Source organism: Miniopterus natalensis, chromosome 3 (assembly GCF_054644295.1).
Source record: "Miniopterus natalensis isolate mMinNat1 chromosome 3, mMinNat1.hap1, whole genome shotgun sequence".
In the NCBI taxonomy this organism is placed as follows: domain Eukaryota; kingdom Metazoa; phylum Chordata; class Mammalia; order Chiroptera; family Miniopteridae; genus Miniopterus; species Miniopterus natalensis.
In genome coordinates, this window is record NC_142083.1 from 95266195 (window position 1) to 95406551 (window position 140357).

At 47.4% G+C, this 140357-nt stretch overlaps 6 protein-coding genes and 1 pseudogene across 14 annotated transcripts in view; 3 read left to right on the top strand and 4 right to left on the bottom strand.

Moving 5' to 3' along the window:
- The first annotated feature begins 749 nt into the window (after window positions 1–749).
- Window positions 750–72126, top strand: AXIN1 (axin 1). 2 transcript variants are annotated; one of them, XM_016216220.2, is made up of 11 exons: window positions 750–833; window positions 4833–5791; window positions 48339–48479; window positions 53725–53821; window positions 57470–57607; window positions 62597–63126; window positions 63756–63926; window positions 65966–66211; window positions 68206–68313; window positions 70075–70242; window positions 71238–72126. In XM_016216220.2, exons 1-11 carry the CDS (start codon window positions 750–752, stop codon window positions 71362–71364), a joined length of 2769 nt encoding a protein of 922 aa, XP_016071706.2. In that variant the 3' UTR covers window positions 71365–72126. The 2 variants fall into 2 exon arrangements, with proteins under 2 accessions (XP_016071706.2, XP_016071707.2); XM_016216221.2 differs by lacking the exon at window positions 68206–68313 and having other exon boundaries at window positions 783–833.
- Window positions 72127–72258: 132 nt separating this feature from the next.
- On the bottom strand, window positions 72259–75791 carry PDIA2 (protein disulfide isomerase family A member 2). The gene is made up of 11 exons (XM_016216223.2): window positions 75593–75791; window positions 74753–74959; window positions 74549–74682; window positions 74331–74468; window positions 74136–74252; window positions 73917–74042; window positions 73648–73845; window positions 73435–73555; window positions 73173–73354; window positions 72791–72901; window positions 72259–72665 (listed from the first exon to the last, which is right to left on the bottom strand). The coding sequence occupies exons 1-11, from the start codon at window positions 75789–75791 to the stop codon at window positions 72621–72623; spliced, it is 1578 nt and encodes a 525-aa protein (XP_016071709.2). The 3' UTR covers window positions 72259–72620.
- Window positions 75792–76085: 294 nt separating this feature from the next.
- ARHGDIG (Rho GDP dissociation inhibitor gamma) lies at window positions 76086–79129 on the bottom strand. Its single transcript, XM_087815223.1, is given in 9 exon segments — window positions 76086–76378; window positions 76471–76534; window positions 76619–76695; window positions 76880–76963; window positions 77042–77221; window positions 78397–78740; window positions 78742–78871; window positions 78874–78914; window positions 79095–79129. Coding segments are annotated over 9 exon segments (1155 nt in total). The 3' UTR covers window positions 76086–76178.
- A 2158-nt stretch (window positions 79130–81287) lies between these two features.
- RGS11 (regulator of G protein signaling 11) lies at window positions 81288–91373 on the top strand. The gene is made up of 16 exons (XM_016216242.2): window positions 81288–81384; window positions 81457–81507; window positions 81597–81814; window positions 82571–82622; window positions 82742–82800; window positions 83033–83109; window positions 83310–83391; window positions 84839–84907; window positions 85978–86007; window positions 86088–86149; window positions 86268–86381; window positions 86481–86596; window positions 86716–86803; window positions 86884–87022; window positions 89904–89986; window positions 90072–91373. The coding sequence occupies exons 1-16, from the start codon at window positions 81288–81290 to the stop codon at window positions 90190–90192; spliced, it is 1458 nt and encodes a 485-aa protein (XP_016071728.2). The 3' UTR covers window positions 90193–91373.
- Window positions 91374–92579: 1206 nt separating this feature from the next.
- FAM234A (family with sequence similarity 234 member A) lies at window positions 92580–122864 on the bottom strand. Of its 3 annotated transcripts, none has more exons than XM_087815758.1 (14): window positions 122465–122864; window positions 102557–102645; window positions 100484–100531; window positions 99510–99805; window positions 98601–98717; window positions 98061–98252; window positions 96564–96694; window positions 96045–96186; window positions 95603–95732; window positions 95137–95277; window positions 94789–94864; window positions 94434–94571; window positions 93797–93899; window positions 92580–93707 (listed from the first exon to the last, which is right to left on the bottom strand). In XM_087815758.1, exons 4-14 carry the CDS (start codon window positions 99772–99774, stop codon window positions 93496–93498), a joined length of 1647 nt encoding a protein of 548 aa, XP_087671884.1. In that variant the 5' UTR covers window positions 99775–99805; window positions 100484–100531; window positions 102557–102645; window positions 122465–122864; the 3' UTR covers window positions 92580–93495. The 3 variants fall into 3 exon arrangements, with proteins under 3 accessions (XP_087671884.1, XP_016071726.2, XP_016071727.2); XM_016216240.2 differs by lacking the exon at window positions 122465–122864 and adding an exon at window positions 115697–116562; XM_016216241.2 differs by lacking the exon at window positions 122465–122864 and adding an exon at window positions 115697–116562 and having other exon boundaries at window positions 99510–99892.
- LOC107539668 (ADP/ATP translocase 2 pseudogene) lies at window positions 104320–106569 on the bottom strand (annotated as a pseudogene).
- A 459-nt stretch (window positions 122865–123323) lies between the features above and the next one.
- Window positions 123324–140357, top strand: part of LUC7L (LUC7 like) — a 31868-nt gene continuing 14834 nt past the window's right edge. For 2 of the 6 annotated variants that reach the window (XM_016216226.2, XM_016216227.2), the window contains exons 1-3: window positions 123340–123474; window positions 125363–125457; window positions 130154–130252. In XM_016216226.2, coding sequence (XP_016071712.1) covers window positions 123414–123474; window positions 125363–125457; window positions 130154–130252 — 255 coding nt within the window. In that variant the 5' untranslated portion in view covers window positions 123340–123413. Of the gene's footprint in view, window positions 123475–123818; window positions 124199–124311; window positions 125458–130153; window positions 130253–140357 lie in introns of those variants that run through there. The other 4 variants (XM_087815760.1, XM_087815759.1, XM_016216225.2 and 1 more) reach the window with 4 other exon arrangements.

Below are 140357 nucleotides of genomic sequence, written 5' to 3' on the forward strand. Positions count from 1 at the left end.
GCCTCAAAGCTCTGGGCTAACCCAAACGCCCAGGCCCCGCCCCCACGCCCGAGGCTCCACCTCCGTGATCTTAGCCCTTCCCGGCGCTCCGTTTCCGTCTCTCTCGGCCCCGCCCCCCCGATCTCGGCCTCAAGCGCTCGCCCCAGCCCTGCCTCCACGTTCGGAGCTCCACCCCCACATTTGAGGACCCTCCCCCACTCCCTTTGCCTTATCTGTGCTCTGGCTGGGTCTAGCGCTCTCCGCCCAGTTCTCACTCTCCGTCGTGCCGTCACGGTTTTGGCCTTGCCCCCACGTTCTCGTCCCACCCCAAGTCTCGGTCCCGCCCCACGCTCTGGTTTCCATCCTACGCTCTTGATCCCGCCCCACATTCTGGATCCCGCCCCACGCTCTCGGCCTTTCCCTCGCTTGGGGCCCCGCCCCTAGTCCTGGCCCCGCCCCGCGCCCCGGCCCCGGCCCCGCCCCCGCACTTCCGGGCGGCGCCGGCGGGGGCGCTCGGGCCTGGGCTTCGGCACTCTGGGGCTTGGGCTCCCCGCTCGGGGAAACGATCGCGGCCGCCGCCGCAGGACCGGCCAGAGTCGTGCCGGACCCGTGTTCCCGCGGAGCAAGCCGGTGAGAACGGGCGGCCGGCCTCGGCGGCGCCCCCGCGGCCTGCCTGCGCCCGCCTCCGGGCCGCCGCGCCGCCGCCGCGATGGGGGCCGCCCCGGGCCGCGCCCCCGCCCCGTCCCGCCCGCCGCGCCGCCACTGAGCGCATGGGCCGCGCCGCGCCGCGCCGCGCTGCGCCGCTCCGGGAGCCGGGCCCGGGGCCCCGCCGCCGTCGCCGCTGCCGCGCGCGGGTGAGTAGTGCGGTAGGTCGTGCATTCCTGAGGGGCGCGGGCCAGTACGGCCGCCTTTTGTAGGCCGCGTAGGCCGGCCCGGGCGCGGGACCCGGAAGAGGGGCTCGGCGAGTGCGGGCCGGGAGCGTGTGAGGGGAGGCTTTGCGGGCTCAGAGGACGCGTGAGGGGAGGCAGTGCGGGCGGGGAGTGTGTGAGGCGATGCTGTGCGGGCCGGGAGCGGGCGAAGGGAGGCTGTGCGGGTCGGAGGGCGCGTGAAGAGACACTGCGGGCCAGGAGTGTGTGAGGGGAGGTGGGCTGGAGTGCTCAGGCTGTGCGTTGAGGGTGTGCAGACTGCGGTGATGTACGAGGAAGGTGTGTGTGGCTAAGGCTGTGAGGACAGGTGTGTCAGAGAGGGGGTGCTAGCAGGGGATAGAGAAGGCAAGAGACGTTAACACTGTGGGGAAGAGTGCAGGGTTTGGTTCAGAAGGGGCGGACTCTTGCTGTAGGTGAGTGGAAGGGTGTAAGGAAGACCGAGGATTCTGAGAAAGGTTCTTTCTGGAGGAGGCTGGGGTCTGCAGCTGATGTGTTTGATTGGATGATGCTGGGTGTGTGCTGTGGTCTGTGGGCTTTGGGCATGTTTCAGGCTGCGGGTGGGGTGCAGAGTAGCTGCTGGGGCGAGGCATTGTGTGCAGGGATTCTAGAGAGAGGCTGGACAGTGGAGTGTCTCTCCTCTCCCCCAGAAAAAGGTAGGAATGAGCGAGTCTGAAAAACAAGGAGGGCACTCCCTCTGAGGCAGAGTTGCTTTAGGCTGGGTCTAGGCAGTTTGGCTTATCCAAGTGGCTATACTTTTTCAGGTTGATGCTTTGTTCCTCAAACTCTCTCTTGGGTGTGAGTCTTAGATTCTATCTCCACACCATATTTTGGAATTCATTCCTCCATGAAACCGGAACAGTAAAGCCAGGGCAGTGAAACTTAGTTGGGCACTGGACAGTGGAGAAAAATAAATCAGTTATCTTGGGATTTTTCTCAGCTCACCTCTCAGTTATAGAGTTCTTATTGTGCACCTCGGCCCTTCCTTTTTGCTTGCACTTATGTTCTCTGCTTCTTCAGGAAGAGTCTTTGGCACACTTGGACCCACAGGTCCTGTTTTAGAGAACACACACAGATTAAACCTGACCTCCCAAGATAACAGTATCAGAGGTCCAGTTTTAAGAACTTCTATTCAGGAAAAAGGATGGGAAAGCATATAAAATACAGTGTCTCTGTGTTTTTCATCAGGTGTTGGTGTTTCTAGGATTTTTTTTTAGTTTCAGCAAAGCTAAATGGACTTTTTTTTTGTTACATTGGTTAGAATTTAGGTGGTGGGGGAATGGGTTACATGTAAAACGGTAGCCCTTAATCTTTCAAGAGTTTAATTAATGGACAATGGGAAAATGTCAGTCATGCTGTGTTACTTCCACACTCCACATAAACAAGGTCAAAAATTAGATTTGTATTAAATAAATAAATATATATACATCTGTAGCATTGAGCCAGCTGCTATGGTATCCAGGGGGTATGTCTTGGCAGTGACCAAAGGAGATTTTAAAGGTGTCAGAGTTGTAGATTCTTTTTGTGGAATCCCTTTATTGATGGTTATATGCTATTGGCCAGATTCAGTGCTTGTGGGTATTTGACTGTAACCTAAATTAATATAACTGCGCTATGCGCGGTATGTATATGTGTGCACACTAAATGTTTGGTGTGCTTCTCTTTGGAAACCTGGAGGTTGTGGGAATTGGAGCACATTTCAGTAACATTAGTAATTTGGGGAGATATTCATGTGTTTCCAGAGACACCAAAGGTCTTCTGTCAGTTGACAGCCCAAAATAGATGTGAATTATAACAAATGCTTCTTTTTAGCAATAAAAGATAGTTTAAAATGATTAGGGAAACTTGTTCACATATAAATTAAAGTATCAATCTTTTAAAACAGCCCCAGTTTGGTAATAAAGGGCTAGATACTGAATTTACTTCTGTTTCTATAGCATAGTAATTCAGCATCTTTAAAGAAGTAACATTTGGCATCTGTGGCAAGTGTCATTTCCCTTTATATCAATGAATTAAATATTTATTGGTGTCTTTTGGTTGCCAGACCTTGTGCTAGGTGCGGTGAGTCCTGCAGAAAATGTTTAAATCAGGCTACTACAAATAATTTACGTAGAAGTCATAGCACCTTAAGAAAAATGACAGTGAATCATTATTGGCCTTCCATTCGAACACAGTGACTTCGTTATTTCTTAAGCCAGTGAACTACAGAGTATCTCTAAGGGTAAGCTTCAGGCCCTCTTTCCTGAGCTGGTGTCCTGGACAAGAGGACATTAGACATTCACAAGTTGGTGTGGAGCTGAGACACCAGTTACTCATTCCTGTTGATGGTGCTCAAAGAAAGCAACTTTGCAGTTGAAGTGGTCCGTGAATAGCAGGGAGCCACAGCCCACGGGCCTTGACCTTAAAACAGGCTGTTCCTGCTGAGGCTGAAATTACAGCCTACCCAGTAGTTTTCATTAAAAGTCATTAGCTGCAGAAATGTCATTTGGTGCACATAATTGTGACCTAGCCTTCATCTCTGGATGCTTTTCACTTCTAACTGTCAGCAGCTGCTGGCAGGTGAAGTGTATGCAGTGAGAGAATGCAGGTGTTAGGGGTGGATTACATGTAGGCCTGGGCCCAGAGTGTGGGATGATGGCCAGGGAGAGCTATCCTTTGTTTTGGAACCAGATTTTAGGGTTTTATTTTGCTGCTTCTGGCTTGTTCAGTGCTATAGGCATTTTGTACCTAACATGCTTCTCTCCAGCCCACTTCTAGGCAGACCATTTATGTCATGGCAGGCTGTGTTACAGCCACCCCCTTGGCCAGGGGCATAGCATGAGCTTATGGGCTCTAAGAGCTCCTGTAGGATGTGGCAGGGAAGATCGAACACCATGGCAGAGTGCTTACCCAGGACAATCTTCCCTCAAACCCAAGGCAGGCTTTTAGCAGCAGCAACAAAAAACTCCATGGTTCCCTGACCTCTAAGAGAGTGGGTGGTTTGTTTTTCAGCTTATGGAATTAAATCATGTGAGCTGTATGCTTCCTTAGCTAAAAGTTACTGGATTTTATTTTTCCCGTATGTCCTTTGTTCCTCATAGTACTCAGTTGCCATTTGCCATCAGTAGGATACTTTCCTTATAAGCAAGGTTTTAAAGGTCAAGTGCAGCTTTCTGATGGGAGCATTTTTAAGATTGTCCACATTGGTGACTTGAGAAGGCTCCTGTGTGTGTGCATGTGGGTGGTGTCCTTTGCTCACTTGAAGATGCTGAAGGTGACCCATAATTAACTGCTCTTTTAAGCATGTGTTGAGAGTTAGAGGAACAACTCATTGAGTGTTTGCACATGTTGTGAGGCATACTAAGTATAAAGTGGTGGGGTAGGCAGAATACACAGTGGCTGAGGGCCTAGAGAATGTGGGGAGCAGACACAACCGCCCACCTAATGGTGTATTATGTGCCGTCTTTTCTGTATCTCAGTCTCACAGTGACCCTGCAGGGCAGGTAGGGTGGTCATTCTTATCTCACATGTTTGGGATCAGGTTTCACCCAAGTTTATACAGCTAGGAGGACTAGAAGCACCTTTTTTCACTCCAGTCTTCCTGCCTTCCTGGAGCTTTCAGAGAAGGACTGGTCACTCAGCTCTGTAGCTGAGATGGGAGGTCCCCAGGCTGCTGGTCTCCGTGATGTTTTCACAGAATGACACTTGAGGGGTATGGTGCTCTCCATTTCTTAGCACCAGAGGCATTCCTGTAGTTGTAAAAGTTTCCAGAAATTTGTTTTAATATAGCACAAATCTTGTGATGAAAGTTTGCAAATTTAAACTGAATTTCTGGCTTTGAAATTTCAAGTGGGAGGGCATCATTGCAAGTCTTGTCTTGAGAAAACCTCTGTGGTCATGTTTCCGTGGACCCACCTTTCCTAATCCTTGTCCTCTTAATGGTTTCAACAGGACAGATTGATTCACTTTGGAGCTATAAGTACTGATGTATTAGGGTGCAGCGCTCATTATTCATTGATGCAGAGTCTCAAAATGAATATTCAAGAGCAGGGTTTCCCCTTGGACCTTGGAGCAAGTTTCACCGAAGATGCCCCCAGACCTCCAGTGCCTGGTGAGGAGGGTGAACTGGTGTCCACAGACTCCAGGCCTGTCAGCCACAGCTTCTGCTCCGGGAAAGGTGTCGGGATTAAAGGCGAAACTTCAACAGCCACTCCGAGGCGCTCAGATCTGGACCTGGGGTATGAGCCTGAGGGTAGTGCTTCACCCACCCCCCCATACTTGAAGTGGGCAGAGTCATTGCACTCCTTACTAGATGATCAAGACGGGATAAACCTGTTTAGGACTTTCCTGAAGCAGGAGGACTGTGCTGACCTGCTGGACTTCTGGTTTGCCTGCAGCGGCTTCAGGAAACTGGAGCCCTGTGACTTGAATGAGGAGAAGAGACTGAAGCTAGCCAAAGCTATTTACCGAAAGTACATCCTTGATAACAATGGCATTGTGTCCAGGCAAACCAAGCCAGCCACCAAGAGTTTTATAAAGGACTGCATTATGAAGCAGCTGATCGATCCTGCCATGTTTGACCAGGCCCAGACAGAAATCCAGTCTACCATGGAGGAGAACACCTACCCCTCTTTCCTCAAGTCCGATATTTATTTGGAATACACGAGGACAGGCTCAGAGAGCCCGAAGCTCTGTAGTGACCAGAGCTCTGGGTCAGGGACAGGGAAGGGCATACCCGGATATCTGCCCACTTTGAACGAAGATGAGGAATGGAAATGTGACCAAGATATAGATGAAGACCATGGCAGAGAGCCTGCTCCCCCTGGCAGACTGACACAGAAGCTGCTCCTGGAAACAGCTGCCCCGCGGGCCTCCTCAAGTAGACGGTACAGTGAAGGCAGAGAATTCAGGTGAGTCAGACACAAGGCATCTGTTTCTGTGCTTACTTCCGAGAGCTGGAGAACTAGCAAGGAAGGAAAGGTGTTGGTAAGGAATGGTCCTGTCTTTCAACCCTATGTGGGTATACTCCTGCTGCCATGGGTGAGTTATGGTTTTAGTTCTTATTCATGATACCTTCACATTTGTCATTAGATGTTTTTAATATTTTTATGTTGAGGATACTTTAATCAGGAACAGACTAGCCCTGGCCAGTGCTGCTCATTGGTTAGAGCGTTGGCCTGCTCATGGAAGGGTCGTGGGTTTGATTCCCGACCCCAGTCAGGGTATGTCCCGGAGGCAACCAATCAATGTGTCTCTCTCACATTGATGTTTCTCTCTCTCTCTCTCTCTCTCCCCCCCTCCCTCCCCCTCCCTCCCTCCCTTTCACTTTCTAAAAATCAATGGGAAAAATATCCTCAAGTGAGGATTAACAAGCAAAAAAAGAACAGACTGAAATATCATGGAAAAATACAATAAAATAATGAAATAAAGAAAGAAAAAGGACAGACTAAAATATATGGCTTTGTAAGTCATTAGGAACATGGAATTTTTAGAAGTCGTGACATTTACACTTTACCCATTAGCAGTAAAATTTATATTCTCTTACATAGAATGTGAATTTACCTGGTAGGTACAATCCTTCTGGCTTAATAAAGGGAGATGTGGACATTTAAATACATCAATACTTAGAGAATTCTGGGTCATTGTTTTTTATAAGCCTAAGATTCTTCCTAGAGGTGGTGAAGTGGTGGTGAAAAGGCTGCTGTGCAGCAGGTTGTCTGAGCACTTTGGGAACTTCTGTGGCTATGGTTGCATTTCCGGGATTGGACCTTTTCCCCCCTGCCAACAAAATGAGTTAGTGCTGTTGTGTAGTTAGTTCCCAGCAGCCCAGGGGCATTCTGAAGTTGTGATTTGCAGCCTTTGCATGTAGGCACATACGCAACTTTGGAGGCATGAAGTGTTGCTATCAAGTTGTTACAATTTAGGAAACCTGTTTCTTCATTGTCTTGGTAATCCCTTCTGTGGTTACTGGAGGTGTATTTGGCTGTGATTGGAGCCTATTGCTGATGTTAGCAGATGTGACCTCTGTGTAAGAGAATACAAATTTTACTGCTAAAGTATAAATGATCAAGAGTCTGAAAACATATCTCCAGATGCTGGCACTCTCCCATGGAGTTTTTTTGTTTTGTTATTTTTTTAATCCTCACCACAGTATGTTTTTTCCATTGCTTTTTCAGAGAGAGTGGAAGGGAGGGAGAGAGAAAAAAACATCGATGCAAGAGACATATCGATTAGTTGCCTCCCACACACACCCAGACTGGGGCAGGGGATTGAGCCTGCAACCGGGATATGTGCTCTTGGTCAGAATTGAACCCGAGACCCTTCAGTCCCAGCGCCAACGCTCTAACCACTAGCCAAACCTGCCAGGGCTCACATGGAGTTTTTAAAAACCCGAATCATTTATCCAAGTTTACTGTGGCAGAGAAATTGGCTACTTGCTAATAAACATAGTATCAGACATTTCTGAGGCTTAACCATCCTTCAAGCGATGTGACTCAGATATACTGATTGAAGTAATTTATATGTGCCTTTGTGCTCACTTTCTTTAGCTAAACGCTATTAATTTAGCAAGCTTGTTATTTTTATTTTGTATTTTTTATTTATTTGGAATTTTTATGAGTTTATTTGTGCCAAAACTGACAGCATATGCTGGGAGAACAAAAATCTGAAGTGCTCCCCACTTAGCAAGCTTTTTAGACCAGAGTATGTCATAAAATTATCCTGTTAAGTAAGGCTAATAACTGACAAAGTTTTTAAAACTTCACCTAAAAGTTTTCATATTTTATTAGAACAGTTTTAAGGTGGGATTAAATTTGTGGCCTAGGATTAAATTTTAGGGGGGAAAATGGAGCTCAATTCTGATTTTTAACATAAAAAATTTCTGAGGTCTTCCTCTCCTCCAACCAGCTCCAGTCTGCATACATTTAGTTTTGGGGTCTTAAACAGCCACTTTGCTTTTCCTTTGGTTCTATTTGTAATAAGTGACCCTTGCTGTCAAATTAATAGAATGTGTTGGCTTTGCCTGTATGATAGCATTCAGCTGAAAGGACTGTGGCACATTTTGGTTTTGACTTGCCTGTCCTGGAGCTGCTCTCGGCAGAGAGAGCCTAGAGTTCAAGAGTCCTCCTGTCTGTGATTGAACATTCTCCCATTCGAGGTTGCCTGTGGTAGTTTTGTGGGTGGAGAATTTCCGATGTTGGGTCATCATTCATGAGCACTGATGAGATGGAGTTCAGCACATCTTACTTGTCCTGCAGAGTGTGCAGTTAGGATGAACTGGCTTGGAAGTCACAGAAAATCCAGCCCTCCCTGTCTTACACAGTGAAGGGGTTTGGCTGACTCAGATAAATGAAAAGTCCAGAGGCAAGACCAACTTCAGATATGGTTTGATCTGGATTCTAGCCATTTTTTCTTTTTAGGACTTTATTTTTAAACTGCAGTTGTGTTTATTTATTTATTTATTTTTATTTTTTTATATCTTTATTGATTTCAGAGGAAAGGAGAGGGAGAGAGAGCTATAGAAATGCCAGTGATGAGACAGTCATTGACCGGCTGCCCCCTGCACACCCCCGACTGGGGATCGAGCCTGCAACCTGGGCATGTGCCCTGACTGGGAATCGAACCCAGATCGTCTGGATCCCAGGTTGATGCTCAACCGCTGAGCCATGGCCGGCTGGGCAGGACTTTATTTTTTTAGAGTAGTTTTAGGTTACCCACCAAATTGAGAGGAAGATACAGAGGTTTTCCACATACCCTTCGCCCCTCACACGCACAGCATCTCCCACTGTCAACATCTCCCACCAGAGCAGTACGTTTGTTGCGACTAATGTAAACCTACATCGACACATCATAATTACCCATAGTTTTCCTTAGAGTTCACTCGTGGTGGTATACAGTGTGTAGGTTTGGACAAATGTATAATGACATGTATTGACCATTATGGTATCATACAGAGTATGGGACTCCCAAACCTGAAAATCCTCTGTGCTTCACCTATTCATCTCTTCCTCCCTCCTTCCTAACCCCTGGCAACCACTGATCTTTTTTTTTTTTTAATCCTCACCTGAGGATATTTTTTTCCATTGCTTTCAGAGAGAGTGGAAGGGGGGGAGGGGGAGAGAAACATCAATTGGTTGCCTCCCCCATGCACCTCCACCCAGACCGGGGATCGAGCCTGCCCCCGAGGTATGTGCCCTTGGCCAGAATCAAACCTGGGATCCTTCAGTCTGTGGGCTGACGCTCTAACCACTGAGCCAAACTGGCCAGGGCAACCACTGATCTTTTTATTGTCTCCATAGTTTTGCCTCTTCTAGAACATTATATAGTTGGAATCATATAGTATATAGCCTTTTCAGACTGGCTGTTTTCACTTAGTAATGTGCATTTTAGTTTTCTCGATGTCTTTTCATGATTTGGTAGCTGTTTCTTTTTAGCGCTAAATAATAGTATTCCATTGTCTGGATGTACCACAGCTAATTTATCCATTCACCTACTGAAGGACATTTTGATTGCTTCCAAGTTTTGGCAATTATGAATCATGCTGCTATAAACATCCTTGTGCAGGTTTTTGCGTGGACATAAGTTTTCACCTCCTTTGGATAAATACCCAAAAGGAGCACGATTGCTGAATTGCATAGTGGAACATGTTAGTTTTATAAGAAACCGCCCCATTTCTTTCTATTTTTTAAAAATCCTCACCTGAGGCCCGGTCGGCATGGCTCAGCGGTTGAGCATCGACCTAGGATCCAGGTGATCGGGGTTTGATTCCCAGTCAGGGCACATGCCTGGGTTGCGGGCTCGATCCCCAGTAGGGGACGTGCAGGAGGCAGCCGATCAATGACTCTCTCATCATTGATGTTTCTGTCACTCTCTCTCTCCTTTCCTCTGTCTGAAATCAATAAAGATATATTAAAAAAAAAAAATTCTCACCTGAGGACATCCTTAGAGAGAGGAAGGGAGAGAGAAACACACATCAATGTGAGAGAGAAACACTGATCAGTTGCCTTCCATATGATCAAACCCAAAACCCAGGTATGTGCCCTGACCGAAATTGAACTGGTGAACATGCAGCCTTTCGGTGCACAGGACTCTGCTCAAACACCTGAGCCATTTCAGCTGGGCTCTGCCCCATTTCTTAATACTTTTTTGCCTCTGCCTTCCTGTGGCCAGCTCTGCTCTCAGGTTGACTACTTTGTGTTAGAGGTGGCTGCCCAGTGGGCTCCCTTGTTTTGTAAATAAGTGCTTCCCAACATCATTGAAGGAGGTCCTGCAGTTTGCTCTGAATGACGAGGGATGCTGTGTGCTGCCCATTGCAGTGTAATTGTGCAAGGGCCCAAGATTATGCTGCTGAGCTTACACCACACTACCAAGTAGGGCCATCCTGGAAGGTAAGTGGGGTACCCCACCCAGATAGCATTGCCTTTCCTCAGCTGGGGAGAGTGATCTTCCAAAGGAAGATTGGGTTTAATGGGAAAGGGGAAAAGGGAGTGGGTGCTGAATAGGAAATTTGTGAGGGTCCACTACAAAGAAGAGGAGGGGCATCAGCCTTGGTAGGGGGTGTATCTCCAGTAGAGGCAGATGCCTCTCTAAGTGATGATTCTGCATGGAAGAGAGTGTAGTGTCTGGAGGGCCATATCTAGGACAACTTCAAGGGACTCCCAAACCTAGAGCTTACCGTAGGACTGCTCCAATTGTGCTGGCTGGTGTTGTTCAGTCTCGCTGTACCAGATATAGGTGCTCTCTTGTCCCTGATAGGAGGCCAAGCTTGGATCCTCATTTGGCTTTACATGTGCACACATGGTTGTTTCTCATATAGCTGACTTAAGAAAGGTTAAATGAGTCTTTTACTTAAGTCTCTGTCAAAATTGAGAAAACAGCGGTGCTCTTAATTTTTTCTGCATTTGTCTTACTCATCTGGGGTCATTTGAGCTCCTGGGCCAAGGGATCACAAATTCCCTCCCTGATATCCTGTTCTCTGTGCAGAAGACTTTGCCAGTTGTTATTGCCCATTATCAGTGGAACTTTGAACATAAATTTGGTTGGTTCACACCTGCCATTTTAATTGGTGTGCATTGGCAGAGGGTCCTCTGATGATGCAGGTGTTTTGGCTAGTTATTTACTAATTACTTGGCATTAGGGCCCAGGGGATGTAAGACATTGGCTGGCAGGCTCCAGTTTTACTCCTTCTCAAAAGCATGGTTAGGCCTGCCATGTGCCTTTCAGGGCCTGCTTGTGGGAGGGCCCGTCTTGGTCAGGCTTGAAACCAGGCCACCTTCCTCAACCCTTCAACCACCCGCACTTAGTGATTGCCACTGGTTTTGATGTCTAACATCAGCAAATGCTTTCCATTTCTAATTTTTATTTATTGATTGACTTTAGGGAAAGAGAAAGAATGGGGAAAAAACATTGATTTGCTCCACTTATTTATGCATTCATTGGTTGATTCCTTTGTGTGCCCTGACAGGGATTGAACCCGCAACCCTGGCATATCAGGATAACTCTCTAACCGAGCTATCTGGCCAGGGCACTTTCCATTTCTATTTGCTGCCCTTATATTCCTCATTGGTTGAGAAGTTCCCCAAGGACAGAGTCTCAACAGATGTGTTCTTGCGTCTTCTGGTGGACCAGCCCTGTGAGGCACTCCTGATGAGGGCGGGTTAAAGAGGGTGGGTGACCAGCCCTTGTTCTCCGTCCCCTCGGAGTTTGACCTGTTTGTTGGTTTATTGACTGTATTGCTGGTAATGGCTGAAAAGGTCAAGAGAAGAAATGTAAAAAGAGGAAGCACCCAATATGTATATAGTTTCCTATGAAAGGCAGAAAAGTAAGATTGATTTGGGTTTCTGATTGGAGTTTGAGTGGAGTGGGGTAGGATTTGGGCAGTGGCTCTGCTGAAGGGTGCCTAGTTGCAAAGGGGCTCCACATCAACAGGTGGAGTGTGCATCTGCTGTGCTTGAGGTAGGTGGCCACAGGCTATGGGTGTCTCAGCACACACTTGTCTTGTTCATATTGAGCCTGTTTGATTTGCCCTCTAGCGCGTTCTCTTCACTGTCTAATTTTTAGGCCATTTGTGATGGAAGGTAGCTCATTTCAGTCTGGCTCTCCCTATAGGCCTGCCCCCTGTTTTCTACTGCTGTGTTTGTAATTACTCAAAGTGGGGGGGCACAAAACTTAGGGAGAGTGCATGGTCCTGCTGCTGTTCCCTTGTCACCTTCCAGATGTGTGACTTGTCCAACTGGATGAATTATTTTAATTGAACAGGTGATCCCAGAGTAGGTGACTGGAGACATTTTCAGACAAGGCTTAGTATACTGCTGCAGAGATCATGTCTCAGAGACAAGAGTTTAGGATTCTTCTCACCCTGTTGGCTGGATGGGGAGAACATTAAGTTTGGTGGTTTAACTTAGTGACCCCTCACTTGATGATTTTTCCAGTAGGGGCTGTCTTGTAGGGTCAGCATTCTGGTTGTATGCCTTTGGGGAAGATGCTAAACCTCTACTTACCTGTAAAGTGGAGAGGATAAAGTGAGGACCTGCCACGTGAGGTGGTTATGGAGGTGCCATGACATAACATCTGAGGGGGTGCTTAGCTCCGCTGGACCTGCGCATAGCAGATGCTCATGAAATTTGAGCTCTTGCTGTAGTTTTTTTTCTTCATCATCATCATCATCTGAATTTAGTGGTCTGTTAGATGTTGTGAAATTAACATCTAGGTTGGTTTCAAAAATAGGGTAGAGAATGACACATTCAGATTTTAATAATCATATTTCCTTAAAGTGAGACATTTATTCCCCACCCCAAACCTGTTCCTCTTGTAATCATTCTTCCCTTCGGAAGTGACACTGCCATCTAACAGGTCAACCCAAACCACCTGATTCCTGCTTTGCTGACCCCCACGTCCAGTGCAACAGCACGTCCTGGTTTCCCCTCCAATGTGTGTTGAATCCCTCTCCTTCTTACTGTGCGTTCTAGCTCCCACGATCTCCTGGATTACCATCTTTTGGCTGGGTCTCTGCCTCAGTCTCTTCTCCCCACAGCACCAAAAGGATCTTTTTTTTCTTTCTTTTTTTAAATATATTTTTATTAATTTCGGAGACAGGGAGGGAGAGGGAGAGAGAGAGATAGAAACATCAGTGATGAGAGTGTCATTGATCAGCTGCCTCCTGCATGCCTCTGACTGGGGATCAAGCCTGCAATCTGGGCATGTGCCCTGACCGAGAATCGAACCGCGATCTCCTGGATCCTAGGTCGATGCTCAGCCGCTGAGCCACACCCAGCCGGGCCAAAAGGATCTTTTCTAAATGCAAGCTTGGCCCTGGCCAGTGTGGTTCAGTTGAGCATTGTCCCATGAACTGAGAGGTCACTAGTTCATTTCCTAGTTAGAGCACATTCCTGGGTTGTGGGCTCAATTCCTAGTAGGAGGCATGCAGGGGGCAGCCAATAGATATTTCTCTCACATCAATGTTTCACCCTCCCTCTCCCTTCGTCTTTCTCTAAAAAAAAAAAAAAAATCCATAAAAACATATTTAAAAAATAAGTAAGTAAAATAAATGCAAGTCTGATCATACCATCTGATCACACCATCCCTTTGTTCAGCCCTGTTGGGACTTCCCACCCACACCTGTAGTCAACCTCAAGCTACCATGACACAAATGTATCCTCGATGGATTCTGTCACCACAGCACCAACATTCTGTGTGCGTTTTTTTTCTGTTTTTTTTTTTTCTTTCTTTTATCCTCACCCAGGGATATTTTCCCCATTGCTTTTCAGAGAGAGAGGAAGGGGGGAAGAGAGAGAGGGAAAGAAAAACATCAATGTGAGATGCACATTGATTGGTTGCCTCTTGCAAGCTCCCCAACTGGGCCTGGGGATTGAACCTACAACCGAAGTACGTGTTCTTGGCCGAAATGAACCCAGGATCCTTCAGTCCACAGGCCGATGCTCTAACCACTGAGCCAAACCAGCCAGGGCACCGTGTGCATCTTATATACCTGTCAGTGGAGTAGGACCAGCCATTATAATTTTTAAGAAGATTTTAAACTGGTTACAGGAGAGTCTAAAAATATTTTTCTTTGCTTTAGTCATATAAAACTCCATGGTCTTTGACAGGTTTCAACAAAGTCCAGGAAAGTATCTGTAATTAGCCATCAGACTGAAAAATTCTGGAATAGAAAGACCCCTTTGCCTAGGACTTTGTATCAGTGGGTTTATGAAAGGGAAATGCTTACAGAGAGCAGACAAACAAATGTTGACCGAGGCCCTTTGCGTGGACCATGCTGCCCATGTCTCTGACATGCAACAGCTATTTCAGGAGAGTGTGGGGTTGGTGTGTTTTGGCACAGTGTGTTTGGCACAGCATGCGGGCGTTCCTTGTGTGGCTCTTGGAGCTGAGCCATACCATAGGTCAGCTGCCTGGTGACCAGTCCATTGTCAGGTTTATGTATGCCAGTCAGCATCACAGAGATTTGAATTTGATTCATATGCACAGGTTCCATTAATCTTTTCTAGAATTCTGACATTATTTACACCAGTTTACCTTGCAGTTATTAGAAATGTGGGATTGGCTGAGTAGTGGTAGTTTAGTTAGGAAAGGAAGACTGTCTAATTCTTCAGTCCATGTTCAGCATGAGGCTGCATACCTTTGTGTGTAGAAGAAAGTGTTGCTTTATTTTTCCCCCTTTTCACATTTCAGTACAAATGCATGATTTTATGAGCCAGTCAGTGTCCTCTCAGAGCCCTTTAATTCCAAAAAGTGTTTGATCTGAGGAAAACCTCAGTAAATCTCTTCATTCTCTTCCTGGGACCAAGGCTGGCCCCCACACTGTTTCATCGTCTTCAAAGAGGCCACGCACAGGCCGTGTTTAAGGGCCTTCTGCGCACTGCACATGAAAGGGTTCAGCCTGTCTCCTCCTCATCCCCTCTCACAGTGGACCCCTGTTGCTGGGTGGATTACAGCCTCGGCCACCGTCCTTCTCTGAACTGTTGAAACTTCTTGTAGCAGCTAGACAGCTCTTTTGTTTAGACCAAACTCCTCCAGTTTTGATGGGCAGAGGTCAGCTGTGGCTGAGTGAGCACCTCCTTAGCCCTTCAGCAGCAGGGGCTCCTCTGCCTATTTCAGGGCCCTCTATTCACCCAGCTTTGTGCCCTTAGAGGTTTTTTAAAAAATTTATTTTTTGGTATTGCCCCTCTTGTCTTCGGTCTCTAGGGCGTCATCTTTTTTTTTTTAATCCTCACCTGAGGATATTTTTTCCCATTGCTTTTCAGAGAGAGTGGAAGGGGGAGAGAGAAACATCAATGTGAGAGAGACACATCGATTGGTTGCCTCCCCCACTCACCCCGACTAGGGCCAGGGATAGAGCCTGCAACCAAGGTATGTGCCCTTGACTGGAATTGAACCCCGGACCCTTCAGTCCTCAGGCCAACGCTCTAACCACTGAGCCAAACTGGCTAGGGCAGGCCAGTGTCTTCTTGAACAAACATTCAAAAATAATCATAAAGCCTAGCCCGGCGTGGCTCAGCGGTTGAGCATCAAGCTATGATCCAGGAGATTGAGATTCGATCCAAGGTCAGGGCACATGCCTGGGTTGCCGGCTCAATCCCCATTCCGGGGTGTGCAGGAGGCAGCCGATCAATGACTCTCTCATCATTGATGTTTTTATCTCTCTCCCTTCCTCTCTCTGAAATCAATAAAGATATATTTAAAAATAAGTAAAATAAAATAAAAATAATCATAAAGAATGTTGCTTGTGCCCTGGCCTGTGTGACTCGGTTGGGTGTCATCCTATGCATCGACAGGTTGCTGGTTCAATTCTCTGTTAGGCCACATGCCCAGGTTGTGGGCTCAAACCCTGGTATGGGGTGTACAGGAGGGAGCCAATCGATGATATGCTCTCACATCGATGTTTCTGTCTTCTACCTTCATATCTCTTAAAAAGAAATCAATAAACTATTCTTAAAAAAGTAAAAAAGGATGTTACTTGCAGCCTTGTTTGTAATAGGTAACAATAACTTGAATGACCCATAGCAAGGTTACTTGCACAGGGATTTTTTTTTTCTGTATAGTTGGAGAACATAGGCTTTTTATTGTCTCTTTTTATTTGTTTTTACATTTTCAAAATTCTTATAAAAAATTTTTTTATTAGAAAGTATATTACTAAAATATATACAAAAGTATATCACAAGAAGAGCTGAGTTTTATGCAACTTTTCAAAAGCATATTTTTCTTTAAAAAAGATACATGTGAACGTTTCCTTTTAATATGATCTTAGATCTTAATATTTGTAATACTATACAAATATTTTGGTTTTTTGTTTTTTCTTTATCTTTATTGTTGAGAGTATTACTGGTATCCCATTATTCCCCCCAATTGGCCCCCTCCAATTTGCTCCCACCCCCTCTCCAAGCCTTCACCCCGTTATTGACTGTGTCCATGGGTTAGGCATATATGCATATAACTTCTTTGCTTAATCTCTTCTCACCCTCCACCCCCCTTCCCTCTTTCCTCTGAAATATGGTCGTCTGTTGCATGCGTCAATGTCTCTGGATCTATTTAGTTGGTCAGATTCTTTTGTTCATTAGCTTCTTAAAGAAGACCCTTCAACTTTTCCTGTAGTGCTGGTCTGGTGGTGGTGAACTTCTTTAGCTTTTTCTTATCTGTGAAGCTCTTTATCTGACCTTCTATTCTAAATGATAGCTTTGCTGGGTAGAGCAGTCTCGGTTGTAGTTCCATGTTTTTCATCACTTTGAATATTTCTTGCCACTCTCTTCTGGCCTTCAAGGTTTCTGTTGAGAAATCAGCTGACAGTCGTATGGGTGCTCCCTTGTAGGTAACTAATTGCTTTTCTCTTGCTGCTTTTAAGATTCTCTCTTTGTCTTTCACCTTTGGCATTTTAATTATGATGTGTCTTGCTGTGGGCAAGGGTTCCTCTTGTTTGGGACCCTCTGTGCTTCCTGGACTTGTAAGTCTATTTCTTTCCCCAGCTAGGGGAAGTTTTCTGTAATTATTTTTTCAAATAGGTTTTCAATTCCTTGGTCTCTTTCTTCCCCTTCTGGCACCCCAATAATATGAATGTTGGGCCTCTTGAAGTTGTCCCAGAGGTTCCTTACACTATTTTCATATTTCTGGATTCTTTTTTCTTTTTGCTCTTCTGGTTGGGTGTTTTTTGTTTCCTCATGTTCCAAATTGCTGATTTGATTCTCAGTGTTCTCTACTCTGCTGTTGATTCCATGTAAGTTATTCTTCATTTCAGTTCCTGTAGCCTTCATTTCAAATTGGTACTTTATTATGTTATCGATTTTCTCAGTTATTTCCCTGATAGTCTGCTTAAACATCCTTATAAACAAAATTCTGAACTCTGTATCTGTTAGCTTGCTTGGATCTATTTCATTTAGCTCCTCTTCTAGAGATTTCTTCTGTTCTTTCCTTTGTGACATGTTTCTTTGCCTCCACATTTTGGCTGCTTCCAGGTGTTTGTTTCTATGTATTAGGCAGAGCTGCTATGTCTCCTGGAATTTGTAGAGTGGCTTTGTGTAGTAGGTGTCCTGTAGGGTCCAGTGGCTCAGCCTCCCCAGTCACCTGAGCTGGGCCTTCTAGGTTCTCCCCTGTGTGGGCTGTGTGCACTGTCCTGTTGTAGTTGAGCCTTGGTTGCTGTTGGCGTCACTGGGAGGAACTGACCCCCAGGCCAGTCAGCTGTGAGGACCAGCTGCAACTACAGCCAAAGAGCTGCAGTGCTGGAGACACCCCTATGGATCAGGATTTACTTCAGTGGAGCTTTGGTGTTCACCAAGTGCACCCCTTGAGTACCGCTGGTGGATGTGGTAGGGTTGTAATCCAGCGTGGTTGAGTGTGACCAGCAGGTGCACTGTCTCTGGGACCTCCTGGGAGATGCAAAGTCAGCCTGTGCCAGTGCCTTGCCCAGGGCCACTCAGCATGAGCTACACAGCAAACCGTAGTTGGCTGCTACTTGTGCTGGGCTTGGAGGTGTCCAGGAGAGGCCAAGCTATGAGCCAATGCAGGCTGCCACTAGTGCCAGGCCTGGGGCCACTTATCAAGCTGTATGGGGCCTGTTGCTACTTGTTTGAGAGATTTTAGGAAAGTTCTAAGCATGAGGCTCAAGAGGCCATTTGCATGGAAAAGCCACTGGAAATGGCTTGAATGCGCCTGCAGGTGGGGAGGGGCGGGGCCAAAGGTGTGAGCCAGGTGCTGGCCATTCAAATATGGTGCCTGCCTGCCGGCTGTGTGCGGGGAGGGCGGGCTCACCAAAGAAGCAATGTCCTCTGCTAGCTCTTCTGCCTGGGAGGAAGCTGCCCCTCCACCTCTCACCCGGATTCCAGGCAGGTTAGTTCCTCCGAGAGTGTCCCAGGTCCTTTCAAGTTGCTGCCCGGCGCTGGGGCTCAGAGAGAGCGCGTCTGAGTGAGTCAGTGCGCCGGCCCTTTAAGAGGAAAGCCTGGGGCTCCCACAGCCTCCTTGACCCTCAGGGACAGTCCCTGCTGGTTTCACAGCCCGAAGTTGTGGGGACGTCTCTTCCTGGCCCTGGAGCCCTGGGCTGGGGGCTGGGACCCCTCCCTCCTCCGGGAAACCTCCATCCTCGAGATTCCCTCCCGGGTTTCTACTGAGGCACCAGGTGTGGGCCTGGGGTGAGTCACTGATCCAGCCCCGATACCCCCTCGTCTCCTCCCCTCCTACCGGTCTCGGTGCTTCTTCAGTTCCCTGGTTGTGGGGCTTCTGTTCAGCCAGATTTCAGGAGGTTTTGAGTGATGGTGGTTCTGTATTTTAGTTGTAATTTTGATGTGGTTGCAGGAGGCGGCAGGTGCAGCTGTTACCTATGCCACCATCTTGTTTCTCCAGCCCCAATATTTTAAATAAATTTATCTTTTATTAAAAAAAACATGGAGACAAGGAAAATTTCAAATAATGCTAAAATGCTGATAACTAGCAGTCACATGTCACTCCTGGCCTTTCCAAGATGGATACATCTTTGTCTTACCCTAGTGTATATTAGTCTGCTCAGGCTGCCACAACAAAACACTAGATGTAGAGGCTTAAACAGGAAACATTTATTTCTCACAGTTCTGGAGGCTGAAGTCCCAGATCAAGGCGCCATTAAGGTAGGTTTTATTCCAAGGCCTTTTCTCATGGCTGCAAATGTGTGCTATCTTGCTGTGCTCACATGGCCTTTTGTCAGTGTGAGTGCATGGAAAGAGAGGGCAGCTCCTAGATATCTCTTCTTATAGAAACAGTAATTCTGTCAGATTAAGGCCTCCTTCTTAAGACCCCATATAACCTTCATGACTTCCTTAGAGGCCCCACCTCCAAACACAGCCACACTGATGGTTAGGGCTTCAACATGTGGATTTTGAGGGGACACAGACTTTCAGTCCACCACACCCATCCTTCTGAGTAATGTGGAAGAGAGGGAGGGGGGAAAGATAGAGACATTGCTATTGATTGCCTCCTGACTGGTGCCAGGGATCGAACCTGCAACCCGGGTATATGCCCTTGACTGGGAATCAAACTTGTGACCCTTTTGTGCGGTGCTCTAACCACTGAACCACACGGGCCAGGGCAGTAATGTGCTGTTTTTAGACAGTCTCTCCATTGGTCTTCTCCCTTCCCCACATCTCATCCTAATTATAGTTGATTCTTGAACAACACAGGTTTGAACTGTGTGGATCCACTTATATGTGGGTTTGTTTTTCAGTAAATACTGTAAAGGTGTTTTATCTTCCTTATGATTTTCTTAATAACATTTTTTTTCTCTGACTTATTTTATTGTAAGAATACCATATGTAGTACATGTAATGTACAAAATATGTGTTAATCAACTGTTTATGTTATCAGTAAGGAGGTCAACAGTAGGCTATTAGTAAAGTTTTTGGGGAGTCAAGTTATATGCACATTTTCAACTTTGTGGGGTGTTGGTGTCCTTAACTTTCATGATGTTAAAGGATCAGCTGTATTAATATGTTCTAGATTTGGTTTAGATACATATTTGTTGTTTTCATTGCCTAGCCAAGTTGGGCCAAGCATCTTTTTTTCTTGTTTTTTTTTTAGAGAGAACAGAAGGGAGGGAGGGGGGCAGAGAGAAAGAGAGAAACATCGATGTGAAAGAGACACATCATGTGCCCTAACTGGGTCCGGGGACCAAGTCTGCAACCCTTGACCAGGAATTGAACCCACAACACTTCTTTCCAAAGGTCAGCGCTATGACCACTGAGCCGAACCAGCCGGGGTGCATTTTCTTTCTTGTGCATTTTTTTGGGCTGTTTTTTAGTTATAATTGCTGCATTTTTTCATTTGATTCGATATTTGGCTTTCTGGCAGAATTTTTTTTTATGTTGCATCAGTTTAAAAAGTCCTATCAATATAATTGTCTAACTACAGTGCTGTACACCTAAAACTAATATAAAATAACATTGAAAAAAAAGTCCTGGGATATACTTCTCCACATTATGAAACATGTCTTATAAACTTTTTCCCCCCAAGAATTGTGTGTTATAAAACCTTCTCTGTTCCCACTCCATGTGAGGGGTTGCTCTTCAGGTGTGCTGTGTGGCTGCTGTGTCTTCCTGATGCCAAGAGTACTTGAGGGAGAAATTGGTTGGATTTAGAATTCTTGATTGGATGACATTTTCCTCAGAAATTTAAAGGATTTACATCATCGCTTTCCACCTTCTCGAGTTGTACTGGAGAGCCTGATTCCATTCTGCTTCCATCCTGTGGATGTGACTTTCTCCTCCATCTGAACAAGTCTTGGATGTTTCTTTATCAGCAGTGCTATTTCACAGTATTCTGGCTTGCTTGGGGCTTTTTTCTTTTCTTTTTTTAATTTATAATTTTTTAATTACAGTTGACATTCAATATTGTGTTAGTTTCAGGTATACATCCAGCTATTAGACATTATATAACTTAGGATCACTCCAATAAATCTAGTACCCACCTGACATCATACATAGTTATTACAATATTGTTGACTATATTCCCTATGCTGTATTTTACATCCCCATGACTATTCTGTAACTACCAATTTGTATTTCTTATCCCTTCACCTTTTTCACCCATCTCCCCAACACCCCTCCCATTTGGCAACCATTGAAATGTTCTGTGTATCTATGAGCCTGTTTCTGTTCTGCTTATTAAATTTTGTTTTTTAGATTCCACATGTAAGTGAAATCATATGGAATTTGTCTTCCTCTTCCTGACTTATTTCACTCAGCACAGTAGCCTCTAGATCCATCTATGTTGCAGATGGCAAGATTGCATTCTTTTTTATGGCTGAGTCATATTCCATTGCATATATGTACCACTTTTTTTTTTTTTTTTTTTAAATATATCTTTACTGATTTCAGAGAGAGGAAGGGAGAGAGGGAGAGATAGAAACATCAATAATGAGAGAGTCATTGATCGGCTGCCTCCTCCATGCCCCTGATTGGGGATCAAGACCGCAACCCAGGCATGTGCCCTGACCGGGAATCGAACCCTGATTGCCTGGATCCTAGGTCGATGCTCAACCGCTGAGCCACGCCCGGCCGGGCTATACCACTTCTTTATCCATTCATTATTCATAGACATTTAGATTGCTTTCGTATCTTGGCTATTGTAAGTAACACTACAATGAAAATATGGATGTATATGTCTTTTTTACTTAGTGTTTTGGGTTTTTTTCAGATAAATACCCAGAAGTGGAATAGCTGGGTCCTTCGTTGTTTCTTGTTATATAGAGTTTGCTTTTTGTTTTTTAAATATATATATTCTTTATATTGATTTCAGAGAGAGGAAGGGAGAGGGAGAGGGAGAGAGAGATAGAAACATCAATGATGAGAGTCATTGATTGGCTGCCTCCTGCATGCCCCCTACTGGGGGGTTAAGCCTGCAGCCCAGGCATGTGCCCTGACTGGAATCAAACCCGTGCCCTTCTGGTTCATAGGTTGATGCTCACCCACTGAGCTATGATAGCCGGGCTATAGATTTGTTTTTGTTCTTTTTAAAGGTCATAATAATTTTGGGGGGTCAGAATTAGGAATGGCATTATTAAAAAGCATTAGGGGGAAAAAATTTGGTGTATTGGTTCCTTCATTAGTCAGAATGATGTATTTTAAATATGCAAAGTTTAATATAATATACATTGATAGACTTTGTTTTAAACTCTGTTTTGTCTGGTCTGAGCATTGTTACCCAGCTTTTGTTTGTTTGTTTGTTCGCATTTTCATGAAATAAATTTTTCCATGTCTTTACTTTAGGTTTGTGTTCACCTTTTGATCTGAAGTGGGTTTCTTATAGACAGCATATGTATCCATTCAGCCACCATATGTCTTTTCTTTGGAGTATTTCATTCATTTGCATTTAAAGTAATTGTTGACAGATATGTATTTATTTCCATTTTATTATTCATATTTTTTACCTTTTTTCCTTCTTAAAGAAGACCCTTTAACATTTTTTGTAATACTGGTTTAGTGGTCGTGAACTCCTGTAGCTTTTTCTTATCTGGGAAGCTTTTTATCTGTCCTTTTATTCTAAATTATAGTTTTGCTGAGTAGAGTAATCTTGGTTGTAGGTCCTTAGTTTTCATCACTTTGAATATTTCTTGCAATTCCCTTCTGGCCTGCAAAGTTTCTGTTGAGAACTCAGCTGACGGTCCTATGGGAGTTCCCTTGTAGATAACTAACTGCTTTTCTCTTGCTGTTTTCAACATTGTCTCTTTGTCTTTAACGTTTAGCATTTTAATTATGATGTGTCTGGTGTAGGTCTCTTTAGGTTCATCTTGTTTGGAACTCTCTGTGCTTCCTGGACTTATATGTTTATTTCCTTCACCAGATGAGATCAGGTTTGTTTGTTTTTAAAATTTTTATTGAATTTTAGAAAGAGAGGAAGGGAGAGGGAGAAAGAAAGAGAAACATTGATGTGAGAGTGCAACATTGATCGACTGGCAGCCTCCTGTATGCCTTTTACCAGGGATTGAGCCCAGAACTCGGGCATGTGCCCTGACAGGGAATCAAACTGGTAACCTTTCAGTTCATGGGACAACACCCAACCAACAGAACCATACTAGCCAGGATGAGGTTAGGGAAGGTTTTTTAGATTATTTTTTCACATAGGTTTTTTTTCTCTTTTTCTGGCACCCCCATGATTCAAATGTTGTTATATTTGAAGTTGTCCCGGAGGCTCTTTATGCTATCCTCATTTTTTAAAATTTTTTTCTCTTTTTGCTGTTCTCATTGGCTGTTTTCTGTTTCCTTATCTTCCAAATCTCTGATTTGTTCCTCTGCTTCATCTGCTCCACTGTTGATTCCCTATAATGTGTTGTTCATTTCAGTTCATGTAGTCTTCATTTCTGACTGGTCCTTTTTTTCCTCTCTCTCTGTTGAAGTTCTCACTAAGTTCAACTACTCTTCCCCTAAGTTCATTGAGCATCTTTATAACCAGTGTTTGGAACTCTGCATCTGTTAGATTGGTTCTCTCCATTTTGTTTAGTTATTTTTCTGGAGTTTTGTTCTGTTCTTTCATTTGGGACATTTCTTTGTCTCATTTTGGCAGCCTTCCTGTGTTTGTTTTTATTAGGAGCTGTTATGTCTCCCAGGCCTTATGTAATAGGTGTCCTCTAGGGTCCAGTGGCATAGCCTCCCCCGTCACCCGAGCTGGGCACTTCAGGTGTGTCCCCCGTGTGGGCTGTGTACACCCTCCTTTTGTAGTTGAGCTTTGATTACTGTTGGTACCTCAGTGGGAGGGATTTATCCCCAGGTTGATTGGTTGCAAGGACTGGCTGTGACCACCATGGAGGATCAGCTGTGTAGAGGCTGACCCCACGAAGCAGGATGTATATTAACGGGGCTCTGGTCCTTACTCAGTCCGCCCCTTGTGGAGGTTATTCGAGTGGTGCTTCATCATGGTCTGAAGCTGTCCACCCGGTATGCTGGCTCTGGGCCTTCCTGGGAGGTACAGGTCAAGGTCAGCCCACCTGTCATGAGCTGCAAAGTGATCTACAGATGGCTACTACTTGTGCTGGGCTTGGAAGTGCCCAGGAGAGGCCAAGCTGCAAACCAAACCCAGCTGCCACTAGTGCCAGGTCTAGGGCCACTTATCAGGTATGGGGCATGGGGAAACCAGATGCTCTTGTTTGAGAGATTTTAGGAAAGTCTGAAGAATGAGCCAAGTCAGGCCATTTGTATGGAAAAGTCACTGGAAATGGTTGGGTAGGGCCCACAAGTTGGGTGGCATGGGGTCTCAGGGAATCACCAGGGTGGGCGAACAGAGTTAACCAGGCCTATGGAGACTAAGATAGTTGGCCTGCTAGGTCTGTGGGGGGAAGGCTCAGAAAAGGAAAAATGGCTCTGCCAACACTGCTGTCTGGGAGAAAGCTTCCGGAACTCAGTTCCTACCCATATGTCCCCGATATGCTGCCCCAGCACTGGAGGTCAGAGCAAGTGAGTCTGGCTAAGTCCCTGTACAGGTCCTGTAAGAGAACACCTGGGACTCCAGCAGCCCTCCACCTCACTCAGTCACAATCCCTGCTGTTTTTTTTTACCGTCAGAAGTTGTGGAGACTTCTCTTCTTGGCACTGGAACCCTGTGTAGGGGTCCTGGTGTGGGGCTGGGACCCGTTGCTCCTCAGGGGGAACCTCCACTGCCAGGATATCCATCATGATTTTTATCCATCCCACATGGGTGTGGGACCAGCCTGTTCTGAGTCAGCAGCCCTCCTACCAGCCTTGATGTTGCTGCTTCTTTATACCCTTAGTTGTAGGACTTCTGTTCAGCTAGATTTCAGATGGTTCTCAATGAAAGTTGTCACATAGTGTAGTATAATTTCGATGTGGTTGTGGGAGGATTCAGGTACTGCATTTACCTATGCCGCCATCTTGACCAGAACCCCGGGGCTTTTTTCTTTCATTGTGCTGAAGAAATGTATCCTTCAGTTGTGGGAATTTGTTATTTCTTTGATAACCTCCTGTTTTTTGTTTTCACTGTTTTCTCATTTTAGATCTTCTGTTATTTAGATATTGGACCATCTGGAATGAGCTTTTAAATTTTCAATCTCTTTTTTCCTCTTTTTCATTTTTTACATTTGTATCTTCAGATCTTTTTATTAAAATTTCCTGTCTTTGTTTTCTGAATATACACTTTTAAAAAATATATATATCTTTTTTGATTTCAGAGAGAGGAAGGGAGAGGGAGAGAGAGAGAAACATCAATGATGAGAGAGTCATTGATCAGCTGCCTCCTGCACACCCCCTGCTGGGGATTACGCCTACAACTCAGGCATGTGCCCTCACCAGGAACTGAACCACGATCTTCTAGAAGATCATAGGTTGATGCTCAAGCGTTGAGCCATGCCAGCCGGGCATGAATATATACTCTTATGAGAATGATTTTTTGTTGTGGATCAACATTTTAAAATCTTTCTGGAGATGTTAGTTATGATTTCTTAATTGTTGTCTTGCTTCCTGCATAGTATGGTATTTGTGTCCTCTGAGTTCCTTTGTTATGGGTTTGTTTTGTATTCTTTCTTGCTTGAAGTTTTACCCAAGTGATGACCCTCGCTGTTCCCTTTTGTTTAAATGTGAGGTACTGGAGACTCTGGTTAAAAGCTGTGTGGGAGCCCTTGCAGGGTAGCTCAGTTGGTTAAAGCATCCTCCTGATACACCAAGGTTGCAGGTTCGATCCTGGATCAGGGCACATACAAGAATCAACCAATGAATGTATAAATAAGTGGAGCAGCAAATCAATCTCTCTTTCTTTCCCTCTCCCCCTTTCCCTCTTTCTGAAAATCAATTTAAAAAAAAAACCTTCTTAAAAAAAAATAAAAGCTATGTGTGGGGCCTTTTTGATTGGTATACTTGGTGTGTTCAGGCTGTCAGCTGGCTTTTTTGCTTGGGGGTCCCCAAATGTCAGTGTCTGTAGGTCTTTTCGCAGGGGTGATTTGCTCATCCCTGAGAGGGGTGCTTTAGTCTCCTTGAGGGGCTGGCTTTTGCATTCAGGAGCTGAATAGGTGAAGGAGTTGGGTTTCCTAGTTGAGAATACAGACTTTTACCTAATCCCTCAGTTTTCAGTCCTAATCCCTATATCTTCCCTGTACCTGATTTCCTCGAATCAGGTGCCTTTCAGGTTTTTTTAAATTGATTTTAGAGTGAGGAAAGGAGAGAGAGAGAGAGAGAGATTGATGTAAGAGAGAAACATTGATTGGTTGCCTCCTGCATGCACCCTGACCGGTAATTGAACGCACCACCCTTTGGTATATATGATGAGGCTCCAACCAACTAAGCCACACTGGCCAAGGCTCACATTGTTACTGAAACTGTTTCTCCTGTGTTCCACAACATGTGTGAAGAGAGTTGTATGACTCTGCTGGATATGGTGGGGTGAGTATAGCGCTCAGTAGGGCGGCATATGTAGTTTGCAAGAAGTCCTGCATATATGTAGGAGAAAGGCTGCTCTTTGTTTCTGTGATTATAGAGTTGGACCTAGTTTGCAAAACTTCTTTTAAATACAAAAGGAAAAGAATAATTCTTTGAGAAGAATTTAGTGAAGGAGGAGATGGTGGAGTTCAGCTAATTAGGGGAGGTGGAATGTGACATTCATAAAATAGGTAATTTGGAGGTGGTAGTATTGTGAAAGGATTCTTTTCTTTTTAATGAAAATTCACTTTGGAATGCCTAGTACTTTTGAGACCTACGTAGTGAATAAAAGTCATATGCATACATATAACTTTTCAAGAGCATGTTTATGTTAGTCTTGCTTATGTCGGACATAGCTGAAGGGTTGGTGTCTTCAAGTAGATGTAGTGTTTGTCACTCTTGTGTATCTCTTGGTTTTTTTATTAGATTTTCTTTTTTAAAAAAGTTAATTAATGAATTAATTTTTAATCCTCACCTGAGGGTATTTTTCTCCATTGCTTTATAGAAAGAGTGGAGGGCGGGGGCGAGGAGAGAGAGAGAGAGAGGAGAGAGGAGAGAAACATCGGTGTGAAAGAGACACATCGAGTGGTTGCCCCCCTCACTCACCCCAACCGGGGATTGAGTTTGCAACCGACGTACGTGCCCTTGGCGAGAATCTAACCTGGGACCCTTCAGTTCGTGGGCCAACACTCTCACCGCTGAGCCAGACTGCCTAGGGCCTTATTGGGTCCTCTTGAGGGCTGTTTGTTCATCTAGGACAATTCATCCCTATTCTGGTCATGGGCTATTTATTATATGATCACTGTTTGGGAGTTTTTGGAGAACGAAAGGACAGTGGTGCACATATCTAAGAAAAGCTGTGTCTGAGCAGACAAGGAAAGATATCTGTACTTTGTGGCACAAATACAACTGCCCCTTTAAGAGAAGAATGACAGCCTTGGCTGGTGGGCTTGGTTGGAACGTCCCATACACTAGAAGGTCATGGGTTCGATACCTAGGTTTTGGGTTTGATCCCTAGTCGGGTGTTTCTCTCTCTCCTGTCTCTCTCCTCCCTTCCTCCCTCTTTAAAATCAATTTTTAAAAAGTAAATAAAAGGAGAAATACATATTTCATTCATTCATCGTGTACCCTCTATGTGCCAAATACTCTTCTAGGAGCTGGAGATTCAGCAGTGAGCAAAAGCAGACAAAAATCCCTCTGCTCACGGGACTTACATTTTAACAGGAAGAAGTACAAAATGAACAAATAAGTAAAATACAGTGTTTCAGATAGTAACAAGTACTATGGTAAAATATAAGATGGGGAAGGGTGGTAGGGGCAGAGGAAAGATTTCCCTTTTAATAGGAATAGTTAGAGATGGTCTCATTCAAGAGGTGACTTTCAAGTAAAACCTAAAGAAAGTGAGAGCACAAACCATGTGCCTGGAGGAAGATGATTCCAGGTAGAGGGAAAAGCAAGATCTGAGAAGCAAGAAAGGTAGTGTGGATGGAGCAGAGGGAGTGTGGGGAGAGTAATGGCAATGAGCTCAGAGAGGAGGTTTGACGTTTCTGAAATTGGGCTTAAAAGCCAATGCAGCTTCTGCCTTGATCGGTCTCTCTCAAATCATCATTTTATTGATGGTATTTGGAGCCAGGAGCCTTATTGAGATCCCCAGTGAGTGAATGTAGGTAGAGAAAAGAAGGGGTGAAACAATACTCCACTGCTGAAAGTTTGGAGATTGGAAGGAAGTAGCAAGGAGACTGAGAAGACCTGGCCAGTGAGGTAGAAGGAAACCAGTGGAGTGGCAACTTGGAAGCCCAATGGAGGAAATCTTTCAAGAGAGATGGAATGATTAGCTGTCAGTGCAACTAGTAAGTAGAATAAGATGGGGATTGACAATCATTAAGTTTAGCAATGTGGAGATTACTGGTGACTCTGAATTGTGGTAGTGATGGTGGTGGTGGGAGATGGCAAAAGCATATTGAAATGACTTAAAAATTTAGCTTTAAACAACTCAGAGCCCTTTGAGAAGGGACTATGTCTTTGTCTTACTTGTATCCCTTGGAGTAAGATAGTGTTTTGCCAGTCTGCTCTTGATAAATATGTATTGAACTGAAATAACTAATAGTACTTTTAGCTATTAGAAAGTACTTCCAAGACATTGGAATTGGATGACATTGTACCCTTGAGCAGTGACGTTCACATCATCCTCTGGGATCATATTTTTACTAAGGAAGCTGCTGGTTATGTTGCGGCTTATAGTCATAGCCTATAGCTACCTCTGTGTTTGTTTTACTTTTTTTGGCCTCTCACTTTTGATAAAGTAGGTAATTTTAAAAATCAGATAAAGTGAGAGATTCTGATTTTTCTTATCCAGTGTACAGAAATAAGCTATGGTCTTTATGTTTCCATATGCGACTACTATTGAATGTCGAGGCTGAATTTATTGGCTAAAATCTCCCATTATGATTGTAGATTTGTCTGTTTCTTCTTTGTCAGGTTTTTCTTTACGTTGTTTTTGTTTCAAATATATCTTTGTTGACTTCAGAGAGAGGAAGGGAGAGAGATAGAGATAGAAATATCAATGATGAGAAAAAAAAGAAATATCAATGATGAGAGAGTCATGACTGCTTTCTGCACGCCCCCAACTGTGGATCGAGCCTGAAACCCAGGCACGTGCCCTCACCGGGAATTGAAGCTCGATCTCCTGAATCCTAGGTCGATGCTCAACCACTGAGCCACGCCTGGTCGGGCTCTTTATGTGTTTTGAGTCCATAGTTTACATGAATACAAATTTTGAGTTGAGATATATATATTGTGTATTGACCTTTTTATTATGAAACCTTTCTTTTTTTAAAGAATAGTTTATTGATTTTTTAGAGAGAGGAGGGAGAGGGAGAGAAACATCAATATGAGAGCACAACAGATCACCTGCCACCTGAACGCCACCTACTAGGGATCAAGCTGGCAACCCAGACATGTGCATTTCACTGGGAATTGAACCAGCAACCTCCTGGTGCATGGGATGACACCCAATGAACTGAACCACCCCGGCCAGGGCTGAAATTTCTTTCTTTATATCTAATAATGCTTCTTGCTTTAAAATCTACTTTGAGCCCTAGCCAGTTTGGCTCAATGGATAGAGCCTTTGCCCACGGACTGAAGGGTCCCTAGTTTAATTTTGGCCAAGGGCACATACTTGGGTTACAGACTCAATCCCCAGCCCCGGTCAGGGTACATGCGGAAGGCAACCAGTCAATGTGTTTCTCTCATATCTATGTTTCTCTCTCTCTCTCTGTCTCTGTCTATCCCCTCCCTCCCCCTTCCACTCTCTTTGAAAAGCAATGGATAAATACCCTCAGGTGAGAATAAAAAATAAAAAAATCTACTTTGGTATTGGTATAGCTTCCCCAACTTTCGTTTATTAGTATTTGCATGATTTATGTGTTTTCCAATCTTCTATTTTCAATTTTTCTATATTTTTATATTTAACCTGTTTCTTTTATAAGCTGGATGTGGTTATTTTTTAAAAATCCAGTTATCTACCTTTAATTGGCATATTTAGTTGACTTATATTTAACATAATTACTGAAATATTTGGATTTAAAGCTATTTCTTAGTATTTATGTTGTTTGTTCCATCTCTTTCTCTCTCCTTGCTTTCTTTTGGATTAATTGAATATTTTTTATTATTCAAATTTCCCTTTCTGTTAGCTTATTACTACTTTTTTAAGTGGTTACTTTAGAGATTACAGCATGCATCCTTGACCTAGTTTAATGTAAGTTTAATGTAAATTGGTTCTTTTATCACTTACCAGAAAATGCAAGGATTTAAGGTTAAACTAGCACTAAATTATCTACTAAATTATCTATGCCATTGCCCTTTTTGCATTTGTTGATTATTTGTATATACATTTTAAATCCCAGAAGATATCATTATTTTTATACAGTCGTAATCATTTAAATTTTCTCAAATATTTACTTTTTCCATTTCTTTTTATTCCTTCTTGCTTCTCTAAGCTCCCATTTGGGATCATTTTTCTTCTACAGGTGGAACTCTCTTTAGAGTATTTCTCTTGGTGTAGATTAGCTAGTGACGAATTCTCAGTTTTTGACAGCTTGAAATGTATTTCTTGAACACCTCCCATCTCAGATAATTTGGTTCTCAGCCATGTTGTTCACGGAAAAAATATCTCTGTTGTTGAATAAAACTTTGGTTCTCAACCTGACAGTCCTTTCATACTGATACATCAGCATGACAAAAAGTGTTTCTTGGGCCACAAAGGAGAGAATGTGAGTCAGTTCACCGCTAAACTTCATGTTAACATCTTAGGAAATTGTACTGTGAATATTTTTGTGGTTATTTGCTTTTGTTGCTGGTGAAATGGATGATAGCACAATTTAAAAGCATAAAGAGGTCGTCAAGAGTGCTAATGTTGCCCTGGCCACTGTGGCTCAGTGGTTAGAGTGTTGGCCTGTGCACTGAAGGGTTGTGGGTTTCATTCCTGGTCAAGAGGCACCTTATGTACCTGGGTTGTGTGATTACTCCCCTCCCCACCCCCATCGGAGCATATGTGGGAGGCAACCACTTGATGTGTCTCTCTCACATCGATATTTTTCTTTTTCTCTCTCTCTTCCCCTCTCTTCCCCTCCCCTCCCCTCCCCTCCCTCCCTCCCTGCCTCCCTCCCTCCCTGCCTCCCTCCCTCCCTCCCTCCCTCCCTCCCTCCCTCCCTCCCTCCCTCCCTCCCTCCCTCCCTCCTCCTTCCCTCCTTTCCAGTCTCTGAAAAGCAATGGAAAAAATGTCCTCAGATGAGGATTAACCAAAAAAAAACACACACACAAAACAAAAAAAGAGTGCTAAATGTTGCTAAGGGTGTGAAAGAAGCAGTGGTCACAGGCAATTGAAGAGAGAGAAACTGTTGTTGATTTGGATAAATAGAGAGCAGTTAGCTGGTGACAGCATTTCAGAGGGAGTGATAATGTTAGAAAGCAGGGATCCTGCATGTTGACTTCCTGAAAGACACCCTTGGAATGAGTACTGGAAGTGATTTAAGGCAAGTAGGGGGTGGTTCAATAAATTTAAAAAAAGAAGTGTTTGTTTATAGATTAAACCATGCATTAGACATGTACTATATATAAAAAAGGTAAAAGAGGGAATCATTTGGGGGTCTGGAACAAATTAATTCAATTTACATTATTTCTAATGAGAAAAAATGATTTGATTTCGAACAAATAGCTCCTTGAACAGCCTTCTGAAACCAGGTTCCACTATATTTCCCTTTAACTTTTGAAGACTGCTCCTGATGGGTATAGAACTCTAGGTGGGCAGTTTCCTCTCCCTGCTTTTTTTGACTGATGTCCTTCCATTGTCTTCTGGCCACCATTGTTTCTCTGAAGAAGTCAAGTGAAAGTGTTACTGCTGCAGATTGGGAGATGATCTGTCATTTTTTGGTGCTAATGTTAAATTTTTCCTCTTTGTCTTTGCTAAAACTACTGAAGTTTTACTGTTGTGTGTGTTTATCTTGTTTGGGATTTGACATGCTCTTTGAATCTGTGACTTGCTGATTTTCATGAATTTTGGGAAGTTCTTAGTTATTAACTTTTCAAATATTGCTTCTCTATTCTCTTCCTCTCCTATGGGATTCCAATTATTCATATGTTAGCCCTTTCTTCTTTCTTAAGCCTTTTCATGCTTTCTGTCCTTTTTTCCTGACCATGCTTCATTGTGGGTATTTTCTAGCCCTGTCTACCAGTTCATTAGTTTCTCTTTAATTCACAAATTTCTCCAGTTCTCTGTAATCTACTATGAGGCTCATCTGTTGAGTTCTTAACTCCAGTTACTATATTTTTTGGTTCTAAGGTATTTATTTGATTATTCTTTAAAATTTCCAGTTCTCAAAATAAAAAAAATCCTAGTTCTTTGCTCAAAACCTTGAGCTTGTCTTTTAACTTATTGAACATATTAATCACATATATTTTAATGTCTTATCATTTCAAAATTGGAATCGTTTGTGGTTCTGCTTCTGTTGTCTGTGTTCTCTTGTTTCTCAGTCATTGGTCCTGTCTTTTGGTATAGTGGGCAGTTTTTTATCAGACATATATGAAAAATTTAGAGCTCATATGAAGTACCTGACCATATTTTTCTCCAGTGAGGGTTTACTTTTGCTTTCGACTGCCCTTTTGTGTGGGGACACATCACTTTCCTCCAGTCAGGGACCAGTCTTATTGGATGCTGGGCTTCCTTCCATCTTCGGGATTCATCTAGTTCAGATTCATCCCTTCTTCTGCATAGCCCATTGGGCTCCCAACTGAAAGTCTGGGGTATTCACCAGGGCCCACCAATTTTTGCACTCAGAACACCCACTTAAGAATTCTGAGGAGAACTTCTACATTCAGCCTCTGGGGCACTACTCGAGAAACTCGAGGAGAAAAGTGGGACTAAATGGTGGACTTACATCTCTGTTTTCCCCTTTTCTCTCATATTTTAGCCCCTTAAAACCTCATTGCCATGGTTAATTCTCTGGTGCCTTTAAACAGATTAAAACATTTTTGTCTGTTTTTCTAATTGTCCTTTCAAGTGGTTTGGTGTACAACAAGCTAGTCTACCTTGTAAGCAGAAATCCAAGGCTCACTTTATATCAGCTATTTATTTAGAGCTTGATTTTGATGAACCCTGTATTAGTTAGTTCTGTTGTGTGGTTTTAAAGTAGGAGTCAGAAAAGTCTGTGAAGAGATGAGCGGTTGCTGTTTCTCTGAATGTACCTTCACATGGCCTCTGAGCAGAGAGGCTGTTCTGCCTCACAGTGGCCATGTCACTTGTCCTGAGAGCTATGCTTTTCAGTGGCATCCCTTCCACAGACTGTTGAAAGTCTGCTGTGGTCAGGTACATGAGCAGAAATTAAGTAAATGCTCTGTGGGTTATAAAACACAAATGTTTTTCAGTGGACTTCCTCCCATTCTCCCTCTCAACACTGGTTGCCTGCCTGCCCTGCCAGAACTCACCATTTAGAGGTAAATAATTTGGATAATTTTTGTCCTTCCAGAATGTCTTTATGCATATACAAGTTAATATGAGCGTATTCTTATGTTTTTAATACTTAATATATTTTAAAGTAGAAATTTTCTTATGAGAAATGGATGTGACCTAAAAAAATTTGGTCAGTTTCACAGAATGTGGTATATGTTGAGTATAAAGTCTAGATCTGTTGTGTATATATTCATTTTTCAGGTTTAAAGATGACTTTACTAATTACTGTAAACATTTTTAGGGTTTTTTTGTGTGTTTTTAATTACATTAATACTTGGATGCTTTTACCATCCAAGTATTCTTACCCTGTTTCCCCTGTGACAAGTGTGACTGGTTGGTTGAATTACTGGCCAAGGTCACTGGGAAAGAGGGTGAACATAACTGACCTGAATGAGGACCAAACTCAGGGCTTTGGTAGATATAATGTCACCCACCAAACACATGCCAGGTGGCTTCAGCTCCATGTGTCCTATGTGTATTAGGACACGTACACATACCACAATGTGGAGTTGCTGTGCTCAGCATCCAGCTGTCTTCAGCAGGCTTCAGCTGTATTCAGACATTTTAAGCCCATGTCACTGACTATTGTTGAGGGGACAAAAACAAAGGCCCATAGATGCACCTGTGCCGGAGCCCTCCCCACCCCCGCCCTCAAGACTGCCTCTGCAATCCTCATCATGGAAACAGCAATATTGAGCAGGATGTGATGAATCCTGGAGTGAGGCCTGCAGCAGAGACACACACCTCGGTGGAGATCCCAAGAATGGAAGGAACAGGACTAAAGGGATGTCAGACTTGCTCCTTGGTTCTTTGAAATTCCATTTACTTTGGAATGTAAGTTCTGTGGTGCTATAGTAGAGTTGTGTTGGAGATGTTTTGTTTTGTTTTAATCCTCACCCAAGGATATTTTTTCCCTTGCTTTTCAGAGAGAATAGAAGGGAGGGAGAGAGAGAGAAGAAACATCGATGTGAAAGAGATACATCGAGTGGTTGCCTCCCACATGCGCCAAGGCTGTGTTGGAGATGTTTTAAAGATAAAAATGCTTCCACCCTGGCCAGTTTGGCTCAGTGGTTAGGAAGTCGGCCCACAGACTGAAGGGTCCTGGGTTTGATTCCGGCCAGGGGCACGTGCCTCGGTTGCAGGCTCAAACCCGGGCCCCGATCAGGAGGCAACCAATCTATGTGTCTCTTACCATAATGATTTTTCTCTGTCTTCCTCTTCCATTCTCTCTGAATAAGCAATGGGGAAAAAAATCCTTACCTTCCTTCTTCCAGTTATTTTTGTTCATTCTGTGTACATACAGAAACATTTTGATAGATCCTGTGTAGTAGACTTTCTCATAAGATGGTCATGTTAAGTTCATTTGGATAAAGTAAAACTTCTTTAAAAAGAAAATCCTTTTGAAACATTGTGAAAGAACTCATAAGCAGAAAAATCAAATACCTCTTACAGAAACAAAATACCCAGAGATTTTCTGTTTCCCCTTTGGGTTTTCACTCTCAGCACAGAGGCTCAGAGTCAAGGAAACTAGACAAAACTTCCTGCGGGTGTCAGGGCTGCCACACAAACTGTTAGCTTAGAAAGAAGGTCTTGAGAATTACCTACCTGATGATGTCAGGAAGTAAAGAGGGTGACTCAAGGCTTGGAAGTAGTGATTGCTTTTTAAAATTTAATTAATTAAATTGTTTTATCTTTTAAAAAATTTGTTGATTTTTGAGAGAGAGAGCGTAAGAGAAGCATGGACTTGTTTTTCCACTTATCCATGCATTCTTTGTTTGCTTCTTGTATGTGCCCTGATCTGGGATCAAGCATGCAACCTTGGCATATTGGGACAATGCTCTAACCAACTGAGCTACCCGGCCAAGGCCTTAGTGATTTCTGAATTACTTCAAGGGAACAAGTTATACTGTTTTGTGAACAGAATTTTGACCTTGATGAAATTCATAATTGTATGTTTAAAAATTTTTAATAAGCCATGTTTTTCAAAAGTTACTATTTTGGGCCCTAGCCAGTTTGGGTCAGTGGTTAGAGCATTGGCCTGGGGACTTAAGGTTCCTGGGTTCGATTCCAGCCCAGGGCATGTACCTCGGTTGTAGGCTTGATCCCTAGCCCAGGTTGGGGGGGGGGGGTGGGAGGCAACCATGTGATGTTTCTCCCTACCCTACCCCCATTCTCTCTGTAAAGCAATAGAAAAAATATCCTTGGGTGAGGATTAAAAAAAATTACTATTTTGCCCAGCCAGGTGTGTGGCTCAGCGGTTGAGCATCGACCTAGGATCCAGGCGATCAGGGTTTGATTCCCGGTCAGGGCACATGCCCGGATTGCGGGCTGCATCCAGTCAGTGACTCTCTCATCATTGATGTTTCTATCTCTCTCTCCCCCTCTCCCTTCCTCTCTTTGAAATCAATAAAGATATATATATACTTTTTTAAATTACTATTTTGGTTGTATAGCTTCCACACTGAGAACTGGTCTTTTTTTTTTTTTTTTTTAATATATCTTTATTGATTTCAGAGAGAGGAAAGGAGAGGGAGAGAGAGAGAAACATCAATGATGAGAGTCATTGATCAGCCGCCTCCTGCACGCCCCCGCCTGGGGATTGAGCCCACAACTCGGGCATGTGCCCTGACCGGGAATCGAACCCCGATCGCCTGGATCCTAGGTCGACGCTCAACCGCTTAGCCATGCCCAGCTGGGCGAGAACTGGTCTTCTTACCAGAGTTTTGTGAGATGCTGGAGTTGCGATCTACAGCCTCTTAACATTTTGCTTTGGGTTATTGACTGATTCCAGCCTGTGTTAGAGATTGAGTCTGACATATGAGCTACCCTTTTGAAGTCAGCAAGGACCCAGGTCTAGAGTCTCCTGTGGTTCTCTAGCTCATGTCTGAAAGATGTCAGAGGGGTAAGCACAGATAGCATCTCAGTTAATTACTCTAAATTACCTTCAGTTTGTTGGGAATTGCCCCTTCTAAATGTTTATTGCAACTGTGACTATTTGTGAAATATGATTGGCACTGAGAAATTCATTGGAGCTTTTATTTGCGGTGTCAAGACTGGAATGAGGGGTTGGGGTCTTCAGGGGAGGGCAGTGCTGGGTATAGGCTGACCCCCACCATTGCAATGACAACAATTCATTAAAAATCATGGTGGTTGCCCTGGCCGATGTGGCTTATTGGTTAGAGCGTTGGCCCGCACACTGAAGGGTCTCAGGTTTGATTCCTGGTCAAGGGCATGTACCTGGATTGTGAGTTCACTCCCCACCCCCAGTTGGGGCCTGTGTAGGAGGTGACCAGTTGATTTTTTCCATTGCTTTTCAGAGAGTGGAAGGGAGGGGAGGGGGATAGACGATGTGGGATGGACACATTGGTTGCCTCCCCCATATACCTTGACCAGTGGCTGGGGATCGAACCTGCAGCCGAGTTATATGCCCTTGACCAGAATCGAACCCAAGGCCCTTCAGTCTGCAGGCTGACGCTCTAACCACTGAGAGACTGACTAAAGCATGATAGCATATTCTTTAAAACATCTTTTGTTCACTTTTTAAACACTGCCACATAAAGTTTCTCTTTATCAGATCCATGTGAACTTAAAAATCTGATGTGAACAGTTGTATAAGTCCAGGTCCTGAAGAGACTTCTGCTGACATTTAGGAAACTGGAGTGAGCAGGGTAAAGTTGATTTAAATGTGCAATGTTTACTAAGCAGAGAGGAATGGGGTCTTCAGTTTTGTTAACTCACCATGTTTGAACTCTCATTAGTAAGTTCCATAAGTCACTTCTGGAGAGTGCTATATAATTTTCAGAGTGGTCTTCATATTCATTGTTCCATACATTTAAATAACTGCTCTTCAGAGATAAGATACAGAGCAGAGATACATTTTATTGTCAAAGTTATACAGGCATACTTCGGAGATGTGAGTTCAGCTCCGGACCACTTGAATAAAACAAATAACGCAATAAAGTGAGTCACAAACTTTTTGTTTTCCCAGTGCATATAAAAGTTATGTTTACACTATAGTCTATTAAGTGTGCAATAGCATTATGTCTAAAAAATGTACATATCTTAATGAAAAAATACTTTATTACTAAAAAAAAAAAGTGAACCATTTCTGAGTCTTCAACAAGTCATGATCTTTTTGCTGGTAGAGGGTCTTACCTTCAATTTGTAAAAAATGCAATATGTGCCCTAGCCGGTTTAGCTAAGTGGTTAGAATGTCAGCCCTTGGACTAAAGGATCCCGGGTTCGATTCTGGCAAAGGGCACATACCTAGGTTGCAGGCTCAGTCCCCAGTGCTGTCAGGGTGCATGCTGGAGGCAACCAATCAGTGTGAGGATATTAAAAAAAAAGGGCAATATCTGTGAAGCACAACAAAACAAGATATGCCTGTGTAAGAAATACATTTGGTGCAGGAAAATTAGAGAATACAGATAAGCAAAAGCACGACCTGATATCCCACTGCTCAGAGTTTTAGCACTATTTTATCTGGGTCCTCCAAGAGTCCTCTTGGCACATATGTAATCTTTTTTGCCCTGTGAAGATAGGATCCTAATTCAGAATATGTGTCTTCAACAGTGATTTTAAAGTGTTACTGGTTTGAGTAGTATAGCTACCTGTGAGAATTATGGCAAAGAAAAAGTGATACCACCCAGGACCCACCTGTGCCTTCTCTTGTGTGACTGTTACACTAGCTGCAGCGAGCCTTTTCCAGTGGTGAGCTTGGATTCCCCTGAGTAGGATGTCCTTCTGACTAGAGCCTTTAATCTGGGTCATTAAGCATTTGTATCGACTCTCACAGAAAGTTAGTTTGAATTGTGGGATTTAACTGCAACTTGCTGCCTTTAACACCCAGTTCTTTTCCTGCTTGATGCGAGAGACATTGTATTCTGACTGGAGTGCATGGTTGCCAGTCTGTGTTGAGGGCTTTCTATATCATGTGCCAGCAAGCTGTTTGTGTGTGCTATTCCTGAACTGTTGAAACCCTTATGGAGAAGCAACCACTGTCATCCCACTTTGCAGGGAAGGAATGGTGACTTGCCCAAGGTCAGTAGTTGGCAAGTGGTGGCCCTGAGAGCTGCTCTAGAACCAGGGTTGTCTACTGTCCACCTCTGGAATGGGCAAATGTGAATGGCCATTCAACAGCCATCCGGCCCAGTCTATGCTGTGCCTGTGCCACTGAACATACATCCTCCCGCCTTATTGTTTGATTTGACCATAGTGGGCCTTTGATGTGTTGTGCAATTCAGAGCTTATTCACAGTGGTGGGCAGGGTGCTCCAGCTGTACAATAAAATAAATAAAAAGCCTGCAGAATTTGAAGCCACGAGATGACCTCATGGCACAGGTGACATGATGGCCAAGCAGGAAGCTTGCACCTAGTACAACCAAGGTGACTCATTTTTCTCAGCCTTTCATCTCCTCCCATCCTGAGTTATCTGAGCTTTATCAAAGAGGCAGTAAATGCCCTGTGGTCAGCTTCTGACATCACTTGTTCCTGGCCCTAGGAGTGACCCCCAAGTGTCTATCATCTAAGTAGAGCTCACAATGGATATATAAGTGGGATATATTGGGGGCTTCATGGAGGGGCTATGTATTAAAGGCCAAATTCCTGATTTTGCATGGAGGATATAAAATAGAGAGTTTTGTAGCTGACATTGACCTGATTTTTATCACATTTTTTAGTGTAAACGTTTTGAACTTTGGATGGACAAGTAAGTTGTTTTATAAATGATAGTATGTGTGTGTGAACATGGACAACATGCACCTAAATCATTGCTGCTGCTGCTGCTACACACACACACACACACACACACACACACACACCAGAAGCTCAGCTCATCTGTGGGTCGGTACCTTGTATTTTGTACTACTTTGAGGCTAATTTGAAATGAAGTGTTTGTTCTAACCATTCTGGCGCCCTGTCTTGGTCAGTTCTTTGTGATTTTGAAGATTGTACTGTGAGTAGACAGCTCCAGGAACAAATTGCTTTGTTGGGAAGCAGGCCCCTCCTTTCTTGTTCCTAAGGTTCAGGCCTATGAGTAACAGTGGTCTGAAGGCTGGTTGTATCTCTTTGGGTGATGACCTTGTCACTGTTTCACGTTTGAGGGCAATAGAAAAGAGCTGTGGTCTGGGAGCCCTGCACCCAGATTTGCGTCTAGACTCCCACACCCTCTTGTGAAAAAGTGACACAGCAGGATGGGTGCTGGTCCTGCCAGTGTGAAGTACTGTCACTGTGGGTACCCTTCAACTCTAGGAACAACTCAGGTGGCTGTTGCTAGGTGGGTGGAGAAACAAGCCTCCATACCACAGAATACCACCTGCCACAGAAGGGATGACTACTGATATGGACAGTGACCTTCTTGGGTCTCAAAATCCATGTGCCAAGTGAAAGAAGCCCCCAAAATAGGAGCATGTATTCCCTTTGTGGTGCCATTTATACAGAATTCTAAAAGATGCAAAGTAACCTCTAGTGACAGTGGGGGTGGATGGGAACTAGACAGAGGAATTACAAAGGTGCACAAGGAAATTTTGTGGGGTGATGAATACATTCATTATGTTGGTCTTGGTGATGGTTTCATGGGTATAGATATGCATCAGAACTCATCACATTGTACATTTTCATTATGCACAGTTTATTGTATGTTACACATCAGCAAAGCTGTTTTTACAAAAGCAGTTTATGTGCCTTCATCTAGGGGAATTTAGGCTTTTAGGACCAGAGAGTACAGCAGTATCCATTTCCCTAAAGGCTTGGACAGAGCCCAGTTGTTTGCTTCCGTGTGTCAATGACAGGGGTGGGCTCCTGTGTGTGGGCTCTCGGTCAGATCTCAGTAAGGACCAGGCTCTGAGGAGCAGTGGTGTCATTGGAAGCTGCTTCCAGCAGGAGATGGTTGGTAACATGCACTGCTGTTCTTGCCTGCATGTCCATTGGCTGCTGGCTCCATGGGTGCAGATTGGTGACAGTTTTGCAGGGTGTGAGCTCATCTGGGATACCCCTTCCCCTTAGTGGATATTGTTGACAGGATAGTCTGGAATCTGCTCATCATGGCACAGCCATGTGGTTCCTGCAGATCGCACCAAATGGCTGGCTGCTAAGTGGTGCCTTGTGCCTGAAACCCCTTCCAATGAGTGCTTGTTTCCTGAGCTCTTTTTCACCCTCCTTCCAATGAAGATCAAACAGGAAGGTACACTTGATGTCCCTGGAGTCTGCAGCGAGGTGGCCATATACTTGTGCTGATCGTAATACGATCAAGAACCATGCTCTGACACTTGGCCATGGAGGCTTCTGGTCAGTACAGAGCATCCTGGGCATGTCAGACTCAGCCCAGGGGACCAGTCAAAGACTGCCTGGGAGGAAGGTGCCCCATTCTCAGGTTGGAATCCCACCAGGTGGCCTGGTTTTCAGTTTGTACACTCAGGTTCTTTGCTGTGTGCCAGTGTTCAATTCTCTTGCATAGTTTATACCTGTTCCCCCATGTCCTCAAGGTGATGAAGGCCGTGTGCCCTCTCTTCTGGGGTATAGGAAACACACCCCTTGGTTTTCCTTTCTGGAAGCCAGTGGTGGTGGATGTCCCAGGTTTCTGTCTGCCCAGTGACCATCTCCTGCCCTTCTGGTGGTAGAGCCCCTTCCCTGGACACAGGGTGTGGAAGGGGGTGCTATGGTGGGGCATAGCTGAAGCCGATCCCTTAAAGTGTAGGCTCTAGGCTCAGACAGGAGCTGGTTTGAGAGAATGAAACCAATGCTTAGGAAGGGGCAGGCCTTGGGCTTGTCAGGTCTCCCCAGACCTACCCACCTACCTTCTGTGGCAAACCCTTTTCTGCCTATGTTGCTTGGTGGGGGCGGAGAGTTTCACATCTTGCTGATAGCAAGGTTCTGACTGATGAACCCTACTGCTGCTGCTCTCTGGATGCCAGAAAGCTGAAGGACTTAACAAGAACCAGCAGTTCTACATGCAGATTTCCACCTTTTGACCTTACGGGAGTCTCTGGGACCAAGATGGTTGGAGATGCATGATGAGGACTCCTGAGGAGCAGACAGGTCTTGAGGGGGACACGCAGGGCTGGGGATTACATGGGATGTGCCTAGAGGGTGGGCGGCCAGGTGAGGAGCTGGGGTGGGGAGGGGCTCAGTCAGAGCAAAGCAAAATCAAACTGAAAACTGGGCCACCTGGTGGGATTGCAGTCTAAAAGTGGGGCACCTTCCTCCCAGGCAGCCTTTGATTGGCCCCCTGGAGCCAAAGAGCTCACCATACTTTCCTGCTTGCCTCCCTGGGTTCCAAACCTTTTCCTTGACCAGGGTTGCCATTCCTTCCTGCTTGATTAGCACTCCAAAGGCTTTAATCAGATTAAAAATATATAGTTCCAGTGTGTCTAGCTAGTGTTCTCAGCAGGAGGTTTACCCTGAATTGCCTGGTGGGATCTCATCCCACCCTTGAAGGAGGTAGGAATCCTAAATACAGCAGCCCTTCAGGGGCCTACAGTCCAGCCCGGAATCTCACAGCTTAAGACATTGGATTAAGGTGCTGGGGACTCCTAGTGCCCAAGTCCCGGCCTGGGTCGAGTGCACATGCTCTGGAGAAGAAAGCATCATCCTAGGCTTTTAGTTCAGAGAGATTTCACACCCAGTGTCTGGCCCTCTGTTCAGTATAACCAGATACTGAGTGAAAAATAGGCACTCAAAGGTGCAAGACAAAGGGATAAAAAAATGAGAGAAAGCAATGGGGATATAGATAATGCAGTTAACAGACACACCCTCGGTGAAAATTGTTTAGGTCCAGGGCAGGGAGTACCAGATGAGCTGGGGATCCATGACAGAGAGCAAGGAAATGTTCACAGACCGAAGGGCCATGATCAGGTATGAGCAGAAATGAAAGGAATGGATTCTAATCTACTGGATAAATAAAAATCTGAGAGTCCACACTGACATAAATAAATGTGGTAGAGGGAAAGTCTTCCTTACAGTAGAATGTCAACTAATAAATACAACTCAAATGATGGCATTAGAAAAATCACTGGATGTTCATAGAGAATGTACATAATCTCAAAGTATCTCCCCATGAATTGCTTATCATTACAAAGGAAAAATAATAACAGTAGAAAAATTTGGCAGGCTCTTGGTTTGCTTTCATTATGGGACCCACTAGCATGATGTTCTTGATGTGATACAGCACCATTTCTTTCATGTTCCTGCCAAGAATGCCTGATGTGAATCTCAGGGCAAGGAAACGACGAGACATTCTACAGAACTGGCATGGGCTCTTGAGAATGTCATGGTCAGGAAGGATGAAGACTGCGGAGGGCCTGCCCAGGTTAAAGGACACTGAAGACACAGCATAGTCAATGTGCAGTTATGGCCTGGATCTTGGAAAATAAGAATAGCTCTAATGGCATTACTGGGACAGTGGAGGAAATCTGAGTTTGGCCTTTGGATTAGTGACTGGTATAGTATGGGTTGAATTGCCTGCTGCTCTTGGCCTGTGGTGAGAGCAGAGGCACTATGAGTTACAGGTAAGGGAGTGATACCTCCTTCAGCCTTAGCACTGGGGGTAGGAGGAGGAGCCGTTAGCCAGCCTGAGAACCTGCCTTCAGCAAGCACAGGGTCAGGTGGGCAGGGCTGGCACCTCCTCACCTTCCGAGGAGTGATAGGTGGAGAAGCTGACAAGTGGTATTTTTGAAAGGCCTGGGTGTACAAGTCTCTGAGACCCTGCTTTCTGTTCTTTTGGATACATACCAATAAGTGTAATTACTGGATCATACGGTAATTCTGTTTTAATTTTTAGGAACTGCCATACTATGTTCCATAGCAGCTGCACCATTTTACATTCCTACCAGCAGAGCACAAGGTTCTATAGAAATTGAAAATAACCACCAACCTAGAATGCCCGTGCACCAAAGGGTTGCAGGTTCAATTCCTGGTCAGGGCACATACCCAGGTTGCAGGTTCAATCCCCAGTCGTGGTGCATACGGGAGGCAAGCGATTGATGTTTTTCTCTCACATCCATGTTTCTCCCTCTCTCTTTCTCCCCCTTTCCCTTCCTCTCTTTCTCTAAAAAAGAAGGGGAAATAAATATAGTTTCAGACTGACAAACACTGAGAAAGTCATCACCGGCAGCCCTTTTCTAAAGGAGATAGCTAAGGATGTTCTCAGGCAGAAGGAAAATGCTCTCAGGTAGAAACTCCTGGACACAGGAAAGGGCAAATATGGAGGTAACTCTTAAGTGACTTTCAGTTGTTGAAACAATACTTATAATGTCTTGTGGGGTTTAAGGCATCTATAGAATTAAAATACAGGATACCAGTAGCATGTCAGTGTGTGAGGGAGGTGAATGGAGGGAATTCTGACCTTGCGTTGCCTAGGAAGAGGTAAATGCACTTAATTGGACTTTGATACATAAAGGCTACCTATTGTAATCTTTATGGGAATCACTATCAGAATAGTAAAAGGGTTACTTTATTAGAAGAAGGGGATGGAACCAGAAAAATATTCAAAAAGAAGTCAAGGAAGAACAAAACAAAATAGGACCGATGTGACAAACAGAAAGCAAGTTAAGATGGCGTCCCCACTCTCAGTAATCAAACTAAATGCGGCAGGACTAAGTGATGTAATTAAAAGAAAAAACTGGGAAATTGGATCTTAACAAAAGACACAAAAGTAGAGACTATAGAAAGGTTGAATTGAATGTAAAAAGATGGAAAATGAAAGTCCTGTGAACTGCAGCCAGAGAGCAGTCACCACAGGCAGGATGAGGGCTCAGGGGTTATGTTTGTGTGGGTCCTGTCAGGTTTTATTCTGAGAACTTTGAAAGCTGCAGAGGAGTTGGACATTTTCCTAGATACACCACATGGGAAATTGGCCAAATTTGTTATGCCCATGTTCATGCAGGAGTTTGTGTCTGCACACCAGCACACATACATGCAAGCACACACACTTCCCTCTCGCCTCTGGTCCTAGAGTCCCCACATGACATTTCCTCTCACACGTCATTAGTCAGAATTTTCTTTGTCACATCAGCCTGCAGTGAAGCCCAGCAACTCTGTTTTCCATGGCAAGAGGTGAGCACTACCTGTCCCAAGAGCCAGCTTCACTGTCTAGAACCTGAAAAGGTAAACAGGCGATGGCAGTGTTCCTTCCTTTCTCTTCCCTCTGTTCTCTGAACTTGAGGTGCATGTACATAGTGGGATTTGCTGTGCACTGGATGCTATAGAAAATTAAGAATCCATATTTTCCCTGCTTATCACCTTAAAGATGAATTTTTCGAGATGTGTGAAAGGCACATCTGGGAACTGTCAAAAGAGGAAGGCAGACAGACTTGGACGCATTGAAGTCTGAGGCTCGGTCCTGCTGATGTGGGTTCCTGCCCTATGGAGGGAGGTGAAGGTGGGCGCTTGCAGGTGTGTGGGGTTCTTCAGTATGATCTGTGGGCTCAGGCTTCTGTGTTGTGAGTGCTGTGACACCTTATTCTCTTTAATTTGACTTTTTTGTTTGACCAAATGGGTGTTCATTCAAAGTTACCAAAGTTTAATATTCCTTAAATGTGAAAAGGAAACTGAAAAACCAACAGTTCAGCACTTAGCCTATAATTTGAATTTCAGTTCGGTGGCTGTTAGGTGACGATGTTGGTGGTTTTATTTTTCAAGTGCCAGAATAACAGTGTCATTTAAAAAATAAGTTTTTGATATTAAGCAAAGAAGGTGATGTTGCATATCATTTCTTCTGTGTCAGATACAGTCTAAACAAGGAGATGTAAACAGACAGGGCTCAGGGACAGACTGTCTACATCCTGAAGATGTCCCTGTCCTTCCTTTAAGTCTTTGGACATGATGGGTTCCTGAGAGCCTTCATAGCTGTGCCTCTGCTCTCTTTGGGCCAGAACATGTTAGTGGCCTCCAAGGCTGCCATCAAGCTACATTGGGTGGGTCAGAAATACTGTGTGTGGTGTTGGACAGTGACTAACCCCCTGGGTGGTGTTCCCTCTCTGTGATGCCAGAATGATTAACATCTATCTGCTTCCTGAGCCGGGTGGGTAAGTTATATGGCCTAGTTACTGTTCACTGCTGTGACTTCGATGGCTGGAATAGGAGGAGTACTGACCATGGTTGGCATTGTTTTATTGTTTGTGGCCTCAGGTGCTGCTCTTGCCAAGGCCCCAGGGGATTTGACCCTCCTCTGTGGGCCTGCCTTCCAGCCCCACTTCCTGGCCCCACCCTTCCCCACATAGCCTGTGTGACAGGTGTCAAGATACCAACATGCCTGGTCCTGCGGTCTTGTTCAAGTGCCTTTTCCTGAGTATGTGCATGACATGAAACGTGGCTTCCAGAAGGTTCTGTTCATCAGGCAATGGGTGTCCACAGGGGTTCTGTCAGCTTAGAAACAATCTGATCTCTCTTTTTACACTGAGGACACTGAAGTCCAAAGGACAGGGTGACTTGTCCTAGGTCCTGGCAGTCAGTGCAGGCTGTCATTCACCAGTACAGCAAGTACTCAACTACTGTCAGCAGCAACTCTAATCAGAAGTGAGGCTAGGGCTGGGTTTGGGGGTAGGCTGTGACTGGGGCCCAATGCACATCACTGAGCATTCAGCATGAAAACTCCAGCCTCCTACAGACATGGGGCCTTCAGAGACCCTTGGTCCTTTCCCACTTTCAGCATGACGTGTAGAGGCCTGACAGATGTGGCTGTTCAGGGCAGTCTTGGAAGAGGTGGTGTCAGAACACAAGGCCGAGGATAGCAGTGAGGGGTCAGGAAAGCTGATGTGTAGATAGATCAGTGGAACAGCGTAGACTCCAAAAATAAATGTGTGTCTGAGGGAGGTTCAGATCTAATGCAGAGAAAGATTCAGTATTTAGTGATAACAACTGGCTCTCCATTTTGATGCAAGAAAGTGAGGTAGATTTTACATATGCATTTCAGGTAAAGATCTAAATTTCAAAAAACTATTGAAGCATTTGAAGATAAACAGAATATATTTACAATCTTGGGATGAAGGGCTACATATGTAAGATAGGGGAAAAAATCTATAAAGGAAGAGTTTGCTAAATCTGATTTCATAGAAGTAAAGCACTTTTGTATGACCACAATCAACATAAACAAGGTTTAAAAAAAAGTGACTTTAGCCTTGGCTGGGTGGCTCAGTTGATAGGAGTGTCGTCCCATCCTATACACCAAAAGGTTGCAGGTGCAGGTTTGATCCCCAGTCAGGGCACATACGGGAGGCAACTGATCGATGTTTCTCTCTTACACGGATGTTTCTCTCCCTCCCTCCCTCCTTCCCTGTCCCCTCTCTAAAATCAAACATATCCTCAGGTGAGGATTTAAAAAATAAAAAGTGACTTTAGAGGGAAATTTTTTTTTTTAATATGTTTAATTTTTTTTAAACAGAGGAAGGGAGAGGGATAGAGAGATAGAAACATCAATGAGAAACATCAATTGGCTGCCTCCTGCATGCCCCCTATTGGGGATAGAGCCCACAACTGGGGCATGTGCCCTGACTGGAAAGTGAACTGGTAACCTCTTGGTTCATGGGTTGACACTCAACCACTGAGCCACACTGATGGAGTGAGAAAATTTATTTTGTATATATAGCCAGAGGTTAATAGTAAGAATATTTAAAGACTGATATAAATCACTAAGAAACTCATAAACAGCACAGTAGAAAATGGGCAAAAAGCCCGGCCGGGCATGGCTCAGCAGTTAGCATCGACCTAGGATCCAGGCAATCGGGGTTCAGTTTCTGGTCAGGGCACATGCCCGAGTTGCAGGCTCGATCCCCAGTTGGGGGCTTGCAGGAGGCGGCCAATCAGTGACTCTCGTCATTGATGTTTCTTTCTTTTTTTTTTTAAATGAACATGTAGTTTTTCCTCACATCCAGGTTGTTCTTTGCCAAGATGGCCCCATTTTTTTTTTTTTTTAACATATCTTTATTGATTCCAGAGAGAGGAAAGGAAAGGGAGAGAGAGAGAGAGATAGAAACATCAATGATGAGAGAGTCATTGATTGAGCCCACAACCCGGGCATGTGCCCTGACCGGGAATCGAACCCTGATCACCTGGATCCCAGGTCGATGCTCAACCGCTGAGCCATGCCTGGCCGGGCTCGTCATTGATGTTTCTGTCTATCTATCTACCTCTCCTTTCCTCTCTCTGAAATCAATAAAGATATATTTTTAAAAAAAGAAAATGAGCAAAAGATATAAATAGGTAACTTACAGAATGAATTTAAATGACACACAAAACTGCCAGCCTGTTAATCCAGGAAGTGAAAACTAAAATATAGTGGCATTTTCTGGCTAATCACATGACAAGTGGAGATGAATCCCACCCAGGGAGTGACTGCTCCTGGTAGGAAGTGACTAGAGGGCAGCATGAAGCCTCTGTTAAACCCACACATACCTTCTCTCGCCATCCACTACATTCCATCCTGTGACAGTTCTCAGACTTGTGCACAGGAGTCTCCCCTAAAAGTGTGGCTTTCAAGAGGTAGTGGGCATCAGGGTTGATGCTGCTGCTACAACACCCGGGAAGTTGGGTGTACTTTGCAGCAAATAAGTCTGCTCTTTAGAAGAAGGAAGAGCAGAACAGCTGTGTCATGTTGCCAGTTATGTGCATAAAAACGCAAACCCAAATAATAATCTGTGTGTTCACTTACACATCTCCTAAATGCAGAGGAAAGATCTGGAAGATGCCTGGGGCTTAACAGATCCCACTGGGGGGGTGGGAGGCAGGATGAAGATGCCAGCCCTTTCTACTCTCTTTTTTTTTCTTTTTTTTAGAATATATCTTTATTGATTTCAGAGAGAGGGAGAGAGAGAGAGAGAAACATCAATGATGAGAGAGTCATTGATCGGCTGCAGCCCTCAACTCGGATACGTACCCTGACCGGGAATCGAACCCCAATCTCCTGGATCCTAGGTCGATGCTCAACTGCTGAGCCATGCCCAGCCAGGCCTACTCTCTTTCTTGAATTGTTTGCATTTGTAGTTCATATATAGGGATATCCATATGGTTCTGAAAACATGACTTAATGCTCGAAGATGTTATTGGACTGCTTCTGACGTGCCTTCTTTGTTTGCAGATACGGATCCTGGCGGGAGCCTGTCAACCCCTATTATGTCAACTCTGGCTATGCCCTCGCTCCAGCCACCAGCACCAATGACAGTGAGCAGCAGAGCCTCTCCAGCGACGCGGACAGCCTGTCCCTCACTGACAGCAGTGTGTAAGTCCCCCCTGCCTGGGTGAGTGCAGCCCTCGTGGAGTACAGTAGCCTGTGCCAGTCCCAACTGGAGCTTTGTCATCATGGAAAATGATTCACCCTTCTCCCAACTTGGTGTTAGTACATCTGATGTACAGACAGACCAGCTGCGTTGCAGGAAGTGTTGTTAAAAATCCTAACATAGCCCAGCCGGTGTGGCTCAGTTGAGCATTGTCCCATGCACCGGAAGGTCACTGGTTAGATTCCCGGTCAGGGCACATGCTCGGGTTGCGAGTTTGATTCCCTGTTGGGGGGAATGTGGGAGGCAGCCAATTGATGTTTGTTTCTCTCCCTCTCCTTTCCTCTCTGAAATCAATATAAACATACTTTTTAAAAAATCGTAACATAAACGGGAATTCAGTTTTGCGTTAGTTACTTCTCTCTGAGGCCGAGGCTGCAGGAACCTTTGAAAGAGGAGAAACAGTGGGGTCACATTGAAACAAATTCCAGAGCTGCTTGTGCTAGAGCTCTTTGGTTCTAATTTTCACTTTGGTTTGTATAGTGTGGGAGTTCACTTTAAAGGTTGGCACTGGTTAGTAGCCAAGCAGAGGGTGGCTGCCTGCCCAGGTAGATGTGACCCTGGTGCCATCCCTGGAAGGCTGCACTGCTATGCAGGTGCATTTCTTTTTTTTAAATGTATCTTTATTGATTTCAGAGAGAGGAAAAGGAAAGGGAGAGAGAGAGAGATACAAACATCAATGATGAGAGAGTCATTGATTGGCTGCCTCCTGCACGCCCCCGACTGGGGATCAAGCCCACAACCTGGGCATGTGCCTTGACCGAGAATCGAACCCTGATTGCCTGGATCCTAGGTCGATTCTCAACCGCTGAGCCATGCCCGGCCAGGCATGCAGGTGCATTTCTTGTCAACACTCTTCTGCACTTGTCGGTTTTTTAAATTTAGAAATTGTCATACAGGTGAGCAGTCTCTGTTATTTTACCATGGGGGGACCGGGAGATGGGAGCAAGAGAAGAAGTTGGTGCAGCTGGTTATCTGCTGGCCCAGTGCCTGGATGTTTCAGAGACTGCAACCAGGGCGGGGTTTTGCATGTCCAAGAGGTCTCAATGACCACATAGAGCCACATTGCGCCTCCGTGTCTCAGTAGTGGCAGCAGATCTTTCATCATCCTCGCAAGGGAAGCCCTCCCTTTGTGGGAAAGTGCTTGTTTTCAGACACTACCTCCTTCAAGTTGGCAGGTTGCTTGTTGGGACTCAAGTACACATTAGAAGCTTGATGGTGTCAAATGGTGTCTTACTAGATTAGGGCATTGCCCTTCCCACCCCCTGAGGTCATTTAGGGTCTTGACCTTGCTGCCGGTGATATCAGACTTTCCCAACTTTTGGTCCTTTTGCCATTTGCCAACTGACCAGCACTGATAGGAGGGAAAGATCTGCTCAGGGTTGGGACCTAGGGATGGAGGCAGACTCCTGGGCACCCTCCAGCCTCAGGGCCAGGAAGCCTTTGGCCGTCACAGTGAGCATGTGTGAGCCCACTGACTGCAGGGTTCTTTCCCCACAAGTCTGAGACCTCATAGCATCATGATCAGGACTCCCAGCTGGGCTGGGGCAGCAAGCTGTCAGCTGGTCACATGGAGACTTCTCCCCCGTCCAGCCTGTTTCTTCATGTGAAAAGTTTGAGGAGTCAGATTTAAATAAGAAAGAAAATAAGGGCTACTAAGCCCATGTTCTTGTAGTTGAACACATACTTTAAAATTGTGTCCCACTTATTGTGTCATTTTTATAGTTTACACCTTCCATTTGTCCACCTTTTTTTTTTTTTTTTTTGGTTTATCCTCACCCAAGGATATTTTTTCCATTGATTTAGAGTGGAAGGGAGGAAGGGGGTGTGGAAAGAGAAACATCGATGTGAGAGAGACACATGGATTGCTTGCTTCCCATATGTGCCCCAGCTGGGGCCAGGAATAAAGCCGAAATCCAGGCATACACCCTTGATTGGGAATCAAACCCTTCACCCTTCAGTGCCACTGAGCCACATTGGCCAGGGCACCTGTCTTTTTTTTTTTTTTAATCTCATCTGTAAACATTCTTGAATATTTTGTTGATCCTCAAAATCAATCAGTAGTAGTTGAAATTCAATAAATATTTGTTAAATGAATGTTTGTTTAAATTTAAATTGTAGTTTTCAATTACAGTTTATATTCAATATTATTTTGAATTAGTTTCAGACGTACCGCACAGTGGTTAGACAATCATATACTTTACAAACTGTTCCCCCTGATATTTCCATACCCACCTAGCACCATACATAGTTATTACAATATTATTCACTATATTTCCTGTGCTGTACTTTACATCCCCATGACTGTTTTATAACTACCAAGGTCTTAATTTCTTCATTTTGTTCACCCAGTCCCCCAGCCCCCTCTGGCAACAGTCTGTTCTCTTTATCTATGAGTCTATTTCTGTTTTGTTTGCCAGTTTATTTTGTCCTTTAGATTCCACATATAAGTGAAATCATATGGTATTTGTCTTTCTCTGACTTATTTCAGTTAGCATAATATCCCCTAGGTCCATCCATGCTGTCACAAATCGTCAGATTTTATTTTTTTATGGCTGAGTAATATTTCATCATATATATATATATATATATATATATATATATATATATACCACAACTTTTTCCCCCCACTTGTCTATTTATGGGCACTTGGGTTGCTCACCTGTCGTGTCTATTGTAAATAACACTGCTATGAACATAAGGGCACGTGTATTCTTTTGAATTAATGTTTTGGGTTTCTTTGGATATATACCCAAAACCGGAATTGCTAGGTCATAAAGGCAGTTCTATTTTAAATTTTTTGAGGACCCTCCATACTGTTTTCCATAGTAGCTGCATGAGGGCTCCCTTCTCCCCCATCCTCGCCAACACTTGTTATTTGTTGATTTATTGATGGTAGCCATTCTGACAGGTGTGAGGTGATAGCTCACAGTGCTTTTAATGTGCATTTCTGATGGTTAGTGATGTTGGGTATCTTTTCATATGTCTATTGGCCATTATATGTCCTCTTTGGAGAAGTATCTGTTTAGGTCCTCTGCCCATCATTTGCCTGTGTCTTTAAGGAGTCTTCTGATACCTTTAGTGTACAGGACAGGTTATCATAAGCTATTTCTGAACCAGACTTGGCCAGTTCCCCGTCACTGCAAGTCTTGTGCTCTTGTCCCGTTGGTGATCACGTGATGCCATCGCTAGATGGGCCTGTCCCTCGGGCTGAGCTTCTGTGTGTGGTGTTTCTCGCGGACCATTCCATCCTCCTTTATTTTGAATCGTTAGGTAAAGTGTTGACGGGTTTTTAGCAACTTCCTACTTGAAATTACTGGGGTTTCAGACAGCACTTTCCATGAACATAAAGTATCACGTAAAATGGTTTCATCCAGCTGTAGCCCTGCAGGTGCCCAAAGTGGCTGGAAACACAAGACGGACAGCGTTTGCAGCATCTGGTTTTCCCCTTCCCCAATACTCTTACTAAAATGACAGTTAATCTCCCTACGCAATTTTCACTTTTCTGGAACAGTATCTTAATTCTCTTTAAGAAATACGTTTGCCAAAGGGAAGACCTAACAATTTAAAAATATTTCCCCCCTGATATTCTATTCATCTTGGTTTATACTGAAAGTCAGAAATGTAGGAAGAGTCAAGAATTTGGAATGTAAAATTATGACATATAAATCTGTATTAGAGGCAAAACACAGGATCATGTGTTTTATCTAAATTGTTGTCAGGGCAACTGCACTCAGCATTTCAATCACATGACAAAAATGACGGACCACCTTCGTCGTAGTTCATAGACTTAGGACATAGTGTCTGCGGACAGTGCCTAATCCATAGAGGAGTGTGGAATTTTTAAGTGCCCCATTAAAGTATATGCGAAACAAACAAGTTGGTTGCTCAGGACACCTAAACAGAACCCTAAGGGCATGTAAAGACATTTTAAATGTATTCAGCTTACTTATTTCTTGACACCTGTCCTCTTGAGTTCCTCTGCCCCCACTGGATTGCTGAGCCAACTGTACTGTATAGTACCCATCTGGTACCCTGATAACCAGGGATACCAAGGCAGTGATAGGGAGAGACCATCACAGCATCTCTCTGCCCTGCTCTGAACCAAAGTTCACCTTTTCCACCTGACTAGGGCTCTGAGGAGATTGTTGCAGCCTTACCTGCACATGAAGCTGCTGACAGGGGTGTGGCTACCTGGGACAGGGGCCAGGACACACCAAGTGTCGTGTGCTGGGCACCAAGGGGCAAGGTGGCAACTTCGCTAGGCCATCCAGCAATTAAAGTGGGGTTAAAATTGTCCTGGGTATACATGTTTGCATCCGCCATACAGTAAGAGCAGAGCTGCACTGGCAGTGTGGCCTCCCCAGTGGGCGGTGCTTGGGAAGTAGTCCATGGGGTCAGGATCCCACATAGACATTCACTGCACCTTGGAGATCAGGGAGGCCCACTTGGAGCTCTTTCAATGGGGAGGAAAGGGGAACCCAGAGAAGCCACACTAGTCATCCTGCTTTGGCAGGCATCTTCTCGTGCACTGGCTCCTGGTAGCTGCTCTGACCCCCAGAGGAGCTTTTAAACAGTAGGGAGAATACTGGAGAATTTTTAGGGATTGCATGTGTGTAATCAACTATGTGTTAAATCTGGCATCTATCTTGAGTAAGTGCACTTAATTATCTTAAAGACAGTATATAATTTGATTTCTATTTTTATTGTAATCTTCAGAAATTAAATCTTCATAGCTAGAACTTGTGTCAAGAAAACTAATTTGAGCACCCCTCAAAGAGAGCACACTACTTGACCAATTTACCCTGGAATAAAGTAGAAGAATGAAACCTTGGAAATCTCTTTCATCATGATCTAGATTGTTTTGGCTGCCCATTTTGCAGCCCTCAAATGTTTCCTGTCTGTGTAGAGCATCCCTCCCAGGTAGGCACACCATGTCCCACCTGGGCAATAAAGCAGGGGTCAGCAAATGTTTTCTGTAAAGAACCAGTAGCAGATATTTTAGACTTTGTGGCCACATGCTGTCTCTGTCACATATTCTCCCCCACTTTGAAAATGTAAAAACCTTTCTTAATCATGAGGGCTTAGAAAAATAGGCCACACGGGCCCTGCCCATGGTAAAGCCAGCGCACCTATGCTTTGTGGAACTGTTCTGTGTGTACTCACACCAGGCTCTCTTTCTCCTGGCAGAGATGGAATCCCACCATACAGGATCCGCAAGCAGCACCGCAGGGAGATGCAGGAGAGCGTCCAGGTCAACGGGCGAGTGCCTCTACCTCACATTCCTGTAAGTTCTGCTGCACAGCCCTCATCCTCCCTGTCTCTAAGTTTGGGGCTCACCAGTCCTCTCAGACCCATGCCCATCTGTTTTCTCCATTCTGACTGGGCTGCTGTGGCCATGGCCAGTGGAAAAGGTGCCTGTTTAACTTTCTGTGAGCTCGGCTCACATCCAGGTACAGCTCATGGTCAACACTTGTTCATGCCCTGCAGACTGGAGGGATGGCTTGTGGGGCCCAGCCCACACGGTCAGTTCAGAAGAGAAGTGGTCACCCTTACACAGTGTCCACCATGCAGTCTTTTCTCATAGTGTCAAATGAGGTGCTTCTCCTTGAGGTGGGAGAGTAGCTCTAAGCTCCCTCGAAAGCTCAATGCCCAGGCCTGGCCCTTGCACAGCCACCTGACTGTGGCTCTGTCGGAAGGCCTGGTGGCGCCTCTTGATGCCCCCATCCCAAATTATTGTGAGCTCTGCCTCGTTCAAGATGAGAAGAGGCACGAGCCTTTTGAACGGTGGGAGTTAGCACATGGGCGTCCTGACTTCAAAGCTCCCTCAGCTTCACCTCTTCCATTAAAAGAGAAAGGCGATAACAGTTCTCCTGCTTGTGGGGGTCACAGAGCCAGCTTGGATGGCCAGCACCGCCTGTCGTTACCTGCAGAGAGTGCTTTTGTTGATGATTGGTGTGATGAGCTTTTCTTATTCCGACACAATGACTTTGAACAAGAAAAACTTTTAGGGGAAGATAAGAAAAGCTTGTAGTAGAGAGTCCAACCCATTGGTGCCCACAGTGTCTGAAGGCGACTCAGGCCACTCATTTGCAGTTTCTGTGCAGGGAAAGTGGTTGTTTCTTGGGATCACAGCATACATCCACCCTTAATCGGGATTCCTTGATTAGAGTCTCTGCAGATACTTTTAATTTCCAAATAAGAAAAGCGATTGTTTGTGGTTGAGAGGAAAGGATGTTGGTTTGTCCTTCTGAGAAAATGATGATGAAGCACCTTGTCGCCTCCCAGCTAACCTTTGACACAGATTTGGCCTACCCTAGGCACTGATGGCGTCTGCTTAGGGAAAAGTGGAGGACGCTGTGCATGCAGTGTGTACATGTGTGTGTGCAGGTGCACATGTGTGTGTGTGCTACAGGTGACTTGGGGGGCATCCAGCCTCACTCGTGTTGTCTAGAGCAGTCTGGGCCTGAGCCAGGGCCGTGACTTCACGTCTTCACCTTGCCCTGCGGTGATGTGAGTGTCTTCTCATCTCTGCTGAGTGATTGTTTAAATTCAAGACCAGGGCTGAGTGGGGGGTGCAGAGGAGACTGGGCATCTTATGTTCCAGAAATTAAGGGAGTGAGGGCACACAGGAGCCGCTTGGAGGGGCTCCTGCCGGCCAAGGCCTAGATAACCAGAGTATCAGAGTTAGTGGCAGTGAAGTCAGAATCCATGCATCCATGCTGACATGATGAATGAATTGAGAGTTTGATGAGGAATAGGATATTTACATCGTCCCAAATAACCCTTCACAAAATATTTACTCTCAGTGGGAAAAAGTAACTTTTGAGGAGGACCTGCCAGGCCCTCCTGAGTCAGGGGTCAGATGCTGTCATCAGTGTTGGGACAGATGGACACTGCCCCTGTGAGGAGAGTTAGAAGGGCCCAGTGCCCCCAATGCCTCCTGCCAGGGCTGTCTCAAGGACACAGACCAAGTTGCCATATTGCACAAGATCTGGCCTCTTTTGTCCCACTCCCTCCATGGTCTCCGCCCTGCCCAGTGCCCTGGGGCTCGCCACCCACGCCTACCTTCTTTTCCACACTCCTCCCAGGACCGTCTAGAAGTTCTGGACACCACCCTAACTGGCCCTTCTTCTTGGGCCTGGTCTCCTCAGCTCCAGCACAGCCTCGCCTGGTGTTGGGCACTGCCAGGCCTTCCACACCAACTTTTCCTGCCCCTGAAGCATTGGCCTGTGTCTGTGTCCTGGCTTTCCCTCAGTCCCTTACCCTCTCCAGGCCCCTCAAAGGTTTTCATGGCCACCTCTGAATGCATCATGGTCAGCATCAGCCTCACACATGGACGTTTGTCTTTGAACCCTTCACATAATTTTCTTATCTAATCTGAAAAGTTTCTGTGGTATTAGGTATTGTCTTTACTCCTGTTTTGCAGATGAGAAACAGGCAGATTCGAGATCCTTGCCCAGAGCCCACCAACAAGAGGCTGGTAGAGGCTCCACCTTCACTCAGGCTCCCACCCTCACCCTGAGTCCTTCCTCTTTGCCTTGTTCCATGTCTGAAGGCCAGGGTTCTAAATAGCCACTGTCCACCTACAGAGGTCAGAGAGAAGTCCTTTGTGCCACCCTGTCCCCAGGCCACCTCTTTATTCTACATGTCCTCCTGCCTCACCTGAGGCCCCTCCAGAACCTCCCTCTCCTCAGTCCTCCCTCACTTATACCTTTGTGGCTTAGATTTTTAAAACATGTTTTGCTATGAAGGACATTGGGACAGCAGGTGAAATTGGAATAAGATCTGCTAATTAGGTAACAATATTATATCGGGGTTCTTTTTTTTAATTTTTATAATTGTCCTGTTGTAGGTATAAGAATCCCCTTGATGCATATATGCACAACCCAAGGACACGGACAGTGGTGGGGAGGGGGACTGGGGAGGGAGATGGGATGGGGTGGAATGGGTCATTGGGGAGATAAAGGGACATTTGTAATATTTTAAACAACAACAAAAAAAATTATAAATAAATAAAGAATGCCCTGGATTGTTGTTAAATACACTCTGAAGTATTTAGGAGTAAACAGGCATCATATGTGCAGTTTGTTCTTCAGTGGCTCAGAGAAGTGTGTGTGTCTGTGTGTGAGAGAGAATGACAATGTGAGAGATATGTCAGCAGTCGGGGAATCTGGGACAGGAGTTCTTTTGCTATTCTTGCAACTGTTTTAAATTTGAAGTTACTTCAAAATAAAGCTACCTCCCAGAAAAGGTATATAGTGTAACACTATAAAATACATTGCAGAATTATATTCCTTGAAAAGGAAAGTCCTTCATAGTCCTACCTTTTTCCCCTGATTTTTTCCTGTACCCTGAATTTTATGTCCCCCAACCCTGCAACAGCCTCATCCACACACATCTAAGCACCAGAGGCTGCTGCCCTCTTGTGTGCAAGGAAGGCATTGCAGGAAGCAGATGAGTCCAGCCTGTGTGCTGGGTCTCCCGCCTCTCCCTCCTCTATGGTCTTTACAGCTCTACCTGCGCAGGCCCCAGGCCTCACTGGGTCGCAGCCTGGCCAATCATATTAGAAGCTCTTTTTGGGGTCAGTCTGGGAGGTCCTCTGTGCAGGGCACACTCAGAGGCCCCTGCCGACCACTACCCTGATGACCTGACCCCAGGAGACCCAAGTTCTGCCCTGCTCAGTGTCTCTGATTCTTTGGCCTTGGGAATTGGTGTTCCATTCTCACTCCTGGATCAGGGCTGGGTGAAGGAGAGATTTAGTCTGACGAGGAAAGGGGGCAGTGAAGAGGTTGATCCCCAGGTGAAAGGGAGAAAAAGTAAACACTTTAAAATTCAGATTTAACATTTTCTCCCACCCAAAAAGTGCTTGAATGCCACCTTGGCATAGAGAACAGTAGTGCATAGCAGACTAATCAGCGGTGTCTCCTTGCAGCGTACTTACCGAATACCAAAGGAAATTCGTGTGGAGCCCCAGAAGTTCGCTGCAGAGCTCATCCACCGCCTGGAGGCTGTTCAGCGGACTCGGGAGGCAGAGGAGAAGCTAGAGGAGCGACTGAAGCGTGTGCGAATGGTGAGTGGGACTCAGTCAGGGAGACCACGCACATCGTGGTTTCTAAGTCATTTTATTACAGCTTTAGACCCTAAGGGGCCCTTTCCAGTTTTCCCCAGAGCTCTCTTCTCCCTACTTGACTACACACTGGCTCCTGACATGCTTCGATCTGTCTTGGTGGATGGCCAAGGCAAGCTTTCCTATGACATCTGTCCTTTCTAAAGCCCTACATCCCTTGTTCCCAGCCTGGGCTGTCTCCCCAGGAAGAGGTCCCTATGGCAGGGCCCTGAGCCTGGGCCTGGGGAGCGACCAGCAAATGTCAGAGCAGTGGCCTTGGGTGCTGGGGTTGGGGTTTTTGTTCTACATACTTGTGGGAAGACAGTTAAGAGGGAAGCCAAGACAACTCTCAGCTGTCATCCCCAAAGTAGGCACCACACAGAGGCAACACCAGTTCAGCTCAGAGAGATTTGGTACAAGACATTTCCAAAGTGCAGACTCAGCAGCCTCTCCTTTCACCCCAGGCCCAACTCCCTTCCTGCTGTCCTCCCCTTGGTGCCCCAGACTCACTCCCCCTTACCGAAGGCCCTCCAAGCCAGGCACCTTGACCCCATGCGTGAACACACCCCCACGTCCCCTACACTCCACATGCCCCCTTGGCATGTGGAGCTGAAATTTCCCTTGAGTCCTGGTGGATGGAGGCTTCTCACAAGCACCACTGGGTCCTGGGCCACATGCATCTGTGCAGAGCAGAGCATGCATGTGGCAGGAAGGGCCAGTAGCTCCCACTTGTCTCCTTAGAGCACAGAATGGCTTTAGGCTTTAGGTTTGGATGTAGGCTTCTGTTTTTCTTGTCTTCTGACCTGTAGCTCACTTGATGAAACATTGAATGCTGAGAATTTTGTAATATTTGTAATTCATTTGCTTAAATACCTTTCTACCCATAACTGCTGAAGAGTTGGCTTTTGTTGCCACGGGTGTCATTCTCCAAGAGGGGTGTCAGTGCTGAGACATCAGTAACAAGGGTGCCCCTGGAGTGAGGCCTTCCCTGTACCCCTTGCACTCCCTAGCTTGTTGAACTGATTCACTGAACCCAGTCTCTCCTGAATGCCATGAGCCTCCATGTTGCTGGTAGATAGGCCTTTGCTTTTCTCTTAGCAGGTAGGAATTACCTGCTGGAGGTAAATGGTCACCACCAAGTAAGTGGTTGTCTTCCATTCTTTTCTCAATATTTTATGCCCAGTACCTGAAACTCTCAAACATGTGGTGTTTTTGTGTGTTTTTTCAATATATCTTTATTGATTTCAGATAGAGGAAAGGAGAGGGAGAGAGAGATAGAAACATCAATGATGAGAGAGTCATTGATCGGCTGCAGCCTGCAACCTGGGCATGTGCCCTGACCGGGAATCGAACTCCGATCTCCTGGATCCTAGGTCGACGCTCAACCGCTGAGCCACGCCCCGCCGGGCCATGTGATATTTCTTGAAGGAATTGTTTCTCTACAGGATCACCTAATGTTCCTATTTAAAATGAGCCCTCCTCAGACCCCATCAGAACCCCTCGGGAGGGGCTTGCTCTCTCACTTTACAGGTCCCCAGATGAGTTCTGTGCACTTGAAGTCTGGAGACACTGCCATAAGGGTAGATTGGGGCATGGCACATGGTCATACCTGACGATCTCCTTTCCTGCCCACCCTGGCACTGCACATAGGGAGTCCTGCTGGCTGCACCTTGCAGCTATGATCCTGGGTTCCAGAACTCTGGTTACATGACATCCAGCTTCCAACCAAAGGGCATAATGGCATGGCTCCCCCCATCTTTCCCTCACATCAAGACAGTAGGTAGATTTCAAATAGCAAATCAGAACTTGAGATTCATGGCAGGTACCAGGAAGGCAGACCTGAGAGTAAGATAGCCAGACGGGTGATTTCTAGGAAGAAATTTGCATGGAAGTATTTTTAAGCGCTTGTGCACACATACACCAGTATATATTTCTTACCAGCATTCATTCTTTCTCTCTTGGTAACCCAGCAGAGCAGGAGCTAGCTATCCTCCCCACAGTTCCGATGATTCAGTGGTCTGTCCAAGGTTACTCAACAGGGCACCCACCATGCTGGGTTCTAGTGAAGGCAAGGGTGAGACTTCTTTGACCTATTCAGAGAGAATAGAAGGGAGAGAGAAACATTGATGTGAGAAAGACACATCAATTGGTTACCTACTGCATGAGCCCTTACTGGGGCCAGGGATCCAGCCTACAATAGAGGTACTTGCCCTTGACCAGGAATTGAACCTGAGACCCTTGGTCCGAAGACCTGTGCTCCAACCACTGAACCAAACCAGCCGGGGCTAGTTTCAATAACCTTTTCTGAACAAATATAGGGAACAGAGTCGCCATGAAATAGGGAATATTTTAGCAGGAGCTAAATCCCGGTTTACATGTTGTGACAAAGCTGATGTCTTCATTTGTTTAGCACAGCATTTCCATGAGCGTCCCCGGTTTACATGTTGTGACAAAGCTGATGTCTTCATTTGTTTAGCACAGCATTTCCATTGGCGTCAGCTCTCTGTGTGTGAGTGTTCTCCTGAGCGCGTCACAGTTAACAGCCCTTAAAACAAATTTGCTTATTAAATAATGTGTGTAATGTTTCTTAAAAGAAGTCTAAGAAAGGACAGATTCACCACCCTTTTGCTATAGAATTGAGCTGTTGCAATTACCCTGTCAAGTTTTTAGTCTTGGTTCTGTGGCTGTGAGTGCTTGTGGTCCTTAGCAGGTCAACATTTTGGGTGAGACATTGTGAAGACAGCTGTGGCTGTGGGTATTCTTGTGTTTTTCTGATGTCTGACTCCGACGTTTTTTTCCCTGTGCTGTCCCTGGCAGGTCCAAGGCAGCTGTATCTGGAACCACCACCAGCTCTCAGGAGCTGGACCCAGCTGCCAGTACCCAATGGTGTTCTTTGACAGAAATGTTCAAATGAACAGCCCTTTGTATTTCTCCATTATCAGTTTAGGAACTGATTGGCAGGCACATGGCCTCAAGCTCAGGTGAGCTTGCCACATGCAGTGGCCTACAATGGCCTTCAGACATGGGTGCACAGACTAGGCCATGTGCTCAGGCCCGAAGCTGCTCCCACAGGTGTCCCTTAGTCCTCCAGTGTGGCACACTGCCCAGCAGCTGGCAGTGCAGTCTCTCTTATCGTGTGCAATTTTGTAGTCTAAATAAATCATGCTATAAATAATAGTCCCTTTTTTTAAAGGAATAGCTACAGACTTTTAAAATAGCTTACTATTATTATAAAATTTTGAAAATAAAAGCAAAGAAGGAAATGAAAACTATTAGCTGAACACTTAAGTAAATCCGTAACATTTCAAAACTAAAATTGAAGTCTTATGTGTGCAGAACTATTAAGAAAAGCTGAATCTCAGTTGAAGGTTTGCACCCCCTCACCTCTCGGATTTAGAGGTTTCTCTTGCTTGCTGCTGCTTTAGGGGATAAATGGCTTTGATACTTTCAGTGCCCTTGGAAGACCCCCCACCCCAATGAGAAGACTCCTGGTTCCTTAGCCCTGCAAAGCAAAGGGGTTGGGATGGGGACACTGGGTGGGGTGTGGGAGGCCAGGTGTCCAAATCTTGCCCTTTGTCCTCCTCAGTGCCGTTCCTACCCTGAGCATGACATTTAGGTACTTTTGAATTAGTGTGAAATTCTGTGGTAAACTTTTTGAGATGTTTTTATATTAAAGTACAGATTTAGCTTAGTCTCCCTTTCTTTTCAATTATTACTAAGTTTACTGAACATTATTCTGGTTCAGACAATTTAATAAGATGAGAAAATAAATATGAGATGTATCTTTTGGAATTAAAATGATAAAATGTTTATGTTTACAAATATGGTTATGTTAACTCTTAGAGAATTGAATAAAATTTGTCTAGATTATTTTTAATTTTTTTTTTATGGTGGAACTTTTTTCTTTTTTTAAAAAAAATATATATTGATTTCAGAGAGAGGAAGGGAGAGGGAGAGAGAGATAGAAACATCAATTATGAGAGAGTCATTGATTGGCTGCCTCCTGCAAACCCCCGACTGGGGATCAAGCCTGCAACCCGGGCATGTGCCCTGACCAGGAGTCGAACCACAATGCCTTGGATCCTAGGTTGATGCTCAACCACTGAGCCACACCCGGCCGGACTCATTTTTAATTTCTTAAATTCTTACTTTTTATTAATCTTTACCCGAGGATATTTTTTCCATTGATTTTTAGAGAGAGTAGGAGGAAAGGAGGGAGGGGGAGAGAGACAGAGAGAGAAGCATCGATGTGAGAGAGACATCGATTGGTTGCCTCCCGCATGCACCCTGACCAGGGCCAGGGATCAGACCTGCAACCCAGGTACGTGTCCTTGACTGGGAATCCAACCCATGACCCTTTGGCTCACAGGCCAACACTTTAACCACCGAGCCACACCCATTAAGGCAACATTCAATTAGTTTAAGGTGAGAATTTATCAAGAAACACATAGCAAGATAAAAAATGAGCTCTATACAAGGGTCATGTTCCCTTTGAAAATATAAGGAAAATATGGCAATATAAATTGAGGAATAGGAAAATTTAACCTAAAGAAAACAAAAATTTTTATTGGGAAGCATAAAAAAAATAATAAACCAGGGAGGAGGTTACGCTCTGGGCTGGTCTTCTGTTCCCTGAATCACTGGTGTGTGGCAGTTGATTGCATACCCTTGCACACTTGTGGTTGAAGGCAAGGCAGACACAGCTCCCTGTCCTGCAGCATAACCTCCTGAGAGCCTCGCCGAGCTTGCGCGGGAATCATTAGGGACAGAAAAGTCTCTTGGAAGTCTGGTACCTCCCCTGCCCTTGCCTCATCCTGGGCTCAGGTCTCCTGACCCCCAGGACATGGCACGAATAGGTTTTGTGGGATTGTTATTTGTTGTTTGTTTCCCCAAGTGTGTGATTTCCTTGGTGCAACAAATGCCAAGAGGTGACCTGCAGCCTTTTCCCTACAGGAGGAAGAAGGTGAGGATGGTGATGTGTCCTCTGCTCCCCCAGGAGCCAGTCATAAGCTGCCTTTGACCTCGGCCTGGCACAACTTTCCACCCCGCTACGCGGATGTGGGCTGCACAGGGCTGCGGGATGCGCATGAGGAGAACCCTGAGAGCATCCTGGATGAGCATGTGCAGCGCGTCATGAGGACTCCGGGCTGCCAGTCGCCCGGGCCTGGCCACCGCTCCCCTGACAGCGTACACATGCCCAAGATGTCAGGGGTGCTGGTGGGCGCAACCCTGGGGCACAGTAAGCACGTGCCCAAATTGGGGCCAAAGCTAGAGGCAGCTGGTCTGCACCTCCACAGGCATAGCCACCACCACAGTCACCATGGTGTGGCCAGGCCCAAGGAGCAGGCCGAGGCTGAGGCTGCCCGCCGGGTTCAGAGCAGCTTTGCCTGGGGCCCGGAGCTGCATAGCCACACAGCCAAGACCCGAAGCCATTTAGAGAGCGTGGGAACCACCCCCAATGCCAACGACAGCCTAGCCTACAGGTGAGTGTCTAAGGTGGTCCAAGCCATGCTTTGAGATTGGGGCTTTGGATCCTTTGTTCCTGGGCTTTTGTCCATGAGGGGCACACATGTCTTCCCAGGGAGGAAGGCATCGCAGTGAGAGGTGGTGCCTTCTGTGGATTCTGTTCTGGTTTTCTAGGCTAGAATTCCTCTTTAAAAACCTTTAAAGCAAGGTCAACTTCAGAGACTGCAAGCATGTCATGGCCAAGAGCTCAGGTGCCAGGTATAGGCACCAGGCTTCTTCCTGGGGTGCTCATCCAGCCAGGCTCTAGCTGTGAAATGTGGTTGGATAAAGATCCATTTTAGAGGGAGGTTTCTGGGTGAGGAAGAATGGCCAGGCCCTGGGTGTCTCCATCAGGCAGGTGACCTGAGCTGGGAGGACAGGACAGGTGCTACAGCTGATTTTTGGCTCCAGCCCTCCCAGCCGATGCTGTCTTCCTTCACTTCTTGCCATGGAATCGCCTGAAACAAATCCCAGTCACCCCACAGAGCTTGGGCAGAGCCTGCTAGAACACAACACTTTGTCAAGGCCTCCACATTCAGGGAGCCATACCGGGTGTGGAGCAGAGGTGGCCAGCCATCCAGTGATGGGCCAGGTTTTGCTTTTGCAGTGGGAAGGCCGGCACGACCTCCAAAAGAAATGCCAAGAAGGCTGAGTCAGGGAAGAGTGCCAGTGCCGAGGTGCCAGGCCCTTCGGAGGATGCAGAGAAGAACCAGAAGATCATGCAGTGGATCATTGAGGGGGAGAAGGAGATCAGCAGGCACAGAAAGGCCGGCCACGGGTAAGCAGCACCTCGTGTCCTGTGGTGTGGGCACAGGTGTGCAGAGCCAGCTGACGAACCTCTAAAGCTGCTTTGCTAGTGTCCTGTGTGGTGTGGTCCCACCCACTGTCTTACTGCAAACCATGTACAGTGGAAGCAATAATTCAAAGGGATCAGGTTCAACCCGTCACTGCATGAGCTTGTTAATGCCTGCCCTGTGTGGGCCTGTGATGGGGTGGGGTCCCAGATGCAGCTTCAGTGTCCTGGGCAGGCGTTCCCACTGGTAAGGTCAGTCTAAAATCACAATGCCTGTGTTTCTCTCGCTGTTGTCCCACCACTGAGGAGTGGGTCTGCTGTCACACAGCTGCTTTCAAAAGTAATGCCTCCACATGAGAATGACCTAAGGCACTGGGGCAGTGAGACAGGTACCTGACCCCTACTCCAGATGGAGCTTCGGGAGAAGCCTTCTGGTCGTCCCCTCAGTGGTGGGAGGGAGACAGTTCTTGTTTAGTCTGCATCCCTCTGGGCTCTGGATTGCCCCACAGGGCCAGAGGCTTCTCTAGGCATATCTAGGCAGATATGCCCTCACTGGCCTATGTGGGTTAGTCTATCCTAAGGTGGACAGGACTGGCTTAGATGGGCCTGGGCCTGGGCCAGAGGTGGGTGACACCCAGGGGCCATGGACCTGGGACTGGTGGCATCTGTCTGTTGGTGGACAGGCTGTCCCTCCTTCCTCAGTCTCGGATTTCCTTGACCCTCAGCATTCTTTGGCCATGGTTGGGGAGGACTGAATGTCTGTGTGCGGCAGGTGAGCTGACCTTAGGACTGAGCCCCCCACCAGTGTCCAGACCCCTTTGCAGCCACAAAGTCTGTCCTAGCAAGGGAGCCTCTCCAGGGTGGGGTCATTTCTCAGCTTCTCTGCATTTCTCTCTTGTGGGTTTTCACAAGGAATGGGTCTGTCTTGGCCATTCCTTTCACCTCACTTGGAGGGTTTCTGTGGCTGAAGAGGCATCTATAGAAATAGCCTCCCAGGTTCCAGAGGCTCCTGCCGTCAGATGGGCTATTTTAAATGATGGCCTTGTCTGTCCCCACCAGGCCCTCTCTGGCCTCCCTGGAGTTCCAGAGACAATTGGGCCTCTGCCTTTGTTGTTCTTACATAAGGCAGGTGGGCTGGGTGGCGTGGATGGCAGGGAAATGAAAGGATGGAGGGACAGGGAGTGAGGGGTGGGGAGATAAAGGTGTTGGGAATTGGGGGCTATAGGGGAGTGGGGAGGGGGAAATGGGGACTGAGGTCTCCCTAGGGCCAATCTTGTGTGGTTTTTTAGGAGGAGAAGCCCACCTCCCCCAGGGTTCCTTTCCTTGGGCAGTTCTGGTGTCATGAGAGCACTGGGCCAACCTACTTCCAAGGGGGCTCTCTTGGGTTCCCTCATCTTTGCTCCTTGTACTGAGACCCTCCCATTCCAGCTGTGTCTGTGAGAGGCTGATGTTTTCACTTGAATCCCTTCAAGTGGTTGAGTGATGGTGTGTTGCACAGGTGTAAAGCACATTTTCCACGTTGAACAGCAAAGAGAAAGGCATGATACCACATCGAGGGGGAAAATTACGTTTAAATTTTGCCAAGTGTGTTAAGTATTTTTAATGGGGGAGGAAATAGATCAGTATTTTGAGTGGCTATTTCTAAGTTATGGGTTATTTATGTTTTTTCTTTGAATTTCCTACATATTTCAGGTTTTTCACAGACTATTAATTACCAAAATACTTTTTAAACTTTTTTTTTAAAAAGTCTTTGTATAGGATATGATTTATATTTCAGTAAAGCTATTTAAAATGAGTTACAAAACAAGAAGCATGCAAGAAAGGAATGTTTGTGTCATGTAGTATAGGAGGAAATTGCTTCACCTGGCTTCTGATGGCCAGGGTCACAAGTGCCTTCCTGCCCCAGGCGTCCAGGGATCAGTGCTGAGCATGGTCTTTGCTACTGGCTCTTGCCCAGCTCCAGATGCCCCTGCCTGTGGCCCAGGGTTTCAGGTTCTACCATATCTGTTCTCTTGCTCCCAAAGGTCTTCTGGGGCGAAGAAGCAGCAGATTCATGAGAGCTCCAGGCCTTTGTCCATTGAGCGTCCTGGGGCTGTGCACCCTTGGGTCAGCGCTCAGCTCCGGAACTCTGTCCAGCCCTCTCATCTCTTCATTCAAGACCCCACAATGCCACCCAACCCAGCCCCCAACCCTCTCACCCAGCTGGAGGAGGCCCGTAGGCGTCTGGAGGAGGAAGAGAAGAGAGCCAGCAAGCTGCCCTCGAAGCAGAGGTACAGGGCCATCGGGGAAAGCAGGGCTAGCACCTGCAAGGGCCCCTGCAGGTGCCGTGGCTATGCTTTGGAGTGGAGCTCCCTGAGGTCTGAGGTCCATACATAGAGCTACACAGGGTGCCTACCAGCAGTACTGGATTTTTCCTTCCAATTTCTTCCACATGGCCCTGCTGAGTGACCAAGGGCTGGGAGGGAAGATGGTCATTACACTGTCATGGAGAGGAGAGGATGTCTTTCTCCTGATCATGCCTGCTCTGCTTTCTGAGTATGTACTCACCCTTGCTCTTTCGGAGGGCATGGGGTCCCCTTAGTGGCATGGAACTGCTGGAGGTTGCATAGTTAGGTCACTGCTGGCTGCTGTGCATGCTGAGCTCAAAGGTGTTGAGGCGGGGGGGCGGGCACAGTGGTTCTGGCTGCCTCCATTCAGGAGCCTTAACCAGTGCCATTTGCAGGTAGGACAGTAAACAGTGCTGAAATATGTGCAGGTGTAAAGCTCTTCTGGAGAGACCCCATAACCCACAGCCTCTCCTCACTGTGCCCTCTTTGGCTTTTCAGGGGCAGAGTGACTCAACCTGCTGCCTCCATGGCCTTAAGCCAAGCTGTGTTCTCTCCTCCAGAAGAGCAGGGGGACCACCCCCTTGTGGGTGGCAGATCTCTCTGGGCAGGCGTATGGCTTCCCTGACCCTTTCACCTGGGCCTTGAGGTCACTTTTCGCAGGCATGCTGGTTCATTGCAATCCCCAGGCAATAAGGGTTTCTGAGGGCCTGGAATCTAGTTGTCAGAGGGCCTGACATCACGGCCACTGTCTCCTGAGAAATTGCTGGTTCCCATTGCTCACTCTTCAGTCATCTGGTTCCCCATTCTGCCTCCAGGGCCTCCCTGTGTGGGGGGCTGTGCTGCTCTGGGGAAGCTCGTGTCAGGTGTGACCTCTCCCCAGCGTCCATCTTATCAGGCACAGGTGGAAGCCTGAAGGTGTCCCCCAGGGTGTTGAAGGTGACCATGTTTTTTACAGCCAACTATCTCACGATGTGACCTTATTCAGTCAACATAGAGCCAGTTGGCTATGTGCAGGACACCTGTGATCTGGAGGCAGACGGGGCAACAGAGAGTGGACTGGGAAGAGACTGCGGTGTGAGGGCTGGAACTCGTCCCAGGGGCTTCCTGGGATGTTATTTTTGCTGCAATATCCAGGGGGCAGGGCTCATGTCCCCTCTTCCCACCAGCACCTAGCTAGCCCCTCACAACAGTGTGGTCTGTCTATGGCTGGTGGAGCCATTCTGTGATTTGTGTTTTGGGGGGTGAGCGCCTGTGGGGTTTCAGCCAGTGGCTCTGGCGTCTCCATTTGTCGTTGGTCCAGGGCATGCGGGCCTTTTGTAAATGGCCACAGAGCAGGGGTCTGGAGGTGGCAGTGGGGCTTTGTCCTCTCTGAGCTCCTCGCGGGGTGACCCCCACCCAGGACAGTCAGAGCAGAGATTACTGTTAGGGTTGCACAATGCATGCCCAGGGTGGATGGCTACTTGGAGAGGAGCTGCTGGGCAGTGAGCCCCAGAACAGAACTCTGACTGCTTCGGACAGAGCAGTGACCATGCTTCAGGACCCAGGCCCACATCAGAGCGCCAAGTGGGAAGAGCTGCGCCCTCAGAGAAGAGGCCAGGAGCAGGTCTTCTCAGTGTGGATGAAGTGACAGGATCTTAGCACCTCAGATGAGGGGCTCCCCAAATTATGTTCCAGGGAGCCCGAAGGCTCTGACCACAAATGAGGAATGTGGGAAATCTGAATGATGAAGGCAGCATCTGTTTCTTGACTGATCCTGACAGCTTCACCACCCAAGAAGGGGTTTGCCCGTCTCACACAGTGGGAGCCTTGCGTCGTGGTGATGGAACCTCTTGGGGAGCACATGCTCCGCCTGCTGTCTGTCACGTTGTGGTCACCGCGGAGAGTGGAGGCGGCCCTGCCCCAGGCCTGTGCGGCTCACTGACGCGGTTGTTCCCTAGGTATGTGCAGGAGGTCATCCAGCGGGGGCGCTCTTGCGTCAGGCCGGCGTGCACGCCCGTGCTGAGCGTGGTGCCAGCGGTGTCCGACACGGAGCTCTCCGAGACAGAGTACGTGCGTCCCCTGCGGGTCTTCTCGTACTGCTCGCCCAGCCTGTGCTGTGGGCCAGGGGATTTGGAGCAGCAGCTGTTCCGAGGGCGGGGAGCCCGGGCACTGCACTGGAAGAGCTGGTGCTGCAAGCTGTTCACAGACCTTTCCTTCCTGTCTCTGTCAAAGGAGACGCTGACCATCCACATGGTGACAAATAACCAATAGGTTAGAAGAGGAGGTCCACTCTGCCTCCTCCACTCTGACCATACGTCATCCCCGCCTGCCTTTACTTTCCTGATACTCCCAGCCAAGACTCGGGACTTGAGAGGGTCAGGGCTGCAGCCATGGTTTCTTTGACACACTGCCAACTGAAAGCATCAGCACCTGTAGTGCGTGTTCGTCAAGATGCTGTGTGCACAGCGATCCTAGGTTTGTTCTCATGTGGGATGCATCCGCTCCCCAGGTACGCATGGAGTGGAGTAGGGTGGGCATTAAGGAGCTGCGGCCACATGCAGACAGTGCTGGCTGCCCCATTCCTGCTCTTCTGCTCAAGACAGAGCAGAAGGGGGTCCCCCACTAAGCCCTCACCAGGCTTACACCAGACAGTGCTAGCCAGCTCAGAGTGTCCCCACCAGGTCGCTCCTCAGGAGTGGCCTCTGGAGGAGCAGGAACCTTTTTCCCTTCTGTAGAGAACAAATCCACACAGGACCCCGAGGTGGGCTCCCAGAACAGGCAGGATTTGAAGTTTCAGGAAAGGAAAAGGAAAGCAGGGAAGGAAAGCAGGCGTATGGAGCGTGGCTCGACTGATGGACAGCCACACAGATTAAGTGACTGAACGGTGTGCCCAGGAGCACCAGGGAGGGGAGTGTCCCCAGGGAGATAAGAGCCCACTGTGAGCTCAGGTGGCCTTCCTGACTTGACACTGGTGCAGGAGGTTTCCTACCACGCCCAGCTGACATGAGCCAAGGTTGGGCCCACTTGTACCTGAGTAGCTCCAGTGCAGTCACAAGGACGAGGGATGCTGGGGGACAGAGGGAGTGCTGCCTGTCCCAGCACCCATCAGGGTGAGGGCCCTACTCCACCCTGAGCAGGAGATGGTGCTGACCTCACACCCCTCCCTGGAAGTGTGTCTGGCCACTGCCTCCCATCTTTGGACAAGCTCTCTGCTGTGGGGCAGGTCTGTTTCAAGATCCATCACAATTTTCTTTGTCCAATCTCTGGCCTTCAGATGTTTTTGAAGTTTGGGGGCAATAGGCTTTACCCATGGTACAAGCTGTGTAGTCCAGCCTAGAGGCAGGGGCTACATTGGTTCTGGTGGCCTGGCCACCGTAAGCAGGTAGAAGGACCCACCATGGGTTCCAGCCCTGAGAAGCCTGCTGGCCCACTTTAATGTGGTATGTGTTGGGGGTGCTGCCCATTAGCCAGCTCAGACCTGGGTGGAGGAGGGCGGCAAGTGAGCTCAGACACTGTGGAGACCTGGGGCAGGCAGGGACGTTAGAGAGGAGCAGGCTCTGTATTCTCTCTCTATGAGTGGGGTTGGCGCAGGATTGGAACCCTGGGTTGAGATACTGTTTGGGGCAAGGTCCCCAGGGGCCTGTATGCAGCTGTATGGGCGGGGTGGACAATGGTGCCTGTGGATGCATGGCGTTTCTGAGTGTGTTGCAGCTCACCCCTGCAGGCCTTGCCCCGTCGTTTACTAGGGAACCTGAGGCCTGCAGCCTGCTAGGGGGTGCCCTGTGGGACTCTGAGCCCAGCAGTAACCACTGTGTCTCTGCCTCCAGGACTAAATCGCAGAGGAAGGCGGGTGGTGGGAACTCTCAGTTGTGTGACAGCATCGTTGTGGCCTACTACTTCTGTGGAGAACCCATCCCCTACCGAACTCTGGTGAGGGGCCGTACTGTCACCCTGGGCCAGTTCAAGGAGCTGCTGACCAAGAAAGGCAACTACAGGTGAGTTAAGGGCTGGGGCCTGTGGTAAATAGGTACCCTGCCCAGGTGATAGGGGGCACCCTGTTCCCTGTTCCCTGTACCTTGTACCCTGTTCCCACCCTGTCCTTATCTAGTCCTCGTTTCCCCCTTAACTGCTTAACCTACCCTGAGCTGCTGTTGGGAGCGCTTCGATGAGTGAGGTGTTGGTGGCCTCAGGCTCCCAGTCCCAACTCCCAGCCTTAGGTGACTGAGGCCTCCAGGCCAACCGAGGGCTCTGGACAATCCTTGCCTTAAAGGTGGGGAAACAGGCCCAAACACAATGGTCTGTCTCTCCCCATGCCAGGCTGACCTGGGTCGGCCTCGTCTCTAGCCTTCTGACTCAACCCATTTTTACTAGACAAAGAAGCTAGGGTCCCCCTTCCTAGATCCAGGGCTCCCCTTCTCAGGGTCTGCCATGGGCTACTCTGCCCTGCCAACCTGAGACCAGTCCCTGAAAACTCCTGAGTGAGCACTGTAGGAGGAGGAGGGGCCACATGGGGTCTCAGCTAGAGTCAGCCCACTGTGGCCTAGGGTGGGTGATTTCCTCTGTCCACTGAGTGGTGAGAAAGTGCCCTTGGAGGTAGAGGATGTTGCCGCTAGAGGAGGGCCCGGGCTCCACTGGCCTCTGCTCGGGCCTTAGTAGGGGTACATCACCCTGATGGAGATGACAGGCTCAGCCCTTAGGAAGGAGAAACCCTGAACTTGCCTACTTCTTCGCCATAGCACCCTAGAGGCCAGGGCAGAGGACCCCACATGTGGTCACTGTACAGTTCACTGTCAACTCTCTGGCAAATGGGCACCAGGCAGAGCCAGCTTGCATGCCCTGTATGATGTGTTTGGAGTGTGGCCACCAAGTGCTGTGCATGTGTGGGACCATGGAGCCACCCAGCTAGGAGGTCGGGAGGCCCCAAGGGTATGGGGGCGTGGGCAGCAGAAGAGTGGACAAGCCCTCATCTCCTCTCACCCCTGTCCCCCAGATACTACTTCAAGAAAGTGAGTGACGAGTTTGACTGTGGAGTGGTGTTTGAGGAGGTTCGGGAAGATGAGGCCATCTTGCCTGTCTTTGAGGAGAAGATCATCGGCAAGGTGGAGAAGGTGGACTGACCATCAGGCCAGGCCTCTGCACTGGGCTGGGCCCTCATCAGGTGGGGTGGGGACAGCCACACTGAGAGCCAGGAAGGGCTATGCCATGTCAGGTGCTCTCACGTGTGTGCAAGCACACAGCTCCTCATGTGAGGCCAGGGACTGCTTGCCCCATAGCCGCCCACCCCATTGGTCCATCTGTGTCCAGGTGAGCAGGGGTCCCGCTGAGTAGTCCCACAGGCATGTCTCCTATTGCCACTGAGGAGGGGGCACCATCCACTCCTCCACAGCACTACTATGAGAGTCCACCCAAGCAAGCAGGGAGCCCCCCATGGGGCCGCCTTGAGGACCCTCCCCAGTGGACCCCTGCTGCTAACCATGGTCCAACCCCTTGGCGCTTCCCCCCAGGACTCTGCTTCTCCAGGAATTGTCCACCACGCCCTGCCCTGGTCAGGGCCAGCTCAGGCCCGGGGTTCAGGGGGCCCTTAGGGGTCTCTAAATTGTACATGTCACTGAGTGCCTTCAACACAGCTTGTCTCTTGCCTGCCACTATGTGGATCCGGCGATGGGGCACTTCAGTGCTCCCTCTCCACCCTCAGTTTCCACAACGCCGGCTCAGCGGCTCCCAGGCCCCCCCTTTCTAAGGGCCCATGTAAATATGTACATTTCTCAGGCTAGGGCTAGCAGGGGGCTGCCCCGAGCCCATTTTTCATGCGCTGACTTGTACAATTATCTTTTCAAAGGTACTTGGATAATAATGAAATAAAACCAGTTTTGAACTTTCCCTGGCTATGGAGTGTATAGGTCTTCTGTTGGTGGGGCCTGGTGGGTGGGCACACCATCCTTAGCCAGCTTCTGGTACGTGTGGCCTGTCTCTTCTAGCCTGGCCTGGTTATGCACAGCTCATATCAGGCCTCAGCAGCAAGGTCACACAGGCAACCAAGGGTCTTGGGAGTAGGGTCTCTTGGGGAGCCAAGATGGCAGAACACTGGAGAGGGAGGGGGCAAAAGTTGGAAACAACACCATGTCTCCTCCCCCTTGCTCCCCAGGTAGGGACCTAGACCCATACTTAAGCCAGGGATCCACTGAGGAGGACTGGGGGCAAGGGCTAGGCCCCGTCCAACATGGAACCCCAGGAGGCTGAGATTTGGCCAAAGCCAAGGGCTGGGGACCAGCCATGCTCAGGAACCACACACAGTCCAGGACCAAAACTCTTTATTCAGTGCCCACAACTCCCAAGCACCTGAGGAGAAGGCTCCCTAGCACTGATAGGGTGGCTACAGCTCCTCCTTGGTATCCACGGTGGAATTGCTTGTTGTCTCCTAGAAAGGATCACAGAAGCCCAGCTGGAAGCTGCGCCCTTAGCCCAACCTTGCCCAGTCAGTCCCATAGCCACCCATCCGAGGACTTGTCCAGAGGCCTGGAACCTTGGAACAGAGGTACTCACCGGGAAGGGGGCTAAGGCCTCCTCGGTGGGCTCCTCTTCAGGTAGTTTGCCCCCGTTGTCCAGGAACTTGGAGAAGGTCTCCAGGTCCCTGGCACTTTTGTATTCAATCACCTGAGGAGGAACAGGAGAGTCTGGAGGACCCACCACGTCCTCCCAAATCATCCCCAGCCCAGGCCACACCCACCCTAGACTCTACCAGCTAAGGCCCCACCCTAGCCAAGTCCCTTTCCTGCCCTGGGCCACACCCTATACTAGCTAGGCCTTGTACTCTAAGACCACACCCCATCCCAGAGCCCTCCTCTAAGGCCACACCCTCTAAGATCGTGTCCTCTCCATCTGAGGACTCAGACACCAGACCGAGGAACATGGGGTCTTGCCTCACCTTCCGTCCCTGCCCTGCCGGGAAATACTTGAGGGTGGGAAAGCCATGCACTGGGAAGGCTTCCAGCTCATTGGCTGTGGCATCTAGCTCGGCAATGATGATGTCCTCGTGGTCTCTGTACTTCTCGGCCAGTGCCTCCCAGGTTGGTGCCATCTCCTTGCAGTGAGTACACCATGGGGCATCTAGGACAAAGGGATGTTGGCACAGCCAGCAGGACACAGTACTGCCCACCTACCCACTGTCCACTGCCCTCCACACTCACAGAACTTGACGAACACATTCTTGGTTTCGTCAAAAGCCACCTGCTCGAAATTCTTGCCCACAAGAGTCTTGACGGGATGCTGATCCCAATCAGGGGGGACCTCCTGACTCAGAAGATAGGGCTGGGGGAACAAGGCCAGGCACTTTGTTGGGGATCTCTCCTGACAGCTGCTGCTCCCACCCCCACACTCTAGGTGAGCCACCCAGCACGGACCTTGACCTTGCCTCTGAGGACTGAGTCACAGAAGGCGGTGACCGAGGCTGCAGTGATTGGCCCGCTGTCTGCAGGCTTATACTTCTTGGTGGTCTCCATGTTGATAAAGCGCAGGGTGGGGGCCTCCTCTGCTTTGAGCCCAAAGTACTGTAGCACGTGGTTGTTGTTGGCACCCACGTCCACCACCACAAACAGCACCTGCCAGCAGGGAGTATGCACTGGGCACTCGTCTCCCCACCACCCACTGCCCTAGCCTACCCAGCCAGTACCTGCCCCCGGAATGGGGGAGCTGCCTCCCTGAAGCCTGCCAGCAGCTCCTGGTGCGAGGTCAATGTCTGGTTGATGAGCAGCAGCAAATGGTTGAGGATCCTGGCAGCAAAGATCTTGGGGGACGTCTGCAGGGGCGGGCCAGACTCATGGGGGCTAGATCCTGTAGTCACCCTCCCACTCCCCTCAATGCCCACGCCAGTTCCTGCAGCCCAACTCACCTGGCTGTTGAACTCCGTGACCAGGTGCATGCTGTGCGTGAGGAGGAAGCGGGACAGGTCATCCTGGTCCAGGCCCAGCTCCTCATCCACTGGGAAGTCTGCCCTCCCCTCGTCAAACTAGACAACACCACAACACCGGGCGAGTCAGTAGGAGTCACAGCCCTGACGCTAACCCCTGCCTTGGCCCTGACCTACCTTCTTGAAAAGGACCACGGTGTCCTTGGTGAGGCCAAACTTCTGAAAGAGCTGCAGCTGGTCAGTGAGGCCAAAGGTCATGTCCAGAGCATCCTGGGCGAGAGCCAGGAAGGTTGCCACAGCTTCATCCTTAAGGTCCTAAGGAGTCCACATTTGTGAGGCCAGCTGGGGCCACAGGCCCTGTTCCCAAGGCCTGGCCCCCTGTGCCACTAGCTCACCTGGAAGAAGCCGATGACCACTATATCCTGGGCCTCTATCAATGCTTGGGCACTCTCTTCATCATCTAGGCGTGTGGCGCTGGACCCCACCCGCCGCCTCAGCCACTCAGCAATGCCCTTGGCTTCACGGGGGCCTGTGAGAGTCCTGTTAGCCTGTGCCCAGCCCCTGCCCCACGCCACCTCACACATGCCCATCCCCTGTACCAGTATACTCCTCTGGGTTGGTGCGGTTCCCGTCACGGAAGAACTTGAGCGTGGGGTACTCTGTCACAGCAAACTCCTTGGTCAGCTCTGGCTCTGAAGGCCCATCCACCTTGGCCAGCCTGGTTTTGGCTGACTCTGCTGCCAGCAGGGCAGCTGCCTTGATGTACTCTGGGGCCAGCGCCTTGCAGTGCCCACACCATGGGGCATCTGGGGGACAGGGCCATGAGTGCCCCCGGCCTCCATGGCCCCAGCTGCAGCCCCTGCTCCCCCCTGTCCAGAGCTGGCCAACTTCGAGTCAGTCAGGTCCAGCATGGAGCATGTCCTGTATACCTCCCTCCTTCAGGGGCCCACCTGAGCCTCAGCCACACTAAGCCCAAGCACCAGAAACCAGACCACTCAAGACCCAGATGAGGTGTGCAGGGGCCAGCACTATCCAGACAGCGAGTTTGAGAAGAATCCTCCTGTTGCTCCCTGAGGCGGCGCTCCCTGCCATATGCCACTGTTGGCCTGCCAGCTCAATGGCTTTTACGTGTGTAAAGGGTTGTAAAAAAAGCCAAAGAATATGCAAGGTGTGAGTTTTACCTGGCCTTTCACAGAAAATCTACAGAAGGACAATGACTGTGGGTCTCCCCTATACCTGTGCCTCCCTCCCACCTGCTCAAGTTGGACCCCCAGACCCAGCTCAGCCCGATGGCTCTGCCTCAGGTGCCTCTGATGGAGCCAAGTACCCATCAGGGAAGCCCCTTCAAGTGCATAAGCCCCTGAGTCCACATGGTAGGGGGTTGAGCACACTGGGTGGCACCTGCGGGTCCCCCAGCCCTGCTGACCCTGTGCACTCACAAAACTCCACCAGCAAGGCAGGGTGCTCCTGCAGGGCCAGGCCCAGGGTGCTGTGGCTCAGCACCAAGATCCCATCCTCCTCAGGAACCTCCTCCTTCTGGGGCTCCTCCGAGGGGCCCCCAGGCCCTGGCCCCTGGCCCCGAAGGCTCAAGGGCCCGATCAGCAGCAGTAGCAGCACAGACAGGAGCTGGCTGTCCATGGCAATGCCAGGGCCCACGGGGCGGGGGCAGATAAGGGGGCCGGGGGCCAAGAAGCAGTTGCCACGTGGCACCCAGTCCTGGTCGCAGGAAAGATAAGGCCACAAGGCTCCCCCCACCCCCAGGGGAGGTGAGGCAGACAGAGGCAACACTGTGGGCACTGAGACAGGGTGAAGTTTAATAGGGCTATTCAGGGCACAGCGCCAGGCCTGGGACGGGGGCGTCCCGAGATGGGGCAAAGGGTATGAGGGGTCTGGTCACTGACTGAGCGGCTGGGGAATGCTTGCAGGGGCCTGTGCAATGACTGACAGAGGCAGAGGAAACAAGGACCCTAAGTGGGAAGACAGCTCCCGGGGCAGGGCAGGGCAGGGCAGGGCAGGGGGGTGGGCTCAGCTCTTCCAGTCTTGGCAGATGTGGAGTCCCCACTCCCAGGAAAGGTGGTCTGCCCTGTCGTCATCAGTGAAGAAGGAATTGACCATGTAGGCGCCCCTCACCAGTGCACCTCGCGGCGCCTCCTCCACTGGAGTTACAAACTCGTACTCCTGGGCTCTTGGGCCATAACTGCCCACCATGTACACAGCCTTGTCCACTGGGGGAGGAGGAAGGCATCAGGGGCTGCCCTCTGTCCCACTGGCCCCCCGCACCCCAGCCTCCAGGCTGCGCCCTTCACAGGGCCCTCACCTCGCAGGCCCCTGCGGTAGGTGTGATGCAGACACTTGAGGCCACTGACAATTTCCTTATTGACCTGAGGGACAAAGAGTGTTAAGGGCTCCCTATGGGAGGGCTGATCCTGTGGGTGGCAGGCATCGCCCATGACAGCTGCCCTCACCTTAAAGGTAATCTTCACTTTGTAATCAACACCCTCCTTCAGGACGAACACCTGATTTTTCAGCGCAGCCAGCTCCCCTGTTAGGGAAAGTGCAGCTAAGGAACAAACTCCTTCGATGGCTGAGGCCCTGCCCTAGGAGCCCACATAGGGGGATGGTATCTGTGACATCTATGTGATGGGTCTGAGGACTAGGGTTTGGGGACGGGGTCCTAAGAAGTCTCTACTCAAAAGATCAGTCTGTGGTTTGCAACGGGGTTTTACCTGTGAGGTCCATGGTCATGGGCCCTGGAGCCTGCTCAGACATCAGAGTCAGCCTGGTCACCTGCACGTTAGGCAGGCTTGGGTCTGAGGAGAAACTGGAAGTCTACGGGATGCACCCCCAACCCCCACCCCACCCCTCTTATGCCCAGGGCCCATGCATACCCACTGCTGGTGGCAGGGAACCCAGAAGCACCCGCTTGTACTTGGCCAGGCTCTCATCATCCGGGTCCAGCTGTTGGATCTCTAGAAGGCTCTTCCTCCCTGGGGCCTGGTACCCTGGCACAGCCTCATCCAGCACCTCGTCTGGTGGCAGCTGCCCCCCTTCCTTGTCTGTCAGAAGGACTGGGGTCAGGGAGGTGAGTGAACAACTGCTGCCAGCTTCCCTGGCATTCACTTGTCAAACTGGAGCCCCCCCATCTGATCAGTTGTACCTCCCCCTACCCAAAGAATTTAAGAGGAAGCCAGCAGGGGCTCAGGGATGGAGCGAGTATGGGATTAGGGAAGAAGGTGTGAACTCGGGGAGGGGTGCATGGGGGCTTAGGGAGAGTGGTAGGCTGTAAGACACATAGCAACACCCACATCTAACCCCTTTAGGAGGAGCCCTGGGGGTGGACAAAGGCTCACAAGACCAAGTGACATTCCTGGAGGCATCAGCTGCCTTCTCCTGGCCCGCCCATCCATCCATCCATCCATCCATCCATCCATCCATCCATCCATCCATCCATCCAGGGTCCCTCCCTGACTCTGAGGCCAAAGATGGGGGGAATGAAGACCCCAAATGGAGGACAGCTCCAAGGACTGGGGGCCACCACCATCCAGTGCTGACCTCCAAGGTCTTTCCTGGAGCAGAGGCTCTGCCCTCATAGTCCTCTGAGTGCTCCAGTGCTCTGGGGCCTCTGCCCATATTCCCATAATGCTCTCAGAAGCCTCTGGCCCCTATCATTCTGCCCAGGCAGAGACAGGGGTCTCTGAACGCCTTCCCACAGTCCTAGGAGTTCCTTCCATAGTGTTTCTGGGGGCTGGGGGTGTCTCTCTCTAAACCCTTCAGCTTATGCTCTGGTGCCACCTCCCAGAGTCTCCTAGAGCCCCTTCCTAAGCTGGGCTGGGTAGGGGTCTCTCTAAGCCCTTCCCATAGTGTCTTGGGACAGGGTTTGTCTGAGTCCCTGCCCATTTCGCTCCGGTCTTCTCAGGAATCGCCACACACCCTGAAGGAGCCCCAGCCCCACCCAAGGGAGTGGGATCCCTGGAGCAGGTTCCCTGGGGGAGAGGGTCCCTCTGCCACCCTGGCTTCACAAGCAGACCCGCCCACTCTTGGCTCCTTTCCCCATGAGTGTTTAGCCTGAAGGAAGCCCCCACCCCCGCCAGAGCCACGCTGGGAGGACTGGACCACAAGGTCCCCACGCGCACCCCCAAAGTTTCCACCGGGGGGGGGCCCGGTCCCCACCCACGACTAAAACCGCCCCCCGCCAGAGCCCCCCGCCCACGTGGCCGCCCTGGCCCCAACCCGGCGGGCTCACCCCGGGCGCACAGCGCCAGCCGGAGCAGTTCCAACAGCTGCGCCCCCAGCTCGCACGCGTCCAGGCCCAGCATGGTGGCCGGCGGCCCGAGCCCGCCGCGGAGCCGCCGAGGAGCCGCGCCCGGCTTGGCGCTCAGCCCCGGCGCGACTGCGGTGAGCTCATCCCGGCCGGGAGCGCCCCCCGCGCCCAGCGCCGCGCCCGCGCCCGCGCCGCGCGCCCCCAGCCGCTCCGCGGACCCCGCGCAGCCCCGCAGAGACGCGCGTGTCGCCCGCACCGCGCGGGCACCCGGTCGTCCCCGCCTCCGGCCCACCCGAACCCCGCGCGGCAGCCGCGGCCCGCCCGACTGCACCCCGTCTGGCCACCAGGGCTGCCTTACCCCCGCGGCACTTGCGGGAGTCCGGGGGCTCTCTGGGGAAGCCCTCTGGGCGGGGCCGGTGGGGGGCTGGGGCGCTGAGTGGAGCAGGTGCGTCCCCCCATGTCCCTAGGCTCTCGTTACCAGCAAGCAGTGCAGGCCGCACCTGGGGCCCGACAGGCCCCCCCACCCCGCCCCCTGCTCCCCACCCGCGGAGCTTCTGTCTGGGCAGAGGGGACTCTTAGAACCGCCTGGCCTTGGGGGCTGGGGACGCTGCGTCTCTGCACCGCCGCCTGGCCCTGCACCCAGAGGTTACAGCCGTCAGCACAGAGCGACCAGACTGCACAAGCACAGGGCTGGGGTCCCCACCCGCACAGCCATTACTCAGTGTTTATTGACTGGGCTGAGTGTGATGGGGGTGGGGTGGGGGTGTCTCTGTATGCTTTGGGGACCCAGAGGATTCTGAAGACCCCTCCTTGTCTTTGGGGAGAAGAGAACACTGATCCAAAACAGAACCGGGGTGGTGGACTGTTGAGAGGGAGGGCACAGAGGGGGCTTCTGGTCTTGACACCTAAACAAAGCCTGGGGTGAAGAGATGGTCGGCCAAGGCGGGGCACAGGGGTAAGCTGAACTTCAGGCTGGGGACAGCTGGCTCAAAGGCCTAGGTCTGAGTGGAACAGGAGGTAGAATACCAGCCTGAGTCCCCTTCTTTCTAGACTCCCCCTGCTCCACTCCCCGTTCTGAGGACACCCAGAAATTGGACTCCTTCTTGTCCAAAGGAGCTCCTGTGTGAGCAAGAGGTCAACAGGTTGTGGGGACTAGGGGACACTTGGGTTTGGGTGGGACTGTCCCCCTTGGAGCCCCACCTGCCCATAGTCTTTCCAAGGCAGGATTCCCCCAGAGGGGACCCAGGTCCTTCCAGGGCCCCATTCCTGCTGCTCTTTCTCTGGGATAAAGGGAGTGAATCAGGGAAGCTACTTGTCCCCAGGTGGGGGACAGCTCTGGCCTCTGGTGGCCTTCAGCCTCTGTGGATGCCCACCCAACCACAGAGGACAGCCAGGCCTGGGTCCAGCCTGCCCCCGCCTGTGGGGGGGGGGGGCTGAGTGGCAGGAGTTCACTGGGATCTAAGGCAGGATGGTAACCTGGCTGGGGTAGGAGCCCCCTCCAGTTCCCCTGCCCCAGCTCACCCTGGACCTGTCCTCACCAGGGGTGGAAATGGATTCCCATCAGCATGTCTAAGGCTACTGGCCAAAGGCTAATCACATCCTGCCCTGCACCCAACACCCCCTGAGAGTGTTTTTGTCTCCAAAAAGCAGAAATGGATGTTTGCACCCCTTAAAATGGCCCCAGCAAAGGGGGTCTGAGGTGGGGCTGGCCAAGCAGTTGGAGGAGGGAAGGGGCCAGAACTAGACCCTGAGACCAGAAGTTGCTGGCCAATGGGGGTGGGGGTGGGAGATCCTCCCTTCCCAATAAAGCCCCTCTCCCACAGTTTAGGGGTGTCCTACATGGGATCTCTGCCTGTTCCCTAACTGGCCCCACCCGGGTCCTGTGCAGCGGATGGAAAGTGAGCTACCTTCCACCTTGCCCCGAGTCTCAAAGGACCCCCTACCCTGCACCCCATGCAGCCACGCAGTGTCATGTGGTCCTGATGGCATCCACACACTGTCACCGTGGTGTCACACACTAGGGCAGCCAGGCCCCTCAGCCTCACCCCACAGCCCCCTCCACCCCTGGTCCCTGGGGGGGGGCACAGTACACCCATTGTCCCCTACCCCAGCCCACCACCTGCGAAAGTGCCCTCTCCTGGAGACCCTCCCCTCAGGAGACCCCCTCCCCTTCCCTGACTCCCTCACCCCCCCTCTGAGCTCCCCTCTCCCCTTCCTGAGCCCTAGTCCCCCCCAAGACCCTTCTCTGCGCCCACATCAGCACGCCTTCCAGTCAGCAGCGGGCGCGGGCCTCAGTTTCTCCCCATGTGCGGAGAGACTCCTTGGGGTGGCTCCATTGGCACCGGCCCCTTTTCGAGCCCAGAATGGGACCTTCCACCGAGTCCAGGCCGCGAGGGTTAACCCGGGAGCGGGGCGGGGCGGGGCGGGGCGGGGCGGCTCCGAGGCCAGTGCCCCCCGCGGGCTTCGCCCCTCGCCATGGCCGCCGGCCCCGCGCCCCACGGAGGGCGCCCCCGCGTGCAGATGCCTCACCTGAGCAAGGTGGGTGGCGGAGCGGGGTCCCGCGGCCCCTGGGATTTCGGGGATTTCGGCTGGGAGGGGCGGGAGAGGAGCGGGCGCGGGTGGGCGCGGGCCTCGGGGCGTCGGCATTTTGTGGGGCGGGGTGAGGCTGCGGAGACCCCGGGCTGGGGAGGTCGCCCCCCGTCCCCGCCCCTCCCCCGCCCGCCCGGGCCCTTTGCCTGCAATGCCTGAAATCGCACCATCTGTGTGCGTTAATCTCTGAGCACACTGACCCGGGCAACCCGGCCTGGTCCGCGCAGGCAGGATGTGGGGTGGGGGAGGCCGGCCGGGCAGCCCCTCAAGGGCCCTTTGCCCAGATGGAGCGCATGGTCGTGAGCATGCAGGACCCCGACCAGGGCGTGAAGATGCGGAGCCAGCGACTGCTCATCACAGTGGTTCCTCACGCGGTTACAGGTGAGTGTGGGGCGTGGGGGCTGGGGGTGCTGGCCCTGCCTTGGCCCCCCCAACCCAACCTCTGCTACCCAGGCAACGACATTGTGGAGTGGCTGATACAGAAATACTGCATCTCAGAGGAGGGTAAGGGGGTCACCCTGCTGCCCTTCCTGGACCCTGGCACACCTTGGGGTCCCAGGGCTGATGAGTCTGGGCCTTCTGGGGCTCACCAGTGTCAGGACCAAGCCAAGTGTTGGGGAAGGGGAACTCATCTCCAGAGACCCTGCTCAAGTCTACCCAGATGAGAACTCACCACCCTGCCCACCCTCCCAACCCCACCCCAGAGGCCCTGCGCCTGGGCATCCTCCTGGTGTGGCATGGCTACCTGTACCCGCTGCGGGACCCCCGCAGCCTTGCGCTCCAGCCTGACGAAACACTCTACAGGTTCCAGGTCAGTCTCAACTGGGAGCCGGTGGGAACCCCACCCCCAGCAGCCCAATTAGTGGGAATTCCTGGAAGAGGTGGGGCTGGGGTGGGAGCAAAATGAGGCGATGTCACAGCAGGCCTGGTGGGCTACTGTCCCTCCCCCAAAAGGCCTGGACTGGAAGCTTCCTTGTGGTAAAAGATCAGGTTAAAGGGAGGGGCCTTCAGTTTCTCTGGGACCACAGCAGGACCTCCATAAGGGATAGTACCTATGGAGGATTCTGCCAGCTTCCCCTGGTCATTACGCCCCCACTCCAAGAAGGAGACTGTGCGGGGCCTGGGGACAGGATCCCTGCACCTCGATGTGTGTGTGTCCTCAATCAAGATGGATCCCCCTGCCTGCCCTTCCCGGCCACAGTAGGAACCCAGGTCAGGCCTTGCCTCCTTCAGTCTCTGTCCCTGCCTCCCAGCATAGACTGTGACTATATCTAGGGCTTGGGAAGCCCCACCCCACCCCTCCCTGGAGTGAAGGCTCCTGGAGCTCAGAGGCAGGGAGGCAGCCCCTGAACAGGGCCCCAAGGGCTGAATGGAGCTCAGTTCCAGGTGGAAAGAATGGCTGGTGGTCAGCTGAGCCTCCAGGCTTTAGGTAGATAGGCAGATTCTCAAGCACCCCATCCCCAGCCAGCCCAGTCTCTTCCCAAGAGAACTGAGAGTGTGGGGGCAACTCCTGGGGTGAAGAAGGCCCAGGAGGTCCCAGACACCCCTTGTTCCCGCATGGCACCAGACACCCTATTTCTGGACGAGCACTCTGTGGCCAGCTACTGAGCTGGACTATGGTGAGTAAGGAGGGGTGGACTAGCCTGGGACAAACTCCCAGGACTGGTGGCCTCTGGGTGATGCCACAGGGAAGGAGGGGGCAGAGTGCTCCTCTGCAGCCTGTCCCCCGTCCTTCCAGCCATCTACCTAGCCAAGAAGAATATCCGAAAGCAGGGAGCCCTGGTCGACCATGAGAAGGTGGGACACCGCCCTCCCCAGGCTGAGTCCAGCCAGAGGAACCCAAGCGCCACTTATGTCCCCAGGGCCTCACGGTTTGCCTCAGAGCACACAGCCCGGCCCCAGGATAATGCAGACACACAGACACACCATACCCTGTAGTGTCTCAGTGGGGATGGGGGAGGGCCCATGCCTTGCCCCTGAACTTGGCATGGAAGGGGTTACCCACTGGAGACCTTGACACCACCCCCAGGAGCACTATGACCTGCTGCACAGGAAGATCAACCACACTTGGGACCTGGTAGTGATGCAGGCAAGAGAACAGCTGCGGTGAGACCCCAAGCCCAGCGGGCACAGAGCCCAGACTGCCCAGGAAGCCCAGAGGCACTTAGCTGGGCACTGGCAGCCATGGGACCAGAAACGGCACAGCCCAGGCTTGGCTGCCTGCCCAAGACCTGGCCTGAGCGTGGGTAGGGGAGGTGCTGTGCTGGGCACCATGTTACCCCAACTCTGCCTACCCGTCCTTCCAGGGCAGCTAAGCAACGCAGGAAGGGGGACAGGCTGGTCATTGCGTGCCAGGAGCAGACGTACTGGCTGGTGAACAGGCCTCCGGTGAGCCCCTTGTGTGGGGAGGGACTGGTTCCTTGGATAGTAGCAGGTCCTGCTGGGAGTCAGTGTGTGGTTTTCTTTTCGTATATTTTTATTGATTTCAGAGAGAGGAAGGGAGAAGGAGGGAGGAAGAGAGAGAGAGAGGGAAGGAAGGAGAGAGAGAGAAACATGTATGATGAGAGAGTCATTGATTGGCTGCCTCCTGCACACCCCCTACTGGGGTGGAGCCCGCAACCCAGGCATGTGCCCTGACTGGGAATCGAACCGTGACCTCCAGATTCATAGGTCGATGCTCAACCACTGAGCTACCCTGGCCGAGCCAGTGTGTGCTTTTCAAATGGTGCCCGATGGGTGACAGAAGGCTCTAGTTTTGTGGCTCATCAGAACCCAGAGGTCATGAGGCCAGGTCTAAGGCCTCCCCATCCTCACAGACCACAGGACAAAAGCTTCTCTCTGAGACTAAGGGAGAGGCCTGGGGAAGCTGAGTGGGGGGACCAAAAGACCCTAGCGATGAAGCAAGTGGGATGAAGCTTAGCTGCAGCTTTTGGGGGTGCTGGCCAGGGGTCAAGCCTTGCCCAGATCCACTGGTGGTTTGAGGTTCCCTTACTGTGTGGGGCAGTGGAGAGATGTCTGGGTCCGTAGTGGCAGTTACAGCAAACCATGAATGGAAGCTCCTGTGGGGAAAAAACCAAGGAAAAAGATTCCGGGAGGCACCCACAGGCCTGATTACCTTATCAAGTGTGTTTGCGGGGAAGCTCTGGGAAAATGACTCAATCTTCCACCTGAGGGCCAGGCAGCTGGACGTGGGGAGGAAGGTGGAGCGGGCATGGCTCCCAGACTGTGCATGACCGATGGTGGGGCCCAGGAGTGCGCCAGGCTAAGCATACAGGGTGAGCGGAGCATGTGGAGGGGACCAGGAATGGCAGCTGGAGCCTCTGGGCAAGTGGACATGAGGATCTGACCTGGCAGAGGGATGGAGAGGGCCAGACCAGCATGTGTATTTGAGGACAGGGTGGCGGGACCAGTGGCTTTGGATGAGTGGAACTGTCTCAAGAAGGATGGTGAGGCGGTTGAATCCCTGGCTTGAGCAGTCGGTACACGGGGGTGAGCCTGGCTGAAGAGCGGAGGAGTGGGAAGGTTTGGGGGAAAAGTTAAGAATTTCGCTTTAGTGGCAAAGCCAGGCTGGGATGACACATGGATTTGGAGCTCAGTGGAGCCATGAGCTGGCTGAGGTGCTGGAGAGGAAACTGAGAGTGTCTCGGAGAGACTTGGGACTCAGGACTCAGGTTTCTGGGTTCTTCTGAGTGTCAGTTTCCACGTCAAAGGGTGACATGTGGGCTCAGAGCTTCAGTATGGGGGAGCCAATGAGGGGCAGGAACATAGCTCTAGGGTGGGGTCTCAGCAGCCCACCTGAGCTGTGCCCCCACCTCATCTAATCTCCCCTCTGCAGCCTGGGGTCCCCAGTGTGCTGGAACAGGGTCCAGAGCGGGGCTCCTGCATTGCCAGGGGAGTGCAGATGGTAAGAACCCTGTAGGAGTGCGTGCTCCACCCCCCCAGCCACACACATGCCTCCTCCACCGCCCACCCCTGCACCCATGGCTCCCGCCCCCCCCAGCCCCAACACACCAATGCACACACCGCTCCCTGCCCCTGCTCCACCATTATGGGACTACTTGGGGGCTGCCCACCCATCTATGCATTCATCTGTCCATCCAAATGGCACTTGACCCGCCCCACTCCTGGTCTCATTCTCCCCTCATCCTAGCCCCCCATTCCCAGCCGCCCTGCTAACTCTTGCCCTCTCACTTCCCACCTGCTGCCCTGGGTGAAAGTAAGTGCAATGGACCCTGGGGAGGGTGGGGGGCCCTTCCCCCAGGCCAGACCAGCCACCTCTCTCCAAGGTGTCAGTTGGCCTCAGGAACCAGAAGGACAGACATGGACAAACTTTGCAGCAGCAGAGGCCCCTGTTCAAATCCTATGACACCCAAAACAGAACAGATACATTTAGTACCTTACTGATAAAACTACTTCCTAAGTTCAAAATCATAAGCTCATGACCATAGGTTTATAATTTCCCCATTATGGTCAGTCCAGGAGAGCTGACACAAAAGTTGGAAATCACAGGCACCCTGAGGGTGCTCTTTGCCTCCCCTCGGCTGATCAGTGATGGTTGTGCAGTGTTCAGAAGGGTCAGCAGTCCAACGGCCGTGCTCCTCCACCTGGCCCATGAGGAGATGGCAGGCAGATTCCAAATTCTGAACAGGATAAGTCTGGAGCACAGTCAACAGTCTGGCTTCCTAGTGTGACCCATAGTATTTCTTACCTATATGCTGTTTTTAAAAACACTTAAGTACATTTGCAAAGATGGGATAGTGATAATTGGGAAACCTCGAGGTAACTTTGAGAACATTCTGGAAATCTCCAAACTATAGGCCCCCAAAAAGCTTCCTGGAAAGTCAGACCCTGCCATCAGGGGAGGGGCTCCAAGGGACTGGGCAGGGGTCTGGGCCCTTCTCTGCAGCCCACGGTGGGATGTCAGTCCCTAGCAGGGGCCTGCCTTCTAACTACAGCTTTCCTGGCCCCCTCTAGACCAAGAACATGGATTTCTACAAGCAGGAGGTAGGTCCTAGGGGCTGGAACGTGGGAGTGGGCTGGCTGACCTGCAGCCTTGGCCCTGCCTCACAGGTCCCATGTCGTAGATCGAGTGCTGCAGAAAGGCCCTGGGCAGGATCCGGGTGAAGTCCTCTGTCTGCCTTGAGGCGTGAGTGGGATGGGGGTGGCAGCTGGAGACCCCAAGCCCAGAGTCCAGATCCTTCTTTTAGTGCCCTCGACCCATAACCCCTCCCTGCACTGGCCCTTGGCACCATCCCCACCCCTAGGTACCTGAAGTTCAGCAGCCAGCACGGCCCGCATGACCCCATCATGTCGGGGTGCCTGCCCAGCAACCCCTGGATCACAGATGATGACACCTACTGGGCCATGAATGCACCCAAGTGAGCTCAGGATGGGAGAGGGGGTCTGCAGGTGTTCTTCCCCCTGTCCCACGCTCCCCACATTCCTCATGCTCCTGACACACACACCCCGTCCCCCAGTGTGGCTGCACCCACGAAGCTCCGTGTGGAGCGATGGGGCTTCAGCTTCCGGGAACTCCTGGAGGACCCTGTGGGACGGGCCCATTTCATGGACTTTCTCAGGAAGGAGTTCAGTGGTGAGACGCCCCCGCCCCCTGTTTGAGGCCCAGTGAGGGAGGCTGCCTGGGACCCCCCCCAGGTTCCATCCAGCCCTGACACGGCTCCGGCTGGGCCTGGCCTGGTGCTTGGCCCCCAGCCGAGAACCTCAGCTTCTGGGAGGCCTGTGAGGAGCTGCGCCACGGTGGGCAGGCCCGGGTCCCCGCGCTGGTGGACTCCGTGTACCAGTGAGTGCGGGGGGCCTGGCTGGCTGGGGGGCAGGCCCGTGGAGCCTGGACCCACCCGGCTGTCCTGTCCCCACGCCCAGGCAGTTCCTGGCCCCTGGCGCCGCCCGCTGGGTCAACATCGACAGCCAGACGATGGAGCGGACCCTGGAGGGCCTGCGGCGGCCCCACCGCTACGTGCTGGATGCGGCCCAGCTGCACATCTACATGCTGATGAAGAAGGTGGGTGCTTCCTCCCCACTGGGGCCCTCCGGCCCCCCGCGTAGCTATTTCAGGAAGCTCCCTAGGACCCGGGCGCCAGCAGCGCGCCCCGAGCAGAGTTTACTCGGTGTCCCCGAATAGCCAGTCAGGGCCCGCACCTGCCGCTGGCCTCTCGGGTTAGTTTCCTGTTGCCCTTGTAGAAAACGCCACTCACTTGGTGGCTTAAATGAGCACACACTTACTCTCTGGGGGCCAGGGTCTGAGCCGGGTACCTCTGCGCTAAAGTCAAGGCGTCCCTGAGGCTGGTTCCTTCTGGAGGCTTCAGGGGATAATCCGTTCCATAGCTTTTTGTTCCTAGACTCTGCACCCCCATCCTTGGCTCATGGCCCATCCCCCATCTTCAAAGACAGCAGTGTATCATCTTTGTTTTTCAGTTAAGAATTTTTTATTGATTTGAGAGAGAAACATCAATCTGTTGCTCCAACCATCCATGCATTCATTGGTTCCTTCCTGTACGTGCCCTACCTGGAGATTGAACCAGCAACCCTGGCATACTGGGATGAGGCCGACTGAGCCACCTGGCCAGGGCTTTTTCTTTTTTTAAATTAAAATTTATTTTTCAATTATAGTTGAGATACAGTATTATATTAGTTTCTGGTGTAGCATCTTTAAATCTCTCTGACCCTCCTCCCTCGATCTTTCACCTATAAGGATCCCTGTGGTTACATTGAGCCCACCTGGATAGTCCAGGCAATCTCCCCACCTCAACATCATTAATTTAATCACATCTGCAAACTCCCTTTGCCACATAAGTAGACATATTCACAGGGCCTGGGGGTTAGGGTGTAGACATCTCTGGGCAACTTTATTTTATATACCACAGCCTACAAGTATTTATTTTTCTAATTTTTTTCAACTTGCTTGACTTTAGATCCAAACAAGGCCCATACATTAGAATTGGTTAATGTCTCTTAAACCTCTTTTTAGAGTACTGTATAGGTTTCTTTTCCATCTTTTCTTTTAATTTTTTGTTTTATTTGGAAGGAACTGGGTTCTTTGTCCTGTAGTTTCTCAGAGTTTGGATTTTGCTGAGTCCCTGTGGCATCTTTGACGTGTTGCTCTGTCCCCTGTTGCTAAAAATTGGTAGTTAAATTCAAGTGTTGATCAGAAGTCATTTTCTAAATTTTTTATTTATTAATTTTAGAGAGAAACAGTAAGGGGGAGAGAAACATCAATTTGCTGTTCCACTTATTCATGCATCATTGGTTGGTTCTCGTATGTGCCCTGACCAGGGATCGAACCCGCAACCTTGGTGTATCAGGACGACACTCTAACCAACTGAGCTACCCGGCCAGGGCTACAGTAAACTTTCAGCTTTGTTATTTGTTCAGTGTCGTCAAGAACACTTTCTTCAGCTTGGTGCATTCTTCCGTCAGGAGGTACATGAGATTTGGTTGCCTCCCTTTTGTGACTAAGCAGCCACGACGGTCATTGCCCAGACTCGTGACTTCATCAGCAACGTTCTAATCCCATCGCTGCCTCTTTGTTTATGGGCTGGAAGCCTCCGCTCGCCTACTGTGTGCCGGCCAGTGATACCCATCATGTAGGAAAGGCAGAACCAATGCTTGATTCCTTCCTTTAATTTCCACTTATCAAAATAATGAGTTCAGCTGATCCCTGATATCTGCCAAGGGGAGGTCATGAGGTTTCAGTGTTTTTAATACCATCGTAAATTCACATTTTCACTGGATTTGATGGGCTTCAATCCATGCCAGTTCTTATTCTTACGTGATATTCAGAGGTCCATGATGTGTCCCGCGGTCTCTGGTGGCTTCCTTGCTTTCTGATGTGATAGCTGTCCCAGGTTGATCCTGCCCCGGGCCTAGAGCCAGCCATTTCCAAGGGCAGCCCTGGCCCTTTTTCATGGGTGGTATCTAGAAACCTTGACCTACACACCAGATATGTTCATGCCACTGGGGTGGTCACCATTTCCTGGCCTGTCAGTGGACAGAATTAGGAAATATGTGTGTTTTAAACATAATGTATTCATACTGATACTTCTAATTCAGGTTCAGGATTACTTTCTCTACCTCCTGGACCTTTTCTCTTTTTTCACTCCCACTGAAATCTTGGCTTCCAACAATGCTACAGAATTACTTGTTTGCTCGTCTCACACTTCACTCAGTTGTCTGAACTGCACGACACACAGCACCATTTACAATTCAACTACTGACAGCGAGCGGTTTCCTTTGTTCCTTCTTTGGCCCCTTGTATGTGTCCTATTTGGAATGTCCCCCGGAATGGCGTTGTTGTTGTGTGGTTAGGGTGGTGTCTCCCACTGGATGTCCAGCTCCATGTGTGGCACTTTACTTTCAATGTTTGGAGACTGCTTACGTATTCTTTCATTTTACAATTATGTGAAATATCTAGTTTCAAAATCCAATCTACAAAGCAGGATAAGTTCACATAAATCCAGCTTCCATCTCTGCCCCTCCATTTTCTTCCCAAGATAAATTTATATTTATCTTTTAAAAATACGAACAATGAGATTCATAGACTCCTCTCCCACCTTACTACCATATAGTTTTCCTCAACCTTTGTTTTTATTCAGCTGTGTCCTTGCCCTCACCGCGGGGCAGACAGTTGCTCCACATCCGCACACTGGGGGTGCCATGGTTCATGCCCGTGTGGGCGCCGGGCTCTTGCACACCTTTGGCTGTTAAATGGCCCGGGGGATGGGAGCCCAGGTCTGCCTGTCAGCTGACTTGGCCAGGGCAGGTCTGGATGGCTGCCTCCAGCGCCATCCGCTGGCAGCTCGGAGGGTCAGAGCAGCGCCAGGCTGGAGCTGGGGGAAGCTGAGCCGGAGGCGGAAGGCAGCGGGGCTGACCCCCATTTCTTACAGGACTCCTACCCGCGGTTCCTGAAGTCCGACATGTACAAAGGCTTGCTTGTGGAGGCCATGACGCTCCCGGAGACAAAGAGACGGTGAGCCTAGGTGTGCCCGTGCCCAGGAGCTGAGGCGAGCAGGGCGCTTGCGGCCGCCCTGCACTGAGGCCGCTCTTGCCCGCAGTGTGTTCCCATTCATGTGGAAGCGGCGGCACTCGAGCCTGAGCCCTGCTGTCCTTCCTGCTCCTGCCTCGGGGGAGCCTGCAGCTGCTGCTGGTGGCCCTGGGGGTGGCGATGAGGCATAGGTGGGCCTGAGCTGGAGTAGGAGGTGACCATCCTCGCCTCATCACCCTCTTCTCACCCAGGGTTCTGGCAGCTGCTGAGATGCCAGCATGGGCACCCCGTAGTGCACAGAGGGTCTGGCCTTGCTGTGGGGCACACGAGTCTCTCCCAGACTTCCCAGAAGGGACTGGTCTAGGTGCTGACTACCAGAGAGGGGTGTCATTGGCCAAACTTGGGTTACCTGGAGAAAGGTGGACAAGATGGGCAAACCAGACCGAGGCCACGCTCCTGGCATGAGGTAGTCTTCAGTTCAGCTCTAGGTGCCCACCCCCATCGCCAGACCATTAAGTTAGCAGGCGAGTACCTGGGAGCCAGATGCAGACAGGTGGTGTCGAGCAGGAGGCACTTGTCACATGGTGAGGAAATGCAGGCTTCAAAGCTAATTTACCCACTTTGCCTTGCTCAGTGTGACCCCAATGCGGACTCCACAGAACTCCCAGAATTTTGCTGGGGCTGTGCTCAGCCTTCTGGGTACAGAGCTGTCCCCAAAGGTGCTGCCCTGACCTTCACTGTCACTGTATTTGTCCCAGACCTGTCCTGAAGGTGCACCTGTTTGGCCTTCTCGAGGCTCTTGAGGCTGTGGCTCTTCTGCCAGTTGAACAGAGCTGACTCCAACATTGTCCCTCTCTCACAACTGTCCCTGATGACAGCCCTGCCTGGGTGGGCGGGCAGAGCCTCTGAGAGGCGCTGACACCAGCTGTCCTTGATTGGGAGGGCCCCACCCACCCCCTTCCCGACTCAGGGTGAAGGAACTGCTCCTTTGGGGGTACAGCTCTGACTGGTTCAGGCGAGGCAGTGCCCCCCTCTCCTGGCTAGCCTGCTCCTGCCCACTCCTGGCACAGAAATAAAAGACCCTTGGCCGGGGTAGCTCAGTTGGTTAGAGTCATCCCAATACACCAAGGTTGTGGGTTTGGTCCTCGGTCAGGGCACATATAAGAATCAACCAATGAATGCGTAAATAGCGGAACAAGTCGATGTTTCTCTCACACATCAATAAAGAAAAAAAGACAAAAAAAGACCCTTGGCCTCACTCTGAGCTCATCCTGCTGTGGTCCACATCATGGTCTGTGTGTGTGTGCACATGTTGTGTAAGTGTGGTGTCTCTCTGTGTGCACGAAGCACGCAGTGGTGAGGGAGGTGGTGAAAGAACGTGGGGAGTTCAGGTGTCATGGAAGGCCCTGCGCGTGGGCACCCACAGCAGAGAGACCAGCCCTCGGGCTGAACTCAGGTTGCACACCTGGGGGGGGGGGGGGGTCTTTGGCGAGACAGCCAGGAAGCCGTCTGTGCTCTGGTGGACAATGCCCGAGCGCTCCAGGGTAGGCTGTGCCCTAAGCCCATGGAGTTCCAGGGATGGAACCCCACGGGCACAACTGCTTTATTTACAAATCCAGGGTGCAGGAGGCCCACCATTGAGGGCATCCCCTAGGCTCAACCCCCTAACTCCTGCTTACCATCCCAGGACCTATACAGGGTGGTCCCTCCCCAGAGCTGGCTCCCTGTCCAGGGCTGTGGACCCCAACCTGGACTCTGAGAGGTCTTGGGCATCACTCAAGTTCTCAGCCCTACCTGGCTCTAGGTGACTTTCACTTGCAGACCTGTCACTTTTTAAAGGGCATTTTTTGGGGGGGGTGGAGAGCTTGGGGTGACGGGGACAGCTTTTTGTATTTAAATGTCCACAGGAGGCCTGGCTGGGCGTGGCTCAACGGTTGAGCATCAACCTAGGATCCAGGCAATCAGGGTTCGATTCCTGGGTCAGGGCATGTGCCTGGGTTGCGGGCTAGGCAGCCAATCAATGACTCTCTTATCATTGATGTTTCTCTCTCTCTCCCCCTCCTTTCCTCTCTCTGAAGTCAATAAAGATATATTAAAATAAATGTTCACAGGAAATTCCTATAGGATTCTCTAAAAACATCTCCCTCATCACTCTGGTATCCAAAGTTGCATCTCCCAGAAGCCTCCTGCCTGGGCTCCTCCTGCCTGGGCAGCTGCCAGAACTCACTCCCAACCCCTCCCTGGCCAGCCCTTGGAAGACACAGGGGTGCTGGGGGACCCACTGCACTGCCTGTCCCAGGTGGGAGCACACTCATGTCCATGAACTGGGTTCCTGGCTTGCTGTGGGTAAACAGGGAGGGGTCCTCAAACCTGAGATGCACTTGGAGGCTGTGCTGAAAAAGACCTGTGGGCCCTTAGTTTCTAATCTGGCAGGAATGGGGGGGCACTCCAAGAACTACAGGGGTCCCTCACTTCCTCAGCCATCTTTCCCACCCTGCCCCAGAAGCCTGGCCAGTAACAAATCCATTTCACCCATTTGAAGCAGAAAGACACGAGGTGCACATGTGCCCTCTGGGGCTTTTTTAGTTAGTGCAAAAAAACCGTTTATTCTGGTTTCTTTCCATGGTACCCAGAGTCGTCAGGCTGCTTTTTGGCCTGGGCTGCCTGAGCTGCACAGTGTATCACAGCAGCACTGGGACTGCAACAAGGCACAGAGGTGAGTCCTGCATCAGGTGACACCAATGCTGGGGATGTCCGAGCACCAGGAAGGAGGAGAGCTGGCTATACCTAGGGGTGCAGGGACTCCAGAGGGACCAGTGGCTCCACTGTGTATCGAGAGGGTGCAAAATGACCCCAGTGTGCGTCCTACGGCCAGTTCCTTGGGAAATTCACAGCACAAGCACCCAGCACAGGGTGTAAACTCCCCTCACAGCATCCATGAGCAGTGCCACTCATCATGTCCTACAAGGCCCACTCTTCATGGGCCAGGTCAAAGGGGCTCCCCAAGGCAAGTCGCCACCAACCATGCTAGAGTCTTCCCTCATTGCCCTGGGAAGGGCCGGGGGCTGGTACTGCCTCAGGTCCCAGCTGCTGCCGAGGCCACCCCAGGGACCACCACCCTCTGAGCTCCATGACCACAGGGCAACAGTGCAGAGAAGGAAGAGCTCAGATGGGAAGTGGGGAGGGAACTTCTGCAGGATGGATCTGGGCTTTCCCCACAGGGAGACCACCGTGAAGGCAGCTAGCCTTGAGTATGTGACTCCAGTGGGGCACAGAGTGAGGACCTGTGTAAGGACACAACATGCTGGGCAGGAGAGGCCTGGGTGTCCCCTCACCCACCCACATCCCTGGGTACTAAGGAGACCCTGTGGAGAGTGTCACCAGGCTCAGGAGTGGGGAGTCAGTGTACAGAGCAAATGAACGAAGGGCCAACTTCCTACGATGTTTAATTTCAGCGGCTGGAGCCTCTCTCATGTGCTCCGGCCGCTGTGCATCTAGGCCTCACTCCGGTACCGCAGGTGGGAGAGCCGGTCCCTGATGGCCTGGTCACTGTCGTGCCCACCCTCAGTCAGGCGAACCACCCTGCTGCTCAGGACGAGGTCCTTTATCTTGTGCTTGGCCATGGAGACAAGGCCGGGTACATCTGGGCTGGAGGGGCCCGTAAGGAATACGCAGGCGGCATGGCGGCCGGGCTCGAACAGGGCCACTGTGGAGGACACAGCCGTCAGGTCTCGGGACCAGACACAGCAGACCTCCCCGTGCGCTGGGCTCAGGCTACACCGAGGCCACACTCACCTTGGAAGGCAACGATGTTGGCAGAGATGTTGGCCAGCTCCAGCAGGATGCCAGGCAGAGTGGGGTGAAACATGTACAGGCTGTGCTGTGTGTCTCTGGGTTCCTAAAATGAGCACCAGCAATGGGATATGAGACTGACCAGGGCTGCAGACATCTCTGTGTCTGGGCCAAGAAACTGAGTGTCCTAGGCGTGGTAGCTGGGCAGTGCTGTGCTCATCCCTTATGGGACACTCCTGACACACTGACCACTCCCAGAGCTGTGTCCACTGGGGTCCCTGCCTGGTGTCCCCCAAAACACCAAACTGAATTCTGCATCCCTCTTCCCCCAACCTGACCCTGATCCTTCTTGGTGTGCTCCACCTGGAACTTGGCCCCGCCTTCCCCAGTACACTGCACTTCTTCCCAGATCCCCCCTGCCCACCCCCGGGGCAGACCCAAGCCCTAGCCTTCCCTGTGGCCAGGGCGCAGCCTCATCCACCCACTCTCCCACGGCTTCTATTTATCTGTGCATGTCCAGTCACCCAATTAGCTCGAGGAGGGGCCTAAGACAGGCCTCTGGTCTCTGGCCCTGGCACTTGGCTCCTGGCACATGTTCTCTGATCATGTGCTCTGCCTGTACCATCTGGTTGGCACTGACCTGCTCGTAGAGGCCCCAGAAGAAGAAGGCTGAGCGGTGGTCTGCAGTTGGCAGGCTGGCGGACTGAGGGTACCCAGGGAAGCCTGGAAGGGCTTGACTCCAAAGGACTGCCCCAGTGCTGAGGTCCAGGAGCAGGATCTGGGGAGGAAGGGGACAGCATGGGGCAGTTAATGGTGGGGCTCACACAGGCACATGGGCCAGCCCTGAACACGCTGCTCCCTGAGGCTGACTGGGATGACTCTCTGAGGCCCCAGTTGTCCCAGCTCTGCCTCCAGGCCACAGCCCTGTCTGCTGTTCAGACTAATTTGCCTCAGCTACAAACAAGGGTGGGACCACAAAAAGAAGTGCAGCCAACCTGTCTGTCAATGCCGGTTCCATTTTCAATGACCACGGCCAAGGTGTCAGGTTTGTAGTGACCAAAGATGGGTTTTCTAGATGAATAGGGAAGGAGAAGTCATGAGGGCTCTGTGAGGAGGTACCTGGGGACAAGTATGCCACCCATCTTCTTCCTGGCCAAATCTGGCCCTGGATGGGAAGCAAAGGGGGCGTCACCGGGCCCTCAGTGAAGGGAAGTACCAGGTGACCAGCAAGAGGCCTCTGACAGAAGCACACTGGTCCTCTCACCCAAACGGGGTTGCCAGGGGGTGGGCTGGCAGTGCCTGGCTTGCAACAACTGCACAGGTTCCTGGAGAAGATCCCTTACCTGAGGACCTGGGGTGCACTGAAGGTCCACCTGAGTGCCAGCTCCTGCCCGTCTAGCAGCACACAGGACTCTGAACTCACGAGGAGGAGGTCCTCGCCACTTTTCCCGGGAACGTTCACCAGATAGTGGATGGCTCCAGAGCTAGAGGATATGGGAGGGGCGCAGATCAGACAGAGGCTGGAGGCAGGGATCCTCCCCCAAGCCCTGTCCACCAGACTCCCACGTGCAGTCCTGTAATCCTTAGCTCTCAAGTTGGAGACAGAAAAGCAGACCCTCACTGGATCTGGGGAGAGGGTGAGCCCACTGTCGGGGACCTTTCCCTGGTTTTAATGTGGCCTCCGTTTGCCCAATTCCTGTGTCTGAGCCCAGGATGGCCTCACAGTACCAGCAGCAAGGCCCTCAGCCCCTCGACTGCTCTGAGCACTAAGAAACCGGACCTGGCCTGTGTGATGTCGCCCAGACAAACCTGTGTAAAAGCAGCCTCTGGTTGGTGGCGTTGAGCATGTCCTCCCAGCTGGGGTCTCTCCTTAGTAGGCTGTCTCTCCCGGTCACTTTTTCATAGATGCCCTTCACAGAGTGGCCACAGAGGGAATTTGCTACTCAAAACACAGAAGAGCCTCAGGTCATAAGGGGTTGTTGCTGGGGGACCAGGAGGATGCACCCCCATCAGCCCCACTTCTAGGGACATGTGGTGCCCTCCTTGAGCCTGGGATGGGGGAACGAGGCCCTCTGTGGCTTTCTCAGCTTGTCACTGATGAATTTGAATCCCTAGAATAACAGCAGGAGCCAACGAGCCTCACAGCAGTTACAGAGCTGCTCACTCTGCTTTCTCCAGGGCCCAGAGCTCATCTGAGAGCAGCACGGCCCTGAAGGGGAGGCTGCTGTGTGGCCGGGGTGGGGGCACGTACCCAGCGCACCGCAGGGCAGGAGGACGTAGTGGGCGCCTGCGCCAGTGACGTAGAGCAGGAAGCCGCGGGTCCCCTCCACACCGAGGCTGGCTGGGCGGCCAATCTGGTGCCCTGTGCTGCCTGAATAGATGTAGCTGTTAACCTGCAGCACATGGGAAGAGAAAGGGGTCAAAATTCCCCTGGCGTGGGGACAGACGCTTTGATTTAAGAGTGTGTGATGTCCGGGCCGTGTGGGCGCCCTTCCTGGGAGCATGCGCGGTCTCCCCCGCCAGGGCCCCTCTGTCCGCAGAGCCTCGCCCACAGCAGCGGCTGAGGGGGAGGCGCACCCCCTTGTCGGGAGGCCTAGAAGCTGTGGACAGGAACGGGGCTGCCCCAGGGTGCTAGGCCTGCAGGTGCCAGAGCACAAGGCCTCGGGCAAGTCCCTAGACAGGCGACCAGACCCAAGCTCTTCCTGGGAAGTGGAAGCGCCCCAGGAGCAGAGGCGAGAGAGGCTGCGGGGGCTCGGGAGGAGAGCTCTACCTCCTTGTCGTGCTGGGCGAGGACCAGCAGATCTGGGGCCCCGTCGGCGTCGAGGTCAGGCACCTGGAGTAGCGGGCTAAGGATGGAAGCATTCCTCCCGAAGCTGCTAGGCTGGTTCCACAGGGTCTCCCCTAAAAACAAGTACACGTGACCGGGTGCTGGCCCCGGAGCCCCTCCCACAGCAGCCTGGCAGACGCACAGAGACTCCCGCTTGGAAATGAAAATACCTGCCCGTGGGAGGCTGAGGCAGGTGCAGTGAGGGCAAGACTGCTAAACACACTGACGGGCACACGTGCAAAGGACCAGGGGCTGACTTAACAGTGTTAAAGTATTGTTCTGGGAACCGCAGAACTCCCCACCCCCCTACACCTTTTTTTGTTTAGCCATTTTCTAACATTTGGCTCTAGAGCACCTTAGGGCCCATGCTGACCCTCCCCACCTGGACGGACAGGGCTTGGCCTAGCCATGTCCCTAGGCCCCTCAGGACCTGTCTGCTGCTGGGCTCAAAGGTGGACCCTCTGCCCCCACAAAGGTCCTGGCTGAATGGCCTGTGCCTTTGGCCTTCACACAGAAGAGAAGAAAGGTGCTTAGGGTTAAACCAGGGGATTGCAGGTTCTGAGGTAACGGCTTCTGACCCAGACGTAATCGTGCCTTTTTTTTTTTTATCGTCACCCAAGGATATTTTTCCCACTGCTTTACAGAGAGTGGAGGAACGGGACACACACACACACACGTGGATATGAGAAAGACACATCCATTGGTCGCCTCTAGCACGCACCCCAACTAGCGCCCAGGATTGAGCCTGCAACCAAGGTACGGGCCCTTGGCTGGAATCGAACCCAGGACCCTTCAGTCTGCAGGAAAACATGCTAACCACTGAGCAAAACTGGCTGGGGTTAATCTTGTCCTTTTTAAAAAACTGATCCTTTCAAAATATTTCCAACCTGCTCTTTATTTTCCTCCATATCTCAGAACCACAACTTGTAAGGGAAATGTTAATACCTACCAAATCTAGCGTCAAGGCACAAAATTCCTCAAGACCTTGGTGAGGTATGAGCAGCCATCTCCTTGGTGCCTAAATACGGCCAGTTACAGAAGGCACAGAGGAGCACCCTCACATCGAGAGCACTGACAGGCCCAGATCTCCCCTTGCCCTGGGTGCTGCAGAAGGCTGTGGACTCCTACTCCCTATAACAAGGAGCAGCCAAGCTCCTCCCCTCATCTCTGGCACCCCACAGGAAGGGCTCTGCTGTGCTCCCACAAGCAAGATTTAAACAGGAGGTGACAAGACACAATGGCACGTGACATGTCAGAGTAGCTTTGGTGTTGACTGCTAAGTAGCCGAGTCCTCACATGGGAGTTCCCTTCCACTCTGTAACCATCCTTTCCATCCAATCACAGTGCCTGAGAGCAAAGGCTGACCCTTCTCAGAGCATGCTGGCATTGGTCCTCCTGCCTGAGGAGGCCCAGGTGGAGGTGCAGAGAGAACCAGCCTACCTGTAAATAAGTCCACTGCAATGAGAGAACCGGGTCTGCCCACGAGGATGCAGGCAGAAGATGCCCCGCTGTCTTTTGGCCGGGGGACACCACACAACACAAGGGCCCCATCCTGGGCTGCGGGCCTCTCCCAGAGGATGGTGCCGTTGGCCCCTGATACAGCAGCCACAAAGGAGCAGGGAGACGAAAAGCCTGTAGGGGACAGACCCAACTCTGTGGGGCCGTGCACACAGACCACGCACTGCCAGTTCTCCTGAACACCTCGCCCCTGCCACAGCCCCTACTGCCTAGCCTCATTGCCTTTATACCTGGGCCCCTTACCCACCCAGACCCATGGGGGTCCCAGTGTTGATCCCATGGGGGTCAACAGCCAAACAGGGTGGGTGCTGAGATTGGCCTTGTCTCTTTCTAGTCCTGCTATGAAGAAAGGGCAATGCCGATTTCCAGAAATTCCACCAAAAGCTTCCCCCAAACACTGGAAGAGCAAGGACTCCTCCTCTCCCAGTGACTTCCTCCTTCTTTGGGTAGAAACAAAGTTACCTTCATCAGCGCAGGACAGGCTGAAATTGTTGCTATCGTTGGTATTTTTATAAAGAAAGAGAACATCTTGGACCCTGTCCCTGTTTATGTCTTCTGTGGCCAGAAAATCGTAGGTGACTGAAAAAGAAAAGCAGACTCTGTTTTGCAGGCATGTCTGACATGACCTGCTTCTCTGCTCCTCAGGGTACAGCGCCAGTTAGAACCCACCACTACGAGATCACCACAGGGACTAGCCATTGCCCACAGCTCTTCAGAATGCCAGCCACTCCTCACGCACAGGATGGATGACAATATCAGGGGTTAATTTTTAGGAAGGACCAAGTGGGACACCCGGTACCACAAACGGATGTCTGCGCAGCTTCTGTTCAGGAATGAATGCCTCCTCAACGTCAGTTTGGGATCGAGACCACACTTCCATACTCGTAAAGGTCTAGCCCTTCCCTTCATTCAATGACTCAAAAGATAAACTATATGTTTTAAAATCAAACACCAAAAGAAAGAATGGGCCTGTACCTTACACCATACAAAAAATGCACGAAAGACATAAAGGTAAGAGCTAAGACTATAAAACTCTTAGCAGAAAACACCGGGAAGTCTTTGACTTTGGTTTCGTTAATGATTCTGATATAATAACAAAAGCATAGGCAACTCTAAGAAAGAAGTGGAGTGTCCAGAGAGAGGCTGAATCAGTTGCTTTTCATAAAGGCCATGACTCCTGACCGCCACTGTTGTGAGAGAAATGAGAGTACGCTTTGCTCTAGCTAAGCCAACTAGAATTTTAGCCCTTTAGGAAGACTGGCAGCCACTGAGAGTTGGCTGTCAAAGGTGACTTCCAGGCTCCAGCACGCACATGCTGCCCCTGCCCTCAGCCCGGAGGAGAGAATGTGTGTGTGTGTGGGGGGGGCGTACCTGCTGTGTTGTAATTGACCCTCCACATCCCCAGTGACGCCGGCTTGTCTGGACACGGGATGATGAAGGAAATCACAAACACCACCAGAAGGCATGTAAACAGCGAGAGGAAAAATGCCACCGTCCGGCACCTGGAGAGGCGGGACTGTGGGGGCGCACTTTTCAGGTGACCTTCCTTTTTCAGTTGGTTTCCCAGGCTCTCCTGCAGCCTCCCTTCTTCATTCTTCAAGGGGTGGATTTCAGCTTCTACGTCCTTGCTGTCCATCGTGCGCACATCCCAGTTTACTTTCTGATCACTGTGCCAATGAAACAAGAGATGGCCAAGAGCTATAGGCAGCACAGTATGATCATCAAGGCCCTGCGTTCTTTTTTTTAAAAGATATCTATTGATTTCAGAGAGAGGAAGGGAGAGGGAGAGAGAGAGAAACATCAATGATGAGAGAGAGTCAGTGATCGGCTGCCTCCTGCACGCCCCCCAGTGGGGATCAAGCCCACAACCTGGGCATGTGCCCTGACCGGGAATCGAACCGCATCTCCTGGATCCTAGGTCGATGCTCAACCGCTGAGCCACGCCTGGCCAGGCAAGGCCCTATGTTCTCAGTGTTGTTCTCAGTGTCGTAGGAGCATGGCTGCAGTGCTGACTGTGGGCTACCAGTCCAAGAAATAAGAGCTAAATAAATGTTTAGGGTGTCACAGATTCCCCTTGAGAAGGTCTTTAAGTCAGAAAGGCAAATTGCTCGTAAGAGCCAGTACAGGGAATATTTTCACCTTCATACACTGATATTTCTTGTCCACTGACCCTGGGACAAGCAGGGCAGCACTGGGCGGGGGCTGATAATCAGTCCATACACTAAACATTAACAAAGCCCTGCCAGCTCACAGGCTGGGCACCTCTGATCAGCCTTCTGCCAGCCTGAAGTACAGATGGAACAGCCTGGTAGGGCTCCCTAGAGAGTCACGAACCCTTTACTCACTCAGTGACCTGGGCAGCTCCTTGATCTGACCGCGCCTGGTTTCCTTATCTGTAAAAGGGAAACAATATCTATTTTAGAAGACTGTGTTAAGGGTTAGATTAGTAAGTGAATAGAAAGCATTTAGAACAGTATCTGACACATATGAAGCACTGAAACACTAGCTCATTATTATTAATAACAAGATAAAATATGTTAGACGTCGCATGGAGGAAAGTGGACAGCTGCATGGATGGGCACAGGGGTTATGCACAATTTCTGAGCCTTTATGGGCAAGAACAAACTCTCTCCTGCCCTGCTCTCCTCCCTGTGGCTGGACCATGGGTGGGTGTGGCGAGGAAACCTTGAGTGGCCACCCTGGAAAATAAGATGGAAAATAGTTTTGAAGACGGTGAAGCCACAGGACAGAAAAAGCATGGTCCCTGGTAGCTGGAAATCACCACCATCAACCCTTGAGTTCTTTGTACTCTATTATATGAGAAAGAAACAAACTTCTATCTTGTGTAAGGCAAGGTGTTTGACCCTTTTTAAACAGTGTCCTAACTAACACAGATTATATTGAGAAGGGAAGGGGTCATATGGACCAAAGTGAACTGTAATCTTCACCTAATAGAAATCGATGATTCAAAATGGGTAAATGAGACTATGCCATGGGTCAAACGGAGCTAAAACCCAGAAGGAACAGCAGAGACTGGTTCTCTTTAGAATGCGCTAAAGAAGGCTGGAAAGAGACAAGACGTTTGTTTTGGGTATAAACTTATTACTTTCTGACCTTAACTGTTTCTTTCCATTTAATAAAAACAATTCATTCAAAAATCTACTTCTCTACTCACTAGGGTAGCTTTAATTAAAAAAATTAAAAATGACAAGTGTGGGTGAGGATGTGGAGGAATTGGGACCCTTGTACGTTGCTCGTGGGAATGGAAAATGGTGCAGCTACTCTGGAAAACAGTTGGCGGTTCCTCAAAAAGTTAAACACAGAATTACCACATGATCCAACAATTCCACTTCTAACCCAAAAGAAAGGAAAACAGACTCACACAAAAACTTGTAGACAAATAGTCACAGCTACATTATTTGTAACAACCCACATGTCCATCAACAGATGAATGGATAAGCAAAATGTGGTAATTCCATACAATGGAATATTACTTGGTCATAAGAAGAATGAAGCACTCAGATACAACATGGATGAACCTTGAAGACACTTGTGCTCGGTGAAATAATCCAGACACAAAAGGTCACATAGTGTGATCCCATTTCTATGAAACATCCAGAGTGGGCAAGTCTATAGAGGCAGAAAGCAGATGAGTGGTTGCCAGGGGTTGGGGGAAATGGGGAGTGACTGCTAATGGATGCAGGGTTTCCTTTTGGGGTGATAAAAATGATGGTGGTGGTTGTAAAACACTGTGAATACACTGTCACTGATGATAAATTTTATATCCTGTGCATTTTACTACAATTTAAAAAGGAAACCAAACAAATCTGTGTATGTTCTCCTGAGTGCTGAGATATAAGTTTTAACTGAGATATAAGAAGTTAGAAAAGGTGTGTGTCAAAGGTAGTAAGTTGAACTCAGGAAATCAAACAGTGACTCATGACCAGGGACCTCACTAAACCCAAGCATCTGACATGGGTGTGGGGGAGGTGGGGCAGGTCATCTAAGAGGGTAAATAGGGAAAGCGCCAGCAACAGAACCTGGGAACGGGCTTGACCAACAGGAGAGCTGCTTACTCAGCAAATCTGGCCACTTTGTCCCCAGTGATGAGATGTTTGAATTAATTAAAACACAAATTCCTTTGGCAAAGGAAAGAAAACTGAATGAGAAATCAGGATTCTAAAATTCTTGATTTTAAAAGCTCTATCTTTAAAGTTCTCTTACTCATGAGCTTTAAAATGTTGGGCCAGAAACTCAAGCTCTCAGAGCTAAAGCTGCTCTCATCTGTCAGAAGCCAGAGCATCTACCAGGAGACAGCAGGAAACCACCCTACCACTATCTGTGCAAGAATGAGGGGCATCTGCTCAAAATGACACACTATTCCCATCCAGTCTCTGACCCTTGTTTCCCAGACCTACCTTGTGGCAGGAACACCTGGAAGACGTGTTCAACATTAGCTTCCGGACAGCCACTGGTACATCTGGTGGTTGGGTCTGCACAGGTCGATCTAGGGATTGTAAAGCTGTTCGTGAAATGCATCTCAGGCAGCTTGTGAATGCATCCGGTGAAGGATGCAGGTCCTTCCAGAGCCAGGATTCTCTGCCCTTCCCTTATCTGGTCATTCCATTTTTGCTATCAGATGATGACTAGGTTTCTCTTGTTTCCTGGCCTCTAGGGTGAAGACTCCACCCCCACTGCCAGCAAGAAGGATAGTAAAGCAAGGGGAAGAAGAGCCTCTCCCAGTAATCAAGCCGCCTGAGGCCGCTTTTGGGGTTTCCTTTCCTTGGAATTGTCTGCAAGCTAGGTAAAGTAAATCCAAATGCAGAGCCCAATCAGGCTAAACTGCTCCTTTTCCTCATCAGTCTCAGAAACCCTACACTACATGGGTCCCTAAAACTAAGAACAAAGGACAGTGCAAAGCAATTAGTACTGATGTGGTCTGGGATTTTATTTTTTTTAAGTCAGCAATATACATAATGCATCTGAAACATGTTAGTCCCACAGGCGTGTCGCAGCGGTTGAGCGACGACCTAGGATCCAGGAGATTGCAGTTTGATTCCCGGTCAGGGCACATGCCCGGGTTGCGGGCTCGATCTACAAGGAGGGGCGTGCAGGAGGCAGCCAATCAATGAGTCTCTCATCATTGATGTTTCTATCTCTCTTTCTCTCTCCCTTCCTCTCTCGGAAGTCAATAAAAATATATTTAAAAAAAGATGTAAAAGCATAAATCTCCCTCCCTCTTGTGGCCCCCAAGCTCAAGAGGGGAAGCATGGTAGCAGTTTCTCATGGCTCCCTCCAGTAATGCTCTGTGTACTGACACACAGAAAGTGTGTTTTTAAAATGTGACTCTTCTCCAGACATTAGGAGATCTCAATTGTTTCACCGGCTTCCTCTTTTTCTGTTAAAAGAACTGTTTCAAGTCTGAAGCTTTCCAAGGAGTCAAGGGTCTACTATTTGAGATTCTTAAAACCTGAACTTCACTAAGGAACATAAACTCTTTACAAGGCTCCTTAAAAGTCTTCCAGTCAAGTCTTTCGACCTCCTGCCCCTATAGGAATTATTTTCTACAAGGGGGTTTCACAAATGTGGAAAAAAGGAGGCAGTGAGCACGCAGGGAGCAGGCTCCCACTGTGGCCAGTGGCCCTCTGCTTTTGGCTTTCCCGATGTGAAGCTGAAGACTGAGCTTGGGCTGCATGGACTTTTTGGACAGTAGGGCTGATACTGGTAGTTCAGAACTTGCAGTTCTACATTAACCAAGGAAGAGAGCTTTTCCTAGTCATCCTCAGATCTCCTCAGACTTCTCAGCTTGCAGATTTCCTAAGCAAACTAAGAGTATTGGTGTTCTTTACAGAAATACAATTTTAGTATACCTAGTGCTGCCATATAAACCAGAGGCAGATTTACCAGCCCCAAGTGAGTATCTGTATGCTGTACTAAAAAAGAAAAATATCTGATATACCAGCAGAACAGTAACATCTTTTCTTTTCTTTCTTTGTTTTTTTAATCCTCACCCGAGGATATTTTTTCCATTGCTTTTCAGAGTGGAAGGGGGAGGGAGGGAGGGAGGGAGAGAGGGAGGAAGGGAGAGAGAGAAAAAGAGAAAAAGAGAGAGAGAGAGGGAGGAAGGGAGAGAGAGAAAAAGAGAAAAAGAGAGAGAGAGAGAGAGAGAGAGAGAGAAAGAGAAAGATCGATTTCAGGGAAACACATTGATTAGTTGCCTCCTGCACTCGCCCCGACTGGGGCTGGGGATCAAGCCTGCAATCAAGGTACCTGCCCTGGGCTGGAATCAAACCCAGAACCCTTCGGAGACAGACATTCGCTCTCACCACTAAGCCAAAACGGCTAGGGCTCAGATATTTTTCATTTCTTCAAATTTGTTGTTTATTAGGAGTGACTGAAGTAAAAAATATAATTGAGTCCCATCACCATCACAGAACTGGCTTTAAGAGAAAACTGGTCAGAGGAATATTATTGCTTCTCACTTTCAACCAGTAAATAGTTGCCACTGATAAACAGATCACAGTCTGTCAAGAATGTCCAAGATATGCTACATAATACAGCATGCCTATTCACAGCGGCTGAGGGGAGGGAAGACTAGGAAATGATTTATGTGAACTTCTAGATTTCATCATCTAAGACAAGCACAAAAGCACCAGCCATGCCTCTGAAAACACTGGACCATGCACTCTTGATAAAAGCTTCACTGCCTTCATCACAAGCACTCTTCCTCCAGCAGTCAAGTGTGCCTGAGTACAGGATATCAGTTCCTTTGTGCCCTGGCTACAAACAGTGTCAAATGGCTAGAAAGTCAACCCAGCCACTGCTGTGGGATTATCCAGACAATGAAGATGTGTGTTCTTGGGATCTGGAAGCATGTCCTTTGCAGGGTCACAGACACTGAGAAGTAGGCTGCTTGGTAGATAACACCCTGCACAGACACATTAAAGCCTTGGTATAGACTTGTAGATCTTAAATAGGCAGTCACCTAGGCCTTTGAATTCCCTTTCAGCTCCAGCTTTGCCCACCCACATCAGATGCTAGATGGGTACAGGCAAATCAAGAGGATACACAAAACACAAGGGGTGGCCCCATCAGCACCTGATGCCAGATTCCTTGCAAAGTATCACCAAAACTGGGCTCTCTTGTCCACATTACCCAGGAAGAATTGCTTGTATTTATCTTTGAAGGCAAAGTTGAGAGCTTAGGTAGGGAAGTATCTGATGACATTGGCCAGGTTACCACGTCAGAAGGACAGGACTTCCTGCTCCTTGGGGATATGAACCCCACAGTCTATAATGCGCCTGAATTGCTTATCTGCAGTGATTTGCTTGCTGACATGCTGCACCTGCAGCAGCAGCTTGACCTGCTCCATGGGCGCTAATGCTGTCTTGGAGATGGCTGTGGCCACTCCACCTGCCAGGAAGTCCCTGGAGAAGGACACAGAGGCATCTATCATGTTGAAAGGAAAGAAGCAGCAGGCGACTGCATGGCTGGGCTCATAACCAGCTGGGACCCTGAGGCTTTACGACCGTCCTCTTACTTTTAATTCAGTTTCAGTATATTTGAAGTAGGTTTCATTTAGACAACATATGTATCATTAAAAAAAAAAAATTAGGGGTGGGTAGAAGTGGAAGAGGGCAGAGAGGGGGTATATAGTAATGAAAAATAGTAGAAAATTTTTAATTATTTTATTTTTAAAAATATGTTTTTATTGATTTTTAGAGAGAGAGGAAGGGAGAGGAGAGCGAGAACCATTGATGTGAGAGAGAAACATTGATGACATCAATCGGCTGCCATCCACATGCACCTCGACCAGGGATGGAACCTGAAACCTGGGCATGTGCCCTGACGGGGAATCCAACTGGCAACCTTTGGGTGCTCAGGACAATGCTCAACTAACTGAGCCACACAGGCCAGGGCAAAAAATTTTTTATTTACTTACTTATTTTTAGAGAGAAAGAGAGGAAGGGGGAAAGAGAGAGAGAGGGAAACATCGATTTGTTATTCCACTTATTTATGCATTCATTGGTTGCTTCCTGTATGTGCCCTGACCAGGGATCGAACCTGCAACCCTGGCATATTGTAACGATGTTCTAACCAACTGAGCTACCCGGCCAGAGCTAGAATATTTTTTTAAAATCCACTCTGCCAATATTTTATTTTCAGACCATTCACTTTCAAGGAAATTATCGATGTTAGGCCTTTAATTTGCCTTTTAGTAGTTTGTTCCCTGTTTTTTGTTTTTCAGTTCTCTTTTTCCTGACTTCCTATGGGTTACTTGAATGTTGCTTAGACCTCCAGCTTGATTTACCTATAGTGTTGCTCTGAGTATTACATCAGACACACCTAACTTAATGCAATCTACTGATGCCAGCATTTTACAACTTCAAGTGAAGTGTAGAGAACCCGTACCTCCCTTTACGTCCTTTTACCTACCCCTGTGTATAATTGTATTAAATATTTCCTCTACATACAGTGTAAACCACACCAATATTATAGTTTTTGCTTCAACTATCAATTTAAAAAACTCATATTTTTGCTTTTTCTATTTTCTTTTCTCCCTAATGTTCCAAGATTCTTTCTTTTATCATTTCTTTTGTTTCAAAAACTTGTTTCAGTCATTCTTTTACAATTGGTCTACTGGCAACAAATTTATTTCCTTCCTTTGAAAGTGTCTATTTCTCCATCATTCCTGAAGAATCATTTCACCAGGTATAAAACTCAGGGTTTGAGGTGAGCCCTTCTTGGGGCACACACGCTCAAATCTCCCTTTCAAATGAATTTTCTTTCTCCTAAACTCTAGGAGTCCCCACGAAACGTGCAACCAGGGGAGCAACGGGAAGGTTCAGCTCGTTCAGCTAACCCCCTGAACCTATCCCCAAGGCCCCCTTTTCTCTGACTCTCCAGTGAGGTAACAGCAGCCCCACCTTGTCTCTCTCCTGTTGCTTCTTCTACCCTAAGCCCTTTCTTGTTTCACTGTCCCAAGCTTTAATAAACATACTCCCAAAATCAAAACAAAACGAAAAAAACTCAGGGTTGTCCTGGCTGCGTGGCTCAGCTGGTTGGAGCATCGTCCCATGTACCAAAAGATTGCAGGTTTGATCCCCGGTCAGGGCACATATCTGGGAGGCAACTGACTGATGTTTCTCCCTTCCCTTTCCCTCTAAAATCAATAAAAAACATATCTCCCAGTGAGGATTAAAAAACAAACAAAACAAGCCCTCTGGGTTCGATAGGTTCTTCTCTTTCAGCACCTGACACATGTTATGCCACTCCCTTCTGGCCCAAGGTTTCCAGCAAGAAAGCTACTGTCATTTGAATTGTTTTCCCCATAAATAACCTGTCAGTTCTTTTTTTGTCTTTAGTTTTCAGAAGTTTAATTATAATGTCTTGGCATGGATTTCTTTGGGTTTATCCTGTTTAAGGTTTGCTCAGCTTCCTGAACCTGTCAGTTTACATTTTCTGAAAAGTTATGAATATTGTCAGTCATCATTTTGGTTTCCTGGAGCAGTAGCAGCACCTGCGGGAGCTACGGAGCTGGGAGAGCTACAGGCCCTGCCATGGAGACCTGATCTAAACAGACTCAAAAATAAAGTACAAGAGGCTTCTTCCTGACAGTTAAGTTCCAGATAAAGATGGAATAAGAGCCCTGGCTGGTTTGGCCCAGTGGTTAGAGTGTTGGCCTGTGGACTGAAGGGTTGAGGGTTTGATCCCTGGCCCCCGTTGGGGCGCCTGTGGGAGGTAACCAATCAACATGTCTCTCACATCGATGTTTCTCTCTCTCCCCTCCTCCCTCCCATCCACTCTCTCTAAAAATCAATGGAAAAAATATCCTCCAGTGAGGATTAACCTAACCAAAAAAAAAAAGATGGAATAAGAGAAACTTAAAGGTATTTTGCCTCTAATACCACAATGGGGTATCTGCAAACCACACACCTGGACAAACTATATCCCTGATATCAAGTGTGTGTGTTTCTTGGTTCCTCATTTACTAGCACAGGAAAGACCCATAGCCACTAGGCATATGGACTTTAAATAACTATGTCCACTAAAAGACAGAGGCTCCTGAAAGTCCAGCTTAGGGACAAAAATGTGTATCTCTAAGGTGGCAAAATTCAATGTGAGAAGTCTGGAGAATAGGAGTCCCAGGGAACTGTTAACATTTGTTCATGTCAAGTCAACAGATCTTAAAAGGAAACAAAATCCATATTTGTCCACATACACAGAGTGGGGCAAAAGTAGGCTTACAGCTGTTCCTATGGAAAATAATACAGTAATTAATAAATAATAGCCCGGTCGGTGTGGCTCAGTGGTTGAGCATCAACCTATGATGCAGGAGATCGCTGTTCAATTCCCGGTCAAGGCACATGCCCAGGTTCCGGGCTCGATCCCCAGTGGGGGGCATGCAGGAGGCAGCTGATCAATGGCTCATCATTGATGTTTCTATCTCTCTCTCTCCCTTTCTCCCTCTTTATTGACATATTTTTAAATAAAGACATATTTTAAAAAATAATAATACAAGAATAAACTCTGTGTTTCCCATACTCACAAATGTAAACCTACTTTTGCCCCACCCTATATATGAAATTAAATGAATGCTTTCCAGATACCAAAAAGAAGTTAAGCAATTTTCATCTAAAATAAAAGCTGTGAAGATATACCAGGTAAAGAAAAAATAATAAAGGGAAAAGATCATGAGATTAAGAGGTTTGTATCTTTACCTCATTTGCATGAAATGTACTTTTCTGTCACTTCTAAAAACTCTGGTGGGTTTTTTTGTAGTTGTTTTGTTTTTTACCCTCACCTGAGGATATTTTTTCCATTGCTTTTCAGAGAGAGCAGAAGGGAGAGAGGGAGAGAGAAACATCGATGTGAGAGAGACACATTGATTGGCTGCCTCTTGCACATGCCTGGACTGGGGCTGGGGATCGAGCCTCCAACCAAGGTACGTGCCCTTGGCCGGAATTGAACCCAGAACCCTTCAGTCTGAGGGCCCGCGCTCTAATCACTGACCCAAACCTGCCAGGGAAAGCTGGTGGTCTTGAGGACAGAAATTAGAAACTGAGTCACAGGATTTTCAGACTGTCATTGATTGGAATTTCCTCCTATCAATTCTGAGCTTCTGAAATGATAACTATAAAGTCTACATTTTGACTTAAGATCCAGTAAACAAACAAAAAAAGAAGAAAAATGTGAGGGATGAGAAAGAAAATGTACCAATATGACACATATTAAGGTAAAAGATGTGACTCTAAGGACAACCTGAAGTGAAACAAACATATAATCCTTGTGCATGGATTTTCAAAGTTATTCCCCTGGCACTAAGGAACTATGAGGAAACAGACACACCCGGCTACTGTAGGTGTGTCTGTTAAAGGCCACTGTAGCTGCCACCCCTGTCCTCCTGAGACAGGCCAGTAAGCCAGGACAAGTGGAATAGGGAAACTGAGACAGAGAGCTGAACAAACTGGCAGAGCAATTTACAACAGGTACAGAAGGTCACCTCCCTAGAGATAACATCTAGACTTCAGTTGTATTTCAGCTCCAGACCTAGAAAAGTGTCAGAATCAGGTGGGTGACACCAGGACCAGGTTCAATGACTGACCAATTGGTGGAAACCATGGCCCTGGAGGAACACACCTAGAAAACTGATTAATATTCTGCTGAAACTCTCCCTCAAGACCTCTCCTAAGATTCCTGCTCTGTGGAGTAGCCCCCGCCATTCCCTTTCCTCTCTTCTTCCCCCACAGGCATGCATCTCCTAAACCCTCAAGGACTCCACCAGGCTTGCAACTAGGGGAGCAATGGGCAGCAGCAGCTCATCCCAGGCTAACCCCAGAAGCTGATCCCAAGGCCCCCTTTCCTCTGACTTCCCAGAGAGCTAGGGCAGCCCAGCCTAGGCTCTCCAGTTGCTTCTTCTATGCTAAGCCCTTTCTTGTTTTACTGTCCACAGTTTTAATAAATGTTCCCTCATAGTCACCTGAACTCACGTTGTGGAATTTTTCCTACATGAAGTCAAGAACCCACACTACTGGCTGGCTCAGACAGACCCACCAAGGGCTAGGCTCCCCCTTCCGGTATCACTCCCAGAGTGCACAGGCTATGCCATGCAGGGTGGAAACTCTTAACTATGGGGAAAAACAATAAAATAAAACAACAGTTAATGCAGCTCATTAACTTTTTAAGGGCAGGAATGCTATAGTACATGCAGAAAGGAAATAAAGGGTGTCTCCTTTTTCTCAGAGTTTTTTCTCTAGCAAGTGTATACTGAGTCAGAGAGAACAGAAAATTAAAAAAAAAAAAGTCTCTAAATGTTTTTAATAGATGAAGAAAGAAAGTATAAAAATTGTACCAAGGGCAGAAGGAAAACTGGAAAACAGCCAGAACAGATAACGCAATTCTACAGATACTATGAAAGTAGGGGGTCTAAGTTTTTCAACTAAAATTTGATAATTGTTTTTCAAGAAAAGGTCATTTCAAGGTACTTTAATAAAAATCCACCCGACTCACTTCCCTCCTCTCCAATTTTTAAATTTTGAATTTTACAGCATTTTAAAAAGGAATTTTCAAACGAGTCAAAGAGATCAGGTTTCAGAGTTAAGCACTTGAACCTAAAAGGAAGTCTGCATATTTAAAAATTGGTTTAATTTGCCTGGCCAGGCATGGCTCAGCAGTTAGCATTGACCTATGATCCAGGAGATTGTGGTTTGATTCCCAGTCAGGGCACATGCCTGGGCTGTGGGCTTGATCTCTAGTGGGGGGCATGCAGGAGGCAGCCGATCAATGACTCTCTCTCATCACTGATGTTTCTATCTCTCTCTCCCTCTCCCTTCCTCTCTCTGAAATCAATATATATTTAAAAAATACAAATAAAAGAAATAAAGATATATATATTTTTAAATTGGTTTAAGTAAAATTTTTATTTTTAACTGCATGTCTTAAAGGCATAACTTAGATTACACCTGAGAATTTTGAGAGCCTGGTCCTACAGTGTGATCGCTGTGCGGGATAATGAAGGCAGCTGGCCTCTGTGCCCAGAATTCTAGCATAGCCAACTGATGCTTCCCGTCACTCTGAACATCTACTTCTTGCACTCCTCCACCACAGTATTAGAAAGTGGACACTATTTAAATCAAAGGCTACTGCAAATTTAAACAAACAAAACAAGAGGGGGAAAAGTATAACTGCGAATTAAAAAACGGAGAGAGGAAAAAAATACATTTATATAAGCAGAGGAGACATTTGGAGGAAATAATTTTTTTTAATGGAGAAAATATGTAAGGAATACTTAGGGGAAAGCTCTGATTATAGATTAACTTTACTATCTAGCTTCACCACCTAGTAACAAAAACTGAAAGGCTTTTGTCAATGGCTTGAAAAACTGAAAAGATCACCTCACCACTCTGGCACTACGTGTTGATGAGGTCAAAAGTCACCCTTAAGGTCTGGGTGAGAGGAGAGATTTCTTTCTTTCTTTTGGGGGAACTTCACCCCTAATTTATACCCAGTTGGGCTATTTTCTGAAAAATAGGAATTGAATAGAACAGTATAGGCTGCATGTTGTCATGTAGAGTAGTCCCCCGCTTACCCTTGGTTTCAGTTACTCATGGTCAACCACAGTCTGAAAATATTAAATGGCAAGTGATTCCTTGAAACAAGTGACCACATGCACATAACCTATTACAGTATATTGTTATAACTGTTCTATTTTGTTATTATTGTTTTTCTCTTACTGTGCCTAATTTATAAATTAAACTGTACCATAGGTACGAAAATAAAAGGAAAAACATAGTATATATAGGGTTTGGTACTATCTGTGGTTTTAGATATCCACTGGGATCTTGGAATGCATTCCCCATGAATAAGGGGGGGAGGGACACACTACAGTATTCACTGCGCATTTGTGTCGTTTTATTAAATTGCCTTTGTCCAACTGGCTTGTGCTATGACTTGACCAGTAAGGAATATTGATTTTCAACACTTTCCACATGCTGGTCTTCCTACCTGGGAAGCCCTCTCTCTGTCCCTTAAGCCTCAGCTGGAGCAGCATCAAGCCTTGTGTGAGCACTACTGACCTGGGGTTAGCCACCTTCCACCCCAGAGAACTTGGCCTTTTTCCTTCAAAGCACTCCTGATACTCCTTCTGAGAGCTATTTAAGGGCTGGAGGACTCTGTTGCATCCCCTGTGCCAAACATGTGGTAGACACTCAGTAAATGTCAGTTAAATGGAAGGGAGAGAGGTTTATGGAGCCCTGGACAAAACGACAAGTGCAATAAATAATGCACAATCAGTCTCTTCACTCCAGGGCCTGTCTTCTTGCAGACTTCATGATCTGTAATTTCTAACTGATTTTATATCAAGTGTGCTCAAATGCTTGGCCCTAAAGCTGGCAGTTTCATTAGGAGACCTGTGTCATGGCCAAGAGTGGCCCAAATACTCTGATAATTCCACGTGACTATTTGGGAAACACCCACAATATCCAACTAGGCAGCACTGGATTTTCCACTGAGCAAAGCAAAAGTCAGACAATGGCGGCTAGTGTTTAATTGTTTACAGCTGAACAACTATTTCCTCACTTCACCAAGCAAATAAGCCCGAGACAAAGAATAGGCCCTTAATCATATTTCAAGTGAGGGAAAATTTTAAGGTCATAGTGCCCAGATAATGGCAAATACGTCACAGCAAATGCAGTCAGCAGCTCTCACAGACCTCAACACGCAGTTTCTTTCTGTTACAAAGTGCAAAACTTTTGAAGTACCTGAGGATGGCTCACAGTACCTCCTTAAAATAAGTTAAGGAGGAATATTTATCTGCATTTCAGACAAATAACTACTACATAGAATAAACTGTGCAGGCTTGTCCAGAAAATAACATAGAGTAAGCCTTTTCCCTGAATTCTAAGGCAGATTTCATTTCCTTTGACTCCCCCAGAAATCAGTGTTTCTTTTATCCTTACATTAAGGAAGGGAAAAGGGAAAAGCAAAATCTCAAAAAGATGACGTATAACTCTTGCTTGATCACTTTTGATCAACACTATAAGACGAGTAGGCCCTATCTTCAATTTACTTACTTTTCTTAAGCATTACTTTTAAAACCTTTTTGTCACTCCCTGGCTGGTGGTTCAGTTGGTTGGAGCACTGCCCCACACACCAGAAGGTTGAGGGTTTAATTCCTAGTCGGGGTGCATAAGGGGCAACTGATGTATGTTTCTCTCTCACATCGTTGTTTTCTCTCTCTCTCTCAAATCAGTAAAAGACATCCTCAAGTGAGGATTAAAAAAACCAAAACACTATAAACAAAAACTTTTTGTCATGTAAATGTTTACATATTCATAAAAGTAGAGACCACCAGGCCATGTACCCATTACCCAGGTTCAACAATTAACAACACATACATGATCATTTTTACCTATAAGCCAGCGCACTTCTCCCACATTCCCCATCTCCAAATTTAAAAATTTGTTCCATAGCCCTGGCTAGGGTAGCTCAGTTGGTTAGAGTGTTGTCCCTGATATGCCAAGGTGACAGGTTTGATTTCTGTTCAGGGCACATACATGAATCAACCAATGAATATGTAAATAAGTGAAACACCAAATCAATGTTTCTCTCTCTCAAATCAATTTTTAAAAATTTAAAAATTTGCTCCACTTTAGCTGTTACTTGATCCCAAAGCATCTGCTTCAGTTAGGAATCAGTACCCTCCCCCTCCCACTTAAAAAAATCTTTTTTTAAAATTTATTGATTTTAGAGGGAGAAAGGAAGGAGGAGGAGGGAGAGAGACAAACACCCATCGGCTGCCTCCTGCACGCCCCCTACTGGGGACAGAGCCTGAAACTGGGCATGTGCCCTGACCTGGAAGGGAACAGACCTCTCTGTGCATGGGATCATGCTCAACTAAGTGAGCCACACTGGCCAGGGCAATATCCAACAAATTCTGCAGATTGTAACTTATCTATCTCTTCGATTTAGCTCCTCCTTCCAACAGCCACTGCTTTAGATCCTATTTCTATAACTTCTTACCTGGACTTCTGTAGCCCTCTCAAATATTTCCTTGAAACTGCAAGAGACAGCATTCTAAGACATCTCCTGATCATGTCATTCCCTTGCTTAAAAACTCTTGAGAGACCCTTTACAACTTTAGAACAAAGTTCAGGCACCCCAATTTGGCTCTAGGTCTTTTCACCACCTCGCTCTTGCCTACCTTTAGTGCCATCTCTCCTAAAACCCTATGCCCAACATCTATTTCCCAGTCACACTGCTGATATTTTGTACACACTGTTCCTCTGCCTGACTTCATCTAGTAACTCCTACATACCTTTAAAACCCACTCGAACCTGACCTCCTCCTTTATACTCATCCACAATCACTGACCGTAGGTGATAAACCATAATCACCTACCTAAGCTACTCCTGAATGCCTGACCCATAGAAATTGGGAGATAATGTGTTTGAATTTGTGGATGAAATAAAGTAATAAATCATAAATTCCTATCTGGATAGGTCATGGTGGGTAGTCATACCCCAGTCCTGTAATTTCTTTGGTAAAAGGTTTTTAAGCAAGCCCTGTCCATTGTTTTTGTGCCTGTAGGTTAACACACCTTTGAAATGCCTCCTTTCAAACCTGTCCTTCGAAATTGTGACCACCCTCAAGAGAGCACACAATCTTTTTTTTTTTAAATCCTCACCTGAGGATATTTTTTCCACTGCTTTTTTAGACAGTGGAAGGGAGACAGAGAGAGAGATATGCCGATTGGTTGCTTCCCACATGCACCCCGACTGGGGTTGGGGATTGAGCCTGCAACAGAGGTACATGCCCTTGGCCGGAATCGAACCCAGGGTCCTTCAGTCCTGGGGCAGATGCTCTAACCACTGAGCAAACCTGGCTAGGGCTAGAGCACACAATCTTAACTGTCCTGCAATTGGATCCCCGCCTTGCTTTCTCCCACCTCCACATAATCTTCCCTATTTTCACTCCTTAATCTCAAATGCATAAAAACTGCAAAACTGTTATTCTCCAGAGCATCTGAAATCTTGCTCTCTAGCAATTACCATCACTTTTGGATCAAATAAAGTCATAAAAATTTTCTATAGGTTTGGACATTCTTACATCGACAAACACATTAAACTTTGTGTTGATTTGTTACACAGCAGGAGGTAACTACTACAAGTAAGTAGAATGAAGGCAGACACCTAAGGGAAAAAACCAACACAGATTTAAACAGGGCAAAGAGAAGGTGTGTGGGAGACCAGGGGACCAATAAGACCCCACCTGCACCACATTACCAAATCCTGATCTCATGTAAGCCCTTAGCCCCATCTACTCCTGGTCCCCTGGACTTTCCTGTATTAAAGCCAGTGGAATTCCCTCCATAGGTTACACTAGTTTTAATGGTTTCTTGACACTTGAAGTCAAAAGCACTCCAATCAATGCAACATAGACCCGGAAAACTGGTAAAATGCCCTAATAAATGTCCACTTGACACCAGGGTCATTTCCTTTATTTCATCTTTCCCTGCTCTGCATTTTCTCTTTAGCATGATCCATATTTTGCTTATTTACCTTATTTGCTATTTGTATCCTCCTGTAGAACTGAAGTTCCTTGAGGATGGGAGTTGTTTTGTTGAGTGCTATATCTTCACACCTCAAACTATGCCTGGCAATCAGCAGACGCTCAGTATTTGTTGTTTAAGCTGCTGGATGCTCACTGAGAAATTGCAACGAAATAAGTGGCGCAATCTGGAAGTCATTAGAAAGACATTAGCAGCCCAGTACTTGGAGATGAGCACAAAACACGAGCTCCTCAGCTGAAATCACAGGGTTTCTTCAAGAACAGCAAGTAACTGCAAGTGCCTACCCTGATAACTTATCATTCTGTTCAAAGGCGTACCCTCTCCTTGTTAGCTCTCGGCCAATTAGTTCACGGAGGAGCTGGGAACTCTTTCACAGGCCGATAATGTTCTTTTTCCCCTTTTAAACTCTGCTTGGCTTTTATGTTCAGTAAGACAGGTTATACACGAGCGCTCTTCCCTACAGACGAGTAAACATCAGCCGAGCTTTGGGTTACTCTGCCAGTTTAACAATGTCCTGATCCTTGTGAGAGACTTCTCATGGACATTCCGTTTTCGTATTACATGGTTTTAGTTAATCTCAAGCAACCCAGGCAGCACCCTCAAGAAGATAAATAGCGATGGCCAGTGTAACCTATCGTGCAGGCAACACGGGGCGGGAAGTTTCCTACCGGGAGTTAAAATTCTGTCTTTGGGGGAAAGAGGCTCAAACTCCACGCAACTTAAGTCGGAGCAGCGGAAACCGGGTCTGCTGACCCTCTGGGGCTGGAAGAGCCGGCGGGACTGGCTGGCCCCGGCTTCTGCTGCAGCCTTTCCACCCACATCGCTTCACCGACGCGCGTGGACTCGAATACCACAGGGAGGTGGGCGCGAACATGGGCGGGGTCCCCCAGGGCTGGGGTCACCGAGGCTGAGATCCCGGGTACAGAAATGAAGAGGTGGGCCCCGAGTAGTGCGCAAGCGAGGAGGAAGAGGAGGCCGCCTTTACTCACCTCACCTGCTGCCGCGCGCTCCCGGCCGCACCACCCGCACCGCCCGCGCCGCCTTCGCCCTCCTCAGCCCCGCCCCCGAGCGTCACTTCCCCCGGGCAGGGGCCGGGCGGAAGCGCGCCCGCACAGCCGGGTCTCGCGACTACCCGCGGTTGCTAAGCAACTACTGGTTTGGACCACGCCCCCCACGGGGCTGACGCCTGAGCTACGCCCCGCGCTAGGCTGGGCAGGGGGATCCCCTCCCCCACCTTGCGGAAAAGCCAGTCTGGAGACGCGCGTGGAGCAGGCGTGCGCGTGGGGGTCCAGCGCCGTGTGAGCGTGAGGTCGTCCCCACCCAGAGGTGGCCTTGTCAGTCCGATGGGTTTGAAGTAGGATCTGCTTGTGGCTTTATTTTCATTCCCTGATTATCAACGCAACTTTCCACATGTTTATTGGCCAGGACAGTTTCTCGCCTCTCGTCAAATTTCCTGTTGAATGGCTTGTCTTTTTCTTATTGTTTCTTAGCGTTCTTTTTTGGAGATTAAACCTTTGTCAGTGATTTGTGTTGCAAGCATCTGTTTGTGTCATGCCTTTTCACTTTGTGGTGCCTTTTAATGAACAGAAGTTTTTATTTTATTTTTGAAAATATGTTTCTGTTGCCCGGCCGGACATGGCTCAGTGGTTGAGCACCGACTTATGATCCAGGAGATCACGGTTCAGTTCTGGGTCAGGGCACATGCCCAGGTTGAGGGCTTGATCCCCAGTGGGGGGAGTGTGGGAGGCAGCCGATCAATGACTCTGTTGTCATTGATGTTTCTATCTCTTTTTCTCCCTCTCCCTTTCTCTCTCTGAAATCAATAAAGATATATTTTAAAATATGTTTTTATTGATTTTAGAGAGAGAGGAAAGGAGAGGGACAGTTGAGATATAAACATCGATGAGAAAGACAATGATAGGTTGCCTTCTGCACTTCCCTTCGTGGGGATCAAGCCAGCAACGTGGGCATGTGCCCAGATGGGAGTCCAACTCTGGATCTCTGGTTTATGGGTGATGCTCAACCACTGAACCACACATGCCAGGCAGAAGTTTTCATATTAATATAAAAAAATATCTTTTATGCTATTTTTTGTGTGTCTTGTTTACGAAACCCTGCCCTACCCCAAGTTACTCTTTCACATTTTTTTCTAATGGTTTTAAAGATTTGATTTTAAATTGAAGTCCTCAATTCAGTCAATAAGAACAATGATGAAATATCGGTACTGCTTCCCATCCTTAATTCCAAAGCCTGTATATTTTAGCTATTGGGGACTGTGGTCAGTAGTCTCCAAAAATGGCTATTGGAAATTCTTCACATTTTTGCACACACAAGCTGTTCCTGACAAAATGTAGCATTTGTTTCCCCTGCCCTTGAATCTGCATTGGCCTTTTGACCTGCTTTGACTGATAGATACTGGTAGGAATAAAGTTCTGGGGTTTGAGCCTAGGCCTTAAAAGGACCGACAGTTTCCACTCCCTCCCTGGGGGTAGCCAGCTGCCATACTATGAAGCAGTTTGGGCTAGACTCCTGAATGACATGATCTTATGTACAGAGAGAGGCCACACGGAGGACCACAGAGGGACCAGGCATGTCAGTGAAGCCTTCTTGGACCTTCACTCAGCCCAGTTTCATACAAGTAATTTTGTGAACCCAGTCAACACCATCCAGAGCTGAAGAGCCCAGGGCCCAGCTAAGCCCTGGCTGAATTCCACAGAATCATGACAAATTGTTTTTGTTTTACACTACTGAGTTTCTAAGTGGCATGCTACACAGAAATATTTGACCTGCTTTACCATGAAATGGATCTCTTGATATGAGGCAGTGTGGTGCAGGATTCCATGTCAGTGACTCAGAATTTTGAAAGCCTTTGGATGCGTCAGGAAAAGCCAATACACATCTGGATATGTTGACAATTTCAAAAGGATGAATCACTGTCCCCCTAGAGTATAAAGAACCCAATGTAATCAACCTATTCGAGTAGTGGGCTGCTCTACTCAAGGGAGAGAACCACATCAATAATTCATTGTCAGTCTCTCTTTTAATTTTTTATTTTGTTAATTCTCACCTGAGGATATTTTTTTCCATCGAGTTTTATTTTATTTATTTAATTTTTTAAAATTTTTGTTTAAAATATTACAGATGTCCCTTCTTCTCCCCAATAACCCATTCCACCCCGTCCCATCCCCCTCACCAGACCCTCTCCCCACCATTGTCCATGTCCTTGGGTTGTGCATATATGCATATAAATTCTTTGCTTACTCTCTCCCCCTCCACCCACCCACCCTCCTCCATCTCTGACTTTCGTCAATCTGATCTATGCTTCCATGTCATTGAATCTATTCTGTTCATCTGTTTATTAAGTCTTCTAGATTCTACATATAAGTGAGATCATGTGATGTTTTTCTTTCTCTGCCTGGCTTATTTCCATTGATTTTTAGAGAGTAGAAGGGAGGGAGAAGGGGAAAGAGAAACAGATCGATTGTTTGCCTCCCAGATGTGCTCCAACCCAGGTGTGTGCCCTTGACTGGGAATCGAACCCACAACCCTTTGGTGCGTGGGCCAATGCTCTAACCACTGAGCCACTCCGGCCAGGGCCATTGTCAGTCTCTTGATGTGGCTAGGGCTAGAAGAGCCTTGGTGGATGGCAGACTATGAGCTCATAGGACAATCACAAAGCAATAATCATGAACCTAACATTAATTCCATCCTTGATTTAACATTCACAAGTCATATTGATGCCACTGTAATAACCTGGTTATTATCTAACAAGAAAGGAGTAAAGGGGAGACCAGTTAAGAATACACCATTTAGCCCGGCCGGGCGTGGCTCAGCGGTTGAGCGTCGACCTGGGATCCAGGCGATCGGGGTTCAATTCCCAGTCAGGGCACATGCCCGGGTTGCGGGCTGCAGCCAATCAATGACTCTCTCATCATTGATGTTTCTGTCTCTCTCTCTCCTTCTCCTTTCCTCTCTCTAAAAATCAATAAAGATATATTTAAAAGAAAAAGAAAAGAATACACTATTTATACACCTTTGCCAAGAAAGCTGTATTAACACTTTCCAGGTCTGTTCCCTGCTGATTGCTGGGGGAAGGGACGGGACAAAGGCAGTATTTATTTATTTATTTATTTATTTATTTATTTTAATCCTCATGGAGGATGTTTTTTCCTTCGCTTTTCAGAGAGAGTGGAAGGGAGAAACATCGATTGGCTGCCTCCTGTACTCGCCCCAACTGGAGCCGGGATCAAGCCTGCAGCTGAGGTACATGCCCTTGGCCAGAGTCAAACCCGGGACTTTTCAGTCTGCAGGTGATGCTCTAGCCCAACTGGCTAGGACTCAAGTCTGTTATTAATTTTGACAATTCCCCCTTTTGACTGAGATCTTTGAAGGCATGGCTGATTAACAGTCAGGTCTTCCAAAATCAGCAGCCTTTTCTCCCTTGATACCAAGAAGGACCTCTTCTGGGTCAAATGTCAGGAGGGAAAATGCATGGTCCAAATTGCTGTGTCCAGGTTCAAAAAGCAATAGGTGCAGAGTTTAACAGAAAAAAAAAAAAGAGCAAAGTTAAAAACAAACTTAGTGTACATGATGGTTTTAAAACAGGAGCTCAGATCTGATAGCAGCAAACTAAGGAGTTATTACAACAGAGTTGAGCCCTGGCAGGTGTGTCTCTGGTTAGAGCGTTGGTCTGCTCACGGAAAGGTTTTGGGTTTGATTTCTGGTCAAGGGCACGAGCCTGTGTTAGGGGCAGAAATATTAATCATGTTCTGTTAACCATGATTTTAGCTATAGTTACAAGAAATATTAATCCTGTTCTGTTAACCATAATTGTGTTCTGATTAGAGAAAGCACATTCTAACCTGGATGAGAGTTATATGCCCCGGGACATTAGGAATTGGATCCATTCTTCTTAACTGCTTATCATCATGGAAAGATTTAACAACCTTGTTGCTGAAGGGGTCCTGGGGGTGCCCCACCCTCTTACAAACCTCAGCCCCCATTTCCTGTAACCTGTAAACCATTATACCCATTCTTGTTCCTTTTTGCCCACTTTCCCATGTAATCTTTGTCTTTACACCCAATATAAGCAGTTGGCTTATTTGGGGGGGGGGACAGTTATTATAGGGAGGTTAAAGCAGATTTTATGTGGATGACCCTCCTGCTCTCCTATACTGCTGGCATTATTGGAATAAATGCTCATATATGATTCAACCTTTTCCCTGTTTAATTGGCCCAAGTAGTGACTGGCAGCCCGGACCCATGGTGTCCAGTTTCACTTGGGTTGCAGATTTGTTCCCTGCCCCTTGTTGGGCGAGTACAGGAGGCTTCTCTCTCACACAGATGTTTCTCTCTCTCCCTCCACCCCCCCACCGCCCTTCCACTCTCTCTGAAAAGCAATGGAAATAAATATCCTCAGGTGAGGATTAACAAAAACCAAAACAAAACAAAAAAAGAAGAGTTGAGGGGGAAGTTCCCAATAACGGCCATTGGTGTTCTAAATTACTTTTGGTCACAGCAGTCCATTTAGTTAAAAATGTGCATGAGGGACCATGGTTTTTAAAATATTTTAAAATATATTTTTATTGATTTTTAGAGGGAGAGGGAGAGAAAAAAAGAGAGATTGAGGGTGGAACATCTATCAGTTGCCTCCTGTACTCCCCCTTCCAGGAATCGAGCCTGCAACCTTTTGGTGCAGGGGACCACGCCCAACCACCAGGGCGGTACAATAGTTTTTATTTTTATTTACTTATTTTTATTTATTTATTTTAAATATGTCTTTATTGATTTCAGAGAGAGGACGGGATAGGGAGAGAGAGAGAGAAACATCAATGATAAGAGTCATTGATCGGCTGCCCCACAAACGCCCCCTACTGGGGATCGAGCCAGCAAGCTGGGCATGTGCTCTGACCAGGAATGGGTCTACGCTCAACCGCTGAGCCACGCCCAACCGCCCAATTGGGCGGGACAATGGCTTTTAAACATAAATTTGGCTGGGATCTCTGTAGGAGTGAAATAAGATGCCTGAGACCATTTTCTAGAGGCTTTCTCTAAGGCAAGGGCCCAAACAGGCTAAACAACTCTAACATCTTAAATAGCTTAGGCACCTGCAGGCTTAAAACCAGCCAGTTCCATTTAGAACAGTCAGATCCAGCCTTGGAGCAGTTGCTCAGTTTGTTAAAGCATCCTTCGGGTATACCAATATTGGGGGTCGATCCCCAGTCAGGGCACATACAAGAATCAACCAATGAATGCATAAATAAGTGGAACAACACATGGGTGCTTCTCTCTCTCTCCTTTCCACTCTCTCTAAAAATCAACAAATTAAAAAAAAAGAACAGTTCACTCCAAAGGGGAAGCGGTCAGGGGCCAAAGCTAAAGCAGCAGATTCAGAGATGCAACCTGAGCACAGGCTGAAAAACAATGTAGTTCTATTACAACAGCCTGCTTGGGAAAGAGCGTGGCCAAAGGCTGAAGGAGGCAGTTTCAACCGCACAGAATCAGGCTGCCTGACAGCCAACTCAAAGGACCAGATTCTAAAAAAAACCAAAAAAAACAAAAAACCAAGTCCACAGCTAATAGCCCCAAAAAACAGCCTGATCCCTGGGAATCAGGCCAAAGTGTGGAAGGGAGAGTTCGCAGACAAACAAAGTCTTTTAATATAAAAAGAAAAAACCCTCTAAACAGATTCCTAATAAAGCCCAGAGAGCTTTAAAACTCAAGATAAGTGGAAACATGGACTCAGGAGACAACTTACCCTCAAGCTCCTGAGAAGGGAGAAAAACAGCGAGTTAAAACGGCTGGCTCTGTGGGCGCCACACTTGTTTGCTCACAAGCCCAGAGCTCTATCGAGGTCTTCCTTCAGCAAAAAAGACTTATTAGGGAATAAAGACAGAATTGCAATACAGTGGTTCCTCGGTTTTGGAATGTAATCCGTTGGGAAGCCTGATTGAGTTCTGAACATTTGAAAGATCGAGGGATCCACAGCCGACAGCTGGGCCTCAGAATCTTGCGCTCAGCGGAAGCCTTGTGGCATGTTCGACTTCTGAGGCGTGTTGGAGAACCCAGACGTTTCCTTCTGGGTTTAGGAACAATGTTTGCCCACAGACACCTTGGAAAACCGAGGTCCCACTGTACAGCTCTCCCCACCATAGTGAACCAGGTGTAGGTCCCTGGGTAAGCAATGGAGAGGAAGTCTGGTGAAGAAGGGAAGAGGAGGCGTGCGTGGGAGGGCTGTTGTAACCATAGAACTCTATGTAGGGCTTTCCGTGACCACTTAGGACGTTAGAGCTCCTCCTGCAGGACTTCCTGATTCCTGTCCAGGTTAAAGGCTGGCATTAATTTTGAAATTGGCTAGCAAAAACACCACGGGACTTACTTTCTTGTTTTGGTATGTTTATGTTTATTTTATTGCAGGTCAGCTTCTGTAGAGCATACAGGTTTTGGAGTAAATCAAAGTAAAATCAGAGGACACCGGCTCCGCCCAACCTCAGTCTCCTCCAGAGCGGAGTTCCGCCCCCACCCGCCCCGGAAACTACATTTCCCAGCAGGCCAAACGCCGGCCCTAACGCACTTCCTCCCGACGTCCTTCGCGAAGGGAAGGAGTCTAGTGGGCTCGAGGCCGACAGGACCATCTTTCGTCGCCGCCGCCACCGCTGGCTTGAGAGGACTCGTCGCGGCCATCCTTGCCGCCCCCGCCGGTCACCATGTCCGCCCAGGCACAGATGCGGGCCCTGCTGGACCAGCTCATGGGCACGGCCCGGGACGGTGAGTGAGGCGGCCGACCAGGCGAGGGGCTGGGGCGGGAAAGAGGCGAGGCCGCCGGGCGGCCTGAAGCGGGGGCCGCAACTGTCTGCGCCTGCGCCGTCCCTTCCCCCACGCGCCGATGGCAGGCGCCGGGCCTTTGTCTGAGCGGGTTCGCCCGGCAGGCGACCACGGCTTTTCTCCCACCGGCAGCGGATTCTCGGCGGGCCCCTCCCTCCGAGCCCGCTTAGTCGGTGGGGCTCCAGCCCCTTCCCTGTTTACGGTCCTGCCATTTCCAACCCGGCGGGCGCCGCAGCTTTTCCAACCGGGGAGTCGGCGGAAAGGCTGGAGCAACCATGGGCTCTAGGTCGCCGGCAGCTTGGGAGAAGCTACACCCAAGGGAGCCGATGGGCCTCGAACCTCGGCCGTTCTTGTGCTATACCATTGCAAGGAGAGCCGTAAATTGAGCTTTTCTTACGTGGGTTCCTGTGGAGGGATTTTCCAAGCCCCTCTTCCCAACCACACAGAAGAGGTTCTGTTTAGCCAGCACTTGTCAGACGTTAGGTAGGTTGTATTGTAGGCAGGAGTGCAAGATCGTGATGGTTGTCTCAGGAGAAAGCGGTTGCATCTTTGCAAAACTATATACCTGCTGTGGTTTGTGTTTTCTTTTCTACTGAAGTAATGAAGTTGTAAGTTCACACTGGCACACTTGCAGGGCTGTGCAGATTCTTTGCACTATATTTCATAGGTGAATAAGTGCTTTTTAGCTTTCTTTGTATATTGAGTTGCTTTTGAATTGCTTCCCATATTTTTATTTCATACAAACTGAACAATTGTGGCCCCTCTATTTTATTTATAAAGGTTCAGTGTATCTTTGCCTGCCTACATCAATCTGCAAGGGAGTTGCAGAAAAGCCTCATGTTCATCGAGCCGTGAGTCACAACCAATTTCTAAGCTGTTATAACAAAAAAGTGTTTGCTTTTTTTCACAAGTATCTTTAAAAGTGTAGTTTAGAAAGAAAGCATTTTCAATAAAAAGACACTACATTAATCCTGGATGCTTGCAAATCCTAAAATATATTCCTCCTTTAGTATTACACAGCTCTGTGTGGTATACACAGGTTAGCTTTAAAATTTGTCACATTCCACTTTGCCTTTACTTTTATGTATCATTCCCCTGACTTCCTTACTGCAGGTTGGGCAAGAAAACTTTTCCTTTAAAACTTTTCAACAGCGGGCATAAAATTCTGCAGCTGAGGTCTTGAAGAATGCAGATGGGTACAGTATATGTTGGAACTCACAGTGTGTATTGACTAACCTAGTTCCTTTTTGCCTTTTTTTTTTTTTTAAATTTTGGTTTTTTTAGTATTGTCTTGTTAACAGTGACTCCCAGGTGCCAACTCTCTTTTTTAAGGGTGGGGGTGAAAGGGGGATAGGAAGACCAGGTCTAGACTATTTATCAGTGGTAGAGTTGAAAGCTTTCTTTGTATTTTTGGGCAAAATACTGCCTACACATTCGTCCACAGCAAAACAGTTTGATTAATAAATAGCTTTTGTTGGTGGAAACTACCAGCTATAGGTCATATGTGGTGATTCATGGCCCTTTGATTAGCATGGGTTTTGGTATCTCATTGCCCACATGTATGTGTGGGGCTAATGACCTTTTGGTGCTCAGCCTTTTGCTTCTGACTCTGACTTCTTTGGCACAATGATGGAGTCAGATCTTATTAAGTGTGATTCTTCATGATATATTTAGCATCAAAAAACATCTGTATTCTGCTCCAGTTGTAAATATCTCTAGATCAGCTTTTCAGTGTATTTAGTAATCTGCAAATCGTCCAGGTGACTTGTACCAGATATGCTTTTGTGTTTAACGTGGTATTGTCTTATTTAAAACCACAAATAAATTTCAGGAGATGAAACCAGGCAGAGGGTGAAGTTTACAGATGACCGAGTCTGCAAGAGTCACCTTCTGGACTGCTGCCCCCATGACATCCTGGCTGGGACGGTAGGTGCATTTGTGGGGCAAGGGGAGACATCACAGAACACTCAGACTGGTATGCTGTGTAGAGGTTTTCCAAGTTGAATTCTGTTTTCCTTTATCAGGTGGAAATCACCTTTATTGCCCCTTCAGATTGTAGGTTCTGTTAATTTAGTGGAATTTTATTTTTTAATAAACAAAAAAATGTTTTTAGAGAGTGAGGAAAGGAGAGGAAGAGAGAGAGAAACATTGATGAGAGAGAAACATCAGTCAGCTGTCTCCTGTGTGCGCCCTACCGGGGATCAAGCCCACAACCCGGGCATGTGCCCTGACTGGGAATCAAACCAATGACCTCTTGGTGTGCGGGACCACACTCAACCAATTGAGCCACACTGGCTGGGCAGTTTAGTGGAATTTTACATTGTGGAACATATTTTACTGTTATAATTCTCTCTCTAAAATTACCAGGTTTTTGTAGAGTCATTTATATGAAGGCGTTCATGACTATGTAGTGCAAGTAGACTTATTTGGCTATAGCAAAAGGTATACTTCAAGTCAGCCTATAGTTCTTTGAAGACCCTGGGTTGGTTGATTTGCTTTCAGGTTAAACAGTGCTAGCCTTTATTGAACAAGATACATTTCTTCCTCGAATTTTGAAGTTTTCTAAAAATCAGTTGGGAGTAACATTGATTTTCTAGTTTTATGTTATGCCACCCTTTCAAGAAAGTAACACATGATCCAATGAATATAGACCCCTAAAATTTTAAGTTCACTTCAGATGAGCAAAACAGAGAAGTATTAGTTTTGTAGAATGTGCATTTATTCAAAATTGGATAGGATTTAAGAAGACTAAGCAGTGGAGGATTATCTACCGTGATTCACCACTTACGGAAAAGGAGTCCTGTAAAGATCACCATAGTAAGATTTCACAGCTACCTCGTGAATATAAAACCTGTCTTACGTTAAGGGTCAAATGTGCATGTATTAGTGAACTTTTTCTTTGTGATTAATCGTTGCTTTTAATACCATTGTGGGAGCAGCCACTGGAAAACTGCTCAGTTGTGGATCTTTTCAAGCTGGCTCTTCTGACAGCAGATAAGAAATGAATGCTAAATCTTGTACCTCTGTTACCTGAGGCTTACCTGTACTTTGACCTTGTGTGGGAAAAGCATTACAACTAGTATTTGCTGCAGATCATTGTTTGTGTTGCTCTTTGTATGCCAGAGGAAATCAAGCATAATAGGCTAGATGTCCGGCTTCTATTAGTCATAAACAGTTCAGCTATAGTTTCATAACCTGGATAGATCTTAGTGGAAGAAGTCAGAGGAAGAAGAGGGACGTGCACTGGAGTGAAGCATTTCAACCATGGTTTTCTTGGTCAGATCCCTGTGTAACATTGTTCCAGAAGGCTGGTGAGAAAAATAATGAGAAGGACGCCATTTCCTACCGATGTTTATTGTGTTAGGCACAGATTAATTCACCTATTATTTATTGGACACCTACTCTCTGTGCCAGGCACAGGGGATATGACGTCAGTAAGACAAAATCTTTACTCATCTAATGATGGGAGAGAACAGACAATAATAGATAATGGACTGTTGTAGATAGGGTGGTAAGGTAAGCCCTCTTAGGGACATTGGACATTGGAGTAGAGACCTGAATGGTGAGAGAGAGCATGTGCCTGGTTTGGAGGTATAATGCTCTGGGTAGAGAATGGAGCTGAAGGACAGCAGGAATGCCACTGGTATACCTAGACTGGTGTGAGTGGGGAGAGGGAGGCAGAGGTTGTGGAATTAGATGAGTTATGAGAAGCCATGGACTGATCAGATTCGCTTCTCTGTGGGTTTGGACAAGGGCAGCTCAGCAAAGGGAGTCTGAGAAGGAACAGACTGAGAAGGAGTAGAAAACCCAGGAGATGTGTTCATGTGAAGATGCAAATAGACAAATCTCAGGAGCTGCCGAGGATCAGTTAAGATGAGGATTGGGAATTCAAATGGTGGTGCTTGTAAAGGTTCAGCCTCCTTAGCTGTGGGCTGCATGGAAGTGGAGGGTGAGGGGTAGAGTTGAACGATGGGTCTTATGGGAAGTTTTTGTTTTGTGTTGAATTGGCAAGATGAAAGTGGTTATAACCCTCAGCTTGCTAAGGGCTACTCCAGGCCCAAGTTTTGTTCAAAACCGTATCCTGTCATTAGAGAGGGTGTGACAAGGAGAAGTGCAATTTTATTGCGTCTTAATGAGAAAATATAGTATTGGTTAGTAAGCTTGGAAGAGTAAAATAGCTGGAGGGAAGGTAGTGTAACTTGTCTCAGTGGAAGAACTTTGTTTTCTGAAGGTTCTGGAAGGAGCCTTTAGTGTTTTTTCCTGTCGGCAGTGTGAGATCACTAGAGAGAGCACAGGTGTTTGTGCAGTAAAAAAGGTCCAACACACTGGACTTAACAGCCACCTGGAATATTTTGGAAGGACCTAATGAGTGTGGTGTTTCAGCTCTGCTTGGTGTTTAGCTGCCAGGAGAATTGGCCAGTACTTCCCTGCCTCTTTGGCAAAGCTGAAAAGATACTTCCAGAGAGTAACCATGGCACCCAGGCCTATCTTTTGTTTACTTTAGCTTGAGGACTTTCACCCAAAGGAAGACAGGTGAATTTTGCTTCATTTGTGGTTCCTTCATGTAAAAATTTTCTTGGCATTTGGAAGTTTTTAGAGTGGAAATTGATTTGCACTAAAAATTTTGAGTACTTAAGTTTTTAGTGCTTACCACATTGTTTGCGGGTAGTTTTTATCGTGCCCTCTACGTAAAACGTATAAGTACGGTTCCCCCATACAATGTGTTACTTCCTGTGGTGGTAGTTTTTCTTTGAGCAACAAAGACTTCATTAACCTTTTTTTTTTTTTAAAGGGGGGGAGGAGGGAGGGAGAGAAACATCAATTGGTTGTCTCCTGCATGTGCCCTGACCCTCCACCAGGGATCCATTCTGTAACCCTGGTACTTGCCCTTTATCTTCTATGCATGGCTGACGCTCTAACCACTGAGCAACACCAGCCAGGGCAGCAAGATTTCTTTAGCTTTAATCATTTCTGATAGCTGCACTCATTTTCCTGTGGCACATAGTTTCATTTGTGGTAAATACGTAATTTAAAGAATTGTATTTGGCACTTAAAAAAGTGAATGAAGTGCCCGGCCAGCATGGCTCAGCGGTTGAACATCAACCTATGGTCCAGGTGGTCAAGGTTTTATTCCCGGTAGGGGCACATGCCTGGGTTGCGGGCTCGATCCCCAGTCGGGGTGTGCTGGGGGCAGCTGATCGATGATTTTCTCTCATCGTTGATGTTTCTCTCTCTCCCTCTCCCTTCCTCTCTCTGAAATCAGTAAAGACATTTAAAAAAAAAAGTGAATGAAGCAAAAGTCAGCTTTACAGGGACAGCGATTCTAGTTGCAACTTTGGCTTCTAGAACCGCTGTAGCTCTACCTCTAGATCCCCTATGTAACCAATATACGTGAGCTACGTATGACTCTAGAGTAGGAATAATGAAAGGAGAAAAGTGATTTTAGCATTTAAATGTAAGAGTTGATCTTTGGTAGAAACTCCACACTAGTCAGCCCACTGTCAGTATTACTGTCATTGGTGATACTGAAGGATATTTTGTTAGCATGGCACACACTTGTGAGAGCCAGGCACTGTGAGCCTCTAATTTGCCTAAAATGTTAAGGACTTTATAACCCATGAAAGTTTTGATCTCATTTTGAACATAGTTTGAGCTTAAAGGAATTCCTGGGCTCCATCACTTTTTGTTTACTAGTTATGTAGATGTGTGGTTTTTGTTCAATAGCTTGGACTTCAGAGGTGTCTCATTGGATGTTGGGTTTTGTTAACTTGCACTGTTTGACTTGATAGCGTGATTCTCAGCATACAAACTGCCCTGTTGCTGTGTAGATGGTCAGAGGCGGTATGTGTGTGTCTGTACAGAGTCTTGTACTCAGGATTAGGTAAGAACTATGCAGTATTGTTTAATTGTTCTACTTGTGCTTAAGACACATAATCTCACATCAGACTAATGTTACTGTAACACAGATAATTTGTTTAGTAAAAGAGTCTTTTGTTTCTCAAATGGGGCAACTGAGTGGCCCAATTATATGTCCAGGGTCATTTGCCAAGTTAGGAGAATGTTTGGAGGATTCATTCAGGTCTGAATCAGCCTATTCTGCTTTATTCCCTTCTGTATACAAAGAGCTACACAAAAGCCAAGTGTTAGGTTATGTTAATTGCTGGAACCTGATTTCTATCTGCTCTTTCCTTTTCTTGTCTCTGCAACTTGAGCATTCTGAGTAGTAAAGATTGCCAGAAGGAATGCCTAGAAGCTTGTTGCTATCAGGACACTGGGTTTTCTGGCCTCTTGGCACCACACCCCCACCGCTAGTTCTGCTATTCACTGAATAGATATTTCTTCTGTGACTGAAGCAAAAATAAAATTGGCAAAGCTAATTAATGTGGTTTTCACTATTTGGCCAATTATCTCTGGGTCTAAAAGAGATATAAGCCTTTGCACTGTTAAATGCATCAGTCCTGAGTATCATATAATCAAGGTGGTAAAAGAAAAATAAGGCTTCTCAGCCATATTCTGTTTCTTAATTTCTTATGATAGTTTAGTATTCAAAACAATATTGTTTGTTTTAGAGACAGTTGAGACACCAGGTAAACTTCTGTAAACTTTTGTTTGTTTTTCACAGCGCATGGATTTAGGAGAATGTACCAAAATCCACGACTTGGCCCTCCGAGCAGATTATGAGATTGCAAGTAAAGAAAGGGACCTGTTTTTTGAATTGGATGTAAGTTTTATTTCGTGTTAATTAGTCCCTACTGTGAAGAGCCAAATATTGAACTAACGGGAATAATGCAACATATGTAAGTTAAGCAAACAAAATAGATACTTGTTATTCTATCACTCCAGCTGAGGGTTGGAACAGGGCCAATACCATTTTGTGTCTGCCTGTGTGTCAACCTCCCCAGCACTATTCTATATTTTGTATGTATCATTTCCTTTTAAAAATAGTTTTATTACATATTTTTATGATTCCTTGAATATTATGTTTATTCTTATTTTTGAGGCTTATAAAAATTGTTTCATAGTATAGATAATTCTTAATAATTTTACTTTTTCATTCAATATTATGATTCTGTTTACCCCTTTTACTGGGTTTGTTTTGTTTTCATTGCTGATTGAGTATTCCCCAAACTATCCATTCTTTATTCATAGACAAAATTAGGGGGGTTTTGCTATTATGAAGAATTTAATGAATATTCCTGAATATCTTCTTGGGGCACATGTACTTGGATTTATCTAGGATATATTCTATTATCTAGGATATATTCCTAGGAGAGGAATTGGTAGCTTGTAAGGGATGCACATGTTCATCCTTTCAAGATAGTTCTGTAATGTCTTTTTCTTTTTTTCTCTCTTTGATAAAGTGGTTGTATTACACCCCTAATAAAAGTGTGTACATCCTTACCAACACCTGGTATTATCAGACTGTTAAGTTTTTGCAATTTAGTGGTTATAATACGACATTTCAGAACTTTCGTTTAGCATTGCTTCCCTAAGGAGCCTTTTAAAACCTTTTTTCCCCCTAATTTGTCCCCCTCCCCTCCGTGATACCCTGGATATCATGATATCCATGATACCAAAGATACCCTGCATATCGGTTTCTATACTGTGATTCCACATCACAACCATTGTAATAGCTAAGATTTTTTTCCACTCTTTAAGTTCAGTTTTTAGCCCTCCCCTGTTGAGAATACATGATTCAGAGTTACTTTGTTTTAATAATTTTTTCTTTTCCCTAATCCTCCAGTACTAGTATGACCAGAGGTAAGTGGAGGGATTTGATGCCTTTCAGATTCCTGAGTTGAAGGCTGGGAAGGAAGCCAGAGAAAAACAAAACCCAAAGAAAGGCATTTTTCCCCCCAAAGGACATTTTGGAGGGTATATTGTTCCTGGAGTAAATTCTGTTTAAACCAGTAGTCGTAAAAAGTGATTAAAATTAAGAATTCTTTTTCAAATACATTCTTTAACAGAAGTTTGCTCCCAGCATTGAATCTCTAAATTTAACTAAAAATGTCTAGCAATAGCTCAACTAACAGATGGGGCTTGGAAATGGTAATTTTCTATATTACAATTTTTAATTCTTCAGTAACCTGAAAATTATTTATATAAAGAGTCCATTACTTGGGGATATTAGGTTTCAGAAACTGATAGGTGTACAGATGTATAGGTTGAAATCTCAGTTTTAGTTACGTAGTTTTTGGATCACAAAACTTAGCATTTCTCCTAAGTCAGAAGTCAGTACACTTTTTAAATGGCTTGATTAATTTAATGCCAGAGAATAGATAAATAGGAGAAACTGAGAGTACGGAAAGAGACCAAAATATATATATAGTAATTTATTATGAAGGGTGTATGTTCAATCAGAAGAGAGAAGGTGGGTTTTTGATGAATACTGTTGGAGGATTAGCCAGTTGGAAAAATACCAAGTTGGATCCCCAGAAATTGAATTTTGTTTTTGTCATCTTCAGATGTTATAAAGCCTAGAAGCTATAAGGGAAAGATTTGTCTATATGAAAACTTAAGATATTATTGTGTGAAAAATTCCCATACATAAAATAAGACAACTGTGGCAAAATATTTGTAGTTTATATGATGATGGGCTAGTTTCCTTTATACAGTAAGTTTTCACTTAATGTCGGTGGGTTCTGTGACTTTAAGTGAAGTGATGTAAAAAGAGACCAATTTTACCATAGGCTAATAGTAGATATAAACAAGAGTAAAGTTCCTATAGCATCTCATGGATGTTGAATGGGATATTATTCAAGGACCTGCTACATATAAAATTCATTATGATTGACAAGAACAGTATCAGTGGCTCAATAGAAAATGGGCAAAGGACATTTCCTAGCAGACATCTAATCCTATGGCAGGTGCTTGCCTTCACTAAGAACTAGAGAGATGGAGAGTTAAGTCATCCTGATACACCTGGATAACTTAGCATCTCATGATGTGAAAACCTGTACCACCAGTGCCAGTTGTGAGAGTCTGTCTGACTGATACACTCGCATGTGTACAAATTTACATTTGCTTCGGAATATTCATGACTGCAGAAAACAGGAACTAGGAAGACTCCCTCAGTAAGGGGCTGGCTAGATCACAGCTCTTTGTGGTGGGATGACCAATAGCTGTGAAAAGAGAATTGTGGTAATTTAGTGATGTTGATGTGAAATTGCCTCTAAGATAAATTAAATGGAAAAGCAAAATGTCGTATGGTGCTTCCATAGTGTGGCTTTTTGTTTTGTTTTGTTTTTTCAAAAAGGGAGGGCGTTTTACACTTCTTGACATGCTTAGATGTGCAGAGTAGTTTTAGAGGAATCCAAGACATTATGAGCACTGTTTTCTTGGCTGGAGGGCTAGAGCAGGTCAAAAGAACTTTTAGTGCTGTGTGAAACCTTACATATTCGGGAATTTTTCTTTTAAAAAGGTGACCACCCCTTCCCCCATCTCCTTAAAAATAATTTTGACATTATAGAAAGCTTATATTAAAATGTTTGATAACCAGTACTGCGAACACATGGAAGAGGTCCTCCTGCCCTGTAGCATGAAGCAGCCGTGTTTGTAGAAGGGCAGTCTGTCAGGAACTGTCAGCATGTCCAGTGCACATATACTGTATGCTCCTCCCAGAACTCCACAACTGGGAAGGTATCTTAGGGATTTGTGCAAATGAGTACACAGAAGAGATGCTTGTTGGAACTTTTTTCAGTGGGAAGAAAAGACGCTTTAATGAAATTATTTATTGTCAGAGTGGACACCCATGTATATGACAAAGACTAGAACACCTCAGTACCTTGGAAGGACTCTACATGTCCCATCTAAACCCAGTATTCCCTTCCTCCTCTCCGACATTAGCTTCTACCCAGAGTTAAATGGTGTAACTCAGTTTCACCTATGTTTAATGCATACATTATGTACATATGTGCATACAAATGTATAATATATTTTCCTTTGTGTCAATTTTCTTTTACTCAGCATGATTTTTGTAATATGTATTTATGTTATTGCATGTAGCTATAGTTTGCTCATTTTTACTGCTGTATGCATAGTATTCTATTGTAGGAATATGCCATCATTTTTTTGTTCTACTGTGGTTGGTTGTTGGAATTTTCAGTTTGAGGATATTACAAAGAATGCTGTTACGAAATCTTAGTACCAATCTTTTGACTCATATTACATGTGCATTTCTGTTAGAGGTGTATATAGGAGTGAACTCAAGGGATATATATGTGTGCTCATTTTTTGTAGATAATGACAAATCATTCTCCAAAGTGAATGTACCCAAAAAAAGAAAAGAAAAATTATTAATGGGGGACTGGTTAACACAAATTGTGTTCCTATCATGCTGATGTTTCATGAAGCCTTAAGCAGATACCTCTGGGTGTTAGGAAGATATTACCTTAAAAGATTTTTTACAGTAATGGCTTTAGATATATAAAGTTTTTTCTCAAAATTCAGATTTGGTAAATTAACTTGATGAAAATGATTTTAAGTAGGTAACATACACTCTCACTGTTATAGATTCCAGAGCTCTAGAAGGCTCTGAGACTTTTCCCCTTTCCATGTGAATAGCCATCCAGTACCTGTCTGTTGAGGTCACTTGTATCTTTCAAAGAACATCCATTTAGAATGAATAAATAATTTATTAGATTAGTTGTGATTTTTTGGGGGGGGTGTCAAAATTGCAATTTTGATACGCAGAACACAGAAGCTTTTTTTCCAGATATGGCCAATAGACCCACTCTTGCTATCACTGACCTGCCGCTGCCTCCTCATAAGCTGTTTGTTGGCACTCGGCTCCCTGCCTGCCATGTAGCCCATGGGTTGTCTGAGTCCCAGGCTTGGGACCAGTAGCTACCAAGTGTCCATATTGAGGTTAATTTCTGGAAGGGCTGCATTGTAATCATCACTATTGGACGACGGACACGTTTCATTTTCACAAGTTGTGAACCATTACTAATCCCATCATTTGTTCTGATTTTTCTTAATAACGAATATTTGTGTAGCTCACCAAATGTTTTGGTAGAATCTCTTCATTGTTGGCGATAATTCTGTGAGGTGGGCCAAACGTTTATCTCCAGAATCTCTGAAAGTGCTATAAGTTTAATGTTCTTTGCCAGAATTAATTGAAGCAGCATCATGTGACACTGGGTGGGGGAGGAATCAGATTCCATTCAGTGGATCAGTCAGGGATATTTAGGAGCTTTTTAATCCAGGTTATATTACAGAGGTAGCTGACAAAAAAGTATGACATTTATATTGTTTTAATATTGAAAAAATTTAAATCAAATATATTAAATATAGTAGGCATTTGAATTATATTTTAAATCACTTTTATTTTACAAGGTTTTTTTAGAATATGTTGTTAAAGTTGGATCAACATGAAAGCTTTGAAATCTAGATTGTACTGAGACACCCATGCCTTTATTTTAGAAAAGAAAAACTCTTAAAACTCCAGTTTGTGGTTGATTTATTAATTCATAATGCAGTAGTTTAAAGGAAAATTCTCTTTATAGAAAGTGGCATTACTATTAAAATCTATTTTATTTCTTAATTTGCTGTTGAGCTCATAAGTGACATTTGATTTTCAGTAGATCTTTTATAAGAACTCATCTGCCCTTTTTACAGATTTAAAATATTTACGGATTTTGAGTCACCTCTGAGCAATGTGTAAGAAATTGTCCTAAAAGTATTTGCCTGTGTGTGTTTATTGGTATCATTTTGAATTAGTGAAATTGAAAAATCCCAGCCATGTATTTATTAGAGGAGTTAAAATAGTTGTGTTAAAATACAGTGAAATACTGCACAGCTATAGATCATAGAAGACGTGTACATTGATGTGAAAAAGATAAAAAGGAAACTTGCAAAACCTGTTTAGTTGGAGTAAAAATTGTGTGCTTTTATATACTTCTTTTAAATTTTATTTTCCAGTACATTTCACATTCAATATTATTTTGTATTTCAGGTGTACAGCATAGCGGTTAGATGATCATGTACTTTACAAAGTGGTCCCCCCAATATTTTATGTACCCACTTGGCACCATACATAGTTATTACAATACTGTATTCCTATGCTGTACTTTACATTCCTGTGATTATTTTGTAACTACCAATTTACATTTTAACACAAATTAAAAATATATACCAAACTCTTAAAGTGGTTATTTCTGTGTTATATAAAGTTGTTAGGTTCAGTCAGATTGTTGATATAGTATGCAGAAATGAAAATTTAGAAGTATTTATACTTTGTGACTTATTTTTGCAAATCTCTAGCCTAAGGAAGTAATTGAAAATACAGACTAACTTTTTTTGTGTGGATTAAATAACAGAAATTGATTGACTCATAGTTCTGGAGGCCAGATGTCTGAGATTGGGTGTTAGCAGGTTGGTTCCTTCTGCAGGCTGTGAGGGAGAATCTCTTCCATGCCTCTTTCCTTGCTTCTGGTGTTTTGCTGGCAATCTTTGTTTGGTGTTCTTTGGGTTGTAAAAGCATGCCCTCATCTCTGCCATCATCTTCATATAGTGTTCTCCCTGTGTTTCTACAGGCAAACATTGATACACAGATGTTTGTGGTAGGATTGTTTATTTTTTAAAATTTATTATTTTTAAATATATCTTTATTGATTTCAGAGAGAGGAAAAGAGAGGGAAAGAGAGAGATAGACACATCAATGATGAGAGAGTCATTGATCGGCCACCTCCTGCATGCCCCTGACTGGGGATGGAGCCCACAACCTGGGCACGTGCCCTGACTGGGAATGGAACCCCAATCGCCTGGATCCTAAGTCGATGCTCAACCGCTGAGCTGCGCCCGGCTGGGCTAGGATTGTTTATAAAATTGAGAAATTGGACACAACAGAAATGCTCAAGAGGGAAATGAACAAACTATCATAGACTGTGCCCTTGAAACTAATGTTTATGAAACCTAATGAATTAATTGCTTGTGATACGAGCAAGACAAAGATACAGAATTTTATATACTGGAGTTTTCAACTCTAAACTTGTTTCTGTGTACTTAATCAAAATTTATAGACCTGAATTGAAAGCCCTTCTTGACCCTGTGCCCTTCCTGCTTCCTGGAGGCAATCCTTTACATATTGTTTTAAAATACAAGGATGCAAACACTTTTTAAAAGCAACAGTTTACTTCCTAAATGCCACATGCTGATCTTGGTTGGTCGGCTTTTTAGCAAACTTTCAGAGCAGTTGCTGGAAGCCCATATCATTGCCAGTTAAGGGATTGGCTCTTGTTCAGAATTCTGAGGCTCTGCTGGGAAAAAGGAGGTTGGGAGTTATGCTCATACAACTTTCAACAATTGAAAGCTATGGTTAAATGGAATATTCTACTAAAAGGGAAAATTAATTTACCAGGGGTGTTTTTTGTTTGATATTTACTTTTTATTATGGAGAATCTTAAATATTTAAAAACAGATCTAATAGGATAATGAATCTACATGTGCCCATCACTCAGCTTCAGGAGCGATCAGCTCATGACCAGCTGTATTTCATCTTTGTGTCCCCACTTCTCTCACAAATCTCAAAACACCTCATACATTGTATTATTTCATCTGTAAATATTTCAGCATTGCCATTGGCTCTTGAAGTTTTCTTGCCATGCGTACAGGGTTCTGTTATTTACTTGTGACGGAATCTACTTGGCATGCTTTAAAATATATTAAGGAAAAATTTTAAACATGCAGAAGTGGACAGAACAATATAATGAAATCTGGGTTTCATCTCCCAGTTTTCAGTGATTATTGACATGAAGACTCGTTTCATTTCTATCTTGTCTTTCCCCACGATTATTTTGCAGTGACTCATAGACATAGAATTTCATTTGTAAATACTGCAGATAGTATAACTAGAAGACAAGAATTTTATTAAAAATAATCAATTTTAAAAATAATTTAACATTTCATAGGCATTGTTCAAATATCCTAGGTTGACTCAAGAGGATTTTTTTTATAGTTGTTTGACTCAGGATCCAAAATAAGGGACACACGTTATAATGCTTTGTCAGTCTTCTTAAATCTATTTGAAAAAATTAAATTTTAAGTCACATCCAGGATTTTGCCGATTGTATCTTCATGATTTTTTTTTTTTAACATGTTTTCCGTTATTTTTGGAATTCCCTGCAAATTAGGAGTTAGATCTGGAAGCTTGATCATCAGAGTTAAGTTTTTTGACCAGGATATTTCAGAGGCAGAGCTGTGCACGTCTTGTTGCATCACTTTGGGTAGTACTGTCGTCATTAGGCTTGGGTGTTGCAGGCAGCTTGTACTGTTGATTGTAAAGATCCCCATTAGCCTTTGGCCTAATGCTTTAAGCAGCAGTTGAGGATTGTTGCCTAGATCAGTTATTTCACGAGGGTTGCAACATCTCTTATTAATTTAAAAACAGGTAGAACATTCACATCGTTCAAAATTTAAAAGCTACAAAAGGTATGTTGTGAAACCACTCTCCTGCTCTGTTCTTCAGCCAGCTGGTTGCCCCCAGAGAGGTCACCAGTTAAGTTTCTTCAGTTAGAGTTTGTGTGGATAACTGAGGGGAAAGTATATATTCTTTTTTTTTTTTTTTTTTTTTTACACAGTAGTTTACACTTACTCAACACTTAACATTACTTTATGTTTAACTTTTCAGTATGTTTTTGAGACTATTTCCTATTAGAGCTTTTTAAATCCTTTCCGTGGCTATATGGTATTCCAAAGAGGATGGGGATCTATTTTATATGGGCAGTTCCCTGTGATGATCATGGTGCATGCTGCACTGCACATTGACACGTCATGCATGTATCTGCGAAAGACTCCTAGAAGTGGGACTGTTGAGTCAGAACAATGCGTGTTTGTCATCTTGATGGATGGTGCCATAACAAACGCTCCCACCTGGTGGTTTGAGAGTTCCAGTTTTTGCATCTTCATGAACAGTGAGTTGTCAAACTTTGGGTCTTTGCCAGCCAGAGACCCAAAAGGTGTAAAAACATGTTCCTTTGTGGGCCTGACAGAGTGTCATAAAGATAATTCTTTGTGGCCCAGCCCGTGTGGCTTAGTGATTGTCGACCCAGGAACCAAGAGGTCACAGTTCCATCCCCAGAAGGGGGTATATAAGAGGCAGCCGATCGATAATGTTTCTTTCTCATTGATGTTTCTATCTCTCTATCCCTCTCCCTTCCTGTCTCTTGAAATCAGTAAAAACATATTTTTTTAAAAAGACATTTGTGTAGGTATTTATTCCCTGCCTCTACCCTTAGTCTGAGTTTGATGGGCAGCACTTCTGGCACTTTTCTACTCAGGAGCCATCCAAAACTCAGGTATTTTATCTGGGAGAAGGTGTGCTTCCCTGTCTTCACATTAGCTTCTTCCAGCCTAATGCAGCTACAGCCTGATCATGCCAGGGTCAGGCCTTGATTTCTTGAGTGCTTTGTCTAGGAATTCCCTAGGAAATGGTGTGCAATATTTGCTATTAGGTAATCGATATAAATGCATTTCAAGTTTCTCAACTTGAACACTGGCAAATAGCAATGGTAATTCATTAGTTTAACCTATGGAAAAGTTACAGCACAGAGCAGTACATTTCTTCAGTGTTCATAGGTTGAAAATGTAAATACTTGTTCCTCTTTAATTTGGTGAAAATACAGTTAATCTTTTCCTTAAATTGTCTTGCTCTGTGATGTTCTATTTGACCGGTTTCTAGAACACACCATATCAACTAATTTCCAGACTGTCTTTAGTAAACCAAATGTGACCAGTTCTGATTATACCTAGTTTTTCAGTCTTACAGATATACAGTATAGTAGTTATATTTTATAAGTCAGATATCCTAGGTTAGAATCCCCGTGTGACCTTGGGCAAGTTATTTCACCTGTTTCTATTCATCTAGAAATTGGGCTGGTGAGGACTGCCCCAGAGTTGTGAGGATTAACGTGTAGGGAGCCAAACCACAGGGTCCTTGCAGCCTGATACCGTCACTTAGTAGTTTGGAAGCTGTACCTCAGTTTTTCATCTGAGAAAGGGATATCTTAAGAGTCCCTGCACAGCTCTTTTGAGGCATGTGTGGAACAGGCAACACTACACGGGCATGTATTTCCCGTGACCATTCTGACAACATGATCTTGTCTCAGGCTCACTGATTCTGGCTGGTGTCATTGCCATTGGGCAGGCAGAGTCAGGAATAGCACACACAGTCCTGTGTGTGAAGAGACAGCCTCCTGCAGCAGCAGCGAGACCTGTGTCCCTACTGTAAGCCAGTGCTGTACTCAAGTACCCTTAGTAGTTCACATTTCATCTCATCACCTTAGAGTTAGAGAAGTTGGATGTTGTGATTAGGACTTAATTTTTTAGACTCAACTTTCTTTTTAAAAAAATCTACTGAAATACATAAAATAATACCACAATAAATGGAAATACTACAATTACCCTGAAAAGGGTGCCTCATTTCAAACAGCATTTTGAAAAGCAATTTTATACAGTAAAATCAATATCAATCCATTTAAAGTTGTGTGTCCTGATGAGCTATATGGAACCTCAAATGTATTTCAGTAAAGTTTTAATGTTTTCTTCTTACAGCTCTTGCACCTTATTTTCATTGCTATTGAGAATCAGGTCTATTTTTCATGGCCTTTGTAATCAGATTTTTTTTGTACAGAGGAAAGTGATTTAATTTAAATATTTATTTTTTTAAAAAATATGTCTTGATTTCAGAGAGAGGAAGGGAGAGCGAGAGAGAGAGAAACATCAGTGATGAGAGAGTCATTGATCGACTGCCTCCTGAATGCCCCCAACTGGGGGTTGAGCCTGCAACCCGGTCATGTGCCTTGACTGAGAATCCAGCCACAATCTTC

What these genes read in the sequence shown, in the direction of transcription:
- AXIN1 (XM_016216220.2), top strand. Translation starts at nt 750, where the DNA reads ATGGGCCGCGCCGCGCCGCGCCGCGCTGCGCCGCTCCGGGAGCCGGGC. An exon ending in GACTGAAGCGTGTGCGAATG is followed by an intron (nt 57,608 to 62,596) that starts GTGAGTGGGACT and finishes TTTTCCCTACAG; the next exon opens with GAGGAAGAAGGTGAGGATGG. An exon ending in ACCAAGAAAGGCAACTACAG is followed by an intron (nt 70,243 to 71,237) that starts GTGAGTTAAGGG and finishes CCTGTCCCCCAG; the next exon opens with ATACTACTTCAAGAAAGTGA.
- PDIA2 (XM_016216223.2), bottom strand. Translation starts at nt 75,791, where the DNA reads ATGGACAGCCAGCTCCTGTCTGTGCTGCTACTGCTGCTGATCGGGCCC. An exon ending in CCGTGGTCCTTTTCAAGAAG is followed by an intron (nt 74,253 to 74,330) that starts GTAGGTCAGGGC and finishes GGTGTTGTCTAG; the next exon opens with TTTGACGAGGGGAGGGCAGA. An exon ending in TCACGGAGTTCAACAGCCAG is followed by an intron (nt 74,043 to 74,135) that starts GTGAGTTGGGCT and finishes CCGCCCCTGCAG; the next exon opens with ACGTCCCCCAAGATCTTTGC.
- RGS11 (XM_016216242.2), top strand. Translation starts at nt 81,288, where the DNA reads ATGGAGCGCATGGTCGTGAGCATGCAGGACCCCGACCAGGGCGTGAAG. An exon ending in CAGGCAAGAGAACAGCTGCG is followed by an intron (nt 83,110 to 83,309) that starts GTGAGACCCCAA and finishes CCGTCCTTCCAG; the next exon opens with GGCAGCTAAGCAACGCAGGA. An exon ending in TGGGCCATGAATGCACCCAA is followed by an intron (nt 86,382 to 86,480) that starts GTGAGCTCAGGA and finishes CCCGTCCCCCAG; the next exon opens with TGTGGCTGCACCCACGAAGC.
- FAM234A (XM_087815758.1), bottom strand. Translation starts at nt 99,774, where the DNA reads ATGGACAGCAAGGACGTAGAAGCTGAAATCCACCCCTTGAAGAATGAA. An exon ending in GGTCAATTACAACACAGCAG is followed by an intron (nt 98,718 to 99,509) that starts GTACGCCCCCCC and finishes TTTCTTTTTCAG; the next exon opens with TCACCTACGATTTTCTGGCC. An exon ending in CAGAGGCTGCTTTTACACAG is followed by an intron (nt 95,278 to 95,602) that starts GTTTGTCTGGGC and finishes CATATCCTCTAG; the next exon opens with CTCTGGAGCCATCCACTATC.